The 144179-nt window shown below is 36.1% G+C and overlaps 8 protein-coding genes, 1 long non-coding RNA gene and 1 pseudogene across 10 annotated transcripts; 4 read left to right on the forward strand and 6 right to left on the reverse strand.

The window, feature by feature from the left end:
- The first annotated feature begins 33659 nt into the window (after positions 1 to 33659).
- On the forward strand, positions 33660 to 35859 carry LOC112777689 (plasmodesmata-located protein 2). Its single transcript, XM_025822084.2, has 3 exons — positions 33660 to 34920; positions 35144 to 35251; positions 35489 to 35859. Exons 1-3 carry the CDS (start codon positions 34134 to 34136, stop codon positions 35494 to 35496), a joined length of 903 nt encoding a protein of 300 aa, XP_025677869.1. The 5' UTR covers positions 33660 to 34133; the 3' UTR covers positions 35497 to 35859.
- Positions 35860 to 49694: 13835 nt separating this feature from the next.
- Positions 49695 to 51035, forward strand: LOC112778778 (protein FAR1-RELATED SEQUENCE 5-like). The gene has a single exon (XM_025823064.1). It carries the CDS (start codon positions 49695 to 49697, stop codon positions 51033 to 51035), a length of 1341 nt encoding a protein of 446 aa, XP_025678849.1.
- Positions 51036 to 74626: 23591 nt separating this feature from the next.
- LOC112778780 (uncharacterized) lies at positions 74627 to 75040 on the reverse strand. The gene has a single exon (XM_025823066.1). The coding sequence runs from the start codon at positions 75038 to 75040 to the stop codon at positions 74627 to 74629; it is 414 nt and encodes a 137-aa protein (XP_025678851.1).
- Positions 75041 to 76162: 1122 nt separating this feature from the next.
- On the reverse strand, positions 76163 to 76876 carry LOC112778781 (putative F-box protein At1g67623). The gene has a single exon (XM_025823067.1). The coding sequence runs from the start codon at positions 76874 to 76876 to the stop codon at positions 76163 to 76165; it is 714 nt and encodes a 237-aa protein (XP_025678852.1).
- A 7757-nt stretch (positions 76877 to 84633) lies between these two features.
- LOC140182355 (uncharacterized) lies at positions 84634 to 85763 on the reverse strand. Its single transcript, XM_072228525.1, has 3 exons — positions 85476 to 85763; positions 85330 to 85393; positions 84634 to 85076 (listed from the first exon to the last, which is right to left on the reverse strand). The coding sequence occupies exons 1-3, from the start codon at positions 85761 to 85763 to the stop codon at positions 84634 to 84636; spliced, it is 795 nt and encodes a 264-aa protein (XP_072084626.1).
- An 8197-nt stretch (positions 85764 to 93960) lies between these two features.
- Positions 93961 to 95659, reverse strand: LOC112776868 (uncharacterized). Its single transcript, XR_003190208.3, has 3 exons — positions 95390 to 95659; positions 94786 to 94915; positions 93961 to 94228 (listed from the first exon to the last, which is right to left on the reverse strand). It is a non-coding gene; the product is annotated as an uncharacterized lncRNA (long non-coding RNA).
- A 3347-nt stretch (positions 95660 to 99006) lies between these two features.
- LOC112776900 (endo-1,4-beta-xylanase 5-like) lies at positions 99007 to 100700 on the reverse strand (annotated as a pseudogene).
- A 1589-nt stretch (positions 100701 to 102289) lies between these two features.
- LOC140182356 (uncharacterized) lies at positions 102290 to 102778 on the forward strand. Its single transcript, XM_072228526.1, has one exon. It carries the CDS (start codon positions 102290 to 102292, stop codon positions 102776 to 102778), a length of 489 nt encoding a protein of 162 aa, XP_072084627.1.
- A 3896-nt stretch (positions 102779 to 106674) lies between these two features.
- LOC112776899 (pentatricopeptide repeat-containing protein At1g25360) lies at positions 106675 to 111101 on the reverse strand. 2 transcript variants are annotated; one of them, XM_025821171.3, is made up of 3 exons: positions 108090 to 111101; positions 107665 to 107735; positions 107233 to 107300 (listed from the first exon to the last, which is right to left on the reverse strand). In XM_025821171.3, the coding sequence occupies exon 1, from the start codon at positions 110599 to 110601 to the stop codon at positions 108232 to 108234; it is 2370 nt and encodes a 789-aa protein (XP_025676956.1). In that variant the 5' UTR covers positions 110602 to 111101; the 3' UTR covers positions 107233 to 107300; positions 107665 to 107735; positions 108090 to 108231. The 2 variants fall into 2 exon arrangements, with proteins under 2 accessions (XP_025676952.1, XP_025676956.1); XM_025821167.3 differs by adding an exon at positions 106675 to 106949 and having other exon boundaries at positions 107078 to 111101.
- Positions 111102 to 134980: 23879 nt separating this feature from the next.
- On the forward strand, positions 134981 to 142742 carry LOC140181878 (protein FAR1-RELATED SEQUENCE 5-like). The gene is made up of 9 exons (XM_072227501.1): positions 134981 to 136010; positions 137436 to 137799; positions 137929 to 138006; positions 138088 to 138191; positions 139198 to 139271; positions 139376 to 140633; positions 140786 to 141189; positions 141278 to 142212; positions 142300 to 142742. Exons 6-7 carry the CDS (start codon positions 139951 to 139953, stop codon positions 141102 to 141104), a joined length of 1002 nt encoding a protein of 333 aa, XP_072083602.1. The 5' UTR covers positions 134981 to 136010; positions 137436 to 137799; positions 137929 to 138006; positions 138088 to 138191; positions 139198 to 139271; positions 139376 to 139950; the 3' UTR covers positions 141105 to 141189; positions 141278 to 142212; positions 142300 to 142742.
- The last annotated feature ends 1437 nt before the right edge of the window (positions 142743 to 144179 follow it).

Here is a 144179-nt window from a genome sequence, read left to right on the forward strand (position 1 = left end):
TTCGAGGTAGCTCGGCAGCGACGCATGGCGCAGTGGCGGCGACTTCTTCCTTGGCTCCCTTGCGCGGCGGTTCGGGCTGGATGAAAGGCAAATGGCGATGATGAAGCACGAGAACGGCGGATAGGATCGACGCCTCTCTTTCTCCGCGATGGTGATGCGGTCCCTTCCCCCTTCTTTTTTTCTTTCCCGTTTCTTCCTTTCTCTTTCCCTTTCTTTCTTTCTTGGTCTCCCCTTTCCCGTTTTCCCTTTCTGTTTCTTTCCTTATTTCTTTTCTTTCTTTCTTTTTCCTTGATTTCTTTCTTATGTTTACGTTTCTAGAATAGGAGAAAGGGGGAGGGTAATGGCGGCTGGAAAAAAGGAGAAAAATTATTAAAACTAGGGTTTTGTTGTATAAAAACCAGGATTTGTATAAAGTAAAATATTACTAAGATAATAGGGTTAAGTAATAATTCAAATTAAAATTTAATATAAAATGATTATCTTTGAAATACTATTTTATTATTAACTTGAAATCTATTTTCGAATAAATACTAATTCAACGAAAATCGATGGTAATTAGATTAATTCTCCTTCATTTATAAAATAAGGTTAAGAATCTATATATTAAAATTAAGACATATAAAATACTCATTATTTTTCAATTTTAAGAACTCTAAATAATAAATAAGAGTTTACTAAATTTTTATATAAAAATATCTAAAATGTAGGATTAAATAAATATAATACATCATAATAACTTATTAATAACTTTCAAAAATTTAGGGTCTTACAATAAATAACATAAAGAAAAAAGGTGATTCATCTCCATCATTATATATAATGTGTATTTCAAATAGGTTACTAGATAAAGATTTAATTTTATTATAAAACTAAAAAAATATAAAGAACTTAAACTAATAGAAATATAATAAAATTCTTGCCCACAAAACAAAAAATATAGCCACTAATAGAAAAAATAATTACAGACAAAAAACCCAAACGCATTGTCTTTCGTGAATTTCATTTCAACTTTGGACCTTTTAATCATCGTCACGATATCTATTTTGGTTGAAAATGATTACTAAGTATGCGGATTGATAAAAAAAAAAGATAAAATGAGTATAATTACTTTTTTTACCTTTGCTTCGTTATATTTTTTGCAATTTCCTCCATTTGAAATAATTAATAAAATTCAGTTTTAAAAAATTAATGTTTTTATTTATATTTTCAAATTAAAAATCTACATTTAATAGTTGAAATTAAATTATAAAAAAATAAATCACTCTTGGTTATCTAACATGTAAAAGGAAAGGGAGAGTACTACATGTATTCCGTAGAACAAAAAAATCCGATGACAACATGAGTAAAAGTTACGTATAAACAAAAAAACGTTGTGAAAATCCGAAAAATTAACTGATAATTACATTTTTGACCAAATTTTAAGATGACAGTTATAGTTATTATTGTTTAGTAACAGGAATAAGATGAAAGAGTGAAAATTGGACATCAAACTCTCTTATTCCCTTTATATATTGTTATAGAAATGGTCTGAAAAAGAAAAAATTGAACAAAGACAATATTTAATGAATTTTTATAATTTGCAAAAATTATTATACCATAATTAGTTGTAATTGGTTTTATATTAAATAAAAAGATAAATTTAACCACAAGAAACTACTTCAATGCATAAAAAAAAATTTTACACATGTAATAAGACATAACTTATTCTTTAGAAAAAGTGTGAATTATTATTGCAGATATTTTTTTATTTAGATATATTTTTAAAGAATAAAAATAAAATAGTTCATCAGAAATAATATTTTTTTTAAATTAAATTTACACATAATTCCATTTCTCTTCAAATTATTATCATATTATTTTAACAGACTCTAGGTATCTACATAATATATAATATTAATTGGCGTCTATATTTAAGTTTTAATATTACCCTTAATGGGAGAAGTTTATTATTAAAAAATTTCCTCCATACATCTGTTAAATAAATAAATGTCCACACATTTTTTACAGCAACTTTATTAAGAGTTTTCTGTTGGATGTAAATTATTCATGCAAATTTTTTCTATTATGAATATGCTTTTAATAGAATAAAAGTAAAATAATTTAAAAATTTTGTTCTAACAAAATTTATACAATTATAATTTTTGTACCAATATATAATGGTTCATTATACATATAAATTTCATCCATCTAAATTTATTCATGGAGTACCTTAAAAAATTTATATCAAAGTAATTTTTTTTATCTCAGAACCATTTTATGTTTTGGAATTTAAAATTTTGTATTTTTTTTATTCAAGATTTATTTTTATGTTTTATTTTACTTCTGTTAATAAAAAAGTATTAACATTAATTTTAATTTTTAACTTTTAGGATAAATAAAAATATGAAAGCTTTTTCGTAAACTAGATGATAGAAAAATGACTTATTATAAAAAAAATAAAATTTATTTATTGACTATGTGAATACATATAATTCATTCTTGATTGTAATTAAAATAAATATAAATTTATTCAATTTATTAAATTTTATATTAATTATTATAATCACGATATAATGCATGTACTCAATGAAAATAAAATTTAATTTAAATAACTATAGATAAATAAAATAAATAATAAAAAGTATACATAAAAATTAACTTTTTTTTTGTACAAAAATAATATAGTGTAATAATTATAAACTAATATATAGTGGTAATTATAACTAAAAGAGTGTTTTGAATATAAATTTTTAAATTTGTTTTAAATTAAATAGGATTAAAAAAATAAATAAATTTAATATATAAATAACTAATTTGTAAACAATGTCAGTAACTCTCTATTTTGATTTTGTTACACAACATAATCACATAAATTTTTATTTACTTTTTTAATTTAAATTGATTTATTTTATTTTTTTTACATATATTAAATAACTTAAAATAGTTTATTTTTTTATAATTTATTTTTTAATTATTGATTTTAAATTTATAATTTTAAAAATTGAAATATAAAATTTTTTATAACACAATAGAAATGGCAATATAATAAAAATATAGCCACAACACAATGAATACACTTACTAATAACATACACTTACTAATAAACTAACCAAAAAAATAAAACCCAAAGGCCAAAACTGCAGCGCGTTCCCCTTCCCCCAAAATCCCTTCATTTCAATTTTTTTCAATTTTGGTCTCATCACCCACAGAACCTCCCTTTTCGAGTTGAAAAACCAAACTCCTCCAACCCCCAAGTTCGATTGCTTCAACGGTTTCACGGTCACCTTTCGTAGGTGTCGTCTGTCCCTGGCCTCGAGTTGGTTGGCTCGTCGTCTCGCCACTCGCTGCCGTCTCCCCCCTCGCCGCCGTCTCGCCCAGTCGTTGCCGTCTCGCTGCTCTCTGCCGCTTCGCTCGGTCGCTGCTGTATCGCCGATTGCCCTCATCTCTGCATTGTCCTGCTCCCCGTTGAAGGTTAGTGGCGTTATAGTGTCTGGGTTTTGTGTTGTTTGGTGGCTGTTGGTGGATTCATTTTTGAAGCTGGAACATTTAATATGCAGTTGATTTGTGTTAATTTTTATGGTTTTTTTTATGAAATATTTGTGTGTTAATTTTTATATGCTGCATGTTTTTTAGTTGTATCTTTTTTTCGGTTAAAAATTTAATTTATCAAGGACGTTTATTACGATTTAGACTAAAATTAGAAAAAGTATAAAACGAGGTTTCAAATAGTACATACATGAGATGCAGAAAAATAATGTTACTTACTTGGATGAAGATCCATATAACTGTCTATTGGTGTGAAAATTAAGACCTTCAAAAAACTAAAAAACAAAAAAACAAATTCATCGTGTGAAACTAAAACAATTTAATTTGAAACAGTTCAAAGTAGCATATAAATACATCTTTAGAGAGAAACACAAAAAGAGGAGAACCAGATAGGTGAGTGATGCTTCAGAAATAATTTGTGCTGAACTTGTGTAAACTGATTTTATTGCTTATCAGTAAAATTTATTTAATTGAAAGGCGCGTTTATATACCTTTGAGAAGCACATATTTTTATAACTGATTAGTTCAACAAACATTTGAAATTAAACCGATATTCTCTACTTTTTTTGTTAACCTAACAGTTTAAGTCCATATAAATTATGCAAACGGTTCAATTTAATTTTTTAAAGAAGCAATAGTTAACCTTTTTAAGTTTATCTCGTAACTTCATAAGAGATTTGGGGTGACAATAAAGGAACAAGGATACATTGCATAATACAAATTTAAGGTGATTTGAAAATAAAAAAATATTTGAAATGATTAATGTTAAATCTATAGGTCTTGGGATATCTAGTCCAACAGTAAGGAGTCAATTTGCCAACTGAGGTTGCTGCAGAACTGGCTTTTTTGGGCAGTACACCGAACCCATCTTCATCTGGCAATCACGACCCGCAACAAAAATTTTGAATTTCAATAAATGTTCTTAGATACTTTTGCATTTAAGTTGGTTTAGTACTTTATGCTTATTTTCTTCAAGTTAAGCATTCTTCCTTTATTTTGGACGATGTTATGACAATCTCATTATATATGTTATATTTGCATATATATAATTTAGTTTGTTATGTTATTTGGCTGTTTTACTTGGTTGCAATTTCTTTAAATTAATTGAAAATAAAAAATTATAAGTTTAATAAACAGACGTTTTTAAAAGAGGCAAAATAATAAAAAACCTAAAATTTTAATGGAAATTTTGAATTTGGAAACCGCCGCAAAACAGTTATATTGTTCATTTTTTTATATTTAGCGGCGGTTATCACCCGCCACAAAACGGTTTCGATTTCAAATTACTGGCATTTAGTGGCAGTTGAAAACCGCCGCAAAATTAGAATATTATTTTTGACCCTCCTGCGGCAACGGGTAATAACCGCCACAAAACCAATTCGCATTTCGCAGCGGTTATTCCAGCGGTTGAAAAAAACCGCCGCTAACTGTTTATCCGCGCCCCATCTTCCGGCAAAATATTTTGTGGCAGCTCAAAACTGCCGCAAAACGGCTCTAGAAACCGCCGCAAAGTGTCGGAATTGTTGTGATGATACTCGGTATTGTAAAATCAAATAATTGTGAGAGAATAACATAGTGGGTGTTTATTTAAAATATTGTGGTTGGATAGTTGGTATTAAATACTTAATTGTCTTGATAGCCATGTGGAAGGGACAAGGGGAGTATTTGACTCTTTGCTCATGATCTAACTTTTCTGGGTCAGGAGTTAATGTGTTCTTTTATTTTGAGATGTTGTTCGTGCGAGTTTTAGATTAGTAAGTAGTAATGATGAGGTACTATCTAAGTATTTTAAAAATCTTTTCACTCTTAGTGGAACTTGAACTACTTGAACAAATGATGCATTAAGAATCCAAGGGCAGTAAACGGCTTTAGCGGAAATAAGCAAATGGGGACAGTGATGGGCGAAGATGTAGCAATATTTATATTTTACTTAAATGTACTAAGTGATGACTGATGAAACATGTAAAAGTGGTGTTTCAATTGTTAGCTCATGACTTTGTTGTGAATTTGTTGTTGAATCTCATGGATTAATAATCACAATGAGAATGTCTCTTTCTTCTTGCCATGAACCTGTAATTGTGAGAGGTTCGGTAGTCTCTTTCTTTTTGGCCCTCTTTCTGCATCAACCACGGGAAAAAAGAGGGGTGAGCACGGGTCGGTTTGATTCGGGTTCAAAGTAAAATTAGAATCGAATCGATCAAAATGTAATTGATTCGGTTTGGTTTGGATTTGCATTTTTTTGTGCATGTATCCGAACTAACCCAAACCGATTAAGAACGGATTGGTTCGGTTCGAGTAATTGGGTATTCGATAACTTTGAAATTCATAAAAAAAACTAAATTTTTATCTTAAAAATTCAACAAGTACAATAAACATGTAACATGAATATAAATAATCTAAACATGTTAAACACCAAATTAAAAACTAAACTCATTAAAATCCAAATATATTAACAGTGAATAATCTCACTAAAAGCCACTAAAAGCCATATATATATGATCGAGTTCACAGGTTGGTTCGGATTCTGCACCCCAGAACCGGTATCCGAACCAATCACTAACAAAGGCTATTAATTTGGTTTGGGTTGGACCCGATTACCTGTTGGTTCCAGAACCAATTTAATTGGTTCGATTCGGATTTGAACAGATAATCGGGTACCCACTATCCATGCTCACCCCTAAAAAAATGCTCCGTACAGAACGCTTAAATGGGTTGGGCTTAGTCTCTACTCTCTAGGGATACATGCTACTTTTTTTTTTTTTGACGGTGGATACATGCTACTTGAGGCTTTAATTCAGTTACTTTATTTATGGGTCGTACTATACAGTGGCCCAATAAAAGGAGAAAGGCTTAAAAAGTTATTTGTGATTTTATTGTCACTTTTATCTAACAAAAAAATATTGTTATTTTTATTATTAAAGATTTATTTATCTTGTGTTCTAAAGTTACATGTTAAATTTATAAATTAAAAAAATTATTAAAAGTATGAAAAATTTAAATTTTTAATGTATTTATTTTGTATTCATTGAGTAAAAATATTTAAAATTTTTTACTAATAACAAGCTTTTCATGTATCTTTAAAATATGTTAGTTAAAGCCTATTTTAATAATCTCACTACACACATAATTCTTTATATTGTATATTTGTATAAATTTATATAAAAAACTAACATTATCAAAATAAAAATAATATCTATTTTCAAATTATAATGTCATCCCCAAAAATTTTAAATTGAGTATTTAATTTTATTTTTAATTGAGTATTTAATCTCACTATACACATAAAATTTTTTATTTTTATTTTTAATTGAGTATTTAATTTTAAATTAATCTAACCTAAGTTTAATTGGTTCAAATTAATTCAATGCAAATTTACTCACAAAAAAATTTAAATACAAATTAATCGATTCGATTTTTTTTTTAAATCCAAACTAATTCGATCCGAAAACATTCCTAGTATTCATATAATATGACTTATTGGCCGAATATATATATATATATATTGAAAGTATTGAACATTAACAGCTCAAAGCTTGAATTATTATTATTTTTTGTTAAATGTTAATTATTGAGTTATACAAGGTGGTGCCAGCGTGCGATGGAATAAGAACATGCTATGTTTTCGATCTTTCGTACTTTTATTATTAGAAACCAACTTATGAATAATGAGTTAGGTAATGCGGCAAATGATACATATTTGTAAACAAATGCCAACAATTCATACCCTTACCCAATTCTTTGGTGACAGCAATACTTGTATGTAATATAACATAGCATTTGCATTTGATATAGTTCCATCCCTAGGTTAATATTTAGATAAGTTATGTAATATAACATAGCATTTCCATTTAATATAGTTCCATCACTATGTTAATATTTAGATACGAGTTTAATTACTATCTAAAAAATATATTATTATTATTGTTCAATTGGTGTTTATATTTATACAAATTTTAATATGATAAATAATTAATTTAATTATTTACGTTAGTTCAAGTGATAATAAAGTATTGAATGTCTATACACACACTATACACGTATATAATTACTAATTAGTAATTATTAGAGATAATTCATTATACCCCAAGAAAGTTAGTCTCATGTCTTGATGATAAAGATGCTCTTCAAAAACAAAATTGGAGATAATTACGAATTAGTAATTATTAGAGTAGATAATTCATTATACTTATAGTTTACATTTTAAAAATAAAATATCATTTTTATTTTTTTTCCTCAAGAATCTAAATATATTGATCAAAAGTATTTTTTTTACTATGGGTGTATTAAAATTAATTAGAGAAAGAAAATTTCACTCCCTTCTCCTGTGAGATGCTAAAATGACACTTCGCTCTCCTCTATTTTATAAATATACATTTTCCTCCCTTCTAACTTTTAAAAAACCTCATCTTTAATCCATTTTAAACTTTTTGTGTTAACTAATGTTAACTTTATCCATTTTTTAAGAAAAACTAAATTATTTTGAAAAAAAATACCCATTAGTAAAAATTTTATTTTTTATCATTAAATTTTGCTTACTAAAATACTCTTTAATAAATTATTCTTTTATTGATTAAATTGTATTTTTTAAAAAAATTAGTAATTATATTATTTTTTTCTAAAATACCTTTCAATAATTTTTTAATTATTAAATTATAATTTTACCAAAATTTTTGTTAACAATTTTTTTATATTTTACTATTAATTTTTCGATATCTATATATATTATTTTAACATTAAATAAAAAATTTTAATAAGATTATTTTTCAATATCAATATATATTAATTATTATACATATTAATAGTAGAAAGATTTTTTTATTTAATGTTAAAATAATATATATTGATATCAAAAAATTAATAGTAAAATATAAAAATAATTATTAACAAAATTTTGGTAAAATCAAAATTTAATAATTAAAAAATTATTGAAGGGTAGGTATTTTAGAAAAAAAATAATTTAATCTTTAATTTTTTTAAAAATATTTTAGTAAAAATATAATTTAATCAATAAAAAAATAATTTATTAAAGGGTATTTTGGTAAGTAAAATTTAATGATAAAAAATAAAATTTTTGCTAATGGATATTTTTTCAAAAAATAATTTATTTTTTCTTAAAAAATGAATAAAGTTAATATTAGTTAACACAAAAAAGTTAAAACGGATTAAAGAGGAGATTTTTTAAAGGTTAGAAGGGAGAAAAATGTACATATATAAAATAGAGGGGATGGAAGTGTCATTTTAATATCTCACAGAAGAGGAGAGTAGAATTTTCTCTAATTATTAATTATAAAAAATAAACTACTATTGTTGCTGGTGCTTAATTACTTAACGTTAAAATGATACAAAATTTTCAAAACCATTTTTTCATAAAGAATAACATTTCACACGGTAATTTTGTCTGCTTCGTTCATCTCACAACCCACAAGCAATCAAGATAAAAAGGCTTTTTTACGTAAATAAATTATTGAGAAATTAATTTTACATAATTTTTGTAAATGGAAATTAAATATACAAAAAAATTTCTTTCATTATTTATATAAATTATTTTAGAATAAATCGTGCTTGGGAGAAACAATTTGTAAGTTAATTTTAAACTAAAATTATTCGTAAATCATGATACTCTAACCCTATCACTATTTAATAAAAAATTTACTATTGTCCATTAACACATAAATAATGGTAGCGTAGTGAGCTTATAAAATTATATATAGCCTAGTACGATTTATGTAAAAGAGGCAAACATTCAATATTCTGTCATAATTTATATACAAATAATAAAAAATCTTAGACATCAAATATTAAATAACTTTCATAAATTTATAATAATTAAATATTAAATAATAATGCAAAGTTTAAATTGATAATGTAAAAGTCTTCTTAATAAAAAAATAGTAATATATTTGATTAAGAAAAATTATATATATAATTTTTTATAAAATAAATAAATTAAATATTTTATTTATCAATATATATAAATTAGGGAGAATTTATGTTTTTATATCGTACTACATATCTCATTTACATCAGAATCGAAAAAAGTAAATTATATTGTAAATAAGATAAATATATAACTATGTCATTTACACAATAAACAAGATATAAATATTTGTAGCTATAAAAATATAATTTCCTCAAAAGAATAAAAAGATGTTTATGATATGGACTCTTTATCTTTTAGCTCACGGATTAAGTCAGTTATGCCAGTTCGAATTCTGTTAAATTTTGTTGTTCCCTAACTAACTTGAAGTCTCACAATCAGTAACGGATCCAGAAAATTTTGACAATAAGGGCAAAATATATATAACATAATAATAATTTGGATTTAGCTAATATGTGTTCTTAAGACACATGATAGGCTTAGTATTAGTGGAACTGTGGAAGGTTTTAAATTTTTTCATTTAATAACGATAAAATAAATATATTAAAAATTTAAATTTTTTGTATTTCCAATAAAATATTCTCAATTTGTAATCTTAATATGTACCTTTAAGACACAAGATAAATAAACTCCAATAATTTTTATAATAAAAATATTATATTACATAAAAATCAGTTATAAAAATTGTTCATTAACCATTATATATTTGTGTATAAATATATTTATTGTTCAATTAATTTTTAATATATATTTTATATTTCAATATGTATTCTATACGGATAGTTACTTTTTATGTACATATAGCATAATTATTGTTATAATTATATTTTGTTATTGTAAAATATGATTAGTCTTCAAAATATATAATTTAATTTACAAATTAAAATACTAAAATAATAATTTAAATAATAATATATAATTTATAATTTTATTTTTTAGGTTTCATATTTTTAAAAAATTTGAGTAAATTTTTTTTAACAATACAATCGAAACATATATATATATATATATATATATATATATATATATATATATATATATATATATATATATCACTGAACAATTATTTAAAAATTCACTTCTCATACAATTAAAATCCAACTCTCACTGATATTCATAGTTGAAATAATTCTTTCAATTAATAGAATTGTTATAGGAAAAACTAAAACTAATTTTAAAAAAGATAAGTAATATCTTTTGAGTTCATTTTTAAGAAAAAATACTAATCTTATTTAAATTGAGAATTGGTCATTCTAATAAACATCTAATATGAAATTCTTAAACTAACTATTAAGTACCAAAAGTTGAGCAAAAAATTACTGTGGGGTAAAATTCAATAATTTAATGAGAGCAAATAAATATTATTATCATATACTACTCAAAAAAAAATTTAAATTGTAGTGGGGGCACTTGCCCCACTATAATGTATATAGATCAGTCCCTGCTCATAATCACACATTTCCTAATTACCTATAAATACTTGCACTATAACAAACTTAATTCAGTTTTCGTAATAATAATTTCAACTTTTCTCCCTTCTCTCTTTCTGTTCTCTGTTCTTCTACAAGCTTCTGATACCTTACATGGTATCAAAGCTTTGGTTCTGATCCATGGATCATTACGTTCCTTTTGTAACACCAGCTCAAGCTACACAACAAACTTCAATGGCATTGCAAACTTTCCAGCTACAATCAAACTCGATGAAGACAACTTCAAAGTATGGAAGCGTCAAGCTCTTGTGTGTGTTAAAACCAACAAACTGAAGAATCACATCACAGCACTATCAATTCCGAGAGATTCAATTTGGAGCAGGATCGAGTCGAAGGTAAAATCTCACAAGAATTTAAAGCATGGGAACAACAAGACGAATGCTTAGTGGCATGGATGCTCTCCGCCATGAATGAAGCCTTTGTAAACAGAGTTGTTGAATATGATTACGCGCACAAAATTTAGAATTTGCTGAAGAACACTTTACCGCCAGACTCAAATCAAGAATATGAATGTTGAAGGCACAACTGAAAACAATAAAGAAGCATGGCACAACAGTAATTGAGTACATAGCCAAAGTCAACAAGGTTAGGTAGCTAACTCTCTATTAGCTCTTGGTGCTTCGCTCTCCAAGGAAGAATATTTTGATTGTGCCCTAGGAGGTTTGGATGAAGAATTCAGCGCCTTCATCACTATGGTAAACTCAAGAATGGACTCAATGACTATCAACTAACTCGAATCGCAACTTCTTGCACAAAAAGTGGTAAATTAAATTCAGGAAAACAGATCTGACTATACTTCATGCAAACCTACTTCAAAAAGAATCAGTCACAAGCAAAGTGAGCAACGAATTCACAGCAAAGGAATCCTATGGAAGCTATTATGCAAGAGGACAATTAGATAGAAGAGGCAGAGGAAGAAACTCTAGGGGAGGTAGATCTTGGTGGCAAGGAAGTAAGCCCCGGTGTCAATTGTGTGGAAGAATTGGCCACACAGTCTGGCAATGCTTTCATATATTTGACCAAAACTATCAGAATCCCCAACTTTATAACTCCAATAGTGGCCCTCTAGGCCTCCACCACCAAACAACCTCTTTCATCAACAAAATCCACATGCTCAGCCTCCCTACCAGCCAAGTTAGCAAGCAAGCTCAAGCCATCCAAGTCCTCCTCAAGCACTACTCACCATAAACAGCATTGACAATGGCGGGTATCCTGAGTCAGGAGCATCTCATCACCTCACATTCAATCAGATGAATTTACTCAACAGCTCAGAATACACAGGACCTGAACAAATGTTTGAAGGTAATGAAAAAGGTATGAGTATTGCTAATATTGGAAGGTCTATCATGCATGCATTTATGTTAAACAAATTTTTTAAACTCCAGAACTTGCTTCATGTCCCTACAATCTCAAAGAACCTGATTAGTGTCTCAAAATGTGCATTAAATAATGACGTATTCTTTGAATTCTAGCCTTATGTTTGTGCTGTCAAATGCCAGGAGTCCAAAAAGATTTTGCTTCAAGACAGACTTAAAAACGGACTATATAAATTCAATGACATCCAAGTTTCAAGATCAATCTAGAAGACAAATAAAGCTCAGGCTTCACAGGCTTGCAATGCTAATCAACAAAAGAAAATAAATGCAAACATTGTAATCTTGATTAGCAAAGCACAAAGTGAAAAAGTAAGAGTAGCAAACAATAGCAATTTGCCAAAAGAAAAAGAGAAAGAAAAAGAAAGAAAAAAAAAAGAAAATTCAAGACTTGTTGAGAATCAAGTTCTAAGAAAAGTGTCAAATAGTAGTAGTAGAACTATTAAGAATGACTATAACAGTACAAGTAGTGTGAATGTTAAAAAAGTAGTGTAAGCAAGAAAATCTATATTAGAGGAAAAAATGATAGCATGTGTAATGAAACAGTGCACTCTGATGCAATTGTGTCACTCAATGCTCTTGATGCTATTACTTCAAATAATAAAATTGCTTATGTGATTACAAATTTTGATGTGCATGTGCTAGTTGATGCTATTACTTCAAACCAAATTACTGATAAGATTGTAAATTCATTTGATGATAATACTCTACACAAACCTGCTCATATGACTGAAAATTATGTTGCTCATTCAGGCACTAATGAAGTTATCTCCTCTAAATCTGCATCAGCAAACAGATTTGTTGCATTAATCACAAATTTCACCACAAATGATGTCCCCAAGAATCCCCACAACACTCCCAGCACACTACCCATTCCAATCACAAACAACCCTTGTGATCTCAGCCAACTTGCCAGCCAAGTCAGCAACAAATCACTCCCAACCCAAACTTCCAAACTCAGTGTCACAGCCAACACTACTACCACACTTAATCCCAAACCTACTACCACAACTAACACCATTAACCTTCTTGACCTATGGCACAAAAGACTCGGCCGTCCCTCCCTGAAAATAACCAAGACCATACTCACCAAACATAACATTCCATTTTCTCAAACTACTAGCATCCTTACATTTTGTGAATCCTGCACTATTAACAATTCACCAGCTCCCCTTCCCACAGTCCCAAACTGAATACACAACACTTATTGAGTTAGTATTTTCTGACCTTTGGGGATCCTCAGCACAACCCAGCAAATCACGATTTATATATTATGCCTGTTTTGTTGATGCATATAGCAGATACACAGCACCTTTCTTTTACACACCAAAGCCTAAACCTTCACAGCCTTTTGCCAATACAAAGTATTCATTGAAAACAAAATTGGCCAGAAAATCCAGGCCCTTCAAACTGGCAATGAAGGCGAGTACATGTTAAAAACCTTCAATTAATACCTCCGAGATCAAGGAATACAGCATAGACTCACCTGTCTTCACACACACCAACAGAATGGCTGTGTGGAGAGAAAGCACAGATACTTGATGGAAATTTTTCTCACCCTCCTGTCACAAGCCTCTCTACCCCTTTTCTCTTGAGATGAAGTTGTCCTAACCTCAACCTATCTCATCGATAGACTTCCAACCCCAACACTAAACCTCAAATCTCCCTTAGAGACCCTATTCAAAACTATGCCAGCTTACAGCTCCCTAAAAGCCTTCAGTTGTGCCTGTTTTCCTTAGCTCACACCATACAACAAACACAAATTGGGTCATCGATCCACCAAATGCATCTTCATAGGTTACAGCCCTGACCACAAGGGGTACAAGTGCCTTTCTTCATTAGGCAAAGTCTATATAGCCAGAAACGTCATTTTTAATGAACTTGAATTTTCCTTCCCATCACTGTTTCCACTACACCCCTGCTCCCCCACCCCAAACCAGCAACACCAAAAACCACACTACAATGCACTTACATCTTCAAACCACCCTACATAGACATTCATGATACACCTTCCACTAATACCAATACTATATCTAATTCATTACAAACTGAATATATTCATGTCACTGACTTTGAATCTAAAGCTAACAATGTTGATAGTGCATATTCTTTTGAAACTATTCCCATGCAAGTTGAAATTGGGTCTCATCCACATGCTGATGGTGTCACCGCAGCTTAATCCCCACAACTGTCTCTCAATTCTTATGCCAACAATGTTCCTGTGGCTGTGCGGAACACACACCCCATGTAAACCAGAAGCAAGAGTGGTATCGCCAAACCACGAGTGTTCACTCTTACCCTATCCTCAGATACAACTCTGGCCACCAATCTCCCACAGTCCATTGTCCAAGCCCTTACCATCCCACACTGGAGAGAGGCTATGCATGAGGAATACTCAGCCTTGATGAAAAATAGGACATGGAGGTTAATGGATCCGCCTCCAAACTCCACACCCATAGGATGCAAATGGGTGTTTCGAGTCAAAAGGAACCCTGATGGCACAATTCTGAAGTACAAGGCAAGGCTTGTGGCAAAGGGCTTTCACCAGAAACAGGGGTTTGACTATGATCAGATCTTCAGTCCGGTAGTCAGACCTGCAACCGTTCAGGTCATGCTCAGTAAAGCACTTGCAAAGGGCTGGAAAGTACACCAGTTTGACTTCAACAATGCATTCCTCAGTGGTGACCTCTATGAAGATGTATATATGCAACAACCAGAAGGCTTCATTTCCCAATACCCCCATTAAATATGAAAGTTATAAAGATCACTTTATGATCTCAAACAAGCTCCACAAGCTTGGTTTACAAAACTCAGCTCCGCCCTATACAAGGTTGGCTTTACAAGCACCAGATCAGATGTGTCTCTCTTCACCAAATTCACCTCCTCCTCAGCAACCTACATTCTAGTCTATGTCGATGACATTCTTGTGACTGGCAGTTTGAAATCAGAGATTAGCTCCATCATGACTCAGCTACACAGTACATTCTCCCTAAAGGCCCTAGGAGAAATGAACTATTTTCTTGGAATTGAAGTGAAACATAGTAGCAATGGGATAGTAACCTTAAAGCAGACAAAGTACATCCAAGACTTTCTCAAAAGAGTTGAGATGAACAATGTCAAACCTGTACCCACCCTCATGACACCCTCTCTCAAACTCTCGGCCTTTGGTGATGGTACTTTCAATAATCCCACACTCTATAGATCGATCGTCGGAGGCCTGCAGTATGCTACAATCACAAGACCAGAAATTTCCTTCTCAGTAAATAAAGTTGCATTGTTCCTTCATAAGCTCTCGATTCTCATTGGAAGGCAGTAAAGAGAATTCTCAGGTATCTTTCAGGCACAACTCAATATGGTTTAAGGTTCAGAAAATTGACAACCTTTAGAATTTATGGCTTTTGTGACTCAAATTGGGCTAGTGACATTGATGATAGAAAGTCTACTAATGGGTATGGAATCTATCTAGGTCCAAATCTGGTGTCCTGGGCCAGCAGAAAACAAACTGCAGTCTCAAGAAGCAGTACAGAAGCAGAGTTCAGAGACATTGCTGATGCCGTAACTGAGATAATCTGGCTACAAAACTTGCTCACTGAGGTCAAAATACCTTGCTCCACCAAGCCCGTGGTATACTGTGACAACCAAAGCGCTGTTCTCCTGTCTGCAAACCCAATTCTACACAACAAGTCAAAGCACTTTGCCCTCAATCAATTTTTCGTGAGAGACTTTGTTACTAAAAAGGAGCTCTTCATCCAACACATCCTAGCATAAGATCAACTTGCAGATACACTCACAAAACCCCTTTCAGCTGTGACGTTTCTCAAGTTCAAAAACTTACTCAGAATGTTTGAAGCAGATCCTTAGGAGGCCCTTGGTTTGAGGGGGCATGTTAGTGTAGCAAATATGGACTCTTTTCCCTTTAGCTCATTGATTAAGTCAGTTATGTCAGCCCCAATTTTGTTAAATTATGTTGTTTCCTAACTAACCTGAAGTCTCACAATCACACATTTACTCATCACCTATAAATACTTGCACTGTAACAAACTCAATTCAGTTTTTGCAATAATAATTTCAGCTTTTCTCCTTTTTCTCTTTTTATTTTTTGTTCTTCTACAAGCTTTGTTCTGATACCTTACAATGTAAACCGATTTTAAAAAAAAATAGATACAATTTATTACGATTTAGATCGAATTTAATTGTTTATATCCTAATGTTAATGTTGTATTTTTTGATAGAACTAATAAAAAAATATTATAATTGATGAAAAACTAGTATTTTAGATATACTGTACCTTGTCTAATTATTTTTTATAAACACTAATTATTGTTGAATTATGTTTGAGTGTATTTTTTTTTTTTTAGATTAAAAATACTATGATAGAAAAATATTACTATGATACCAAGTTGTTATTATTATTATTAGAAGAATTTTATGATTTTTTTTTAAATTATGATCCAAAAAATATTATGGCTTTTTTTACTTTACAAATATGGTCTAACATATTTGAGACTTTAATTAGTCAAAGATAAATAATTTTAAATCGTCCCTCCTTAACACAATTTATTCTCTGACATAAAATGAAGTGCCCTAACTAGAGCGATTTATATAAATGATAAAAGAAGAACTTTTATGTATTTAATTTTTGTTTAGATAATTTATATAAAATTGGTTCTTTTATAAATTATTTGTGTAAAATCTTAGTTAAGTATTAAATTAATTACATGAATACTAATATTTTCTTGATCTACCACACAGTTAGTGCGTGACACACACACACATGGTAAAGTATTCAATTATATCTAGATCGCTATATTATTTTTTATTCATAAAACCTAATTTAAACCATTAAATAATATACAATAACATGCATGATGATATGTATGAACTATGCTTCTGGTGATAAATTATTTTTGAAGTCCCTCACAATTATATTTGTCGAACATATTTAACCCTCTATTATTTTTAATAAAATGTTTAATATATGTATCGAATAAATATTTTTTTAAACAAAATTTATTATAAAATAATAGATCCTGACAAATATTTTGATAAGATAAATTAATTCTCTTTACAGAAGAATTAGTCTATTTTAAAAAATTTTAAAATAATAAAAATTTGTTTTTGGAAATCAATTTAAATGTTTATTAAAAGATATTCGAAGAAATGAAGGTGAGGATAAAATTTATCTCACGTCAATTTCTTTTATTTTTAAAATAATTATATTGTATATTTTAAGATTTGAAAATTTGATCTTTATTAATTTTATTATATCTTAGTTATATTAAAATTAACATAATTTTTGTTGAAGTGAATAATTCTTATAGAGAATGCCGGAAATAAAAAGAAATATTTTCTTATCATAAAAAAATAAGAATAAAGATGAAAATGTTATAACATTATGATTATTATTATTGTAGATGTCATATCATAAAGTATTATCATATATAATGAAGTATGGAGTAATGGCTAATAGCTTAGTGATGATAATTTTTTAATTCTTGTGTACTATAAATGGTTGATTAAAAAAAATCGAGAAAAAATAAAATTTATTAATAACGATTTATTTGTTGAGTATTTTTATCAAAATTTTTACGAGTTTTATTGAGTTTTAGAATACTATAATTTAAAAATTGAGATTACATGGTATGAAACGGGTAGAAAAATTATTCTATAGAATTTCGATTTTTGTTGTACGAGATAGTGTGAAGTATAATTCTTTCGCGATAGACAGTGATAAATATTTGTAAGTTTTGTTCCATTGTCGTCGTCAGTTTTTCGAGGTGAGTACCCATGAACTATTGACCAAGTTTTGAGATGTGATCTGTAGTTTAGGAGAATCGAACTGAAATCCTCAATCTTTAGCAATGTTAGGAGCCTCTAGTTCAATGTCTATTGGTGCCGGTCATTACACCTGATGCAATTTTGGTTACATCTCCGTTGTTCATAGCCAATCTAAACCGCAATTGTGAGTTTGTGATGAACATATAGGTGATAATCGACCTTCCAGTCAGCTTGCTATTGTGCTGGTCGATACTCCTGTTATGATCCCGATTTTCAGGGTGGATAGAGAACCAGATGATGTCGAAGATGTACTGCGGGATGATGATGATGTGGAGTCCACCACGATTGATGAGGATACCGATGATGATCTTGAGAGGAGTATTTCCATTGGGGTGGTAGAGCATTTAGTCGAAAACTCAGCAATACCTCCGCACTTTTCGACTTTAGATTTGAAGGTCATGACACAACAAGAGTTACCGAAGGTAGCATCTGAATTTGGGGCCAGAGATACACATGATACAGGAGGCCTCGCTGAATTTCAAGTTGGTAAGTAGTTTCAGAAAAAAGAGGAAGCCGTCTTAAGCGCGAAGACTTATAGCATCCATCGTGGGGTTGAGTATAGAGTGCTGGAATATGATCATTGCAATTTGCACGTACCATAGGAAGTGTAAAGATTTTGGCAACGGTTGCACGTGGTTGATTCAAATCACTCTTCGCCAGCAGAAGGGTATTTAAAAGGTAAGAAGGTAGAATGGACCTGATACATGTCTGGCCACGTCGATATCTAGTGATCATAGGATGCTTTATTATCATGTCTGCTTTCATACTGTGTATGATAAGAGCTAATGTCGTCCGTGTCGATCAAGGTACTATAAAATTCAATAAAGGCACATTTCGGATTCAGACCGACTTACAGGAGGGTTTGGTTGGCTAAGTAGAATGCCGTTGCGCAGATTTATGGGGTTACCGAGATGGGTATTGGTCCATATTAGGAACCTGTCCTGGACCTCTCTGCATCGCCTTGGTCAAGATTGCAACTGCTCAGAGGTCACCAAAAAAGAGCTTAGGCAATAAGAATCTCCTGCCATGCTTATGCCACCACTCCAAGTACGCCTGTGACGATATTGGGTCTAGAACGACCTCAAATTGTAATACATATTGGGCCCTGTTGGTCTAATGAATGTGCCAACTCTATAACGTAGTGAAAAACCATCAATCTTTGCCTCTGCTATCCTTCAACATCAAGAAATCAATGTCAAGTGCGGCACGAGGTCGATGTTGTACTCCACCAAATTGTGGTAGCATCTGAATCACTATTATCACTGACACTTTTGAGTTAAATTAAATTTTAGCTAAACTAATTTTCACTACTTAATCTAATATTTATAACTTATAAATTCTAACAGAACCTCTAGTCACTATTCTAACTAACAGTTATTCATAATCACTACTCTAAATAACATTTGTAGTTTCAAAATTCTAACAAACTAATAAATACTATTGTAACTAACCATTATAGTTTAAAAATACTAACTATCGCTTAATCGCTTATGATAAAAAAATCTAAGCGACTTAATGTTACTAACATTTCTAATCTACCTTAAAGAAAGAAATTTTTTTCACTAATTTGTTCATTGATGCTACTAGCAATATAGGAAATTTCGTCCAACCAGTAAATACAATTTGGATCATCTTTTATTTTCACAGTTTTAAATCTTGTCGCATTGTGGTCTCACTTTTCTCTCTTGGGTGGGAGTGGATAGTGGAAGAATATGTGAATTGTAATTCGAAACAATTGATTTTGAATTGTATATATAAAAAAATCAATGGAATCTAGTACATTTAATTGCTTTGATTTAATAAGTAGTACGTTGCCTATAAATCGAATCTTCTCGATTCAATTTATTATAGACTAATTTGTTTCAACATTTTATCATACTAAATTGAACTTAGTAACTTTGACTAATGTACACACTAATTTAAATCTATTTGATTCGATTTAACTTAAAAAAATCTAAATCGAATCTAGCATATAAATGTAAACAGAACACCAATATAACCTAATTTTATTTAAAAGATTGGTATAATATTAGATTGCATTTGTTTTTTTTTTTTTAATGTGAATTACCCTTAATTTAGATACATATATGGATGGATACAATCATACAAATGTAGACCGTAGTTGCAGGGTACTTTTATTTTGGTACACAATTATTGCATGGATTTAACTTTACCTAGTATAAATATAATTTCAAAAAGAGAAAACTTTAAAGATAAAAAATTTTATTTTATATTAGCTAACACTTTTAATTAATTATCTAATATTTTTAATTTAGTAGTTTAACAACATATTTTTAAATATTTTTAAATAGTATTAGTTAACTGTTAATAAAAATAATAAATTATGTTAGTCTTATGTTATTTTAAAAAACAGACAATTTGTTTTTCTCCTATAATAAAATCGAATATTTTGTCTATTCAAAAACAGAAAATAATGCAGCTGAAATTTAGTTAAAGTAGAAAGAGTGGATAAAAACTTTTAAATATTAGATATATAAGTGTATAATGTGAATAAATTTGTGATATAATGTCTAAAATTAAAAATTATCTAATTTATGTAATAAAAAAAACTAAAAATAATAAAAACATAAATTGAATCACAATTTTTAATTAGCCCGTTGGCCTTAAAAAGTTAAAAGGGTTGCATATAGCATAGGTAAGTAAAATTTTTAGTCCAAAATTCTAATTATTACGCTAAATTTTGGTAAAATTTAAATAAATTTCTAGCTATCGTTATTTAATAAGGATATAAAGTTTCTAAAAGTTTTTAAAATTATGAGATAATAACGAAATAAAATTTAAGACTGATTCAATGACTAAAATTTAGGTTTAATTATTCTGTTGGTTCTTATAGTTTTGCGAAATTTTCAATTAGATTTTTATATTTTTTTTTAATTTGGTCTGTACATAATTTTTTTTCAATTAGATCCCTCTTAACAGTAATTGATTTAAATGTACGGGGACCAAAGTATAAAAAAAAATTAGTGCAGGGACTTAAATAAAAGAAAAAAAAGTATAGAAACTGTTCATACCCTGACCCAACACTAAAACTCAGGCCCAATCCAAAGATTGGTCCTCATTCTACACCGACCTTCCCTCAAGAAGTCGGATCTAACCACGACTTGCTCCAAGGAAGTCGGGGAAAAAGATTAGCTGGCAGATAAACACTTATTCAAATAAGTAACTGCCCCTAAAATCTCTCAACCCACTTCTAGGAGTCATATCCCAACTTCCCTAAAATAAAGGGACGGTTATCCTCCGTAAAAGGTGGAACTACTTCAACGGTGGTTATTGGTTCACCACTATAAATACACTGACACCCCTCAGGTATCACTAAGTTCCAATATTCTCTAAACTTGCTTAGACCCTTGCTGACTTAGGCATCAGAGTGTCTTTGCAGGTACCACCCCCCCCACTCTCTCTCATACATAGGTCGGAAGGAGACTCCAAGGTGTGAACCCGCTCGAAGGCTTCCTCCACTAGACGATTGGGCCAACCCAACGAGTCTAACCCATTAATCTCTGGTTACCCATCGTAACATTGGCGCCGTTGCTGGGGATCCGAGAGATCAACTAGTAATGGCGGACAACTCACCCGAAGATGGCCACACAGCGTTCGATTCTGAGCAAGAGAATTTGGACGTTGGGAACAATGACGCAGACATGGCCACCCACCAAGGTGTGACCAACCAGAACAGAGACGGCACTTCTGGGTTGAAAGACCCAAAGGCAAACTCTTCTGACGGGCGCAAGTCAGGAAAAGAGGGACAACCCCATGCGGCCGATTTCATGGGCTTGTTCCACGGCCATCAAGGGCGCTTGGAACAATTGGAACAAGAACTGGAACGGCAGCAAGAGGCAGAGAGAAACTTGAGGAACGAGATAGAATGACGAAAAGAGCTAGAAGAAAAGCTCTTAAGGCTGGAATCTACTCTCAAAAGCCGAAGTTCCCGTAGCGACTGAGAAGATTCTCCCTTGGGGGGAGAAGATCCTTTTAGCGAGGACATAATGAGGAAAAAAGTTCCCAGGAACTTTAAAAGCCCTGATATGGACCTCTATGATGGAACCACTGACCCAAAGCATCATTTAAGCAACTTTAAAAGTCAGATGTACCTAACCGACGCTTCTGATGCTACTCGCTGCAAGGCTTTTCTAACCACCTTGACAAAAGCAGCGATGAAGTGGTTCGACAGTCTTCCCCTAAGGTCGGTCACTAGCTTCGACGACCTATCGCGAAAGTTCCTTATGCGATTCTCCATCCAGAAGGACAAAGTGAAGCACGCACCGAGCCTCTTGAGAGTAAAACAGGAGGTCAAAGAACCTTTAAGGGACTACATGGAAAGGTTAAATAAAGCGTGCTTGGAGATTCAAGACTTGCCCACAGAGGCAGTAATTATGGACTTAGTAAATGGACTTCGAGAAGGTCCCTTCTCCCAGTTCATATCGATAAGGCACCCGACCTCCTTAAGTGATGCACAAGAGAGAGCTGAGAAATACATCAAAATGGAGGAAAACGGCAGGCTACGAGAACCGAACTGGCGACTTGGGCACTCTCACTCATCAAAAGAGAAGGAAAGAGAGCCCAAGATAAAAGAGGAAGTCGGCCCCGAAAGGCCTAGGAGATATCACTCCTATACTCCTCTACGAGTTTCCCTAGTTGATCTTTACAGGAAAATTTGCTATACTGAAAGGCTACCACCCCCTAGGCCCATCAAAAATAAAAGGGGGAAGGGGAGTCGTGGTGACTACTGTGAGTACCATAAGATATATGGTCACTCAACGAATGATTGTTACAACCTTAAAAATGTGATAGAAAAGCTGGCTAGAGAAGGTCAGCTGGATAGATATCTCATGGAAAGGGCGGACCATCAGGAAAAAAGGAAGCGAGACGACGAGGACCGAATAGATCCACCACCACAGACTCCGGAAAGACATATACATATGATCTCGGATGGATTTGGTGGAGGCGGCCTCACAAAGTCATCTTGCAAGAGACATCTGAAAGAGGTCTACCAAGTCGGGGGCGAAGCTCCCGACCTCCCTACTATTTCTTTTACTAAAGAAGATGGGCAAGGAATCATTCCTGGACATGATGATCCAGTGGTGATAACTATGATCCTTGCCAATGCCCACTTTCATAGAACCCTGGTGGATCAGGGAAGCTCAGCCGACATCCTGTTTAAACCAGCATTTGATAAACTGGGATTGGACGAAAAGGAGTTGAGAGCTTACCCCAATACTTTGTATGGGCTAGGGGACACTCCAGTAAAGCCACTAGGATTCATACCCCTGCACGCGACTTTTGGAAAAGGGAAAAAATCCAAAACTCTGAGCATCAACTTCATAGTCGTCGATGTGGGGTCAGCCTATAATGCCTTAATCGGCAGAACTACCCTAAATCGGCTTGGAGCAGTGGTATCTACCCCTTATCTTTGCATGAAATTTCCAACATCAGAGGGAATATCAAACATCAGGGGAGACCAAAAATTGGCAAGAAAATGCTACAATGAAAGCTTGAACCTGAGAGGAAAAGGAAAGGAGGTGCACATAATCGAGCTCGGAGGGGTCAGAGCCAAGGAAGAGTTGCGACCACAACCCGGGGGAAAAACTGAGGAGGTACAGATCGGAGAAGAGAAAGGAAAAAATACCAATATAGGAGCCGACCTGAAAGAAGAGTTGAAGGAGAAGCTTATAAAGCTCCTACAAGAAAATTCCGACTTCTTCGCCTGGAAAGCCTCCGACATGCCTGGGATAGATCCCGAGCTCATGTCGCACAAACTATCAGTTTATCCAGGATCGCGACCTGTTCAACAAAGAAGGTGGAAGCTCGGACCTGAGCGGGCTCAAGTGGTGGAAGAACAAGTGCAAGCTCTCCTAGAAGCCGGGTTCATCAAAGAGGTCAAATATCCGGCGTGGCTGGCAAATGTGGTGCTAGTCAAAAAACAAAACAGTAAGTGGAGGATGTCTGTTGATTACACCGACCTGAACAAGGCGTGTCCCAAAGACCCATATCCACTCCCAAGCATTGATACTCTAGTAGACTTCAGCTCAGGGTATCAATACTTATCATTTATGGATGCATACTCGGGATACAATCAAATCCCGATGTACAAGCCGGATCAAGAAAAAACATCATTCATCACGCCTAGGGCAAACTATTGCTATGTGGTTATGCCCTTTGGGCTAAAAAATGCTGGAGTCACATATCAAAGGCTGATGAATAAGGTGTTTGCACCTCACCTTGGGGGGTTGATGGAAGTCTATGTAGACGACATGCTAGTAAAAACCAAGGAGGAGACCGACCTCTTGGCAGACCTCTCGCAAGTCTTCCACACCATAAGATTGCATGGGATGAGGTTGAATCCCGCAACATGTACCTTCGCAGTAGAGGCTGAAAAATTTCTAGGATTCATGCTTACAGAAAGAGGAATCGAAGCTAATCCTGACAAGTGTAAAGCAGTCCTAGAAATGAAAAACCCGACTTGCTTAAAAGAGGTCCAGCAGCTGAATAGCCGACTTGCCGCCCTCTCCAGGTTCTTGGCGGGATCAGCATTAAGATCCCTACCACTCTTTTCTCGACTAAGAAAAGGATGCCAGTTCGAATGGACTCTTGAGTGCGAAGAAGCATTTCAGGAGTTTAAAAGGTTTTTAAGCCAACCTCCCATTCTGACCCGACCTAAAGTCGGGGAAGAACTCGTCCTGTATTTGTCCGTAGCAGACAAAGCTGTAGCATCAACTCTAATATGGGAAGACGAGATCGGGCAGCATCCTGTATACTTCACCAACAAAGTTCTACAAGGCCCTGAATTAAGGTATCAAAAACTCGAGAAGTTTGCGTACGCCTTAATAGTAGCCTCTCGAAGGTTACGACCTTATTTTCAAGCTCACACAATAAGAGTCCGAACGAACCAATCCACGAAGCAAATCCTCCAGAAGACGGATATTGCGGGTAAAATAGTTCAATGGGCAATAGAGCTATCCGAGTTTGACTTAAAGTATGAAACTTGGACAACAATAAAAGCCCAATGCCTCACCGACTTTGTAGCAAATATGCAGCAGACCAAGAGGAAGAATCCACTACATGGGAGTTATACGTAGATGGATCCTCAAACAAAATAGGAAGTGGTGCATGCATAATACTGGTCAACAAAGGGGGAACGCAAATAGAAGTCTCCCTCAAGTTCGAATTCCTAGATTCTAACAACCAGGCAGAATATGAAGCCTTGATTGCAGGATTAAAACTGGCAGAAGAAGTCGGTGGAACGAAAGTAGTGATATTCAGCGACTCTCAGGTGGTGACCTCCAAAATAAATGGAGGGTATCAGGCTAAAGACCCTAATATGAAGAGATACTTGGATAAAACCTTGGAGCATCTTAGGCGCTTTGCCGAAACCGAGGTCAAGCATATAACTTGGGATCTCAACAGCAGAGCAGACGCCCTCTCCAAGTTAGCAAGTACCAAACCAAAGGGGAATAATAGGAGCCTGATCCAAGAAACTCTCCAAGAACCCTCTGTAGCAAAAATAGAGGCCAAGCAAGACGTCCTTGAAGTCTTCGGATTAGACCTCGGATGGATAAACCCTTTAATCGAATACCTAAAATTCGACATCCTACCCAAAGAGGAAAAAGAAGCTAAGAAAATCCGGAGGGAAGTACAAAACTACACTTTGGTGAAAAATATCCTCTACAAAAGGGGGATATCAACACCATTATTGAAGTGCGTTCCGACCTCAAGGACGACAGAAGTCTTAGAAGAGGTCCACAATGGTATCTGTGGAAACCATCTCAGAGCAAGGTCCCTGGCTAGGAAAGTCATCCGAGCCGGGTTCTACTGGTCGACTTTTCAGAAAGATGCCACCGAGTTTGTAAAGAAGTGTCAGCCGTGCCAAATGCATGCAAACTTCCATGTCGCTCCCCCCGAGGAGCTCATAAGTATAACTTCTCCATGGCCTTTTGCTAAATGGGGACTGGACCTGTTAGGACCCTTTCTCCAAGCACCTGGACAAGTAAAATACTTGATAGTGGGAGTAGACTACTTCACAAAGTGGATTGAACCAGAACCATTGGCAACCATCACCGCCCAGAAAAGTCAGAAATTTCTCTACAAGAACATTATCACGAGGTATGGAGTGCCTCACTCCATCACCACTGATAATGGCACCCAGTTCACCGGCTCTACCTTTAAAAACCTGGTAGCCAGCATGAAGATCAAGCATCAGTTTACCTCGGTAGAACATCCACAAGCGAATGGACAAGTCGAGGCAGCCAACAAAGTTATACTGGCAGGGTTGAAGAAAAGGTTGCAAGATACAAAAGGAGCTTGGGCTGAAGAGCTTCCTCAAGTACTATGGGCTTATCGGACTACGCCTCAGTTTGCCACACGGGAAACACCTTTCCGACTTGCTTATGGCATAGAAGTCATGATACCAGTGGAAATCAACGAGCAAAGTCCAAGGCTGAGCTTCTACGACGAGGTCGGGAACATACAGGGGCACAAAGAAGAACTTGAACTGCTCCCTGAAGTCCGAGAACAAGCCCAGATAAGAGAAGCAGCATTGAAATAAAGGATGACTACCAGATATAATAAAAAAGTCATTCGAAGAAATTTCACCCCAGACGACTTGGTTTTGATTAGAAATGACATTGGAGTCAATAAATCTGGGGAGGGAAAGCTCGCTGCTAATTGGAAGGGACCATACAAAATTAGTGAGGTCTTAGGAAAAGGCTACTATAGGGTGACCGACTTAAACGGAACCGAGTTACCTAGGCCGTGGCATGCTTGTAATATGAAAAGGTACTATAGTTAAAAGCGAACTCCATTCTCTAATGTACTCTTTTCCCAACTTCATGGTTTTTTTCCAAAGAAAGGGTTTTCCTAAAGGGGGTCTTTAACAAGGCATCAAAGTGGGGGCTAAGGGGCTACAAATTGTCAAAAACCTTAGTAGCAAAAAGTACCTTTGTGAGTATATAAAGATCTTTTTCCACATCTCTTTACAAAATTCCTTCTTATGCTATTATTCTTTCTACGAAACGTGCCGACTTAAGCTCGACAAAATGTGAAAATCCCATGAACTGACCTAGAAGGTCGTTAGGATAAAACGACGAGGTACAAGTCGGTGTAAAGAGATTATAAAAGTAGATCATAATAAACTCGGAAATTTCTCGACCTACAAGTCGGAAAAACCGAGAAGAAAGGAAATGCATCGCAAAAATAACCTAAGTTACAGAAACTCAATAAAACAAAAATTGAGTACGAGAAATACCAAAAAAGAGATAAGAAAATCCATCAAAGAATCAAGGGCATAGGCTGTCCCAAGTCTCTGAAAATTCAAAATAACTTAAACAAAAGACAGCCAGCCAAGATAAAAGATTTTCAAAGCAAAAAGATCAAAAAGGGTTTTTTAAAAACCTAAACAGAAAGCATGCACGCAACAAAGATATCTTAAACCTTATCCAAAAAAGGGTATTTTTAAATAAAATATTTTGTTTACGGCCACAAAAAGCCAGGAAATGTCAAGAGCAAACCACCACAAAGCTGAAAAATAAATTGTTCAAAATACAAGGGGCCCACAGGCCGGGCCCCAGTAGCCAAAGTTCAGTTAGAAGGAAATTCGGTATCACTGGAAGGAAGGTCACCACCACCAGGAGAAGGGTCCACAGGGAGAGAAGTCGGAGCAGCACCAGGGGAAGACGGAGCAGGCTGATCAAGACCTTGAAAAGGAACCCCGGACGAACTCGGCAGGTCCCCCCTTGGCAAGGAGGGGACTCCATTATCCTCTGTCCTCGAGTCTTCAGGTCGGAGTCAGTCTCAGGTCAGGGAGGGAAAACAATGGCTCCATCCACCACGATCTTGTCAGGGTCTAGAAGGGAAAGGTCCAAGTCGGGGGCAATAACCCCGACATGTTCCTTAAAGATCCTCCAAGCCTCCTCGGAACCTTCAGCCACAGAATCCTCCAAGTCCTGGAAAGCCTCCCGGCATCCCGCCAGCTCCTTTTTCAAGTCAAGATTCTCCCCATAAAGCCTCACATAATTCTTCTCCGCCTTTTTCTTAAGGTCGTCCGACATGGCTAATTGACCCATTAATCTCTTCTCCTTCTCCTGGAACCGAGTCTTCTCCTCCTTCAACTCGGTGACCTCCTCCGTTAGCCTCTTCTCTTCCTCTTGATAGAGAAGGATCCTCCCCTCCAACTCCTCAACCTTTTGGGTAGAACCCAAAGAGCTAAGGGGAGTCTTCTCCAAGATATCAAGAAGCCTTGTACATACCCCAGCTGTTCGAACACTCCCCTGAACTAAGACATTAAGATGATTTCAAACAGAAACATCATCCATATTAATTCGAGTATAAGGATAGATGTGGTTTTGAACGAATTTGGGACCATCAAAATTAGCTTCTCCAGCAAAAGAAGAGCCAGACTCGGAAGTCTTGCGCTTCTTCTTCTCGGGCTCAGGAGAAGATCGGGGTGGAGGAGAAGGAAGAGAAGAGGCAGAAGAAGAAGATACCAAAATGGGACGAGTGGAGGTCCCCAAGTTGCGAGGAGGAGGAGGGGAAGGAGGAGGAGGAGGTAGGGTACCAGCGCCCCTGGCAGCGTCAACTCGGGCCCGAGACCTCTTCTTGGCGTCCTGTACTTTCTGGTAGGAGGAGCTGTCCCCATCTCTGAAAAGAAAATAGAAAGATAAGTTATCAAGTCAGAAGATAGCAAAAGTCTTCAAATAAATAAAAAAATAACAAAGTCGGAATCAACAAAATCAAGTTGAAAAACAATAGTAAAACTACCTATTTGGATCCGAACAAAATTCGGAGACCCTTGGAGGAATTTCTTTGTATCCAGATAAGGGGCCCTCCCCCAAACTTCTCGGAGGAACCCCACAACAGCTTCTTCAACCTCATCTAAGTCGTCCAACCCATACTTCTCCATAGGAGAAGCCTCCAACCAGTATAAAGGAAAGCGAGGAAAAGAATTTTCATCCAGAAAAAAGGGGTGGTGACCCTCTACGGCTTAAACTTTAAAAAAGAAGTTTTTAAAATCATGGAAGGACTCATCGAAAAGGTTGAAAACTCTCCGGCCTTGAATGGCTCGGAAAGACACCCATTGATGCTTATTGTTTTGCCCACTAAAGGGCTTGGTCATATGAAAAAGATAAAAGAAGATTTTCAAAGAAGTCGGAAAATCTAGTGCCTGGCTGACAAGTTGGTAAATCTTCAGGAAACCCCTAGAGTTGGGGTGAAGCTGAGTAGGAGCGACATGGCAGTGAGACAAAACAGCTATCTCGAAATTAGGAAAAGGTAGAAAAACTCCCAGACGGGGTAAAAAGGCTTTCATACATAAAAAAGAAATGAGGGTCCGCATCAGAAGCCCTCCCAAAACAAATCCGGTTTTTCGGACCCGGGGTAATCAGTTCATATTTTGGCTCATCCTCATCAAGAACACAAATCCTATGGTAAGTGCGAAGATCGGTAATATAGTCGGAATCTACTAAGGGGCTCTCCCCGAGAACGGTGACATCCACCCACTGTGAAAGGGACTCTAAAGAAGACATCTTTTCCTAGTAAAAGGGTGACAGAACCTACAAAGGAAAAAGGAAAAAGAGTCAAAAACAGGGTTTCTATAGGGCCAAGGTAAGATTCTCAGTGAAACAGAAACACTAAGTCTACAGCCAGATTTGCTATGAACACTCCTCTAAACAAAACATGCAAACAAAAAATATTCATTAATAAAAGAGGAGAAGAGAAAGAACTGACCTTTGTTAGTGAAGAAAGACAGAGACGACAGCGACTCGCAGAAGGAAGGAGTTTCTTTTAAGCAGAAGAAGTTTCTTTCAAACAGAGAGTGAAGGCAAAAAGTTTTCAGAAACGAAACAAAGAAAGAGAGGGAAAGTATTTATAAACACTCCAGGGGAATAATGGTAAAATCAGAGCAGTCATTAAAGAGATGCGTCGTTACCAATGTAACTGCTCCCTACGTGTAAATACGCAAACTCCTAACGGACGCGATGTTTGATTAGACGCGACTGTTGAGAAATCTTGAATCACGTTGGTTTCGAAAAATCACGTCGGTTCCTCATCAGGTCAGCTACAAGCCCGAGTTAAAATACTCGAACCCAACTCTTAAAGAAAAGAGATTGTACTCGAGTAGGGAGACTGTTCATACCCTGACCCAACACTAAGGCCCAGACCCAAGTAAAAGGCCAAATCCAAAGATTGGCCCTCATTCGACACCGATCTTCCCTCAAGAAGTCGGATCTAACCACGACTTGCTCCAAGGAAGTCGGGGAAAAAGATTAGCTGGCAGATAAACACTTATTCAAATAAGTAACTGCCCCTAAAATCTCTCAACCCACTTCCAGGAGTCATATCCCAACTTTCCTAAAATAAAGGGACGGTTATCCTCCTTAAAAGGTGGAACTACTTCAACGGTGGTTATTGGTTCACCACTATAAATACACTGACACCCCTCAGGTATCACTAAGTTCCAATATTCTCTAAACTTGCTTAGACCCTTGCTGACTTAGGCATCGGAGTGTTTTTGCAGGTACTACCCCCCACTCTCTCAAATACATAGGTTGGAAGGAGTGAACCCGCTTAAAGGCTTCCTCCACTAGATGATTGGGCCAACCCAACGAGTCCATCCCATTAATCTCCGGTTACACATCGTAACAGAAACCTAATTAAAAATTTTACAAACTATAAAAACTAACAGAATAATTAAACCTAAAATTTATTAAAAATTAAAATATTAATTAAAAACCTTTTAACCAAGATTAAGGCCTATTCCTCAATTTCTTATGCAAATCACACATGACTTTTATCGTTATTGTTAAAAACATGAGATATTGTGATATATCCCTTCATGTGTCCTAAATCTTAGATTAAAAAAACAAATCTCAATTAGCACAAAAGTGTATCCAAATTCAATTCTCTTTTAAACATTCACGATGTGCTATAGACAAATTTTTCTCTCTCTCTCTCCTCCCTTCACAATCTTACATAAAGAACTAGGGTATTTTTTTTGCATTTCGCACAGGCTGATTCATAAATTTATTTTATTTTTTTAGTAAAATTTTATATATGAATAACAATTTTTTTACCTGTTGTATGAACTAAGTAGTTAATCTCTTGTTATTATATTGATGTTAATAAAATTACAAAAAATAAGTATGTAAAATTTAGAGTGTATTAATTTGTAACATTTTAATAATTTTGTTTTCAAATGGTAGTTTTTAGAGCATATTTTAACTAATAAAAAATTAAATAAATAAATTGATTGTTATATAAAGGTAAAATTAACTATTGAGATTATTCATCTTATATTTTAATAGACTATACTCATTACTATTTGAATTATCGCTTTCTATTTGTAAAATTATTCCAACTTAATATTTAGTATATATCTAATTAATATGTTTCTATTTCATTAACAAAACTCTTTCCATCCACGATGGATGAATGAAAATATAGAGTATAGAAAACAATTGAACAATAATTTTAAATAGTAAATATTACTTCAAAAAAATATTTTAATATTCTAGTACTTATTGAGATCTTTTTTATTTATGGTGTATTCGTACAATCCAATTAACAAATTGTTCTAGAAATGGATAAATAAATTGTTATTCTTTAAAATTTTCATTTGTATTCACATAATAAACACCCAATTGATTTTTCTATTAAAAAGAATATATCAAAATTTATTATTAAAAATTAGAGAAAATTCCACTCCTCTCTTCTGCGAGATGTTAAAATGACATTCCCTTCCGTTCTATTTTATAAATGTACATTTCTCTCCCTTTTAACTTTTAAAAAACCTCCTCTTTAATCCATTTTACACTTTTTGTGTTAACTAATGTTAACCTTATCCATTTTTTAAGAAAAAAAATTATTTTTTTAAAAAATACCTATTAGCAAAAATTTTATTTTTTATTATTAAATTTTGCTTACCAAAATATCCTTTAATAAATTATTTTTTATTGATTAAATTATATTTTTAAAAAAATTTAATAATTATATTATTTTTTCTAAAATAACCTTCAATAATTTTTTAATTATTAAATTATAATTTTACCAAAATTTTTGTTAACAATTTTTTTATATTTTACTATTAATTTTTCGATATCTATATATATTATAACATGAAATAAAAAATTTTAGTAAGATTATTTTTCAATATCAATATATATTAATTGTTATACATATTAACAGTGGTAAGATTTTTTACTTAATGTTAAAATAATATATATTAATATAAAAAAAATAATATTAAATATAAAAATAATTGTTAACAAAAATTTTAGTAAAATCACAATTTAATAATTAAAAAATTATTGAAGGATAGGTATCTTAGAAAAAAAATAATTTAATTATTAATTTTTTTAAAAATATTTTGGTAAAAATACAATTTAATCAATAAAAGAATAATTTATTAAAGAGTATTTTGGTAAGCAAAATTTAATGATAAAAAATAAAATTTTTGTTAATGGGTATTTTTTCAAAAAATAATTTATTTTTTCTTAAAAAATGGATAAAGTTAGTTAACACAAAAAATTTAAAATGGATTAAAAATGAGGTTTTTTAAAAGTTAGAAAGAAAAGAAATGTATATTTATAAAATAGAAGGGAGGAGAGTATCATTTTAACATCAAGAAAAGAGAGTGAAATTTTCTCTAAAAATTATATGTCAGATCAGTTCTATATACTATTTCTTAATAACAGAACTTTTTATTATGTAAAATTTTCAACCAAAAGAACATATATTATTTAAGACTATAAATTTAGTTTTTTATTAAGCAAAACTTTAATAATTTATCTAAATTATTTTTCGATGTCTTTATTTTATTCATAAAACATAAAAAGAATCATGTATACAACTAAAAGCTAATATGTTCTTCTATTCATTGTTTTAAGTTTTAACTATTTCAAACTTTAAAAACCTTAAATTCCTAAAATCGAAACCTTAAATTTTAAAAGTATTTAAAGAATATTAATTTGTGAAATGAACAAACTCAAAGAATTTCATCATTATTTTAACTCTGGATAAGTATATTTACACTTGAAATGAAAGTAGCATAACATTATTTCATGAAAATCAATATTATTTATTTATTAGGATTTGTTGTGTAACAGTAATTGTCAAACAATTAGTTTAACTCAACATGCTTATATGGAATCCATATAAAATATTTTCATTTGAGATGTTAAAAAAAAATAGTACCAAAGATTGTCTTAACAAAATTATTTGTTTATAGAAAATTAAAAAAAATTAAGAATGCATCAGTAAAGCTTTATCTTATTCTTCTCTGCATTAACTACTTCCAAACTTTTTGTTGTATCTGTACTTTTCCTATAACATAAAATTAGCATCATAAACTCATTTTTGAAGAGAAACCGCAGAAGCAAATTACCCAAAGCATTCTGTTTAAGAGGACCCTTTGAAAACAACAAACTCTCGCAACTCAGAAAGTAAGTAGAATATTTTGTCCCCACATTAATTTATTCACCACCTTTGTTCTCATTCTCTTCAAATAATAAAATAATAACAAACCACTCACCATTCTCAAAAATCACGCATTCTACCACTTTGTATCGCATTATTTTATCAAATTCAAAACTTAGACTAAGATATATCTCTCTCTATAGAGAGAGAGAGAGAGAAAGACAAAGGGTACAGTAAATGCACATCTAAAGAGGTTAGTATTAAGCAATCCATCCAAAGGAAAAAGTGAATAGCAATTGAAGGACCACAAAAACAAACAAGAATACTTGTATTGTGTTGTAGTATTCTATGGAGTCAGTCACTTGCTCAAAAAACCAAAAGAGAAGAAAGAAATGAAATCCCTTTTTTCTTTCCTCCCTGATTCAGCAAAAAAGCAAAATTTGACAAGAATCAACCACAGCCCTTGATTCCTTTCCTTAATCAGAACAAAACCCTCTCTGAATCTGATAAAATAACACCACCCCACAAAAAAAGAAATGAGTTTTCATTGATTTGAATTTGATTCCTCTCAGACAAATCATCAAACACCACTCAGGCATAGAAATGGGGTTTCCAAGAAAGACTCTCTTCCTCCTCGTGTTCATGGTCTTGTTCACAAACCACTACTACTCTGAATCTGCTTCAGACTACACAACCTTGGTCTACAAAGGTTGTTCCAAAGACACATTCACAGATCCAAATGGTGTTTACTCACAAGCACTCTCATCACTGTTTGGCTCATTGGTGGCCCAATCAACAAAAACAAAGTTCTTTAAGGCCACAAGTGGGAGTGGCCAATCCACCATGACAGGAATCTTCCAATGCAGAGGTGATCTCTCAACCTCTGACTGCTACAACTGTGTCAGCAGGCTCCCTGTCCTCTCAGACAAGCTTTGTGGCAAGACCATTGCTGCAAGGATCCAGCTCCTAGGTTGTTACATGCTCTATGAGGTTGCTGGATTCTCAGAACAAGTCTCAGGGATGCAGATGCTGTTCAAGGCTTGTGGGGCAACAACAAGAAGCAATGGTGGGTTTGAGGTGAAGAGGGACACTGCATTCTCTGTTATGGAGAATGGTGTTGTGAGTGCCCATGGATTCTATGCTACTAGCTACCAGGGTTTGTATGTGATGGGTCAGTGTGAGGGTGATGTTGGTGATTCTGATTGTGGGGAGTGTGTGAAGAATGCTGTGCAGAAAGCTGAGGTTGAATGTGGAAGTTCTACTTCGGCGCAGGTTTATTTGCACAAGTGCTTCATTAGTTATGGTTATTATCCTAATGGGGTTCCTAGGGGCCATTCTTCTTCTTCTTCTTCTGCATCATCATCATCTTCTTACTCCTCATCTTCCTCAGGTAATCAATCAATCAATGAATGTTTTTTTATTTACTCAATTCGATCCAAATCAAACCGACTCGAATCGATTCAATTTCCAGGCTTCAAACACAAAACCTTTCATCAAGGGACTAAAGTCCATGAAATTTTCACATTCCTAGATCTCAATTTTGTGACACCATTCACTAAATGTCATTTATGTAACCTTGGTTTGATTATTTGGCCAATTGATGCAACTGGCAGGGCAAAATACCGGGAAGACAGTGGCTATAATATTAGGAGGGGCAGCAGGGGTTGCATTCTTGGTTATTTGCTTGCTATTTGCTAGGAGTTTGATGAAGAAACATGATGGTAGGTGTTATTTTCATGTCTTGCATGATTGATTTCTCTAATACTAGTTTAGTTTATTACTTAATCATTCTATTTTATATTGATAGTTTGCAGTTAGAGACATTAACTTATAAATGTGTTCAAAGGATTAAAATGAGTCATGAATATAAAAGAAAGGAATTACTTTAGAAAAGGACTAATTGTCTAATTCTGTGTATATTGGTGATGTGATTTTGGAATATCCTTTTTATTGCACAGATCATTGACAGTGGAATATGGTTGGCGTGAGGAAGCAATATTCTTCTTTGGGTTTGTGGATTTGTTTCTAGATATATAGCTTTTGTATGAAAGAGATGGAAAAGTTTTCTGGTAAATAGACTTAGCTGATAGAGAAAAGAATCTGGGGTGGCTCAAATGTGGGGACTACTCCTATAGTTCTTGTAGTTAGGTAAGAAGAAGATTTTGTTGTGAACAAACAGTATAATTAGCTCATCAAAGTTAGAAAAAAATATTTTTTTTTTATTTTTTTTTCACATTATTACCTTGAGGAATGAATGTTTGTCATCCTTAAATGGATGAAAATTTTGTGGCTTCACCCCCTTTAACCATGTGGGTATCTCTTTTTATCAGTTTTTTGCGCTACTCTCTCCTCTACTACTATTCTATTGAGTCTCCATTTTTATTTTATTTTTTTCTTGTTGCACTAACTTTAACTTTTTCAAAAGTGCAAACTTACGGCTTTTTTTTAATAAATAAAATAAATATTTTAATTACGGATACGCATAATTTGGTGAGTATTTATCGATTTCCATAATGTTACTTATCTCGTTTACACTGTAGTGTAAACGAGATAAGACACAAATACGTATCAACATATCACGTTTGCACACGTGTAATGTGAAAAATAGCGGTTAGATATCTCGTTTACAGTGTAAATGAGATACGACCATACTTACTGTAAACGAGATACGCTGGAACTTAAAACGTTTACACAGTAAACGAAATACAGTACGACAAAATCAACAAGTTATAAAAGGATCAGCAAACCGTTGGTTTTCCTCACATAACTCTCAATCCTTCTTCTCTTTCATTTTTTTCCCAAAAACTTAGCAAAAATGTCTAGTGACAGTGGTTTCTTTGTTGTGATGGTGTATCCCAACTGTCAGATGAGAAACAGTGACAGTAGGGTTATATTTGAGTGTGAGAGTCTTGCGCTGTTGCGAACTCGAAGAGCAAATTCGTTGTCCGAGTTAAAAAGTATGATATTGACGCGCGTTGGTGGTGTGGAAAGAAAAGAGGTCGATAAAACTGGGTATAGGATGCTAGCACTGATGGGGAATGGTGTATTTCGGTTTCGTCTGTTCTGACTCGTTAGCGATGAGCTTGTGCACCTAATGTTTGACGTGCACAGGAGAATTATGGTTGAACAAGTGATGGAGCTTTTTGCGGAGGTTCGTGATGTTGGTGGTGGTGGTTCTAACAGCTCAAACTTTGTACAATATGACCGTCCTCTTGCACTATGACCCTTGCACTGTGCTAGTCCAGTAGTAGACATGGCCGTTAAGGATGAGGAATCCGACGAAAAGTACGTTGTCGATAGCCTGTATGATAAAATAGAATTCATATAATAAAGTCATCAAAATGAACAAGCACAGCTCAATAAAAAAGGATTGATTCTTCGTTATAGATTATCTTTTTTCTTACAAGACAACAATCAAAATTTGATTGTCATAGTTTTCGTTTTCGAACAGATGACGAGGATGAGTTCAGGGTTGGTCACATATTCAGAAGCAGAGAGGCACTACAAGGTGTGAAGAATTACAGCATTCGAAGAAGTACTGAGTATCGAGTAGTCGAGTCGGGTCAGTTAAAGTACTACGTGCATTGTCAGGGTTCATTCTTGTGGTATATCCATGAAACTAGCAGCGGTGTGCATCCGGCTATGTCCGTGGTATCATGATGTGCTACATGGCATAAGGAGTGGTAGGTCCATGCAAGCACAGCAGACCTCTATGACAGACCGCTGCACCTCCCAAAGTCAGCCAACAATGGAACCATCTAATATGCACTTGATTGTTGGACTTGTCGGTTATCAGGTAACCACCGATCAATAGCATGATGTAACATCTAGTGTACTGTCAGAGGGTGGCTAGATCCAAAGTAACTGGTATGTGCCGGACTTGGTCCTAAAGCCATGTCATCTTGATGCTAAATGAATTCTTCCTCTGGGCACCCTGTTGCAGACCATGTGGGCGTCTGGCACTTAGGAGTTCCTCCATGTACTTCCATGTTGGTCGCTGGTACCAAGTTTGGAAGTCATGCAGGCACCCACCCACTGGCTTCCCGCCTGTGCGTAACTCGAGGTGGTATGCAACATCCTGCAGGGTGATGGTGCACTCACCCCATGGCAAGTAGAAAGTGTGGGTCTCCAGACGTCAGCGGTCTACGAATGCAGTGATCAAGAAGTTGTCAAACACAAAGTCCCTGAGTTGTACCGTGTCACCGATCCAACCTCCCTTAGGTAAGGGATGATGGCGTCCGATGATGCAAATGTGCGACTAACCTGCCTAGGTAGCAGCAGGCGAGGCTTCTATTTAAAAAAACAATTTTTTTTTTTTATAAAATTTTGATTTCAAACTAAGTTCTTTAACATATTCAATTCTGTTCTAAAAATATAAAATGTAACTGAAATAAACAACACAACATAATAAACAGGATAAAAACCAATACATAAATTTCCTTTATGTATTTAAAAAAATAACAAATAAAAACATTTACTTAACTAATTAAATCAAATTAATTTGTTATTTAACTTTTACTATACCTAAATTATACATGTAACAAATATTAATAACTTGCCAACTAATCTACTCTGTGTTACTTAAATATCTGCCAATTTACTTATGTGTTAAAACACTAACTCTATAAAAGTACCCTAAATAAAAACACATACGCTTATTAATTTGAACGATAAAAAAAACACTAACCTCAAAGTCGATAGCTCCCGCAATATGCAAACTAAAGTTTAGGTGATTGATGTCAGGGTCCCATGCGTCTGCGTGTGCCATAACGTCCGAAGAACTAATAAATATCAAGAAAACCGTGCGAGAAAGAGAAAAATGAGGGTTTAGTGGGTGTAGAGCAGGATCAAGGGGTGTTCGGAATGAGTTTCATTTATAGACGCTTCTCAATCTTATTTCATTTACACTGTAAATAAGATAAAATATATAACACGTATTTGTAAATGAGATAAGCAACATTATGAAAATCGATAAATATTTATCAAATTACGTGTATTCGTAATTAAAATATTTATTTTATTTATTTAAAAAAAAAAACCGCAAACTTACGTATCTCCCTTCCAATACACTTGTTTTGGTTTGTGTTCCTTGATTCGGTAAGACAATGACAGATGCATAACTTCAAGTCAAATATCTATAAACCAAGCAATTTAGATTACCGAGGGGGGGGGGGGGGGGGGGAATGGCCAGCATTTGGAGCTTCTGGGGGGGGGGGGGGGGGAATGGCCAGCATTTGGAGCTTCTGGCTGGCATTTAAATTGAAATGTTTGTTAGTACTATATGACTCCTACATAGATTTACCTTGTCACATTCACAGTCAATCAAGTATTCAAATTAGCTTAGCCTAATCTAAGAAACTTTTATTTTTAAAATAATCGTGATGATTCAATTTGTTTAGTGACAAAATTAAAACCTCAGCCAAACCTTGATAGCATTTAACATGCTTTTCTCTCTCTCTCTCTTTTTTTTGGACAAAGTCTTTATTCTTTTATTCCCTATCAATTCGACATGGATGACTAGATGTTGCACATTGCTGTCGAATGGCCTATTTAATATTTTTTCCACTTTATATTTTATAATATCTAATTTATAATCATTTGAAAGAAATAAAAAATTCGAAATTATTTATTAAATATTTATATTTAGTATTATGATTCAAGACTAAACTTCACGTTGACATGCACTTTTTTTTTTGGGTCTTGTGTTAACAATAACATGCACTTAGTAATTTTTTGATCTTTCGTTAAAAGGTAAATTTTATAATGTGTATAATTTAGTGTCTAATTTTTATCTAACTTACTTTATGTGATAATTTTAAATATTTAAACATTATTATTTTTACTTTAAAATAAAATAATAATTTTAATTTTTTTAAATAAATTAGACAACACTTTTAAACACCGTAATAATCACTTGGTTCGAAATTTGACTTAATTGATTGGTGAATGTTACAGTACTTAAAAGGTGTAAAAAAAATTAAAAATTAATATTTAATTTAAAAAGTATAAAAATAAATAATTTTAAAAAAATCAAAATCTACTACCAAAAATAAATTAGATAAAATTTAAACAACTCATAGATACAATAAAATTGATCTAATTGTTTTAAGAGCAGTGGTCCAACTTTGGTCAGAATTCAGTATCTCATAATACTGCCGTCGTCTGCATTCTGACCTGTTTGGATCAGACCTAATTCTAGTCCAAAGTGCCTGCTCATATAATAAAAAGAAGCTGAAGTTTCACCAACTCTTGCTTGAACGAAAGGTGCTATATATGGAAAAATAATATTGATCACCAGAAAAAAAAATTGAATATGAACATGAATTTTCGGCGCTTTTTAATTTGAATATGGAAATAAAAATGGTGTTGAACTTAAACATGGGGAATATAGGTGCTTCACAACCATGTGGTGTCAGTAGAACAACTCGGAGGGTTTGAATTGCATTGGATATCCCATTTTATGAAAAAATTGACAACAACAAACAACTTGGAGGGTCCGTTTTCTAGCTTCCGAAATTCGTATTTGCCCAACCACAAGTCGGACCATGCGATTTCTTAAGCAAAATTTTAAAATCAAACAACTCGCATGGTCCGATTTATGTACTCTGAGTTTTTTCAATTCTTTTACACAAATCGGACCCCTCCGATTTGTGTACTCTAAATTTTTTTTACATTTTTAAAACACAAATCGGAGGGTCTGATTTGTGTACTCCCACAATTTTAAAAAACACAAAAAATTACCATATTAAAATATATCATTTATTTTATTTCTATATCAAAATTTTTTAGCTAATTTTCGGTGGAGTTGTGAATTTAATATGACGTGATATATTCTCTTCATCTTTCTGTGATATACTAACTAGCATACAACCCGCCATGCGGGCTGATTAACTGATCCATTGAAAATTGAAGGTTACCACCTCTCTTTGCATAAAATACATTCAAAATATAAGCTAAGCCAATATATACACACTGCACGTGGCTTTGGAAACGAACTTGCTAAATAGTTTTGCTGTTTATTTTTCGCTAGAGAAGAAAGAACACTTTTTGTTTTAATATTGGAGTAAACTGTTGGAGTGTTATTCTTAAATGTGAAACTGTTTAATTACAGAAATAGAAATTAGACTATTTAATTTGTGAGAAGTACATAAATCGGACCGTTCGATTTGTGTTAAAAAAATTAAAAAATTTAAAATATAGAAATCAGACTTTTCTATTTGTATACTTTCCACAATTTTAAACACTAAAAATTACGATATTAGGATATATCATTATTTTTACTTTCATACAAAAAAAAAAGAGCCAAAAAATTACGGAGTACATGTCCTTCCCAATTCCCAAAAAAGGAGAGGGTTCTTATATGGTAACATGACACCTGTTAAGTTCACCTCCATAATTAGTTATATTATTGATGACAAAAGAAATTCTTTGAGAAGCATCATTTCTTAAAAAAAAAATCAAAAGTATTAAAAGAAGTGAAATTTTTATTTGGGCCATTAATTACTTACTTTCCTCATGTTCATAAGGTAATTAGATCCCAGATATATATATAAAAAAAATATCCAATTATGAAAAGATATACTGTCGCACAAAAAAAAATCGATTTTTCACATACACTTTTCATAAAATAAGGCGGATAAGAAAAGAAAAGAATAGACTGACAAAGTTCTCGAGGGAATGCTTAGTTAGCAAAAAGACGAATACAAAGAAGAAAAGAAAACAGAAAATAATGCGGAATAGAACTGAATTAGAATCACTTTGGCATTGGTATATAATGCTCCTATTATACACTTAGCAGCCTCCTCAATCCTCATACCAAAATAAGAAACTGCACTAACTAACAATAACTAACTACCTTAACTCAGCAAATAACTTCTCAACTATTCTTGATATCAGCTTTGTTAGTTTCTTTCATTTCATTTACCATACTATCTGAACGAACTTACTTCTACCGGTAAAGAATTTTATAAAAATATAATCGCGTGGTAAGCATAATTTTTAAACCAGCAGAGAATTCTTTCGTGCAAAAGTTTGGTTGTCACAAGTAACAAAATCCAATAAAATTTATAACCGAAGTATTTAAACCTCGGGTCGTCTTCTCAAGGAATTGCAGGGAAGTATGATTTATTATTGGTTATGGAAAAAGATATAATTTTTGGGTTTTTAAAATAAGGAACAAGTAATTTAAATGACAAGAAAAATAAATTAATAATTAGAAAATCTCTTGGCAAGGTATGAGAACTGGAAATCCTATCATAGTTATCCTTATCAGGTGTGATGAGAATTGGATTTTGCTCCCACTTAGTTAACCCTTACTAAATAAAAGAAAGTCAAGTGGACTAATTAATTTGATCCTCAAGTCCTAGTCAACTCCTGTGGAAAGACTAGTTTTAGAGCGATCCAAATCAATCAGAAACTCCCAATTTTCAATCAACTGCTGAGTTTGATAACTCAAGTGTTACCAATTACTTTACCAAAGCAACAAGGGAATAAATCTTAAATTAAATTGAAAGCATCATAAATAGAATAAAACAATCATAAATCTGAAATACCTCAAATTGCATTAAATAAAGAAATCAATTCTAACATGGAGTTCATAAGCCAATTTAGGAACATTAACAAGTAAAAGCATTGGAATAAATAAAAGTAGAAAATAAATTAAAGGAACATTGAACCTGTGATTGAAGAGAAGTAGCCTAGTCATAATAGAAATCCCAAATCCTAATCCTAATCCTAATCCTAAATCCTAAGAGAGAGGAGAGAGCATCTCTCTCTAAAAGCTACATCTAAACCTAAAATTATGAATAATGAATGTTGCATCAATTGTTGTATCCATTCTCCTTATTAATTCCTCCATTCTCTGGCTTATATTCTGTGTTTTTGGGCTTGGATTTGGGCCAAAAAGGGGTCCAAAAATCGCTGGAGCATTTTCTGCAATTTCTGCACGTAGCGTATGTCACGCGTGCGCGTGGATCACGCGTTCGCGTCATTTGGAGTTTTTCCTTGTCACGCGTACGCATCGCTGCCTTTTCTTCAAAACTCCATTTTTGTGCTTTTCTTCCATTTTTGTATGTTTCTTTTATGTCCTCTAAGCCATTCCTGCCCTATGAAGCCTGAAAATACTTAACACACAGATCACGGCATCGAATGGTAATAAAGCATAATTAAATTTAATATTTTTAAAGTATCGGAAACATGTTTTCACATATATTATAAAATAAGGAAGGAATTGTAAAACCATGCAATTTACATGAATAAGTGGATGAAGAATTGATAAAAACACTCAATTGACCACAAAGTACATCATAAAATAGGGGTTTATCACCATCCTTGCCACAGACAATCTCCAATATCTAAAGAAAGTACGAAGTGAAGTTCTAGTAACTAAGCTTATCACATACAAGGACGTTTCTTCAGTGGGAAAAGTATATTCAAGACCTTGGTGGACTAGGTAATGAAGTCAATTTTTGTAAAAGATTAGGGTCGGTTCACAAATAAGCAAAAGTAGCGGTTGGGGACGAAATTCAAAAACAACGAAAAAGATGAATTGAGTTAAATAGATGTAAAATTTTGGATTGTATGTAAGTTAATAGTCTGAGAGTAAAAATCACAATCCAAAGTCTATGATATGTAGAATTCTTGTTAATCAGGAGAAACAGTAATCATGCCTTGAAGTAGTTTTAAAGTGGTTAGTTGAAAGCTAATAGAAAAGTTAGAAAGTTAAAGTAGTTAAGAGTTAAAAATGAAGTTAAAGTACGTGGCATGGTGTTTTGGTTCCCAATTAACTAAAATTGCACAAACTTGAATAACAAGTAACTCAAATTCAAGTAAATATTGCAGATTATTGATGATTAATCATAGAAAAGAATTGCAAAATTAAAGTAGAATAATCAATAATGTTATTTAATGAATAAGGGAATAAGAAAGAATAAGAAAGCTAGCCCGTGCATTCATGAATTGCCTTGGTTAAAACCATTTAGTGCAAAATTTGAAATTTTCAAAACTAATTCATGAATGGTAGTTAATTGAAACAATTTGCTGAAAAAAATTGGGCAGCTTTTCGTCTAAAAATTGGACATTCCCGGGTAATAAACAGCAGTAGAAACAGTTCATATGATAATAAGATAGTGCAGAAAAGAGTAACAATAGTAATTCAAAAGAATTCAGAATAAACAGACTCAATCTGCATTAAAGAATAGTATATGAACAGCATTATCATCACAACAAATTCAAAATTGCGAAACAGATAAAACAATTAATAAGAACGGCGCAATTATCAGGCCTAAATCCACTAACCACATCCTAGCTACCTAACCACCTAAAATCCACTACGATCATGCATCTCTAACTATCCTAATTTTGAAAAAAAATGCAACTAACTAACTGAAAGAGGAATCGTTGTTCGGTGTAACCTGGTAGGCAGAGGAACAGAAATTGGGCTTAGAGAGATGGTGGTGGTGTGGTAGTGGTGGCTGGCAATGCGGCGGCACTGGGAGACGGCACGGCGGCGGTTCGGTGGAGGTAGGGTGGCGGTTTGGTGGTTGAGGATGAAAGAGGGTTATGGAGGAGGGAAGGAGAAGAAGGGGCAAGGAGGGGAGGGTTGGGGGCGTGGTGGCCGGTGGTTCAGGGTGGGGCGGCGTGGTGGTGATTCGGCTTCTGCGAGGGCGGCGGGTCGTGGAGGGAGAAGGGTGGAAGGGGAGAAAGAGGGAAGAAGAAGAGAAGGGAGGAGTGGGGTTCTGCGAGGGCGGCGCGGTGGTGCGGGCTCGGCGAGGTGGGTTGGGGGTGGTGGTGGCTGGTTGGTGGTGGCAGAAGGGAAGAGGGAGAGTGCAGAGGGGAAGGGGGTTTTGGGACGTGAAAGAGGTAGGGTTCCGCGTCGAAGGGGGTAAGTGGATTCAAATTCATGCGGACGCGTGGGTCACGCGAACGCGTGGTTAGGGCGGAAAGGAGATGACGAGAATGCGTCATTGATGTAATCGCATGGGTGATGGATAATGAAAGTGATGCGTACGCATGGGGCACGCGTACGTGTCGCTCAGAATTGTGCTAAACGCACAATTCCAGCGTCGTTTTGGTGCAACTCTCTATTTCCATTTAGGGGGCAAGAATATTCACGCGATGCGTACGCGTCGCCGACGCTTTCGCGTGGTGTGTGTGAAGTGAAAGTGATGCGATCGCGTCGTTGACGCGTTCGCGTGGCCCAATTTGTGCCTAATGCATACCAGCCACACGATTCCAGCCCAACTTTCTAGGCGTTGGATTGTTACGTCGATTTGCAATCGACGCCCATGTGTGGCCCATGCACACGCGTGGGGTGCTTTTTTTTTGTGCAGGATGCAAAATGCAATGCTGATATGGATGTCATGAATAATTCCAGGTTCAATAAAATTAAATAAAATAAAACGAGAAATAAACAAAATGAAATAAAATTAAAATTGAAAAAGGAACGATCATACCATGGTGGGTTGTCTCCCACCTAGCACTTTTAGTTAAAGTCCTTAAGTTGGACATTGTGGTGAGCTTCTTGTCATGGCAGCTTGTGTTTGAACTCATCCAGAAATTTCCACCAACTTTTGCAGTTCCAATATCCTCCGGGGTCCCAAACTAGGCATGTAAAGCCTTTGAGCAAATCCAAGCAGGTTTTCAGGCTCCACGGGTGTTGATTGTTCGAATGAATCCCAGGATCCCAAACCTTGTTTTTGTATCCGCCTTTGTTTCGATTTACATTTATCCAGCCGGGCGGTATGGAATTTGTATTCTCACTAAGATGACCAAACATCTTCCGAGACCCATTCAATCGAACTTGATACCAATCCTTGCACTTCAAATTGAAGCGTGGAACCTCATCGAATCTTGCATACCAGCTCTGAGTACGAGCCATTTCTCTTTTACTCTTAAAGCCGCAAAGAGCTCTAAGCTGGCCATCTGTTTCAAGCAAACCAAATTCAAGTGGAAAAGTAAAGATAAGGGCTAAGGATTTTACCCACTTGAAATTAGTATTGGGTGGTAATGGCCTTGGAATAGGTGTTTCCAGTGGTTTTGCAAGCTCTACTCTCTTGTATTCTTCTATGAATTCCTCCACTTCTTTGCAAACTTCCTCAACTGCAACCACGTCTTGATCAAAGTCTTCGATATCTTCCTCATCATTCAAGTCATAATTTGGAGGTTGAGAAAAGTCTACCTCCGCATCATCTTCGTATTCACTTGGGGAAGATTCTTCAATTTCAAAGAATTCACTTGCGGATGCAAGTTCATTACTAGAAGAACTTGACTCGTGATTATCATTATCAAAGAAACTCGCTTCTTGAGTTGTTCCGTCTAGTTCTTCATAAGATACCTACTTTGGGAGTTGTGCACTATCCTCCTTAGCATCAATTGCAAATTTCTTGACGGAACTCTCCACAATTCTGGATTTCCATGGAGGTTCAGCATCTCCTAAGTCTTCAACCAATTCTTCTTCTTCAATAATTTTGGCTTCCTCCACTTCTTCCAGTACAAAGTCATGCTCCTTACTGTCCATCGGAGTTTCTAGTATCTCCTTCATGCTACGTTCTTCATTAGATTGTCCACAAGAAACCATGGGGGTTGAGTGTCCGAACGTCTAGAAGGTAATCGATTGATCGCTTGCTCCAGTTGGTGAAGGGTTGCATGAAATTTTTCCACTGTTTCCTAGAAACGCTCCCGTGATTCTTGGGTAGATGGATATGGACATGGTGCATAGGAAAGTGGTGATTTTTGGGAGTAATTGGATTGGAATTGGGGTGGATAAGAGTTAGGGTCATATGGAGGTGAATGGTGATAGGTGGCTTGTGAGTGTGGTGGTTCATAGCTATATTGAGGAGGTGAGTTATAGGCGTATGATGGGACTTGTTGGTAACTACACGGATGTCCACCATATATATTATCTTGGTATGCACCTCGGAATGGTTTTTGACCATAGTAATTTGGTGGGTGTTGGTTGTCACGAGAAGGTCCACCGTAACTATTGTCCTGGCATGCATTATATAATGGTCGTTGTCCATGGTATCTTGGAAGGTGTTGTTGCCGAAAGGGTTGATCAGATCCTCGTGGCTCCTTCCATCTGTGATTGGTTTGACCTTGATGCATGTTCCTGTTATACCTTCCATTCTTTTCAACAATATTTGAACCAAACTCAAAGCGACGGGGTGAGAACTCATAGTAACTAATAAAAAAATTTAAAACAAAAATAAAAGCAAATAAACAAGCAAAATAAAATATTTACAATAACCAATAATAAGGCACACGTTTGCAATTCCCCGGCAGCGGCGCCATTTTTGAACGAACTGACTTCTGCCCGTAAAGAATTTTATAAAAATATAATCGCATTGTAAGTATAGTTTCTAAACCAGCAGAGAATCCTTTCGTGCAAAAGTTTGATTGTCACAAGTAACAAAACCCAATAAAATTTATAACCGAAGTATTTAAACCTCGGGTCGTCTTCTCAAGGAATTGCAGGGAAGTATGATTTATTATTGGTTATGGAAAAAGATATAATTTTTGGGTTTTTAAAATAAGGAAGAAGTAATTTAAATGACAAGAAAAATAAATTAATAATTAAAAAATCTCTTGGCAAGGTATGAGAACTGGAAATCCTATCCTAGTTATCCTTATCAGGTGTGATGAGAATTAGATTTTGCTCCCACTTAGTTAACTCTTACTAAATAAAGGAAAGGCAAGTGGACTAATTAATTTGATCCTCAAGTCCTAGTCAACTCCTGTGGAAAGACTAGCTTTAGAGCGATCCAAATCAATCAGCAACTCCCAATTTTCAATCAACTGCTGAGTTTGATAACTCAAGTGTTACCAATTACTTTACCATAGCAACAAGGGAATAAATCTTAAATTAAATTGAAAGCATCATAAATAGAATAAAACAATCATAAATCTGAAATACCTCAAATTACATTAAATAAAGAAATCAATTCTAACATGGAGTTCATAAGCCAATTTAGGAACATTAACAAGTAAAAGCATTGGAATAAATAAAAGTAGAAAATAAATTAAAGGAACATTGAACCTGTGATTGAAGAGAAGTAGCCTAATCATAATAGAAATCCCAAATCCTAATCCTAATCCTAAATCCTAAGCGAGAGGAGAGAGCCTCTCTCTCTAAAAGCTACATCTAAACCTAAAATTATGAATAATGAATATTGCATCAATTTTTGTATCCATTCTCCTTATTGATTCCCCCATTCTCTTGCTTATATTCTGTGTTTCTGGGCTTGGATTTGGGCCAAAAAGGGGTCCAGAAATCGCTGGGAGCGTTTTCTGCAATTTCTGCACGTGGCGTCTGTCACGCGTGCGCGTGGATCACGCGTTTGCGTCATTTGGAGTTTTTCCTTGTCATGCGTACGCGTACGCGTTGCTGCCATTTTGCGCTAGGCACGCGTCCGCGTTGTTCACGCATACGCGTCGCTGCCTTTTCTTCAAAACTTCATTTTTGTGCTTTCCTTCCATTTTTGTATGTTTCCTTTCTGTCCTCTAAGCCATCCCTGCCCTATGAAGCCTGAAAATACTTAACACACAGATCACGACATCGAATGGTAATAAAGCATAATTAAATTTAATATTTTTAAAGCATCGGAAACATGTTTTCACATATATTATAAAATAAGGAAGGAATTGTAAAACCATGCAATTTACATGAATAAATGGGTGAAGAATTGATAAAAACACTCAATTGACCACAAAGTACATCATAAAATAGGGGTTTATCACTATCCTTGCCACAGACAATCTCCAATATCTAAAGAAAGTACGAAGTGAAGTTCTAGTAACTAAGCTTATCACATACAAGGACGTTTCTTCAGTGGGAAAAGTATATTCAAGACCTTGGTGGACCAGATAATGAAGTCAATTTTCGTAAAAGATTGGGGTCGGTTCACAAATAAGCAAAAGTAGCAGTTGGGGACGAAATTCAAAAACAACGAAAAAGAGGGGGAGGAGACGAGAATCCAGTAATAAATCAAAGCCCCAAACTCCATTAATAGGTAGGTGAAAGCTGTGTTGGGGTCAGTGTGAAGGTTCGTTTGGTCGACCTGCACGGAGACGGCGGAGGAGAACGCGGGATTGAACGGCGCGGAAGCATAGATCGAGATCTGGCTGTCTCGAGGTTCACAATAAGGGAAGGAAATGGACCAGACAGGGCAACGAGATTCACAGGTACGCTTTGTCGGTGTCAATGAGGTTTTTACCGTCCGATAATGCCCCGGGAGGGGGTTTGCACCAAAATTGATTTCAATTGCGGGGCCCGTGACTCACCGGTTTCCCCAACAGTTTTAATCGTTTGATTGTTCGAGGTTGCCATTTATTATGGCACATAGCCGAATTTGATTTATTAGTTTTTAATTTGTGTACCGAAAATCAGGGTTGGTCCTTACGGTTGAATGAGTTTTAGTTGGGTTATTTTAGGATGTCTGGGATTATAGCTGCGTGTTCGTAGTTATGGTTGATAATGCCGATGTTCTGTTTGCTCACTGCGTTTTTTAGAACTATGACAGCCGAATGGGTTTGTGGAGCCTAGCTACGACTTTTCATCTAATTTTGACCGAGTCCATGCGTCGCAGGTGTGTTTGTTGCTCATGTTATGAGTTTTATTTGACTGGTTTATGTTGATGTGGCCTACCGCCTGTTGTAACACATGCCACATGTTGTTCGTTGCAGGATGCTGATGATGGAATGAGCGGCGAAACCGTGCCGGTAGAGGAAGCAAAAGTGATGGATTCGTCCGCCGCAGATGCAGACATAGATGCAGAAGTAGGAGTGAGGATTGTTGAAGGGATATGATCCTTTAGCGCAATTGAATTTTCTTCCCTCACAGCCAAGGACGTCCTTACGACGGAGTTCACAAGCCTACAGGCAGCTTATAACTACTACAACGAATACGGTCGCATCAAGGGATTCTCGGTCAGGAGGTCCAAGGTGGGACGCAGAATAAAGCAGGGGGCAGATGGCAAAATAATTTGGCAGATATTCGTATGCTCGAGGGAAGGAGAGCGAGACAGAAAACACATGCAGCGGGAAGACAGGAAGAAGGATCCTCGACCGATCACGCGGTGCGGGTGTGAAGCCCGGATTAAGGCCCACGTTGATGATGCCAGCGGGCGATGGTTTGTTGAACAATTTTGAGACAACCATAATCATCCCATGCTGGATGCGAGGGTTAGGGGTCTGTCGCGGTCACACAGAGCAGTCAAGGAAGGGGATTTGCACCAAATCAATTCCATGAGAAAATCTGGGTTGCGGGTGCCAACAATTTTCCGCGCGTTTGCCAATCAGTCAGGAAGATTCGAGACTGTTGGGTTCGAGATAAAGGACATATATAACGCGATAGAGAAGCAAAGGTGGGCTGGCGTGACAAATGCGGAGTCCGCGTTGAAGTTCTTGGGAACTTTAAGGATGACTGATTCTGGGATGTTCTGGAAGTACTCGGTGGATGTTGACAAGAGGCTGGAAAATCTCTTCTGGTGCAATGGTACAAGTCATTATGACTACAACGTGTTCGGTGATGTCCTGGGTTTTGATGCAACTTACGGTCGTAACAAATACAAGTGCCCTTTGGTAATATTCTCAGGGGTGGACCATCACATGAGGACGGTTGTGTTCGGCTGCGCCATATTGAGCAACGAGAGCGAAGCAAGCTATGTGTGGTTGCTGCGGTTATTTCTTAAGGCAATGAAGGGAAAACAGTCAAAGTCTGTCATCACGGACGGTGACCTCGCCATGAAGAGTGTGGTTAGCACAGTTTTTCCCGGTGCACATCACAGGTTGTGTATTTGGCATTTGTTAAGGAACGCCACTGCTAGAGTCGGACGGCATGGTTTTCTTAGGAAATTCCATCTGTGCCTCATGGGAGATCTAGAGGTCGACGAATTTGAGAGAATATGGACGGAGAGTGTGGCGGACCACGGGTTCGAGGATCATCCATGGATAGTGGAGATGTATGCCAAGAAGCATTCCTGGTCCAATGCCCATATCCGGGGGAAATTCTTCGCAGGACTGAAGACGACATCCAGGTGCGAGGCTTTGAATATGCAGCTTGGAAAATTTATACACAATGGGTACAATCTGAGGGAGTTTTTGGAGCACTTCCAACACTATTTGGAGTTCATGAGGAGGAGAGAACTAGTGGCAGACTACAAGTCTGCATATGGCGAGCCTGTTGTAAAGACGAAACTCGAGGCCATTGAGCAGTTCGCTGCAACGGTTTATACAAGAGAGGTTTTCGAACTGTTTCGGGAGGTGCTGATGCTAGCCAGCAACGTTAGAGTTGTGTCCACCAAGAGGATGAGCGCTTGTGTTTTGTTCGAGGTTGCAATGTACTGCAAGCAGAGATCATGGGCCGTGTCGTGGGCCGAGGAAGACGACGAATTTAGCTCTTCTTGTCAGCGGATGGAGTCCTTTGGGCTTCCTTGTATCCACATGGTTGGGGTTTTGGTTTATCTGAACATGACAGCTATCCCCAAAGGCGTAATACTTGACCGGTAGACAAAGAGGGCAAAGCAGCCGCGTGCACCCTGCGACGGAACTTGTGTTGGGGAGATCCCAGATGCGGCATACATGAGCATGCACGCGGCGATGCTGGATGATTGCAGGGAGCTGGTGAGCTTGTCTTGTCGGTTTTTCGAGGACTACGTGGACGTGAAAACAAGGTTGGCAAAGGAGCGCCAATCTCTGCGGGACAAACATCACCAAAGGTTGGGTGTTGCTGAGGAGGCCAGCAGGGTGTCTATTCGGGACCCGTTGCGGGCAAGGTACAAAGGATGCGGTCGAAGAGTTGTCACCTCCCGGGAAAAGTTTTGCCGGGTTCAGAGGTGTTGACTGTGTAAAAAGGGCAGACACAATTCTCGCAAGTGTCAACAATCGAGTATGGGGGAGAACTTCGACAGTTTTGAGGCTGGCGCGGCTTATAAAAGCATGGAGGCAGGAGAGGGGGGTGAGGAGTACTACAAATTTGAGTGAGCTGGCTGAACTGTTCTTGTTGGCAGTTACGCATCGAGATGGATTGAGTATGGCTGGCTACTACGCGCTGTACTTGTTGGCGTGACATCCGGAAGGGCGTATGCATAGCGTAGGTTATGCGAGTTAAAAATTTTATACTTCTAGTCATATTGGTTGCGTTCAGGGACGAATGTAGTATTCAGTGCAGCTTGTGAGGATGTGTGTCCTCAATGTGTTGTTCTGTGTTGTGACAATAGTTGCGTTTGTGTTTGATTAATTAAATTAAAAAGGGCTAGTTAATGTAAACCGAGTCATGTGGTTAGCGGGTTTGGCGCAAGGAACTATAACGAGACATTGTTGCCAAATGAAAGTGGTCATTGCGCAGGGCTTTCGGCTGTCCGGGTTTCGAAAAAAAAAATTGCCTATAACCTCAAAACTGCATCGAGTGTTTATGCTTTCCTGGTACTAAGAATATGGCACTATCCATCAGGAAGTGGAAAAAAAAACATATAATAATAAGAGGCTTTGTTTAGGAAATGATAATAAAGGCAGTGTATTATATTGCAGACTCCATTGAAACACATACGGAACAGAAGATAAATTTAATCTACGCTAATTTAACATCCAACGCACGGCAACAAAGTATTTAACCAAAAAAGCGGTGGTTCCTGACATGCAACGGTGGATATGCATGCAACAAAATACATTCAATCAGTTAAACCTAATGACACAAGTTTTACAATATGGCGGGTCGGGTAGCTATAACATCGAAGTGGAGTCGTCTACAGAGATGTGTTGGTACCACTTCAAAGTGATGGCCCACCCTGGTCGCCAACAAAAAGGGGCATGAAAAGCCCAGCATGGTCGAAACGAAGCTCACGTTATGAACAGGGTCATGGCAGCACGGCTGCCATTGCCCTCCGGCTATTCCAGTCCACCTCTGCCCGCTGCCTTATCTCATCACGGAACTCATTGAAGTGCTCGTTTACAATAGCCAATGCAGTGTCAATCCGTATCCTGTTGGACAGCTGATCGATGCTCTGCAGCATGACAAAGTAAAGGCATACATGGATGTGTCGATTAAGAGATCTTTACACAATGGAAAATCTTTTTAAATGCACACAGCGTGAGAAAAGTTGTGTCGAATACCTTCTTCTGTGGGACAGGGTTGGTTGTGAACATCTGCTCCATTTGAAGCCACAACATCATCCACAGCTTGTCCTTGTTGCTTTTTTTTTTCCGTGGTCGCTGCCAGAAACAGAAATTGGTGAATACCTATCAAAATCGGAGAACACATATACATGGTTGAGAAATTAATATAATTCGTACCAGTTGTTCTTGTTGGTGACCCCCAGAACGAAGTTCAGATTCCACTCAGACAGTGGCGGGTTCCTTCCTAAGACGTCGATGTCTGGGAACATGGTTGTCAAGATCTTGTCCAGAACCCTGGCCTACAAAACGGCAGCAGATGAGACGGGAGAAGAGTTAATGTTGAGTTTTCGGATTGTTCCCTGTTTACTTCCCAAAAAATGAATGTTTGGGTTTAGTGGCATGTCCCGTAGAGGATGAGACAATAAAAAAAACCAATGTGAGTAGGGAGGATACGGAATTTTTTGGGGTTTTTTTTTTATTTATCGTCCCTTTTTTTTTATCATTTTTTGGATTATACGTGATCCAGACTAAACCAAACAGGCCCACCAGTTCAAAATAATTCGGATTAAACAAAAACAAAAAAAGGCCCTCCGAAGTTGAGACGGAAACACAACAAAATGTCATACATTATGGGAAAGGAAAAGTAGAAATTACATACCACCGACTTAACCGCAGACTTTCTTCCCATGATAGTCTCCTGTGTTGGAAAGCTGTCGAATATCCACATCCGGTGACTGGAGACCTCCATAGCCATCAGGTAGTAGTGAGACTCTTTCGTGCCCTCGAGGACGTCCTTCATCTGAACGTAGATCTGGCACAGAGTTATGCGTTAGCGTTTCTGGTCAGGTATGAGCGGCAACAGGAATAATAAAGACCATATTGGTTTCTTGGTTTTCCACAATTCTATGTCATTTTTTTTCTATTTTTTGGTTTTCCGTGCGGTATGCGCCGCAACAATGCCTACATATCTCAGGTCGTTCGGTCATGATAGCCATGTCCCATGAAAGTAGTCCATCAAGTTCTCATCGTTGATGTCCTTGGTCAGAGCAAATTCCTGTCACGTGTGACATGGTCCGATCATATAGCGGTCGTAACTGTAGCGGAAAAAACAATCGGCAACGGGATGTACATAGTATGAAAACGTTACCAAAAATATCAGCAGAAGGGACCAGACCAAACACCGTTGCAACTGCGACTGTGTCCATGAGGTCCTGAGCGGAAGCAGCTCTAGGATGTAGGCTGATGGTTCATTCCCAAGCAGGAGCGATGAAAACGCCTCTCGATCCAATTAGCGATCATCGCGGAGAAACAGTTTCTTGTCAGGGTTCATACAATCACCGAAGATGTAGGCTATTATCTGGGCCGCCTCCAACGGAAAACCCATCTTCCGGGTTATCTTGACACCGGCACGTATGAACTGCGGAAAGACCAAATAAAGTTAAGCCGTGTTCGGTACATGACGAATGGATTTTTGATGGTATAGAATTTCACAAATGAATTCTCGTTTCAAGTATAGTTTCTAAACCAAGCAATAATCCTTTCATACAAAAAGTTGTTTGTCACTAGTACAAACCCCTAAAATTTATAAACCGAAGTATTGGACCTCGGGTCGTTCTCCCTAGGAATTACAATAAAGTGTCTTGTTATTGGTTATGAGTTATTTTGGGATTTTGGATAAGAAGCATGAAAAGTAAATGGCAATGAAAATAAGCTAAAAACTATAAAAGGCTCTTGGAAAGGTGTGAGAACTAGAAGTCCTATCCTAGTTATCCTTCTCAATTGTGATGAGAATTGTTCATTGCTACCACTTAGTTAACCCTTACTAATTAAAGGAAAGTCAAGTGGATGAATTGACTTGAGCCACAAGTCCTAGCCAACTCCCAAGGAAAGACTAGCTTTAGTGCACTCCAAACCAATTAGCAATCTCTCCAATTATCAATCAACAAAGGAATTAGATAACTCAAGTGTCACTAATTACTCTACCTAGGCCAAGAGGAACAAAATCTACACTAAAACTAAAAGAGACATTTCAACAAACACATAAAGTGCAAGAGGAGTAAACATTATTAAATGCAAGAATTAAAGGAATCTACAACTACAAAAACAAGAGATCAACAATAGAAAAGCAAAGAAGACACATTTATTATGAATTACCTCTTATTGAATTGGAAGAATGTAGAAGGAACAATACTAGATCTACAACAAAATATAAGAACAACATAAAGGAAATTACAACAAAGGAATAGAAGAAGATTGAATGTAGCAACAAAGAATTGAGAGATAGAAGTGGAAGAAAGCAAAAATTAAAACCTAGATCTAAAAACTAAACCTAATTCTAATCCTAATTCTAGAGAGAAGAGAGAGCTTCTCTCTCTAGAAACTAACTCTCACTACTAAAATAAGCTAAAACTAAACTAATGGTAACTAACTTCTAAAGTATGAAAAGTATGTTGATTCCCCTTCAATCCTTGGCTTAAATAGCATTAGAAATGAGTTGGATTGGGCCCACAAGGCTTCTAAAATCGCTGGCCACGTTTGCATTAAGTGGGTCATGTGCCACCATCGGCGCGTCCGCGTACCGTGCGCGTGCGCGCCCCTATGCGCGATGCAACTATGGCAAATCTTATATCGTTTCGAAGCCCCGGATGTTAGCTTTCCAACGCAACTGAAACCGCATCATTTGGACCTCTGTAGCTCAAGTTATGGTCGTTTAAGTGCGAAGAGGTCGGCTTGACAGCTTTCCGGTTCTTCCATTTCTTCATGAGTTCTCCAACTTTTCATGCTTTCTTTCTTCATTCCCTTGATCCAATCTTTGCCTCCTAAACCTTAAATCACTTAACAAACATATCAAGGCATCTAATAGAATCAAGGTGAATTAAATTTAGCTATTTTGAGTCCTAAAAAGCATGTTTTCACATTCAAGCACAATTAAAGGAGAATATACAAAACCATGCTATTTCTTGAATAAGTATGGGTAAAAGGTGATAAAATCCCCAAAAATCAATACAAGATAAACCCTACAAATGGGGTTTGTCAACCTCCCCACACTTAAACCAAGCATGTCCTCATTCTTAAACCAAGAATGAAGTAAGGGTATGGCATTTATTCAATGGAAACTAACTAAATGCAATCTACCTATATGCAACTATCTAAATGAATGCAAGTGCTTGGTCAAAATAAATCAATTCCCAAGAAACATATATGCACAAGGGCTAAGGACTAGCAAGTCTAATCCACAATTGAATTGAGTTATTAAATATTTTTACAAACTTGCATGAAGAATGATGATCATAGGTGAAAACATGTAATTGAGCATCAAACCCTCACCGGATGTGTTTGCACTCTATTCGCTCAAGTGTTTAGGGTTGATTCACTCAATTCTCCTCTATTTCATGCTTTCCAAGATTTGTTTTTCTTCTAACAATCAACATTTATTTCATGCATGCATACAAGTATCATGAGGTCTTTTCATTGGTTGTAATGGGGCTAGGGTCAAGGTAGGATGCATATTTGGTCAAGTGAGCTTGAAATTTGAATCTTTGATAAGCTTAAACTTCCCACCTAACCTATGACATCCTATACAATTAAGTTCTAATCTAACTACCCATTCTTCACTTTTTCACATACTCATGCATTTTCTTTTCATTTCACAACTCATATGCATTGATCTTATTGAGCTTCACTTTGGGGCATTTTGTCCCCTTATTATTTCTTTCTTTTTCTTTTTCTTTCTTTTTCCATTTTTTTCTATACTTTTCATATATTTTTTTTTTGTTTTTCTCATTTTTTTTCTTTCAAACTATATACAAGAGTACCAATGCATAAGGTCTATACATTTAATCAATACATGAGCATGTACCCAATTCCCAATATTTACAACAAAAATACAAAACTACCCTTTTATTCACCCAATGTCCCAAGGTTCCCACACTTGAATAATACTCACACACACTAGCCTAAGCTAATCAAAGATCCAAATAAAGGACATTTATTATTTTTCGCTTTAAGGCTTGTAATGTGCTAAATTAAGAACAAATGGGTTAATCATAGGCTCAAATTGGCTAACAATGGATGATAAGAGGTAAGGCTATTTGGGTAAGTGAGCTAATGAAATAATGGCCTCAATCACATAAATGCATGAATACACAAAATAATGGACATAAAGAATCAAACAAATCAAAGATTACAATCATAGAAAGAGAATAATGCACACAAGAAGGAAGAATAAGTGGTTATGAGATGTAACCACACCATTAGGCTCAAATCTCACTTGCTTGTGTTCTTAGCTCAAAAATCATGTTCCACAATATATATATATATATATATAATTCAAGCAAGTTCTATGAAAAGTTTTTTTACTCAAATCAATTGGTGCCCTATAGATAGAAATCTTGAAAAATTTCATTATTTTGACTAAGCTTATTGTGTATACATATGCAAAAATAAGAAAATGCAACAAAAATCCTAAAAGACCTAAAAAAATGAAATGCAAAAGTATTGAGATTAGAAACTTGTCACCTAAAATCCTCGACGGTCGGACGACCTCCCCACACTTAAAAGTTTGCACCGTCCTCGGTGCATCCAAAGATGAGCAAGGGGGTACGGCGACTCTCCGGATTGCTGTGTGTTCTTTCTCTTGCTTCCAATTTTGCTTGTGGTGCATTATTTATGAAAAACAAAAATATAACACCATAAGATGAGAGAACACAAAAACAAGGAAGCATACATTGTTGGAATGAGGTATTAATCACTAGAATTGAGTGAGTGAATTAGTGTGACATTAGGAGAATAGGGATGTGAGTTCTAAATTAGGCGCCTTTTAGAACACACATTAGCATAAAAAGTTATGTCACAAAAGAAGCATGTACATCACTCATCCTAGTGTGCTTGAGATGCTTTAAGTAAACTTGTAAGGTAAAACAAGCATTAAAGAAGCATGAGAGCATTCAAGCTAAAAGCATATGGATGCATATGATCATGAAGCACAATGCATTAAGATAAATGCTCAACATCCAATGTCAAGAGATTGCCTAATCAAAGAATAGGGTTCAAATCACATGGTGGCCAAATCATGCAATTCAAGAAGAGCTACGAGCTCGAAGGCAATTCTCATCACTTGGTATCCTTAAAAGGTAAGCATGAAAAACTCAAAACCAAGTGGCAAAAGGTAACCTCAACAATAGAATCTAACAATGATTATAAACATAATGATGTTAAGATAACATCCCTTCTTAAAACTCAGCAGCAATTAATGGTAGACAAGAATAACAATCCAACACTTACAATGAAAAAGAGAAAATGAAATGAAAACTAACTAAAACTAACTAATGAACCAACTAACTAACTAATTAACTAACTAACTAACTAATTAACTAACTAAAATAAATGGTTATCAATGGTGTTTGGGAGTGTTGGATAAGGGGTAGAAGAAGGGAAGAAGAAAGGAGAAGGAAAGAAATGGAAAGAGGAGAAGAAAAGAAATGTGTGAAGGAGGGACATCCGCGCGTACGCGCACATGGCGCGCGCGCGGATGGTGGTGCAATGGATGCGACACGTACGCGTACATGGCGCATGCGCACGGATGGCTTATTTCGAGAGTGACGCGTACGCGTCATGTGCGCGTACGCGCGAGTTGGTTTGTGCCTCGGGCACAGTGTTGGCGCGGCGCAGGCACAACTCTCTGGAAAATGTATGGAGGTTGGAACTTCTCAATCCACGCGTACGCACGCATGGCGCGCGCACGTGGATGGTCGAAAATGCTGGAAGTGCGCGTACGCGCCATGTACGCGTACGCGTGGATGGTGCTCTGTTTTTCAAAAATTTTTTCTATGTTTTTGCACCAATCCAAGCATTTCAAACCTCCAAACAGCTACCAAAACACCATAAAACCTTATTTAACATACTTAAACTACCAAACATACTCAACTAACTAAACAAAACATGAAATTAAGCTAATTCTACCAATATATACAAAAGAGAAAATGAAAGGATTTTACCATGGTGGGTTGTCTCCCACCTAGCACTTTTGTTTATTGTCCTTAAGTTGGACTTATGGAGAGCTCCTCATCAAGGTGGCTTGTGCTTGTATTCATCTTGGAACTCCCACCAATGCTTGGTTCTCCATTGTGCCCCAAGATTCTTCATGGATTGAGCCAAGTCTTGATGGAGTTCTTCACAAGCTTGGGGCTCCCAAAGTTGATCATCTTCTTGTAATCCGGGATCCCACACTTTATTTTCACACCCATCTTGAAGTTGATCATCATTATTAATCCATCCGGGTGGTGAACAAGATGAATTCTCTATGAAATGCCCAACAATCCTCCTAGACCCATCTATTTGAGCACTATTCCCACCTTTGTATTCAACTCCTGAAGTATCAACCAAAATGAGCCTTGATTTGCAACGCCAACCACGAAACATCTTTCGCTTACGCTTCATCCCACAAAGCATCCTAAGTTGACCATCCGTTTCAAGCAAGCCATACTCAAGTGGGACAATAAAGCTAATAGAAATGAGTTTTACCCACTCAAGTAAAGGAGTAGATGACCACCTAGGCAAAGATGCTTCCAAAGATCTTGACAAAGCATAACCAACCCCCGTTCTTCTATTTCTATGGACTTTCACCTCTTCACAAGATTTCTCTAATTCAATCCTTTGTTCATTAATAATTAAACTATCTAAGCCTTTTCCCTTAATCAAACTATAATTGGGAGGGTGAAAGGAGTTTACCTCCACAACCTTTTCAAATGCACCGGGAGAAGGTTCTTCAAGTTCAAAGGATTCTCCACTACTAGGACTTGATGCTTGCTCTTCATTGCCATGGGAACTCAGTTCTTGCTCTATCCTATCCAAATCTTCATATGGAATATGTCTTGGAAGGTGTGCACTTTCCTTCCTAGCATCAATTTCAATCATCTTGGAGGGGTTTTCTTCAATTCTAGATTCCCATGGAGGCTCCGCATCTCCTAAGTCTTCAACCAATTCTTCCCTTTCTTCAATAATCATAGCTTCCTCCAATTGTTCCAATACAAAGCAACTTCCCTCATTCTCCACAATCTCTCTTTTATGTTATGCTCTTCATTTGATTCCCCACATGTAGCCATGGGAGTTCCTTGAGAGTTCAAGCATTGGGATGCTAACCGGTTTACCACCTCATCCAAGGCGGCCGTGAATTGTTGCACATCCCTTTTCATTTCCTCTTGTCCTTGAACAAGAACATCAAGGATGTCATCCATTGGAGGTTGGGGTGGATGGAAGGGTTCATCAATTTGGGGGAAGGGTTCATAGTAGGAAGGTGGTTCTTCTTGGTAGAGTTGTGGTGGTTCAATAATTTTCACTCTTTCCACTTGTTGCACAACACGCTCCATGGTTGCTTGAAGTTGATCCAATGTTTCCTTGAGATGATCCCTTGACTCTTGTTCCTCTTGGATAATATGATTAGGATCATATGGCTCTTGGATTGATGGACATGAATATTCTTCCATGGGAGGTTGTGGTGGAAAGTGGTATTCATCTTGTGGTTGAAAATTTTCATACATTTGTGGTTGAAAATTTTCATACAATTGAGGTGGTTCATCTTGGTAATAACATGGAGGGGGTGGCTCTTGGAAGTGGTGATGTTGAGATGGTGGTGGCTCTATATGTGGTTCATATGGCTCATACGGTTGTTGTAATGGTAGATATGGATGAGGGTCATATGAAGGTGGTTGGTGAAAAGTGGCTTTTGAGTATGGTTGAGGGTTATGTTGAGGGTATGGCTCATAGGCATATGGTGGTGGTTCTTGAAAGTCACAAGGGAGTTCACCATAGCCATTAGATTGATATGCATCAAAGAATGGCTCTTCTTCATAGTGTATTGGTGGAGGTTGTTGCCATGAAGATTGATCATGTGCATGTGGCTCTTCCCACCTTTGGTTATCCCATTCTTGATACACATCTTCATTGTAGCCCCCATTACCTACAACATAGTTGTAATCACACTCATAGCCAAAGTGAGAATTCATGATAGCAAGAGAAAATAAAAATAAAATCAAATAAGAAGCAAGAAAATTAAATCCTAAAAACTAGTAAGAACTAACAAAGAAGCAAAAGGCAAACATATTCACAATATTCACATATATACAATAACCAATAACATAACATCATTGCAAATCCCCGGCAACGGCGCCATTTTGACGATTGGATTTTCGACGGTTTAGAATTTCACAAATGAAATCTCGTTGAAGTATAGTCTCTAAACCAACAATAATCCTTTCATGCAAAAATTTGTTTGTCACAAGTACAAACCCCTAAAATCTATAAACCGAAGTATTTAAACCTCGGGTCGTTCTCCCTAGGAATTACAATGAAGTGTCTTGTTATTGGTTATGGATTGTATTTTGGGGTTTTGGGATAAGAGACATGAAATGTAAATGACAATGAAAATAAACTAACAACTAAAAAGCACTTGGCAAGGTTGTGAGAATTAGAAGTCCTATCCTAGTTATCCTCCTTGATTGTGACCACAATTGTCCATTGCTACCACTTAGTTAACCTCTAATAATGGAGGAAAGTCAAGTGGATGAATCAACTTGATTCCACAAGTTCTAGCCAACTCCCAAGGGAAAGACTAGCTTTAGTGGTATCTAAATCAATTAGCAACTTCTAATTATCAATCAACAAAGACATTAGATAACTCAAGCGTCACTAATTACTTTACCATAGCCAAGAGGAACAAAATCTATACTAAAATCCAACCAAGCATTTCATCAAACACTTGGAAGGCATAAAAGAAAATCAAAGTAAATTGATAACAAAAATAGAATCTAACAACAATTACGGCAATGAATTAACAACAACAATAAAAAGGAACACAATTATTATGAATTACCTCTAATTGAATTGAAAGAAAATAGAAGGAGCAAAAGTAGATCTACAACAAAACATAAGAACAACATAAAGGAAATTATAACAAAAGAATAGAAGAAGAATGAATGTAACAACAAGGAATTGAAAGGTAGAAGGAGATGAAAGCATGAATTAAAATCTAGATCTAAAAACTAAACCTAATTCTAATCCTAATTCTAGAAAGAAGTGAGAGCTTCTCTCTCTAGAAACTAACTCTCACTACTAAGCTAAAACTAAACTAATGGTAACTAACTTCTAAAGTTTGAAAAGTATGAAAGTCTCCCCATTCCCCCTTCAATCCTTGGCTTAAATAGCATCAGAAATGAGTTGGATTGGGCCCACAAGGCTTTAGAATTCGCTGGCCACGTTTTGTTTTAAGTGAACCAGGTGGCAGCAACGGCGCGTGCGCGTACTATGCGCGTACGCGTCACCATGCGCGGTTCAACCATAGCAAATCTTATATCGTTTCGAAGCCCCGGATGTTAGCTTTCCAACCCAACTGGAACCGCATCATTTGGACCTCTGTAGCTCAAGTTATGGCCGATTAAGTGCAAAGAGGTCGGCTTGACAGCTTTCCGGTTCTTTCATTTCTTCATGAGTTCTCCAACTTTTCATGCTTTCTTTCTTCATTCCCTTGATCCAATCTTTGCCTCCTAAACCTTAAATCACTTAACAAACATATCAAGGCATCTAATAAAATCAAGGTGAATTAAATTTAGCTATTTTGAGTCCTAAAAAGCATGTTTTCACATTCAAGCACAATTAAAGGAGAATATACAAAACCATGCTATTTCTTGAATAAATATGGGTAAAAGGTGATAAAATCCCCAAAAATCAATACAAAACAGACCGTCAAATTGGGGTTTGTCAACCTCCCCACACTTAAACCAAGCATGTCCTCATGCTTAAACCAAGAATGAAGTAAGGGTATGGCATTTATTCAATGGAAACTAACTAAATGCAATCTACCTATATGCAACTATCTAAATGAATGCAAGTGCTTGGTCAAAATAAATCAATTCCCAAGAAACATATATGCACAAGGGCTAAGGACTAGCAAGTCTAATCCACAATTGAATTGAGTTATTAAATATTTTTACAAACTTGCATGAAGAATGATGATCATAGGTGAAAACATGTAATTGAGCATCAAACCCTCACCGGATGTGTTTGCACTCTATTCGCTCAAGTGTTTAGGGTTGATTCACTCAATTCTCCTCTATTTCATGCTTTCCAAGATTTGTTTTTCTTCTAACAATCAACATTTATTTCATGCATGCATACAAGTATCATGAGGTCTTTTCATTGGTTGTAATGGGGCTAGGGTCAAGGTAGGATGCATATTTGGTCAAGTGAGCTTGAAATTTGAATCTTTGATAAGCTTAAACTTCCCACCTAACCTATGACATCCTATACAATTAAGTTCTAATCTAGCTACCCATTTTTCACCTTTTCACATACTCATGCATTTTCTTTTCATTTCACAACTCATATGCATTGATCTTATTGAGCTTCACCTTGGGGCATTTTGTCCCCTTTTTATTTCTTTCTTTTTCGTTTTCTTTCTTTTTCCATTTTTTTCTATACTTTTCATATATTTTTTTTTGTTTTTCTCATTTTTTTCATATACTTTTCATTTTCCCCCGGCAACGGCGCCATTTTGACGAATGGATTTTTGATGGTATAGAATTTCACAAATGAATTCTCGTTGCAAGTATAGTTTCTAAACCAAGCAATAATCCTTTCATACAAAAAGTTGTTTGTCACTAGTACAAACCCCTAAAATTTATAAACCGAAGTATTGGACCTCGGGTCGTTCTCCCTAGGAATTACAATAAAGTGTCTTGTTATTGGTTATGAGTTATTTTGGGATTTTGGATAAGAAGCATGAAAAGTAAATGGCAATGAAAATAAACTAAAAACTATAAAAGGCTCTTGGAAAGGTGTGAGAACTAGAAGTCCTATCCTAGTTATCCTTCTCAATTGTGATGAGAATTGTTCATTGCTACCACTTAGTTAACCCTTACTAATTAAAGGAAAGTCAAGTGGATGAATTGACTTGAGCCACAAGTCCTAGCCAACTCCCAAGGAAAGACTAGCTTTAGTGCACTCCAAACCAATTAGCAATCTCTCCAATTATCAATCAACAAAGGAATTAGATAACTCAAGTGTCACTAATTACTCTACCTAGGCCAAGAGGAACAAAATCTACACTAAAACTAAAAGAGACATTTCAACAAACACATAAAGTGCAAGAGGAGTAAACATTATTAAATGCAAGAATTAAAGGAATCTACAACTACAAAAACAAGAGATCAACAATAGAAAATCAAAGAAGACACATTTATTATGAATTACCTCTTATTGAATTGGAAGAATGTAGAAGGAACAATACTAGATCTACAACAAAATATAAGAACAACATAAAGGAAATTACAACAAAGGAATAGAAGAAGATTGAATGTAGCAACAAAGAATTGAGAGATAGAAGTGGAAGAAAGCAAAAATTAAAACCTAGATCTAAAAACTAAACCTAATTCTAATCCTAATTCTAGAGAGAAGAGAGAGCTTCTCTCTCTAGAAACTAACTCTCACTACTAAAATAAGCTAAAACTAAACTAATGGTAACTAACTTCTAAAGTATGAAAAGTATGTTGATTCCCCTTCAATCCTTGGCTTAAATAGCATTAGAAATGAGTTGGATTGGGCCCACAAGGCTTCTAAAATCGCTGGCCACGTTTGCATTAAGTGGGTCATGTGCCACCATCGGCGCGTCCGCGTACCGTGAGCGTGCGCGCCCCTATGCGCGATGCAACTATGGCAAATCTTATATCGTTTCGAAGCCCCGGATGTTAGCTTTCCAACGCAACTGGAACCGCATCATTTGGACCTCTGTAGCTCAAGTTATGGTCGTTTAAGTGCGAAGAGGTCGGCTTGACAGCTTTCCGGTTCTTCCATTTCTTCATGAGTTCTCCAACTTTTCATGCTTTCTTTCTTCATTCCCTTGATCCAATCTTTGCCTCCTAAACCTTAAATCACTTAACAAACATATCAAGGCATCTAATAGAATCAAGGTGAATTAAATTTAGCTATTTTGAGTCCTAAAAAGCATGTTTTCACATTCAAGCACAATTAAAGGAGAATATACAAAACCATGCTATTTCTTGAATAAGTATGGGTAAAAGGTGATAAAATCCCCAAAAATCAATACAAGATAAACCCTACAAATGGGGTTTGTCAGTACACCATTGTATTTCGAGTACGACCTAAACGATACATTAATCCCGACCATATAAGCCTTACCGGCGGAAAGGTCACTGCTCCAGACAATGGAATGTGTTGGCTGTTCTGTTGTCTTGGGTTTCTCCGCATTTTTGGAGGTGTTCTCATGTCGTCTGGGAGTTCCCCTCTTTTGAAGAACTTTGCCTGAAATCTCGAGCCGCTTCCTATGATGTTTGCACCGCTTCGAACATTCGAGTCCATCGTGTCATGTCATGTCAAGGCACACAGAAAAAGGGTGAAATAAATAAATCACACGAATGTACAAGTGGTTGTTCAGGTAATACGGCAGGCCGTCTACAGGGCTGTGCAGTTTCATTTACCGGCGCTGTAGCCCAACATGTTGGGGGTGGAATGGGGCGTGTTATACTGCGGGGCATGTGCAGTCCATGAGAAGTTGGTCTGGTGCGACACCCTTGGCGCCATCCACTGATCATTATGGAGCATTGACCCGAACATGACGGTGCTGTCCGCCCAGTGTCCCGTCATGCTAGAGCTGATGTTAGTTCCACCCACGCTTCCGGATCTTGCCGTGCGTCCCTCGTGGGGTCCCGCTGTTAGGTCGATAATGTCGATGTCCGCCGCTGTGCTCTATTCTCCCCTCCTTTGAGCGCTGCTTTCCCGCATGGCTGCGATGACCTGGGATCCAGCACCGACGGTCCTTGTCCCATGCTCCCCTCCCGTCCTGACGTACTTGTTAAGGCATTCGTCAACCTGGCCGAGTGCTTTCCTAAGGTCATCGGTGAATACGTCCACCTGAGAGTGTTCTTTCTGGAGAAACTGGGAAAGCAAAGACAGGTTTGGGTCAGACCGAAGTAGGGACAGGGCCAATCTAAAGGCAAATGGAGTATGCATGCAGATACACAAATATCATATATACCTCAAGCAATCACACAATGTTCCTATTCAGCGCATCCATCGTGGCGTTCACCTTCAAGAGAGCTGCTGCCACCAATCCCTCCTATAAACAACGGTGACACTGGTCAACAGAGGTCAACAAGGAGACATAAATGTTTACCTTATACGGATGCATCGACCCTGCATACCTCCGAAGCTGGTATCTTGTCTGCCTCCTCTTCCATTGAGCGCGTCTTTCGGCTGACTACCGCGCAGGAAGTGTGTTGGTGGAGTGATGCTTACCTTAGAAGGCACGCTGATAGGTCGTGTTTTATTCCGCATATATACTTAAAATGTGCATGAAGAGGTGTAAACGTTTGCTTTCCGGGCGATCTAACTGGGTCTCTAATGTGACAAGGTGATGTGACCATTCGAAGATATCATGAGGGATCTTTCTCGGGAAAATTGCCTTGCGTCCATTGAGTGTGCTAAGACCTATGATAGCATTAGGTGAGATGATGAATGATGGGGTTACTCCAATCCCTACGAGAAAAAGATCCTTCCACAGATGCCAACCACAAAGATTCTTCGTAGATACCTTAAGACCCTTTGTCAGTATCCGATCGATGCACATGTCCAAATGCGGTGACCCGACGACGAGAACAACAATATTCCGCATCGGCGTTGCTAGGCCGTTGGACCCCATGAACGAGAACTCGTGCAGAGTTCGTGTTGGTGGGATGGCACATCTTGGAGGAGTTCGATGATTGTAGACAAAACTATGGGTGGATAATTCCAGTATGGTGGGTCAGATAAGATAAAGGAGTTGTGATCACAAGGGTTGGTTAAAACTAATTCCCCTTTGTTAAATTATTTAATGTAACCAAATAAAAAAAACATAGAGGAACTCTATAGTAATGTAATTAGTATTTTAACTATTATAAATAGGAAAAAAATACCCTGACAAAAAATAATTTTGTAATGTTTAAAAAATAAATTTATTCGTTTTTATGTAAACAAATTTAATCAATTATAATTTAATGTAAACAATATACATAATATTTAAAAATGCTTTAATATAATCTTTTTGGTTAGTCGTGATGTAAATAATTAAAATAGACTATTAATTGAATAAATATATGATTATCTTATATAATTAATAAATAATATATATGTTATATCTCTAATTTTTTTCAAGTAATTTGTCATGTGTCACTAAAAGGACAAAAAAGAAAAGGCTCAACTGGCTACTTTTATCGGATAAAGACCACTCAATAAAACAGATTCATAAAAGTCTAACTTTCTTTATCATTTTCTCTTCCGATTTTTTCATTTCGGCGTTTTAATGTCTTATTTTTTTCCTTTTCTTTTGCTCTTTTTGTGTTGTGGTATCCGACCGATATAACTATCGGTTTAACCAAGTCGGTTAGTCTGTTAGTTGTTGGGGTTTGGTTGGTCTCAGAGTTATAAATGAGTAATTGGCTAAATAAATTATTATAAAATAAATCATTTTGTAAGATATTAATTAATTCAACAGTTAATTTAAATCTAAAAAAATAGAACATTATTCATATTTATAATTAAATTAAATATTTTCTAAGTGGTAACAATTAGAATTTATTAGCTACTGAAATACGTTTGTTCTAATCAAAATTAGATATCCAATTTAAAGTTAACAATGATAATTCCATATTGTAGTTAAACCCTATATACTAAACTCACGTTGATCAGCCAACCACAATATGCCTGACAACCCTAATCCCTAGGTATATGTACGTATCGTTCCACCTCGTAGTCAGCGCGACCGTGGATGTACAGAATATGGTCCGCGCCTCCGACACCGTGGACGGAGCCCTGCACTGCCGCCCTTCGGCGATAGTCATACAGAAGACCCATGTAGCCTCGGGTGAGGCATCTGGTCGAGTCGCAGACCATATGATCCTCTCCCTTTTCCGGCATTCGGACTTCATCTGGCCAAGAAATTGTGAGAACTACAAAGCAACTCGAGTAACACGCGGGGAGTAAAGCACCCGCTTCCAGGTCGCGAAATAGTTCCAAACCATTCTTTTTTGTGTCCTTGTCGTCCCTTCGGATGAGCAACTCCATTGAAAGTGCATACTTGGCAGCGTCCAAGCCATTGCTTGCCGCATTCTGTAGCATTTCCCATCCGATGGCGTCGTTACATCGTATGTAGAGCTCCCACAGCGCCTCCCGAAACAGAAGCTCCGGGTGACCAACCTCAAAGCACCTCTCGAAAAATCTTCGCGCTATGGGGTCGCGTGTTCACCACCACTTCATGTCATGCGGGGGTGGTATAGAAACCATCCTGAGCACAGTATTCTCTTCACCTGCATCACGCGCAGCGCAACACATCACACGGAACCTGCACATGTCCTCTATGAAGTTTGCTGCGACTTTAATGGCTATGGCTAACCAGACGTCACGGGGTAGTTTGATGGCAACAGACAAATGCTCCATTGAAACTTTCTGTTGGACAAGGGGCCTGGCAATGTAAGTGTATATGACAGTATTATCCAGTAGTGTAGAAAATACGGGTGCAAGCGTATTTATGGTTTAAATGCGCCTTTTGGAATCTAGTTCCCTCGGCCTAAACCGTCGTATCTTATCCTTGGCGAAATCCATTTTCGATTTTTTCAAAAATTAAAAAAAAAAAAGAAAAAAAAATCATTTATGGGACTTCGAAGATAAATAACCTTATTAAGGTGTTGTTCCAGATTGGTGACCAGGAGACGTACTGTTCAAGAGTATCTTTCTGTCTCGTGGACTATCTAGACGGAGGAAGAGTACCCGCGCCAATGCCAGAACAACTGGGTCCTCGCGGATGGTGGAGTGTTATCGGCTCCGATTGCGGTATGATCTGTGTCCAGTATAGCCGGGCTGGTTTTGATACGGGACTGATGGTATGGAATCCACTGCTGCGAGTTGCTCGGCATTTGGACGATCCGGCCGACCCCCTATAGAAACAAGCCGTTATTGGATATGCATTTGGATATCGGGCAGGAATTGAAAATTACTACGTCGTCCATATTTCAAAGAGGCACCTCAAAAATAGGTTTTTGCACTGTAATATTTTCAATTCCGCAGACGGATGCTGGAAACACGAGTACATAAACGACCAGCGTCTCACTTACCTCGGTGCGAGCTCAGTGTTCCACCTTGGTAAGGCTTTGTGGGTCAAATGGGGCGGTCGTGATGCCACGGTTGCAACACACGTGGTCATTCTGGATGCAGGCAGCCTTCTTCTGAGCAAGATTAGGATAAATTGTCGCTCAATTCAGCACGTTCAGGCGATGCGTGTACTCGATGGCATCCTACAGCTAGTCGGATATGAACGATTCCCGCACGGACTATCGACCATATGGTGCAAGATTGACTTGGAATCGATATGCGTGGTCCCACACATCAAGCTAGGAGTTGCTGGTCAGTTGGGTGTTCCATGGAATCCTGTGGTGATCATGGGTGATTGTATGATCACAGTGCGCGAAAATATCTATAGACGGACAGCAGCAGGGGCTAACGGTGTTTCTGTGATGGAGATTTCGTTGGATAAGATTAATTTAGTTAGCCGACAGAGAGTCACCGCATTCAAAGGCGAGTGGCCGAGTAACATGTCCCTTCAGCGTTCTTTAATTGTGGGGGTGGGTTCTCTAGTTCCCTGAAGGAGCGGCCGCTTGTGTGAGACGATCACACATGCGGCAAGTAGCCTGCCACGCCACATTGACAACAAGGCGTCGGTGCATCTACGGAGGTTTACCGTATTTTTGGGCAGCTCGAGAGCTACACCAAGTGACTGTTTATCACTCTTGCCAATCCTCCCCCGACTGTGCTGTTGTGGGTTTATCTTTATGTAATCCTCCAATACAGTGGCTAGGAAATGCCGGTTTGCTATGATCTTACATTAACCCCTTGCTATGCGTGCTGATGTTGTAATGTATTTTATTATATTTTACTTTATTTGTTAAACAATTGTAAGTTTGATCAATTAATTTATCATCATAATTATCTGGATGGCACAGACGATGCAATTAACGCGGTCCTTGGCTATAAGCATATAACTTAAGTGGGATATGTTCTGTGCTCTGCATTATTGAAGTGACGTTTGAATGGATAGAAGACTGTTTAGTCAATCAGCCTTTAAACCATCGAAAGGTTTTTTCTGGGGCTGGGTACTAAAGACCGTGATAATTGACAATGGTGGTGTATTAACAAAATTTTCTTGGTTGAACCAAATTGAACTGGTCTACATTAATATTTTTTTTATAAAAAATAACTATAATATCCTATTATAGAAAATGACTAAAATACTTCTATTATATATATTAATTTTGAGAATCAGGTCTACATTAATACTATTTTTTTATAAAAAATAACTATAATACCCCATTATAGAAAATGACTAAAATACTTCTATTATATATATTAATTTTGAGAATCATAAATTTTTCTTTGTTTTTTTTACGTAGGGTTAGGATTTAGAATTTTCAAAATTAATATATATAAAATAGGAGTATTTTAATCATTCTCTATAATAAGGGTATTATTGTTATTTTTTATAAAAAAAATTTAGATTAGTTCAAAATTTGATTCACCATTTATTCGATTAAATCAATTTGTCTAACCTAATTTTGACAAAATTAACATGATTTAGTCCATTATATATGTTAAATTTTAATTATTAAAAAATATCTTTAAAAAAGAAGTTGTAGACGTATTTATCTAAGTGGCCCCCAATTTTCTTTCACATCTTAAGGAGTTTTAATTAATTGTACGGAAATCCCTCCAAAGCGCACCTCACATAACATAATCCACGCCGGCGTTTGCACAGTACGCACACACGGCTAACATGAACTCCTTGGCGATGTCGGGCTCCCGCCCCCACTTATGCCAGACTTGTTTTTTCCGCTTCTGCAAATGTGGGCTTTCGTTGCCTATCCGATATTCCCTCAATAACACCAGTTTTTCGTAGAAGCAAAATACAAATAGTTTCTAACAGTACAACACAACGAGTGGGATAACAACGTACAACTAAAACAAGATTCTAGTCACCGGCACATTCATGACCGGCACACGGGTGCCGTTTCCACGGTGATCTTCATCGGCACGTCCCTCCCAATCCCGGGACAGCACGGCGCCATCGATGGGAGAATTATTTCGCATTTTTTCCTTGCGATAAAATGTCGGTCAGGTGACGCAGCATTTCTGCCGTCAGAGCCAAGCGCTCCGTCCTATCCCTCTCTAGTTCGATGACACGATTTTTGAGGGACTCGACCACATCCTGTAGGTGCCGTATCAACGGGTCCACTACAATGGTCACAACAAGGTGAACAAGAACACTTAATACAACGAACTTTACCACGCTGTGGTCCTGGAAAATGAACAAAAAAAATAGAAGGGTCCGTAGATACGGGCTGTACCTGAACCCTCCGAAGTCTGCCGTGTGGCCGTGCCATCGCTCCCGCAGTCGCCACCTATTCGGGGAAACTCCTCCGCAAGTGACCGCTCGGTTCGCCGCGCCTGAGCATGGGTTGTATGGATCTGGAAGTAGTCATTCCAGGCGGTGACGGCCTCTTCATAGGTATGGTAGCGTAGGTGCAGGTTCCGGGGAAAGCCGTTCACCTGAGCTGACGCCGCTTCCCATGTTGTGTATATTCCGGGTACACGCCCTCTAAACACCACATAGCATGCACCCTCGGGTCGCATCGCAATCGCCTCTGGTGGTAACTCGGCGATATTCCACGGGGAGAGTATTTTCTGGTTGAGGAGTCAGGAGTAGGGAGCGGGTGGTAAGCAAGCGAGCTTCAGTACTGCAACAAACATGATGTTATCATGAAGGGAAGTCAGAAGTGCAGCCTTTTGCGTGTTGTAGAAGCCACGCAGATAGGTTTCCGTGTTTACCCTTGTAAGGGATGAAATGTTTCCAAATATTCCAACCATTTAAATTTTTATTTATTTATTCCTGATGCTTGTAGAAATTTTATTTTTTATGTAATGCTTATATATCTAACGCGTATATAAAAAAAATGAAAACAAGCTTTAGAGTAGTCATTTTTCTTCGTTACAACAGTAATAAACTCGATAATTTAGTAAAGTGGTTAGCATTTCAAATTTTATAAATAAAAATAAATAACAAACTAAAAAATTATTTTAGTATCTGCCAAAAATTAAATTTATTTTTTATTCATGTCAATAAATTTAATTAATTGTAATATAATATACTTATTTTAATTATAATTTAGATCATTAGTATGATTTATTAAATAAATAAAGATATAATTATTTAGATAATAATTAATTAGATAACTATATTCAATAATTAATTTATAATTACTTAATTAATAATATATTAATTTAATATAATTCTTATTCAATTAATAGTAATTTAATTATTTAATATAATTATTTAGTTAATTATTAATTGAAAAATAACTTGCCACATTTCTTCTCTGCGGATATACTCCTCCTTTTTGAGACTTGTCCAGGGACCCATTTTGTCTCTCCAATGGTTAGCGTTTCTATATATCAGTAAAGGATGAAGGAGGAGCTTACCACTGGAGGTGCTCCAAGTCGTTCCGTTATCCGTGTGACCAATTCCTTCACCTTGTCTTCTGCCAAAGGGTTGTGATGCCTAGCCTAACAACAGCGGATTGCCTCCCTTACAACATATGGACCGCCGTTTCCAGCCTCGTCACCTCAGATTCCGTCCACAGCCTGTGCGGTCTGCGGATGGTTTGTCGGGCCACACGCGATGCAGCCAGCGAGAACGTTGTGTTTGCAAGCGTGTCCATACCTTGTCTCATTGACATGGCCACGATTTGGGACCGTTGTCCCGAGGCGGTGGTTTTCTTCAGTTGCTGTAGGGAGAGCGGCAACCCGGAGCTTCTGTTTTGGGAGGGGCTAAGCGAGTGCTTCAATCGACGCCATCCCGATGCGGGGTTGGATCTGCTGCGATCTGCCGCAGTAAAGGGCCATCATGCCGCCAAATACGCCATGTCGTTGGTGACCTTTCTTCGTCCGGCCGAGACGAGCACCATGAAGCAGGCTCTGGAGTGGTTTCGTTCGGTTGAGGCCGCCGGTGTGCTTCGATGCTGCATGAGATGGTGCTACTTGGTTCTCATGTGTCCATCGCGGCCTGAAGTTCATATACCCCAGATAGGGGGCACTCCGCTATGTGATTCGCCTTGTTGCCCGACTCGGGACAACACAAGAGTCATCTACAACTACTACCATCGTGGTAGCCAGTACCAACATTATCGCTGCTACGAGGGTTTGAGGACTATCTCATGCGTCAAGTGTCGCACCGACTACGAGCTGATATTATTTGTCAACGGGTGGTGTCATCGAATCGCACGGAAACCAGTTGGTTTTCCTGTACTTTTCGACGATGGCCTTTTGGTCTTTTAATTTGGAGCACATCGTAATTGGGTTTTTTATTTGATGCGTCCAGAAATTTGTTTTCTGCTTTCCATGTATGAAACTTTATTGGATATTCATCTACACTAAAATGCTAAGTGTTGTCTGTTAATCTAGAGTACATTGTCAAAACATACGTAAAGTAAAATATCCATTCATTCCGGTTTACTTTATGTGGTTTCTTGCTCGTGTTTGCACTGTTTCCTGGGCGCTTCCCTTCGTAGGTCGATCGTATAGTCCCAGCAAACGTTCAAATGAATGGGTTTTGGTAGGCCAATCGCCCCACTTTGCAGGTCGTTAATTGTTTTCCTTGTTCCTTGCAGTGCGTTAGCCAGTAACACGGCCACTGCCAAGTTGCCCCACGCGCGGATACGGTAAGTTCTTTGGTTTCGGCCAACAATCAGGAATTTCAGTTCATGTCCTGACAACACCCTTATCTTTGGTCATATAAAATACCTTGTTTCCAATCCAATTCCGTCCCAGTCCATTTTAATGTCCCCATCCTCCTAACCAAACGTTTCCTTTTCAGGACCGACGATCCCACTGACTGTTGATAGATGTGTTTCCTCCTTCACTTGGCGTCGCACGGAAATTCCTGACAACGAAGGACGACTTCCTTTATTGCACTGTGAAGTCCGTCATGGTAACACCTCTGTCGACATCACATAGAGAAGTCAATTATTTATGGCATAGGCGCATAGCGTTAAGGCATACCATATCGAATACAGGCTAGTGGGCTTTGCATCGAGCACCTCAAACCGCACGGAGCATATCGGATGCCCATCACCTATTTTCTGCTATTATGCAGTACTAACACGCTGGCAACACTGGAAAGGGCGTTGTTCGCCTGGTCATTAGAGTCAAGCAGGAAAGTGTCCTAATTCAATAGTTATTAATAATTATGAATGTTAATTTATTTCCCGTGTTTGTTTAGCCGTATATTTGATCCTCTATAAGTCCTACCTAAAACTCTGTTTTCCTACTTACATTTAACTTTGCATCGTCTGAGTTTAACTGTTTGTTTCCCTTTTTTTTAATTTCTTTCTTGTGTGGGTGAAGTTATGAAATATTGCGTCAACGACAAACAACAATGCTGTGAAGTATGTTAATTACTTGGATCAAACTGAGATCGTTTCAACCAGAAAATATATTGTTCTGTGATCGTCAGTTGCTAGCCACTGCTTTGGCAGACTACATAAAGGAACTCAAAGATTAAGCCTACAACAGTACATTCGGGGGCAGATTAGTAAAGAGTGATGTACAACCACATTCACTACAACGTGAATATCTCAAGGAAAACCCTGACCTCGTAATCCGTGAGGCACTGCACACACGAGACATGGGACACGTCATTCACATCATCCATGGTGTCATGGGTAGCGCAAGTGGTGGACCGACAAGCCACGGTCTGCTCCGGATCCGATGGTCTCTCGTGAACCCATCGCTCCCAGAAAATATCTGTGAAGAACTCCCTGCACCTTTCGATCTTTCCAGAAGTACAAATAAAGTCTAACATTTCAACACCCCTTTGCATTTCTTCTTCGTCTTCGTGTTCACACAGTACCTAATTCAACGCTACCCTCCGTCGAGGCCCTATCAAGCAGTTCCATCCCTATGTCACGGCGGCCAATCCAGAAATACTCTGTCATCCCCTGCCGGAGTATAGCATCCGCATTTCTTACTTCCACGCAGCGATCGAGGAACCTCCTTTCAGGCCGGTCAAGGTAAAATAAAAAAGAGACTAGCCGTATATGCCACATCGTCGCATGTTGGTACACAGCGTCGGAACTACCTGCATCAAGAAACACCTTGCAAGTAGCCTGCATGTTGAATAGGTCACGGATTGAATACGATGCAACCTTCGTGGCAATCCTCACCCATAAATTGCGAGAGAGAATATTCAGAGGACATTCATGCTCGACGGGTACGATCCCTTTCTTTTTACTTGTCTTAGAGGTTCCATCCATTTGCAAGGCCTTGGTAGAGGTCGGAGATTACGAAGGGTTGAAACCATCGGCAGTTAAAAGACGGAGTGTGAGCTTTTATATATTATTAATATCATCTAAACTTGTCGGTTATCGCGATAGTACAATTATTATATTAATTCTAATTTCCAAAGCATGTATATCCTCACCTCACCTGCTTCCTGGATAAGTATTGATTATCTTCTACCATATAGAAGTTAATACATATTTATTATTATTATTATATTATATATACTGACATTAATTATCATGACTTAGCGCGTCAGCGTTGCCCAACATCATGAATAATACCAGATAATCAATATGCTTATCAATTATCATATTATCGTATTACTGTGAATACCACATGTACATGTACTATATACTTATGTATACGTGTACAGTTTACTAAGTAGACGTGTCCTTTTGGGGCGCGGGTTTCATGTGCAGACGTGTTGACGCTCTATGGTTATATTTGTTCGATTCGAAAGTTATTTGGGTTATGTAGAGTTAGTTAACGATGTTTTAAGACTGAAATTAATGGCAGTTAATTATCATGCATTAAGTTGATGATTGAATCCGATTCAAAGAATGTATCAACCGCTTACATGACTTGTTTTATATTGGATGATTTACACCACCCGTTTTTTTGCTTGGGGCTGTGAACTATCTGATACTATCACAGTTAACTCTGCCCACAAAACTGGTTATTCGGAAAGGCAATGGAGAGTCACCGAAAAGTGTTTTGCATATGTTTATAAAATATTTATTTCAATTAAAATCAATTCAACTTATTACTAACAAGAAAGGAGATGAGAAGGTATTGACAGTTAACCACATCTGGATTGAACGAATTAATAAAAACTACGAAGCATAGAATGTCAATCTTTCGAAACAATGGCAATCAAAATGGAAGTAACTCAGAAATTTTGTTCTTGTCGTGTAATAGTCAGTGGCAAGGAAGGATAAACCGATTAGCTCGTGAAATTTTGCTTCTGAATATGATAGAACAGTAGTAGTTTTAAGCTTAAAATAAGATAGCACATTGGGGCAGACTCAATATTGTGAAGCATTAACAAGCTTGCCCAGTTATCCTGCATCGATCATCGGGGTTTGGAAAACACCTTAAACGTAAACAGTCACGAGGAAATTTCGCACCTTGTGCTCGGCCAGGCATTGCACACATGACACACCGGACAAGTCGCTTGCAATACCAATTGTTCCGCGGGTAGAACAACTACCGAAACGGCATGCTATGGCCTCTGTTGGGTCCGTCGGGTTTATCTCCGACCACGGGCCCGCAAATACCTGCGTGAACACCTCTCTGTATCTTTCAACTGCACTGGACTCACAGACCACATTGAAAAATGCAAATCCACGGCGGATTTCATCATCGTCCTTGTCGTTAAGCGACAGTAGCAGCATCGCAGAGAGGTAGCAGGCCTCCACATCTCCCAACTCTGCTGCCTCGGTCACGGTCTGTATACCACCTCTACGGTGGCCAAGCCAGAATAAGGCAACCATACCTAGCCGGAGCAGCGCGGCCGGATTCCGCACTGTGGCGCATCGGCTCAGAAATCCCATTGCAGCCCGCCCAGAGTGGTACAGGAGGCAAGCAACGGGTAACTCCGAAACCAAGGCATGCTTGTACGCGGCATCGGAACTGCATACGGCTGCAAATAGCCTGCAAGTGGCCTGCATGTTGAATAGATCCTGAATTGAATACGATGCAACCCTCGTTGTAATACTGACCCATATGTCAAATGGAATAGTTTTAAGCGGGTAATAGGTCCGACCGATTGCGTGCCCATTCTTTCCACGAGTGACGATTGTGTGCATTTCTTTTTTTCTTTTGGGGGGGGGGGGGGGCGATTATCACACACGGTGCTCTCGTTTGCAAAATGGAACAAACTGTTGGTTGTCTCTTATTTACATTCTCTATGCATTTATTAGTTGACTGTCCCTTAGTTGTTTGTGCAAATTTCTTTCGCATTCTTTCTCGGGGAATGTTCCGTCTTTACATAAGATGTTTATGTGTCGCATTATTAATGGAAGTATTAATAAACCGGTTATTTTTAAATTTCCTCACAAATCAGAACAAAATCGATTTTTTATAACAATATTAATAAATCTAATTTTTAGGGATCTAACTATATTTTTAAATTTTTAGAGATTTAAATGTCCACAAAACAAAAAGTCAGGGATATATTTGTCTTTTTTTATCAGGGAACTTAAAGATGTTTGGGTTAGATTGTGTAATTCGATCGGATCAAACTTGATCTAATAATTATAATGTAGACAATTGGGTTTGTCCTTGTTATAAACCGGTTTTATTCTAGTTTATTAAAGAATAACTTATTAATTGGTTTAATAAAAATGTCCAATAATAACATAACACATGTTAACTACTATGAAATAACTAAATAAAAATAAGGAAGTGGTAACATAGATAGGATATAAAGAGAGATAATGAAGTATTGCAACATAAAAGAGAGAGAGAATTGTTTGTTGCTTGTGTATATTGCTTCGGAAGAAACCCTTATTTACATATATACAAGGGGTCACCTTTTTTAGACTTCATTAATGGTAATCTCTCTTGATATTCTAAGCAACATTGAAAAATGGGCATCCACCTCATATTCTACTCACACTTATCACAACATAAACGTCTTTATAAAAAGATATTTCTAGTGTCTTTGTTAGAGTGGTGTCCTTTTTTATTTTGATTATTTCGTTTTAGATTTTGAATCTAAAAATAAGTTTTAAAAAATAAAATTAGTTCGTATTAATTTCTTTTATTTTAATGTGCCCGTTTTATTTTTTCAATAAATAGTTAAGGTAATAATCCCCTGGTTTTATTGGTAAACAAAAAAAATATGGGAAAACGTGCGCCGTATTGAGTACCCGCAGGCTTAGCAATAAATGCATCTGTTGGCTATAGCTTAGGCCGAATCATATTTGTTTGGAGGGGGGATTTGATCTGAACTCTTCGATTACTAAAGTGACGTTTGACTAGACAGGAAGCGCGTGATCTTCACTTCATGGGGGCACACAAGGCCACCCGTGCGTGTGTGTGAACAAAGTTTGGTGAGTGACGAAAAACGGTTGTTCTTAATGGTTGCCTAGGGGGAGACGATCCTCGGTAACCATGCGAAACGTATTAAGGAAGATGCGCTTGGGTCCCGTTCGCATAATGATTTATAGCACCCATTTTGAACCCCTTCCACAGCAGGTGATAAGCGTCTTGCGTTGTCTATCACATACTCGGCGTTTACAACCAACTTGCTGTGTGTGCCGCTCCACCCGCCCCAGACCGATCCCCACCATGAACACCAAGGATCTCGCGAAACTGTCCATCACGGATCTGATCGACATTGTCTGCAGGGAAAAAATCTGTTCGGATTATGATATGGTTGAGGCTGCACTTGTGAAAAGGGAGGCTGATCTGAATGGTACAATCCAGGCTCTCCGCGCAGAGTTGAGCACGGCAAAAATGGTGCACTTAACTGCAGACGTCAAGTTGAGGTCAAGGGCACAAGAGTTGGAGGAGGCAGGAGGGCATTGCGGGGGATGGAAATGTTACTTGGTGTCGTGAGGCACGAGAATAAGGGCACAATCCGCCGACTGGTGGAAGAGGAACAGGCATTGAAGGTGGAGATCCATAGGCTCCGTCGGCGGGCACTAGTTGACGTCGCCAAGTGGGATGAATTGGGTTTGAGGTTATCAGTGTTGGAGGAGAGGCATAAATGTGCGGAGGAAATGCGTGGTGTTCATCCGGCGCAATTACCAGGAGGAGATGGTCGTTCCGAACAGTCATCCCATAGTCACGGTTGTGCAGGATGTACTTGAGTCCGCGGATGCACACATTTGTTATGTGCGCCTGCCCTTTGCGTGTGATCGCATAGTTCTACGAATACCGGCCGTCTGTCGTTCGCAACATGATGTGGTTCCTTTGCTTAGTGTCTTGGTTGACAACTGTAGTCGACAATGCGTCTTCTTGTTATTGCCACGTCTTCTTGTTATTAACATGCCTTTTGCGATGACTGCCATTTTGTGATAATGAAACTTGTATTACTTCCCCGTCGGAAGGATAAACAATGTTGGACGGCATGACCGGGCCTTGCTTCTCTTATTGTTAATTAATTCCGTGCAGGGAAAAACACATTTGTTAATATAAATCATTAGTTAAATACAAATTTAATCATTTAACCCAATTAGATATGATAGTTATTAATATGTTAATTGTGATTTATTAATAACTTAAGTAATAATTATTTAAATAGTTAATATAAAATATAAAATAAATTGACATATATTTATTTAATTAATTAAAATTTTATATAATTGTTTATTGTTTATTTTTTATAAATATTTGCCAAATGGCATGTTATTACTGTGCAACAAGAGTCCCCATTCAGAGGGACCCTCCCTTGTCAATCAAAGAGCAAGAACGTTCAATCTGTGAGTAAAGGACAAATTCGTGGGAATGGATCATCTCAATTGTTAAAAAATTGAGAGTGTAAAGTGTGATCTTTAACTCTCCATTACTTTCTCTCTCATATTTATTCTTGGTCCCACCTATAAAACTAATGGTGAGAGATCACACTTTACTCCCTCAATTGTTAAAAAAATGGAGAGAATCCATTCCCCAAATTCGTCCCTGACCTTTTTTACCGTGGACATTTTCATCCCTGAAGATTAGGAAATACGTAAATGTCCCTGACCCCCTAGAAAATTGGATATTTTTACCCCTCTATTAGAGTGTCTCCATTTGTCCTGACGAAAAATGGTGACGTGGCTCCGTGGCGCTGAGCTGGCCGTAACGGGCTGCCACATCGAATGGGCTTTCCAAAAGAGGACAAATTTGTCCCCAGAGTGAAAAACGCTGCCGTTTCTCCCCCCATCCCCAATGTATGAAATCCAGGAGCCCTAATCCTTCGAATGCAGTCTGAGGGTGTAGCGGGAGAAGGAAGAAAGGGAGCATTCCGACCATGGCATCCGAAGGTGTGTCCTCAAGCTCGAGAAGAGGCTCAGTTCTGACCGGCAATGATGGAAAAGAGGGCGTGTCACCAAAGTGCTTCTGTGGAGAAAATGCAATCCTGTTCATGTCGAGGACGACCAGCAATCCGAACAGATTGTTTCTGGGATGTCCCTTTTATAAGGTATACAAAGAAAATCTGTGTAACTCCATTTGTGTTAGGGTTTATCCTCAATTCTTGATTTTCTGAGCTTTGAGGATTGATTTTGTGTAGGTAAGACAACCATGTTGCAAGTATTTTTTGTGGCTGGACGAGCACATAGCTGGTCTTGGTGTTGGTGTTACAAGGTACCTGGGGCAGGAGCAAATTTTGCATGGTGAAGAGCATCACTGGAACAAAGACATGGAAAATAGGATAATGTTGTTGGAGAAGATGATAGAAACATTAGAGGTTAAAAAAATCCAATTGGGTGGAGCATATGTGTGATGTTTGTTGTCCTGATATTTTCTTTATTTAGTTGTAAGAAATGATGTAAGACAAGCGAAATGTTGAAAATGAAATGTATTAATCATTTGTGTATCTGGTATCACTTTAGGTCATGTTTGTGATTATGTATGTATGAAAACGAAAGTTGGCAAAATCACAGGAAATCAAAGTTTCAACCACTGATATTTAGAGTGTGAAAGTATACATTCAACCCCCGTATCTGCCGTAGACCACCCGGACGGAAATATCCCCTACACGCAGAGTGAAAATCACATCATCGCTGACGTCCTCTCCAAAGTGCGGCACATTTGGCTGGGCAAACAAAAAATGAGAAGGAGATGTACTTAAAGGCATGTTTAACATGAATGTAATGTGCATGAAGTCAACCAGAATGAAATAGCCAGTATTGATGATGGCATTATGAACATGTTGGCATGCAATTGTGTGCTTGTTTCCTAATAAATTGGAATTTAAGAACAACAGACAAGGCATGCATTACCAACAAATTTGTCTAATGAATTTCAACTCAACAACTGCTCCACCACATAGCCAACCATTAACAACTAAGCAACATCGGAACACAGAAGATGTGGACCACGTACAACAGCACATATGCCAACAAAATAAGGATAAACAAAAGAACAACACTTAATGTCGACCACCTAGGCCGCAACATTACCTTCAATAGAGGGAACAGCAGGGGAACAAAACAGATAACGTGGACCACAAATACTGCCAACAAAACAGGTGTATATACAGTAGAGAGGAAAAGCCATTACCAGGAACTGGATGCCCAACAGCCTTTTTGTGATGTTCATGATGAAGAAGGGGTGTTCGGAACGAAATGTCTGCTCCACCTCGTCTGCAGCCACGCTCCTGGGGACATTGATGCACCCCGTTCGACGCCGGGGCGTTGGAGGAGCACGTGGACGTTTCCTTGGCACCTGGGGGGTTTTCATGTCGTCGGAGTCACCACCGGACGTAACATACGTCCTCTCCACACCCGGCGACTAAAAGATGCGAACACTGAAGTCGTCCCTGCCCTTGTGCTTGAACAGCAGAATGTTAGAAGGTTGTAGCTTGTATTCATGATAAAACCTTTGCCATCCCCTCCCGAGAGTGATCTCTCTCGACCCCTTGGGGCTGCATGAAATCTTGTAAGTACGGTTTGACCCGTCGGCGACTGTGATGTAGATATGGTTGCAAGCATTGGGGATGAGATCATTTGGTAATGGTAGACGCTGCAGATATGGGTATATCAAGACAGAGCGTAAGAGATAAAACTAAATACGGGGAGATCAGCAATATTGGATAGAACAGAAGAGGAAGCTTTAACCTACAGTCGGTCGCGAGGGCTCTCCTGTCGCTTTGATAACCCTAGCCACAGCAGCTCTCGCCTTTTCTTCGGCCATTTTTTCGTCCAGACACCAACGGAGAAGAAGGGGATATTCTGAGAAGCACAACTTACAACAACACCAACTCGCTGGATAGCGTGTGAATCGAGCGGATATGAAGGATGAATCATATCCTATCTAATTAATTAATCAATGTAGTCAGAGTTCCACTCCTTAGGAATATGTGTCGTCACCCTTCGATCAAGTCTTCTTCTAGAAGCCAAAAGGTTTCGTGCCTAATAGGTCAGATTGGAGTGTTTTTTTTTTTTTTTGGTTTTGTTAAGCCAGAGTTTGGATTTTAAAAAATGGTTTCAGTCCCACCGCATATTTTTTTGCCAATTCATAGCAGCCCCCCTAGCATATATAATGGGAAAAAAATTTAATTATATTTACTGGATGTATTCTTTGTTTAATTGGCTAATTATAATCGGAAAACTGTTAAAGAATTATTCATTGTAACTATCTAAATAAAGATTAATGAAATAAATTTTATAATACTTAACTTACTAAGAATTATGACAATAAATTATACCGATTAATTGTATACTGAGTTACACAACGACTCAGATTAACACTTTCGTGGCTGTTCAGCTGCTTGTTCATTGTTTTGAAAGCATTAATGTTTATAACGTAATTTTTTTACTTGTAAACTATGAGATAATTAAAAATTTTATTACCCAAAAGTTCAAACATAAACATAAAATTCTTATATGTTAGCTAACGGTTAGAGTTTATATATTTTATAAATTTGAATTTTTAAAATATTCAAAAATAGTTCAGCTGTAATATATAATAAAAATATTTTCTCATGCAATGTTGTCTGTATTCATTGTGACAACTTTTATGTGTCACTTAATTTTTGAAACACTAATTATTTTCTATCTATTGACTACGTAGTTATGGAAAAACTGTAGTATTTTTTCGTAATTTGCCCGACTGATCATCTCATTAATTAATTAAAATGAAATTTACGATACAAATTAAGTTAAAAGTTTTGGTCAAGTGATCAAAATTTGTTGTCGACAGCCATAAAAATAGATACCAACACATTTATTTCTAACTAATGTAATGAATTGCAGCACATCGTCATATATTTTGTAAGCAATAATTATAAATTTTAGGGGCAACGTAATATAGCACGTAATTACTTTAAACTTCGGAATACCACTATATAAGTTTCCATATTAGTATGCTGTGCATATTAATCAAAGTACACCGCGCTTGCCATACAGACGGTCACTCTTAATAGGGTACGCATAGGGTTAGGTTGGACCGATAATCACTCTGCGGATGTGGCATATCCTCCATCACCCATTCCCGTTCCTGATAAGAGTTCAGGTTGCATGACTGCCGGCCCAAAAGGTTTGGTAGGGTTTATGACATATGGTTTTCGGAATCCAATTTAGGTTCTACGGGAATACTTTCGATGGTTCAAATCACCAGGCCAATTAACTATCGGCTCTGATAACGCTTGATGGAGAGTGGGAACACTGGGGAGTGCTCTCGACCACCAGGGAGATTTCGGGGGGGGGGGAGTCAAGTTATAGAACGTAGGACGAGAAGCCGCCACATCCAACTGAAAACCTTGACGATCCCGAGTGATAAACTCACCACTCTTCCTTGCTTTCTTTGCAACGGCTAGTTTTACACCGACTAATTTAATATAACAATATATATAATACTCAAATTTAATTATGACATAAATAATTAATATAAATCATTAATTAATATAAATAATTATTATAATTATTAATAAAATAATTACGATTTAGTTGTTATTTAAATAATTAATATAAATCATTAATTAAACAAAAATATAAATATTTAATCTAATTAATTATATATTTAAATAATAACTCGCCAAATGGCAAGATATTATTGGCTCTATTAAATCCCCATTCAGAGGGATTGAGATCGATAGAAAGCTGTGCAGGGACCAACCTGAGCTTCTCTCCAACGATTAGGGACCTAGATGTCTCAGAAATAGTAACACGGGCAATCAGCGTTGGAGTTGCTCTTGTGGACTAGGGTTTAGGGTTTAAGGACTTAGGCTCCGTTTGGTCTGTATATGCATTGGGATATAAACATTAAGACATAGACACTTGAGACATAGACATAAAATATTTGTGTCTGTGTATAGTGTTTGAAAATAATAGACATGACACTAGTGTAGTGTCTAATATTATGTTTGGTTGTAAAACACTAGAACACTACATAACTAAAAATGACTATTTTATCCTCATAAATTAAATTAAAAAATAATTAATATTAGAAGTAAAAAAAAAGAGTGAGATAAAAACCCCCTATTCTTGACCATTGATGCTGGATAATATAGTTTGCACAATAATGAAAAAAGAGGAATTACTATAACAGCAATAACACAATAAATATCAAGCCAATATCAGAATTTTAGTATAGCAATAGTTACTAACATATTAGTAACAGAGAAACACTACAATAAATTAACAATTGCAATAGAATTTAAATAATTACTAGTAGAATATCAACATAATTCACCAAATTCAATAAAATTAGAAACAATCAAATCGTACAATAATAAAACTAGCTGTATCTTTAATTAGAATACAACTAGTTAACCTGAGTATGCAAATACATTATGCCTAAAAAAATTCAAATAATTTCTAGTACAACAATTTATAGTCCACTACAATTGCAGATATAATAAAATTAGGAAAAATTTGAAACTCTACGTGTCATGTTCTCCTCTCCATATTTCTCACATTTCAGTTGCTAAGTCCTCACGCCATTGAGTCCACTCATGGCTACTTTCCACAACATCAATTATGTCGGCTTCATCAACAATTGTGTCATCTCCTACGAGTATATGCTCTGGTAAAACAGTTGCATCTTCCTCGGGATAAACATCCATGTTCATCCGAATAAAATTTTGTAACAAACAACACGCAATAATAATGTAGCTTTGAATTCTAATTGGATAGAATGAGAGGTTTTGTAGAATTGCCCATCTCTTCTTAAGCAACCCGAAGCACCACTCAATCACATTTCTAGCCGAAGAGTGCTTCTTATTAAATAACTCTAGACGATTTTGTGGTGCACGGTGACCTTGAGCCCACTCATTCACATGATACCTGACATTTCTATAAGGAGATAAAAATTCTCTACCATTGGTATAGCCAGCGTCCACTAAATAATAAGACCCTAAAATTGAAGGATGGAAAAATTATAAGGGGTATATTGTAATTCTTTAATAGATAGCTAATGCACTTATCAAAAGATTAATTTAAACATACCAACAGGTATTTTTAGGCCATTACGTCGAGTAATTGCATCTCTAAGTACCCTTGAATCAGATGTCGATCCTTCCCAACCGCTAAGGACATAGACGAAATTCATGTTCCGATTGCAAACTCCTAAGACATTGGTAGATATTCTATATTTCCTTGTCCGATACCTAGATTTATCACCCTTGGGACTGTGACATCTATGTAAGTGTCATCTAATGCTCCTAGATAACCCTATCAAATGGACAAAATAAAATAGTTATTACATACAAGTAAACTTGACCAATAAAAATTTAAACTTTATGCAACACCTTACCTTAAACCATTTCCATCTAGGATCTATACAATCCTCTGGTACAGGGTCTGCCTTTGCAAATAACACACGTTGGACACGCAAAACCGAACCTAATACCTTATGAAAATACCTACTAATAGTTTCAACAGACCTATAAAACCTAACTTGTACGCTGCGATTTTTGGTATGATGAGCTAATATGATCATGAAAGTTGCTACTTGCTCGCCTATGCCAACATGACCATCTTCGTCTAACCCACCTTGAACTTGTAGCAATTCACACAAATTTGCAAATGCATTCAAACTCATTCTTAACTCCTATATGCAATTTCTATCTCCGCCTGCCCCAATGATGTTATCTAATGCATCTCGCCTTAATGGCAATGTGTTCACTCTTCGCCCAATTGAAGAATGACCCCACCTTCTATTCCTAATATACATATATAAAGTAACTAAAAAAAACAACATTAATGTGTCAAATTGTATTCTCATGATCCAGTAATATCCAACACATAGTTTAATTTGTTCAGAACAATCTATCATCACTTTCTAACAAACAATAAAAAGTAAATGCATACAAATAAAATAAATTCTAATATCCAGTTTGACAACACTAAAAAATAAGCTTTTCTTTATCATTTTAATTAAACTTCAAATAGAGAAAACACTCATTACATAATCACATACTCATATTATCAAGCTAATAGTTTTTGATACATAAATGGAGAACTCTTAATTTAGTTATCATCACTTATAATCTATTTTATTGACCAAAATAGAGAAAACAACATAACCTAACATAATACTCCAACCAAACCCCATTAAAAATATAATCATTTCAGATATTTAAAACTATAAATTTGCAAACCCAGAACAGGGAGAACAGAAGAGTACCTAACACATATGTGCTCAAAAAGGAAAAAAGAATATCCAATATAGCAGCATACAAATACAACATACAAACAAACAAAAATATTATAATTATGTCAAACCTTGAGTTGAGTTTTATAGCACAGATGAAGGAGAAAGATTGTGATAAAACAATAAAAAACTATAGAAAAATGGCAGCACACACAAGTGAAGAAGACACAAAGCTGCAGAAAGCCAGAAACAGAGGAGAAGAGATTAGAATTAGTTAAAGTTTGTGAAAAGGAGAAGGAGATTGTCTTAGAATAATAAAAAGCTTCACAAATCAACCAACACAAACCCACAAAGAAGAACACACGAAGCTTCAGAAAACAGAAGACAAGAGCTCAGAATTGATTAGGGTTTGCAAAAAGAGAAGAAGAAATTTGGAATTTCAAAAAATCAATGAGGATAAAATTGTCCAAAAAATGTTTTATTATATATACAAAAATATCATTTTCTTATATATTACAGTATTCGATAAAATGTTAATAATTACACTCCGACCATTACATATCGTAACATGTACATATAAATATAATTTATGCTATACTAAGTTTAATATTATAAGACCCGTGTCTTTGCTTCCAGGCCTGGCTTCCATGCCAGGGCAATTGGAAAAAATGTTAAAAATAAAAAACCAGGAATGATCCATGTGGTTCTGCTCTTCTTGGACTTCCCCTGGCCCATGACCCAATAAAAATTAGATGAAGGACACGCTGGATGTTTTCCTCTACTACACCGGCTGAAAAATACTTGCGCCTTTTCATTCGAACACATAACACCCTGACCCCTTCGTCGTTTTGCATCCAACCACCAACACCTCTTCCGGGAGACTCTCGCACGAAGTTTCCTCAGTCCACAGACAGCAACCTACACAATCCAGGTAAGTCATCCCGAATCCCTTACTGCGATTCGATTTAGACCGTCTGTTGGTTGCTTCACGGAATCCCACCCATTTGATTGTGTGAAACTGATATCATCAACAGCCGAGGCCGTCTGTACATGTTGCATGTTTTTTTCCTGCAAAAAAAAAGAATCTTTTCACTATGTTTCCTTGCATCGTCATTTTTGTTATATGGGGCCTTTGATTCGATGGTGGGGAAAACCATTATCCAATCTCGTTGGTGGTATCCCTTCATGGGGTGCACTGTTTGCTGAACCCTTGCCTTGGTTCGACTATCTTGCGCTGGCTACCTTCTCTGCATGTTTCATCTAACATGCAATCTTGACGGTTTTTATCATTCCTTAGTCTCGTTGCCTGCCTGTTTGTTTTACTTCACGATTCTCGTGTAGAACCACTGAGTTTGACTAGCAGAAAAATGACTCACTCCGGAATCCCTTATTTTACGTTCCAAAGCTTTTGCACATGTTTCTGTTGTTCGCTTCCATTTTTTCTCCTTCTCAGATGAAACCCTAAACCCTAACGATATTTTCGATTCCTTCAATTTTTGACAGTGTTTAACTATTAGAAAAGTCAATAACGTTTCTCCAATATTGTGTGCTGTTGTTTGAAATACTATTTAACCACCTCTAGATTACGACTCTCAGGGCTGTTATTTGTACTGTAACAGGTGATCATGTCTTCATCCAGGAACAAGGGCAAGCGGCCTGCAACAGACCTTCAACGAAACCAGCAACACCGCCCACTGCATTTTCTGAAGCCAGTAATAAGGCCCCCAAGCTTCAAACTGGTAAGCCACCCCCCCGAGACGTACATCATAGGACAACCAATGTTATTACTTCCTGAATGATCAATGTGTTGGCCAACACTTTCCTGTTCTTTCACAGGCCCTCCCGATTAGTCCAAACAAACTCCCGAGCGGGGCCCTGTACATAACCCTGATGGTCCCTAACGGCAGGTGTATCGGCCATCGGTGCTTCTTGAAACAACAGCAAAATGGCAGCATCGCATTAACCCGAGGTTGGCCAGAGTTCTACCGGACGTACCAAATTAATTTAGACTCCATGCTTCTTTTCAAGCACAAGGGGAACTCTGAATTCCAGGTGCGTATCTTTGACTTTGGTAGACGCGAAAACACATACTGCCCCCAACCGTCAAAGGAACCTCCGTACGAAGCGAAGGGTACTTACCGGCGTGCCCGCTGTATCAACAATCCTTCCTCACACAAGGCGAAAGCGATAGCCCAAACGCACAAGACCAAATGGCCATTCTTTGTGATGGACCTCACTGACCGCGTCTTACACTCCCACCTGTTGGTAAGGCACCAATTCGTTTTCTTTTACGTATCTTCATCAATAAGTTTATTCTCTGTTAATGATCTGTTGCTATGCTACAAACAGCCAAATGTTCCTCATCTGAGCCATTTCACCGGTCAGAGACACACACTCTTTCTATCACACGGACACATTGAGGTCGAGGCCACCTACACAAGATTTAGTAGCAAGCGAGACGGTTGCTTCGGGGTCATCTCCGGAGGCTGGGCAGAATTTGCCAGCCTGTGCAAATTTGATCCAGGAGGTGTGGGGATCTTCGAGGTCATGTCAACTGAGCCAGTCACAGTTCTGCAGGTCCGAAGGAGCAACGACGCCGCAAGCTCCTGAATCTTGCTATCCTTATGTTGTTAACCAGACTTGTATTTTGTGGATGAACTTTGTGTGTATCACTTTTTGGGAATTCCGTTACTTGATGTGCTAATTCCCGGGAAAACAATAGACCAAGTTTCTTGTATTTTGTGGATAATGTTGTATCGCTCTTTGAAAATAGACTGTGTTTCTTTACACACTTACTATTAACCACCTACGGCAGGGGTGTTGTCTTCTTGTAATGTCTTCGCGTCCCAGCTTGCTAACCAAATTGAATTCCATCTGCAGCCTTCTTACATTACACTGACTAGTACTGCTTTACTTCAGTGGATTTCTCCATATTAGTTCTCTGCATTCGCTATGATGTAATTAAAACGGCTTAATAAGGACAAACAAATATTTCTCATATACCAACTCCCAACTTAAGGTAAATATTGAAATCACTTGCGATAGATTAGCACAACATTTGCATCTGCATCAAGGCTTTACAGGTGCATGTCCATGTAGAAGTGCTACTTTATTTTTTTTTTTTGGGTACTTTGTAGAAGTACTACTTGACCAGTTCTGCAGGAGGAGTTGGGGTAACATTATTAAGGTAACGACATAATACTTGGCTCTTTTTTTTTCCTCGGCAAGAGTCCAGGCCCATTGCAACATCGAACCCAAAACCAACAACTTCCCTATCGCCCAATTGATATCCCACCTATCGACCAAACAAAAAAAAACAAGGGTTCCCTCCTACACGCTGGCCAGGTATCTTTGTTTCCACCTCCATTGCCACTGTCCATTACCGACGACCATTACGAATTTCTTCTTGCCATCACCATTTCGCCAGATAGCATCTTCATCATGTCGCTGTGTCTTAAGAGTGGCTGTGTTCTGTTTCCTATCTCCCATGTCAGCCCCATTTCCTTCTCCAACCAGGATTTGCAACGCTAACTAGTTAACGTCGTCGCCACTGTTGAAGACCATCAGGATCCTCCTCCATTCAATCTCCCAATATCGAACCCTCTCGGCGGCGACGAGGTTTGTCGCCGGGTATATGGAGCTCTCCCTAAGTCGCCGCCTTTGGCTTGCAGACTCACCAAACCTCGTCTCCATTTCATCAAACCCTCTCGTCGGCATCGTTTCTTTCGCTGGGCATATGGGGTTCTCAGTCAGTCGCCGTCATTGCATTAAAGACCCTTCCAAGCTTGTCCCCATTTGATTGCCGGACTGAGGATGGTGACCATCAGAACAGCCGTCGGTGCTTTTTGAGATATGGGTTTTGTATTACATACTTTTTTTTGGGGAACGACAGTAGCCCACGTCCGAAAACCCATAGTGAACAAAAAAAAGTAACCCATTTCCAACAAAAAAAAAAATAAACCGGAAATTATAACTCAAACCGAAAAAAACCATAGTATACCGGTTCACAAATAAACTAAACTTTGGGCCAAACATATAATTTCCATCAAATACCGTACGGATGCCATTCTATCCATCCAAACGGCATCTTTCTATTTGGTCCACCATAGTCCTGAATATACTTTCCCCACCAAAAACAAAGCCTCACATACAAATATAAAATCCATCATTGGTAACACTTGATACTCATATCTAGTTCTTTTTTTCTTTTTTCTTTTTTGTTTTTACTTATTGCAAGCACAAAGACACAATTAGCTATGTTATTGATGATAAAAGAGATTCCTTGAGAAGCATCATTTACCATGTCACTTATTGTTCCTTGAGGAAAATTTCTACATCACATGAAAATGAAGATTTATTAAGAATAAAATAGAATATACATCGCAAGCTAAATGTGACAATGTATCTAATAGAGAGTTGAGTTGTGCAAAAAATCAATAGAAGTCAAAGTTATTAAATTGTTTAAGAAAATTTAAGCTTCAATTATAGTTTTAACAATAAAAAATAGTTAAAAATTACATAACAACAGCAAAAGGAAACAAATTATTAATTATATCATCATGAAAATAAACCAAACCATGAATAAATAGTAAAAAAGTGAAATACAATGGCTAAGAGAACTCAGAAACAACCTCACCTGGCCGAAAAGAATACCATACACAATGAAAGCAGTCACAGTCTCAACTTCTTTCCTCACCAGTCACCACTAGAACCCGAAGCCAACTCCAAACACCAAAATAACATAAAACCTTCAAGATATGATAATCAAACACTTCAACATTGTAATTTGATACCCAAACAAAAAGAACAAAGAAAGCATCCAAATTTAAGCTGCACCTGGGATAAAGTCTTACACCCGGTGACTAAGCCACACCAAAGTTTGTGCACTTTCCAGCTTCAAGCACCTTTCATGTCCTTGCACAACCTTCTCCGTCGCACTCAGCGGTTGAATTCTTATCAAAACCTGAAAAAAAAAGCAATTCTCAAATTCAAACACACAAAACATCAATTTCTCCAACCACAACAACGAACAGAGAAAAAGTGAAAATTGAATTATTGATTACATATTGTCTAAATAACTATTAATCATAATATTAAATCTTTACATTAGCAATTTAGTTATATAAATCACCAAGTCATATAATAAAGATATAATTAAGAAAATAGAGAATAATATACCTGTGATTTTGGAGAAGAGATTGCTGACTATTTTTCTTATATCCAATTAATTTTTTGCTAAGATGCTAATGCTGGAGCCTGCCGAAATAATTTTTTTTAAGGGCACCAAGAAGGACAGTCATCACAAAAATGATGACAAAGTTATCGCCGAGAGTATGTAAAGTGGCAATGCTGCAGCCTGCTGAAATATTTTTTTCAATAAAGTATATTATTGATTAATTTAAGAAATAAATATGGCTCATAGGAAGATATGCAAAGAGATCATAATCAGATAAACCAAACCTTGAAGAGAACATGAAAGAAGCATGTCTTCAGATTGGCGTTGTTTTCAGTTACAGGTTGCACAGGCAGTAGAACTTAATTATTATTATTAATTACTCAAATCAAGGAAATAATTTCAGCTCCATTCAGAAGAAAACCAAACCCTCCCTAAATTCATTCTCTCCAATAAAGAAAAGAGTACTACAAAGTCTAATTCATAGTATCCGAATCTAGATGCAGCAACATTGAGTCATTAAATCAAAGCAAATTCAACCATTCAGCTTTTAGATTTGTGCTGCTCGATTCCAATTTTCCTGATTAACGAAAAAATGGAACCTCCTTAGCACTTATAGAGTTGAACCACAGACAATGAACACAATAGATATAGTAAACCTGGTGAGCACCTTCAATTTCTCCTTGAGAAAGTCAGCCTCACTAAAATCATCTCTAGCTTCCCCCTCCAAATGTTTAAGACAGGCCTCATATGCTTCAATGTCCCTGTTAACATTTTCAACCTCCTTATCAAGCCTATCAGACAATACCCTCATGCAGTCAAGGCATAAAGTCTACTCAATCTGGGACGGAACAGTTCAATTGCTTCAAAAATCAATCTCAAGTGAACCACGATAGTGTTTGAAATATTAAGAATAAAAATCGATTTTGATTTTATTGTATTCAAGTATCATAACCAAATTCATTGTTGTCAATGTCGATAAGATTTCATAGATAAATTTTCAAATCAAACAATAACATTCCTTTTCATCAGAATCAGCAGCAGAGGCATAAACCATAATGCAATCTTATTCATAGTCAACATATGCACAGAGGTTAATAAATTAAAAGCACAGGTAAGAGTAAATAAACATAGAAAAAACTGGAGTATGCACTATGATGCATGGACACGGACACGGGACACGACACGACACGGGACACGCCGATACGCGAATTTTAAAATCTTATATGACACGGGACACGCATACATATAAAATATAAAGTATTTTTTTGATAAATCCGTGATGATAATTTGATATTTTATTGATATTAAAATATAAATTAAATTTTTTAATTAATTTTAATGACTTATTTTAATTATATCAAGTATTTAAAATATTTTTTTGTTTTAATAATTAATAATATATACTATATCTAAATTTATTTTAAGAATAAGATTGGAAACGCTGATACGTGATGGTATTTAGATGTGTCCAGACGTGTCCGAAGAAGAATTTTTTCTTTTTTATTAAGACACGGTTAGACACGACAGACACGCGTGTCGGACGAGTGTCGGTGAGTATCATATCCGAAATGTGACGCGGACACTAAAACTTGGCGAAGTGTCCATACTTCATAGATGCATGGATATACTCAACCTGAATCTTCATATCAGTTGAATGCTAAAATAACCAAAGATATTAATTCAGTTTTAATTTATGCAGGCAAATATATGAAAATATTAAAAGAAGTATAGAAAAGTACCCACTAAAAATGTAAACAATTTGTCAATAATGCTAGTTTGAAAAAAAAAGTTTAATATCATCATATGATTGTGATGCTTGAGAAGCTTCATGAGAAAGGGAGCACGGTTCTGGAAATAAAAGATGCTATGAGAAGCTTCATGTGATGCTATTGAGATATATACTATTTGAGAATTATCAAATAAAAGATTTCTTGTCCTTTAGCTTTGAACTCTTTCTAAACGGTTTGTTCTTCATCCAACTGTTTTATTTATATATGAAAGAATGCCTTGTTAGCAAATACATAAAGCTAAAATATACATAAAGTTTACAACCATGACTTGAATAAATGCCAAATAGTTGAAGAAACTGAAAATTATTGGCGATAGGATAAAAGGAAAGCTAAAATATACATAAATCTAAACCGTAGCATCTATATGCCTAACGCTACCAACTACTAACATAATTGAAAAGGAAAAGCTAAGGCCTAACTATGAGCTATCCTCAAATTTGGATCTTTCAGTGCCCTTCTTGCAAATGCTACCTGAATCAACATTTTGGTTTTCCTCATCAAGTAGACATGCTTAAATATAAATTGTGGCTTACTTTTAAAACAACTAAAATGATTATTTGTCAACCTTATCATCTAAATTCGACAACAATTATAGCATTATGAACAACTAAAGGATAAGAATCGCCTTATGAACAAAATGAAATTTTAAAATATAATATACTGAAATTTTAGAAATCAATTTAGGTTATGTACACTGTTCAATTTAATTATGGCATAGAAATCCATCAATCAATAAATTCAAAGATATGTTAGCTATCAACTTTCTGCATGGTTCTGTTTCAACAAATGATCTATTATTAGTCTTTGAACACTAAGGAATCAAGCAAAGTTGTCACAAACTGGTTGCCTCCATCACTAATCCATAAAGGGAGAGGAGTCCCCCAAAATCTACTTCGGCTAATTGCCCAATCTCTGGCATTTTCCAGTCAATTCTGAAATCGTTTATCCTGAAACACGCAGGAAAAACACAAATATTTGCAAAACATACACCTTCAGCAAATGGGAAGGAATGAAATGAGATCAAATAATAAATAATCAGTTCACGTGAAAAATGGGCAAGCAAGATATTATAAACCAATAATCAGTAAATCTGCTTATTATTTTCCAATAATTTCTCTTTCGATAACTCCACCTTAACAAACCTAAAATGAAGTAGCACATGTAAGATAAATAAACAGTCGTAGTAGTTTTCAATTTAGTATATGATAAATACTACTGCAATTTGAAAATTATAAATAAAACATAAAAACAACAAACATGACAATTGTACAAAATTGAAACTTGTAAACATGGATCCAGCAACACAAAATGGTCCAAAAAAAATAGTAGATCTATATGTTCTTTTTACAAATAGATGCATACAAACTCCCCCAGAGAAATGATTTTACAATCCCAGGTTGGTTCTGACATCGGACACCGTAGAGAAGCATACCTTTGACAGAAGTGTTTCACAGAAAAACAAAATACATGCTTTTAACAATTTCAAGTACATAGCAGTACTAACCTTACTAAGAATGTGGGTTCTCAAAGCAAACTTGGAAATCATCTTCACCAAAAGCAGGGCGCAATGGACAATGCCAAAAACAAATCCGAATCAAGCATTGGCCAAAAGTCAACAAAAGCAAAAAGTGAATCTGAAAAAAGGATTTGAATAAGGATTTGACCGAGCAAGTTCCACCTAGTGAATCTGAAAAAGGATTTGCAGGTGTTCTAAAGTTTCACCAACTCTTGTTTGAACGAAAGGTGCTATATATGGAAAAATAATATTGGTCACCCAAAAAAAAGAGTAAATCTTGAATATGAACATGAATTTTCGGTGGAGATGTGAATTTAATATGACATGATGTATTCGCTTCTTTCTGTAATATACTAATATACATACATGTAGCTTAGCTTAAGAATTTTTCTTGTTAAAAAAAAATGGCTAGAATTACACAATCAGTTCAGTTGACTCAATTAGGAGAAATTAACTGTGATTATAATTATTCTGGTTATTAATAGTGAAAATTCGTTAACCAGCTGAGGAATATTATATCTATTATCCTTTTTCTTAAACTAAATGAGAATGTCAAGAATGAATTTAGATAATGCTTAAAACTTAAGTTAACCTAATACATATAGCTTGGTTTCCTCCTTCTCAACCATGGATGAAAATCGACGCCAATCGTACGGTCACAGATTCCGCCGCGGCAACATGTGGTGTATATGTTCATGATCACGGTGGAAATCATTGTTCTATTTGGACTGCAGATATCTCATAGCCTTGACATACCAAGTTCATGGGTGAAGTAGATCACTGGTTCAAGCAATTCAAAGTCTTCGCCAATCCATTGGAGAAGTGCAAAAAACTCATTGGTATAGAGAATCAAACTTCAATCAGATAGTTCAGCAGACTTCATAATAAAGAGGCTATATGTTAGATCATTGACCTCATGATACGGAAATAATAGATAAACATAAAGACAAGAATTCAAACTGAATAAAAAGATACATTAAAATTGAAATAGAAACAAAAATGATAGATTGAAATTGAGTATAAAGAGAATCACTCTACTTCTACCCAATCTCTTGACGCAACAAGAAAGGGACTCCTCAACCTAACTTGTCAACGTCATGGTTTGGAAATTGATTCGAAGGGACTCCTCAACCTTCTAACCAATTCCCCGATGCAACAAGAGAGGGACTCCTCAACCTCAATTGTCCACACCATGGTTTCATCACGAAACCAAAAAAGGGTTTTGAAACCTCTAAAAATTCTATGCTACGACTACAATAGCTAAAGAGGTATTTATAACCTCTTATTAGGTTAAAACAAAGAAACCCTAAAGCCCATAAACATAAGGCCCAATCTAGTAATTAAATAAACAAAATCAAAATACATTAAATAAAATATTCTAAAAATGTAAACTAAAATATCTTCTAAATAACTCTTGAACTCTTCATATCACGAACATTTGAAGCACGTATCATTCTCCTCCTCTTCAAAAAAGATTCGTCCTCGAATCTTGTAGGTGGAAAAAAAAAGAAATATATGAAAAGGACAATAATTATAAGGAAGATAATTTCTTTTTTTTTTTGTTTTTTTCTTCTTCTTTTTTTTTTGTTTTTTTTTTCACTTTATTCTTCTTCTTTTTTTTAAAAATAATGAAACGCAAACGAAAACAAGAACAAAAAGAAAGACGCGACAAATACTGGACTCTTTTTTTTATGATAAAAGAAAAACAAATATAGATTAATAAGAATTAATCTAATACCTGAGCTCTGATACCAAATGATACGGAAATAAGAGATAAACATAAAGATGAGAATTCAAACTGAATAAAAAGATACACTGAAATTGAAATAAAAATAAAATGGATAGATTGAAATGGAATACAAAGAGAATCACTCTACTTTCTGTCCAATTTCTTGACGCAACAAGAAAGGGACTCCTCAACCTAACTTGTCAACGCCATAATTTGGAAATTGAATCGAAGGGACTCCTCAACCTTCTACCCAATTCCCCGATGTAACAAGAGAGGGACTCCTCAACCTCAATTGTCCACACCATGGTTTCATCACGAAACCAAAAAGGGGTTTTGAAACCTCTAAAAATTCTCTACTCTAGCTATAATAACTAAGGTGGTATTTATAACCTCTTATTATGTTAAAACAAAGAAAACCCTAAAGCCCATAAACATAAGGCCCAATCTAGTAATTAAATAAACAAAATCAAAATACATTAAATAAAATATTCTAAAAATGTAAACTAAAATATCTTCTAAATAACTCTTGAACTCTTCATATCACGAACATTTGTAGCACGTATCATTCTCCTCCTCTTCAAAAAAGATTCGTCTTCGAATCTTGTAGGTGGAAAAAAATAATATATGAAAAGGACAATAATTACAAGGAAGATAATTTCTTTTTTTTTGTTTTTTTTTTACTTTATGCTTTTTTTTTAAACAATAATGAAATGCAAACGAAAACAAGAACTTAAAGAAAGACGCAACATACACTGGACTCTTTTTTTTATGATAAAAGAAGAACAAATATAGATTAATAAGAATTAATCTAATACCTGAGCTCTGATACCAAATGATACGGAAATAAGAGATAAACATAAAGATGAGAATTCAAACTGAATAAAAAGATACACTGAAATTGAAATAAAAATAAAATGGATAGATTGAAATGGAATACAAAGAGAATCACTCTACTTTCTGTCCAATTTCTTGACGCAACAAGAAAGGGACTCCTCAACCTAACTTGTCAACGCCATAATTTGGAAATTGAATCGAAGGGACTCCTCAACCTTCTACCCAATTCCCCGATGTAACAAGAGAGGGACTCCTCAACCTCAATTGTCCACACTATGGTTTCATCACGAAACCAAAAAGGGGTTTTGAAACCTCTAAAAATTCTATGCTACGACTACAATAGCTAAAGAGGTATTTATAACCTCTTATTAGGTTAAAACAAAGAAACCCTAAAGCCCATAAACATAAGGCCCAATCTAGTAATTAAATAAACAAAATCAAAATACATTAAATAAAATATTCTAAAAATGTAAACTAAAATATCTTCTAAATAACTCTTGAACTCTTCATATCACGAACATTTGAAGCACGTATCACCTCACCTTTCACTTGCATACTAGCTAAGAACAAGAACATAGACACCAAATTTTGTTAATTCCCATTTCAGAATGGCTTTGGTGTGCTGCTTAGACCTTTAGCAATGCGTTCTCTGTTTCCAACTTGCCGCTTACCACTCCATTAGCAGAGAGGATTAGGATTGGTGCCAGACAACTGGCATATCGAAGAATGGATTATTGCTACTCCACCCTTAACAAGCATGCAAAGGAAAAGCTTAAACAGAAAATCAAGAGAAACTTGAGTAACAATGACTTTGATTGTTGGACAAAACATAAATATTTTGCACTTTTGGACAAAAAAAGGGTAAAATTTTAGTTTGAACCATCCAATTCACAGGATCTATTGAAATTAAGGCTCTCTCATCCATCTTTTGGTTACAGTGTTGTGGCTGTTGAGGAATCATCTTATGCAATCTGATTCTACTTATTGGCTTCTGTAAAATAATCATCAGAAGCCTAAGACCACTCCCATTTTTTTTTAATTTGATCTTGTATAATATACTTAGATTATGCTAAAAGTGACAGCACCTTGTAAGATGTTAATTATTCATGTTGAATTAATATTTGTTATTAATTTTGAATCAGAAGTCTATCGTTTGTTGAGATTACAATGTAACTATAACACATCATCTTAGCCACTCCTCAAAAACACTCCATCTAAATTTAACTAAAGAGTCATCCAACAAAAGATTCATGTCAAAATGCATTCCTAGAAGTTATCAAACATGTACAAAGTTGAAAGATCATAATAAAATGGTTTATAGTATTACTATTATCATCTTTTGTCCCTATGGAAAGAGCCATATAAGACAAACCTAAATATCAAAGAATATCTGGAAACTCATCATTTAAGCCTGTATTGCAGAACACACCAGTAAAACAGAGCAGAGCTCAGTGTTAGGGAAGTGAAAATATGCTAGGCTTCAAAGTACAAAGCAGTATACTTCAAGGAAAGAAATCATATTTTTATTTTTTATTTTTACAATTTGAACTTAAAAGTTAAAATAAGTATATTCAAATATATTCACTACTTGTTTCATAATATTAGAGGGAGGGGGCCGCCTTTGATCATTCTTGTTTGCATGACTATTGAAATCAACAAAAATAATATCATAAAACATTTTATCAGGATATTTCAACGTTGTACATGTTTGATATATCTCTTATGAGTGCAATTTGACATGGATGGTTTGTTGTGTAGAATCTTTCCTTACACTTAGATTTAGTGTTTTGAGGAGTGGCCAAGAGGATGTGTTACAGTTACATAATCTCCATGATGCAGTGAAAAATGTACAAATCCAGTGCTGTCTGCTATGGCTTTCTGATGCTCAGTTTGCCACTCACTGATGAGCTTGTCCACAATGTCACTGGCCGGAATGTTCTGAAAATTCTCATCAGTGAGAGCCATGTCCTTGAAACCAGCTATTGCCGAACTGGCAAAAATGATGATCCCTTCAATAGAAGGATGAGAGTATCCTTATCTTAGAATTTCTTCCAAGTTCTCTGCCTGCTTCCCATCCAAAAATCAAGAATGAGAATAAAATTTGGTGTCTTATCATTAAGTCATAAGCTATAGTTAATTAAAATAGTACAACTCTATTCTAAAATTCTAAGAGATCGTCTCTATCGTATTCTAAGGAAGACACTGATCAAATTAGCATATGTTTTCATATCTTAAACATTGTCGGAGTTTAGGAAATACCTGATTTGGATCTGAATCCACGCTCACTTCTGTGAGCCATATTGGAAGTGAAGTAGTATCAAAAGCATCAAGGCAGCTCTCGTGTAAGCAAGATTTGGCGGGCCAGCAGTGAAATGGCCTTGCAGCCCTATTGCTGCTGATATTCCTTCATTTCTTGAAATGACCGAATCTTCGCCATTTTCGCAATATAATTAGCTGGGCTGGCAGCCGTATCACCACTATATTCAATGGTGTTATACTCATTCATGAACAATAATGGTTTTGGATCAAGCTGGTAAGTTTTAGAAAAATACTCTGCAGAAGCATTTTCACCGAGGTTTTCCTCAAAGAAGCTTAAGTGGAGATTCTCATTCACCACATCCCATGCCATGAGTTCACCTTCAGACCTTGAAACCACAGAATTTATTCTTTTTTCTGCTGCTTCCCTTAAACTCATCAGGAGAGAAGGACTTGACCCATTTAGGCTGCGTGTTTTCATTGTCCTAGAAAATGTTATGGCCTCTGACACTAATGCCATTCTCTTTGGTGAAATTGATCATGGCGTCCGCTATGGTGTCGTTCTCTTGGCCTTGAATTTCCTCTGTGCTATACCACTTCATGGCACTAGTGAAAGTTGTATATTTGAATCTCGACGCAAACCAGTTCTGGTAATTGCTGCTTGAGAGGATATGAAAGTTCATTCCACATCCAAATGGGAAATCAGACTTGCTTTGTTTGATGGAGACGCTTGCTCCTTCCAATGCTATTTCATTTTTATGTGTTATTTGGAACCTCACCTTGATCTTGCGAACCTACAAGTTTAATTCAAACACTTAGTCTTGATGGAAGTAGATCAGAAGCATAAACTTTCATGCTTGGTATGCACATTTTTAACTAAAAAATTAAAAGGATATGCACTTACTTACCCTCTCAGTGCTTTCATCTTGATGTGATATTGTGATCTCCATTGCTCTTTGGTGAATGGTTGCAAGGAAACACTATCAGCCCATATTTCCACCTTTGAGTTCTTGGTCTGCATGGTTGAATCAATTTCACTTCACAAAATTTGAAAGATATCTAAATACAAGAAAACCAGAACCATTTGAGCATTTGACTATGTTGTAATTATTCTATAATTAGTACAGATTTGTTTATATTAGGACAGAGTTGGTACAGATTTGTTTTGAATAGCTTTTATTACCTGTTATTTTCTTTCCTTAATTAGGTTGTAAATAATCTTTATTTTCTTTCCTTAATTATGTAATCACTCTAAAGGAAACAATCTATCTAATATCTATCTATTTATAATATATAAAAGCTGATACCAACTCTCTCCACAATGAGTTTAAGTGCATGTTTGGGCGTCATTATTTTGTTAAAAAAAGATCTTTTTTCAATGAAAAAAGATCTTTTTTTTTATTTTGTAACGTGTTTGGCAAATTTCTAGTAGTAAAAGTAAAAGCACTAGTAAAATCAAAAAAAGATCTTTTTTGAGAAGCTGTAATTTACATCTTTTTTTAAAAGATATTTTTTCCTTAATAAAAAGATGTTTTTCATGTAATAAATAAACAAAAAAGTACTTTTATATTGTTATATCCAAACATAATTGATTGATAAAAAGACCTTTTTACATGAGATATCCAAACATAAAATTACTTTTACTTCTCTATAAGATCTTTTAAAAAAATATAACTCAAAAAAAGATCTTTTCTTAAAAGCTCACCCAAACAAGCCCTAAGTCATCTTTTTTTTGCTAACGATGCCACGTCAGCAATTCTAATGACTTGAAAAATCAACCAATCACTATTTAGTAAAATATTTTAAAAAAATTAAAACAAAAACCTCTTATCTATTATTATTCAATTGAAACATCAAGTACTAATTAAATGCAATAAACATACATTAAAAGTGTCATAATAATAATAATTATAAAAATTTCAGTTACAAATATTCAAATTCTACAACTTATACATATTAAGACTCTTACTACTCTTCATTTCTTAATCTCTCATACTAATTGTAAAAAATTTCTTAAATTTAATATAACATTTTTATATATTTTTCATTCACATTCATTTATTTTTTTAATTATTTACAAACAAAAAAATCGTAAGAAAAGACAAAGTGTAGCCATTAATGCAAATCGAAAAATAAAAAAAATAAAAATGCAGTTTTGTATAATTCTAATATAAACAATCTATGTCTTTTTTAAAAATAAATAAATTCAAAATATATTTATAATATGTTCTCTAAAATATTTTAAATATAACATTTATTAAAATATACTATATAGTATAAATAATCTACCTCTTCGCGCATTGCGCGGGTCTCACTCTAGTTCAGGAATAATATTCAAAAATCTTCTTTTCAAATTGGTATCAGAGCTCCCGATTCTGAGGGCTCTGCTTCCGCATTTTTCCAGCATTTTTTCAGGCATCCTTCATTGCTGCAACTATACCTGTTTCGGTGCCCTGCCGCTGCTGCACGCCACCATCGGAATTTTTTCGACGAGTTTCTGAACAAGACCACCACCATCAGAAGCGGGATTTGTCGATCTACAAAGCCCAGGAGATTTCGTTGCCATCGGCCACTCTGCACGCGATCTCTTTGATTGCGACACTGCTTGTCCAGACACGATCATCGGTTTTCTTTTTTCTTCTTCTGTCTTCCTTTTGCTGCCGATTCTTACCAATGACGGATGATAAGACTGCGCCTCTCGTCAGCCCCAATGATCTACCGGTGTTACAAGGGTCGTATCGTTTTGATGGGCGCAACTACCTCCAATGGTCTCAACTGGTTCGCACTACTCTCAAGGGGCGAAAGAAATTAAATCATCTTGAAGGGAACCCTCCAACCACGACAGACCCCAAATATGAAGCCTGGGATGACGAGGATGCTCTTATCATGACCTGGTTATGGCATTCTATGACACCAAAAATAAGCCATAATTATATGTTCTTCCCCACTGCTAAGGAGATTTGGAATAATCTAAGTCAGGCATACTCAATGAAGAAGGATACTACAACATGTTATGAAATAGAAAACAAGATCTTCAATACCAAGCAAGAGAGCCTCTCCGTAACAGACTACTATGGGATGCTGAATCGTTTGTGGATCGAGTTAGATCAGTATCAAAATTTGACTATGCAGCGCACACCTGATTCTACTACATTGACATAATTTATTGAAAGGATACGTATATTTAAATTTCTGTCTGGCTTGCACTCTGAATTTGATCCAATTCGGGTTCAAATTTTGGGTAAAGAAAAAATTCTTTCTTTCTCAGAAGTTTTTCATATTGTACGAGGGGAAGAAACTCGAAGGTCAGTCATGTTGGAAGGAGAAAATTATGTTGATGGTTCAGCTCTAGCCACCGGCAAAAGTCCTTTAAAAGGTCCATCCCTTTCATATGGAAAGCCTTTCTTAAAGGCTCACCGTGATGATTGCTGGTGCGGTTATTGTAGGAAAACGGGTCATACTAAGGACACATGTTTTAGACTTCATGGAAAGGAGAAGGTCCTTGAACGTATTGGAGGATTCAAAGGTGCCATACAAAGACGTGCTAACCACACATTGTCTGACTCTGAAAGTGTAGAAGAGAGGCCCCAGCCCTTAGCAAAGAAGAATTAGACTGTTTACGTGGTCTTATGGACTCACTTAGTAAAACATCTAGCCCTTGTGCTTTAACCATGACTAGTAAGGGTTCTAGCTTCTCATCCTTTAATGCTCCTAACACTGAGAGTACCTGAATTGTAGACTCTGGTGCTACAGATCATATGACACCTCATTCCCTTTCTTTTTCATCTTACACTAATTCATCTGGTCACAAACAAATCACTGTTGCTAACGTTTCCTATATTCCTATTACTGGATATGGTAACATCCACCTTCAACCTTCTATCCATTTAAAAAATGTGTTTCATGTTCCAAAATTATCTACTAACCTCTTGTCTATTGATAAGGTTACCAAAGACTTAAATTGTGCTGCAACTTTTTTTCATACTCATTGTGTATTTCAGGATCTTGCCACGAGGAGGACGATTGGAATTGCTAAAGAGCAGGACGAGTTATACTACTTACCGCATGAAAAGAGTACCAAACAAAAGGCACTTAATTCAAATCATCAGACAAACATACCGTCCTGGGCAAACTCTCAGATATGGCTTCAGCATAAATGACTTGGTCATCCTCCATTTAGTACCCTAAAGTCTTTATTTCCTTTTTTATTTACAAAAGTGTCTGTCGAGTCTTTTCAATGTGATGTTTGTCAATTAGCTAAACACCATCGGGCTACTTTTTCTCCCAGTAATAATAAAAGTTCTAAACCTTTTGATATTGTTCATTCTGATGTGTGGGAACCTTCAGCTATTAGTAATATTTCTGGTGCAAAGTGGTTTGTTTCTTTTATTGATGATTGTACTCGAGTTACCTGGATCTTTCTCATGAAAGATAAATCTGAAGTTTTCCACTTGTTTGAAAATTTTTACCAAATGGTTCGAACACAATTTGGAAGCCTGACTAAGCGATTACGTTCTGATAATGGCAGAGAATATGTGAACTAAAATTTTTCCAAGTTCCTTAAGGATAATGGAGTTATTCATGAATTGACCTGTGTAGACACCCTTCAACAGAATGGGTGGCGAAAGGAAAAATCGTCATCTTCTTGAGGTTACTCGAGCATTACTCTTCCAAACTTAGCCCTATTCAATTTTTGACCAAAATTTACCCCTCTATCCCTATTATGAGTAGTCTTCAAAGTCGTATCTTTGGCTGTCTTGTTTTTGTTCATATTCATAGTTCTCATCGGGGTAAGTTGGATCCTCGGACAATCAAATGTGTCTTTATAGGTTATGCTTCAAACAAAAAGGGATACAAATGCTATTATCCTCAAAGTCCTAGATTCTATATCTCCAAAGATGTCACATTTCATGAGTCCGAGTCCTTCTTTCCTAGTTCTCAGCTTCAGGGGGAGAGTATTCCAGAAGCTGAGTTCCTTGAGTCATCACCTTTTCCCTTGTTGCAGAATTTGACTTCTCCGGAGGATAACAAAGACCCTGAATCAGCATCACTACTAGAAAAGAATAATGAAGAGAATAATGAGGACAGGTTTTTTGGAAAACAATATCAGCGAAGGCAGCAAGAACCCATCCTGGTCAAACAGCAACTTCATTTGTCTGAACCGGAGGTAAGATCTCATACTCTTGAGACTCTTGACACTTTAAATACCACTTGTGCAACTAACTTAGCTGATTTACCTATTGCCATGAGAAAAGAAAAAAGATCCTGTGTCAAATATCCTATTTCCAAATTTGTGTCCACTAAAAATATTTCTGTACAGCACCAGAATTTCTCTTTCAGCTATTGATTCTGCCAGAATCCTGACATCAGTACAAGAAGCCTTAAAAGATGAGAATTGGGTTCGAGCTATGAATGAAGAAATGGGTGCATTAGAAAGGAACGAGACTTGGGAGATTGTAGAGAGACCAACGGACAAGAAAGTAGTGGGTTGTAAGTGGATATACATAGTTAAATATCAATCTAATGGCACACTGGACAGGTATAAAGCAAGGTTGGTTGCAAAAGGATATACCCAAACCTATGGGATCGATTACGAGGAGACATTTGCTCCAGTGGCAAAAATGAATACTGTCAGGATTATCCTCTCCTTAGCAACACACTTTGGTTGGGAGATGCATCAATTTGATGTTAAAAATGCCTTCTTGCATGGAAGTCTGGAAGAAGAAGTGTACATGGAGATTCCACCATGATATGGTATCACTAGTGAAGAAAATAAGGTGTGCAGACTAAAAAAGGCTTTGTATGGTCTTAAACAGTCACCTCGTGCCTGGTTTGGAAGATTTACTCAAGCTATGATATCTTTAGGGTATTGACAAAGCCAAGGTGATCATACTCTGTTTATAAAACATTCACAAGAAGGCAAACTCACTCTACTCTTGGTCTATGTAGATGATATGATTATTGCAGTTGATGATGTGTTAGAAAAACAGACTTTGAAAGAAAAGTTAGCCACTCAGTTTGAGATGAAGGATCTTGGCAAGCTAAAGTACTTCCTTGGGATAGAGGTTGCTTACTCTAGACAAGGCATCTTTATTTCCCAAAGAAAATATATCCTAGATCTCCTCAAAGAGATTGGTAAGTTAGATTGTAAGATCACTGAAGTGCCCATAGAGCAAAATCATAGAATTGGAAATGATGAGGAAAGCCCAAAGGTAGAGAAGGCACAGTACCAGAGGCTTGTGGGAAAACTCATCTACTTATCACACACTAGGCCTAACATAGCCTATGCAGTTAGTGTGGTTAGTCAATTCATGCATGATCCAAAAGAGAGACATTTGCAGGCTGTAAACATGATTATTCAGTACTTGAAAGCCTCTCCAGGTAAAGGATTGCTATTCAAAAAGGAAGGAATTTTATCCATGAAAGTATATACTGATGCTAACTACGCTGGATCAATTATTGATAGGAGATCTACCTCAGGATATTGCATGTTCTTGGGTGGAAACTTGGTGACATGGAGGAGCAAGAAGCAAAATTTAGTTGCAAGATCAAGTGCAGAGGCGGAATTTAGAGCCATGACCCAAGGGATTTACGAATTATTATGGATGAAGATCATACTCGATGACCTCAAAGTAAAGTATGAAGCTCCTATGGAACTGGTTTGTGATAATAAGTCTGCCATTAGTATTGCACACAATCCAGTTCAACATGACCGAACAAAGCATGTAAAAATAGACCGACATTTCATTAAGGAGAAATTGGACAATAGTCTTATAGCCACCAAGTACATCCCTTCAAGACTCCAATTGGCAGATATGTTCACTAAGGGACTTCCCACCGAGCACTTAAAAGACCTTACTTGCAAGCTGGGAATGATAGATATACATTCACCAGCTTGAGGGGGAGTGTTGTAATTATTCTATAATTAGTACAGATTTGTTTATATTAGGATAGATTTGGTGCAGATTTGTTTTGAATAGCTTTTATTACCTATTATTTTTTTTCTTTAATTAGGTTGTAAATAATCTTTATATTCTGTATGTAATCACACTCTAAGGGAAACAATTCAGGAATAATATTCAAAAATCTTTTTTTCAAGAGGCTATTTTTTTCCCCCTTGTTCTTAAAGCTGAGAAACATGCAGGTTATTTCACTTCAACTCAAAAATAATATCAGCAGGGCTTGAGTAGTTGGCAACTATGCCACCTTTTAGCAGAGTCCAGCATCCATGCTTTGTTATTGTGTAGCCTCCTTGAATCAGCTCGGTTGCATTCTTTTAAATATAACTGACACAGTCACACAGTGTCACTTACTTCACTGAGCTGAAACCAAGCTGAATATGGAAATAATGTCACAAATTTCTGGTTGAAACAGAACTCATAATATTAGAGAAAGTAACAAGTCTAGAACATAGATTGTATGTATGAGAATGCTGTCTTCAAAGTTCAAAGTATAAGTTACCAGTAAAGCTGTATAGCATTCCTTTCTTAGGTTGGACCTTCTGGGAGAAACTATCTGATGGTTGAGTCCTGTTGCGTGAAACAATGAATCTATTGCCTGCATTTGATATTCGTTCCACGATAGCACCATTTCCAAATACTGTCCAACCATCTATGCTGTGATCAAATGCTGGATTTATTATAATGCCTCCACCATACTCTGCTCTTGGTGTTTCTGCCACACACTGCTTCATCAAGGCAATGTCAACACATGAAAGCTTATTTATCAATGGTTTATAGAAACTACCACATAAATGGTTTGAGTATTTGACTAGTTTAATTATATTTTTAAATTATCATGTATTCTTGAACCTCAGCAGCAAATGGTAAACATATACAAATACTTAGCAGCTTAGGAAAAACAATCTAGTTTTCTAGTTTCCATTATGTTAGTATATGATTCTTATGTATGTGTTCTTGCCTCAGTAGTAGCAGAGTAATCATATGGCAAGGAATTGATACCAAACCCCACATTTGTTTCATAGATATGTTAGGTATATGGTGAACAATATAGATGGCACTGAAAGAGAGGGAAAGAGATATATAAACCTGAGACCACTAAAAGCAAAGATGTGCTAAGCAATAACGTGGAGCCTTCTGCAATAGCCTTCATCTTTTCACTGCTCAATAAAGCCTTCTCTTATTTTAAGGTTATTATAAGGTATATATATTTGAATCTAATCCAATTGTCTAAGAAGAACAAATGCTGGTTTTAGCACCAAATCCAACGAATGAGTATAGGCCAATAAGAGAATGTCACATGATATGACATATCTTAAGCAATGTCAGATGCTCACTGTCACACAAATACACAACAAAATTCTTTGGTAGATTTTGAAAATGTTTATACATGAAAATTTTATAATGACTTTTGCATGTCCTGTAAACACTAGTGGCAGGAAAGCATCATGGAGTACTGAAATTGTAACAAAAGATTATGCATATATTTAGAGGTCGAAAAGACTTTATATTACCATGATCAAGATCATTTTGGGGACTACTATCAATCTCAAATTTGAATTCCTGATAACAGATGCTCCACTTATATATTCATCTGTTTGACCAGTGTTGAGATTAAAGCAATCATTGATGAGAACCAAATAAGAGAACCTTTTGTTACCAGTAGTTGCCACAAGAACATTCACCGTTTTTAAAATGGTGAAACCTCTTCCTATCTCTCACTACTATCTCTCGCTTGACTACTCTGGATATAAACTTGAACGCATTATGGCAATCCCCGCATATCCTCAAGTTTTTGAAAACACGAATCGGAGCTCCTGGAGAAAGTTTCATAATTCCATAAACAACAGCAAGTTTTTCACTATGAGTAGACAAGGCATATTCTTTGTGTTCAGATTCCATATCGTGTAATACAAACTTCGTATCAGGAACATAGCCCAACTTCCTCATTTCAATTACGAGTTGCTCTAGATATCTGTACACTGATAGTACCTCAGGATGAACAGCATCATCAACCAAAAAGACATGGACCATGTTTTCAACCTCGATCCAACTACAACCAGGTTCCTTCTTCACCCCTCGTTCTTTCATTAATTTCCTCACCCTGGCCACTTCATCCCACTGACCTAAAGTGGCATACATATTGGACAGGATTATGTAGGTTCCATCATGCTGTGGCATTAGCTCAAAGAGTTGCTCAGCAACTTGAATTCCTAAATCAATATTCCCGTGAATCCGGCAACCAGCAAGAAGAGCCTCCCAAATAGGTGCACCGGGCTCAAAAGGCATTGATTCAGTTACACTCTTTGCTTCTAACAACATACCGGCACGACATAATAAATCAATCAAACGAGCATAATGATCCTCTCCTGGGGTTATACCATAAGAAGTACACATTGTATCAAAATAATGACGCCCCTCTTTGACCAAACCTGCATGGCTACAAGCAGAAAGAATTGTGAGAAAAGTTATCCTATCAGGTAATATTTCTTCCTTCAACATCTGTTCATAAAGTTGAATGGCTTCGACACCCCTTCCATGTTGTGCAAGAGCTGCAATCATGGCATTCCAAGATACTGAATCTACATAAGGCATTGTGAGGAACACATCATAGGCAGCTTCAACAAGACCACATCTTGCATACATTGTAATCAATGCATTGCTGGCAGAGAGGCTTGAGTCATGTCCCAAACGAAGTAGCTGAGAATGCAGTTGCTGTCCATTGTCTAATGATCCAAGAACAGCACACGACGTAATTGCTCCTGCATATGCATAATCACATGGCTCCAGTCCCTCTAACTTCATCTGGTTGAATAACTTTAAACCTTCTTCTCCAAAACCATTTTGTGCTAAGCCCGATATCATCACTGTCCATGCCAGGGGACTCCTCTCTGGCATCTCCTTGAAAATGGAGTTAGCTTCCTCAATGTGCCGAGCATTCACACAGGCAGACAAAATTGAATTCCAAGAAATTAGATCTCTTATGGGCATCTTGTTAAAAATTTCCTTTGCCTCAACCAATTTACCATGTTTAGTGTAGAACGTAATTAGGGCATTATTTACCGACAAAATAAAATGTTCTGAAGGTTGTAACTCTGTTCTGAGAATGTAAGCATGCACCTGTCTTCCTAACCTGAACAATCCAGCATTAGAAGTAGCACTAATTATACTAGTGTAAGCATACTCGTCCAACTTAATTCCCATGGATTGCATTTTCCTGAACAACTCAAATGCTTCATCATAAATCCCATGATGCACATAACCAGATATCATGGCATTCCAAACAACAACTATCTTTTCAGTCATCCCATCGAGAAGCTTGCGCCCCGCACAAAGATCACCATTCCTTACATACCCAGCAACAATAGTGGTCCATGACAATTCATCCCTCTCTTCCATCTCGTCAAACAACGTCCTAGAAGCAGCCATCACCGATGAAGACAACACCAATGGTGAACTCGCACAATTCACATACGCACTCATCAAAGCATTGCATACCGACACCACACACGCCACTCCCCACTTGATCACCTCACAATGCAGCTGCTGGCAGTGTCTCTCCTGATCCGCTATCAACGAAAGTGCACTTAGCACACTTGCAAAAGTAAATGGATCTGGCACAAACCCCTCCACCCTCATTTCTTTATAGAGCCTAACAGCAGAATGCCCATCACGATTACGTGAATAAGCAGTTATCATAGAATTATAACTAACTGTATCTCTAATTCTCAAAGGGGTGGCATAAAACACCTCCTTAGCAAGCCTTATGTTACCCATGGAAGAGTACGCCGCAACCAGAGTGGTTCTAGCAGCAATATCTGGTTTGGGAATTTCATCAAACAGTTGGCGGGCATAACAAATATTTGAAGACTTGCAATACACATCAATGAGACGGTTGAGGATGAAAGTGGATGGCCTAAAGCCAGAGGTAAGAATGTGAGCGTGGATGGCACGTGCTAGTATCTGGGTGATGGGGGTGCGGCTGAGTTTGACCATGTAATGACTGGCCAGTAAGCGAGGGTCCATGCTGGAACCTGGAAGTGTGGTTGATGATTATGGCGAATGATGATTTGGAATGGAGATTTGAATGCAAGTTGCTTTGGCATAATTATTAGATGGTGCGTTTCTCAGTAGTGTCTAATAAGGGAATAATTGTGGGCAAGTTGAACAATGAACATCTATGCTAATGTCAATGTTACGTTGACACTACCACAAAAACGGAAGTTTGCCACGAAAATTTAACCACGTATTGATAGGAGTGACAAATTCAATTTAGCGTGGCCGAAATTAGACACCAAATTGTGCTTTTCTGATCTGTGCTGAGTTTCGTGTTTGTTGTTGTGTTGGACTGCCTGATAGTTGTGTTCTTTTGTTGTTTTGAATTTGATGATGATAGGATGAATTGGGCGCTAGACGTATGTGTATAGGTATCTGCCACCGGAGCTTCTTAGGTATTTGTCTGGAATGGAATTTTCAGAGTTTGAATTTTATATATACTATGTCACTATTCCTTTCTTGTTTTTAAGTCGGTATGACTTTTTTGGTTGAATCTAAATACAATGATGATTGTACCCATAACGTTAAAATGATTTATTAATATCAAATGGAAAAAATATATGTAGTTAGTGGCACAATGGTATATTTGACCCATTCAACAAGCCTCACTTAGCGGTGAAATGCTTTGTTAGTTTTTTCTTTTTTTCTATATAGGCTATATGGCTTCATGTGTGTACATGAGGACAATGAAGCAAGCCAAGCCAATAATATTGCTAGACAAAATAGTTTCAATGATTTACCAGTATAAGAGTTGTAAGAACAATAGAGAATGAACAAGAAATTGGTTTATGCAGTGAAAGGTTTGTGAATGGAAAACAAAGAAGGTAACGTGTAAAGAAAACTGAAGCGTGTATTACACTATTACTTATTATCCAACTTAAAATCTTGAGTACTTGTACAATCACATATATATAGTAGCTTTAGACACCTGAGAGAGTTATACAGAATAATAGATTCTCTAGCAACTCTCATAACTAACTATTTCTAACTATAACTAACTAATTTCCCTAATACCCCCCTCAAACTGAGGTACGATTTGGCACGTATCCTCAGTTTGTTGCGAAACCTATCAAAGAGGGTAAAGGACAGAGGTTTTGTGAGAAGGTTTGCAATTTGGTCATATAATGGAATATGCATGACGTATAGGGTGCATGTGGTTAGAGGAATTATAAATAATTTTTAGGAATTTTAAGATAGGAATATCATATTTTTATTTTGGTTCAAAGTTTGAAAAATTATTTCTAAGCAAATTTGATTCCAGGAAATCAAAATACCATCATTTCAATTCCCACCTTTCCCTTAGGTATCTTTAATTCCCATGGAAATAGAATCTTTATAACAATGTAATACTTGAACCACACACACCCATAGTGACTTTTCGTTAACGAGATCACGAAGAAATTAAAGTGGAGGTAGAGTTCCAAGTGCTTGCAGCGAGAGTGAAGTATAAGATTGGTTGTCGCAATAAATGGTGGGGGGAATAGTCTGAGGTATAAAGAGTTCTGCTAAGAGCTGCTGAAGAGACATGATTTCAATTTGAGCAGCACACATCGAACGATATTCTGCTTTTGTACTGTTTCTACTCACTTTACTTTGCTTGTTGCTTCTCCAAGAGATGAGGTTATCACCAAGGTAAACACAGAAGCCTGTAATGCTCTTCCGATAGTCCATATCGCCACCCCAGTCAGCATCTGCAAAGGATATGAGACGAAAATTAGTTGATTTACTGAACAAGACACATGATCAACCGTACCTTTTAAATAGCGAAAGATGCGCATCACGAATTTCCAGTGTTTTAAGGATGGATGATGCATGAATTGTGCCACCCTGTTAACAGCAAAAGCCAGGTCAGGTCGGGTTAGAGTCAAATATTGTAGTGCACCAACAATTGAACAATAAGCCTTGGGATCATCAAAGAATTCTGCATCAAAGACAGAGAGTTTAGCTTGAGAAATCATTGGAGTTGATTTGAACCATCCATGCCAGATTTGCGAAGTAAATCCATAGCATATTTTGTTTGAGTGACTAAAAGACTCCCATTCTCCAAGTATGTTGCTTCAAGGCCAAGAAAAAAATTGAATTTCCCCAGATCTTTCAAAGAAAATACAGCATGCAATTGAGTGACTAATGTATCAATTTCTTGAGCATTACTACCTGTGACAATGATATCGCCAACATAGACTAACATATATATAATTGAAGATGAAGATTTCTTGACAAACAGGGAAATATCAGATTTGGTATTGTGAAAACCAAAGCGTTGTAGAGAAGCACTTAGTGTCTGAAACCAAGCTCTCGGAGCTTGTTTTAGACCATAGATTTCTCTATTCAACTTACAAACAAGAGAGCTGTTCTGAGAATACCCTTGTGGTTGTAACATGTAGACAGTTTCATCAAGCTTGTCATTGAGGAAGGCGTTATCAAAGTCGAACTGTCTCAATGTCCAACCAAGAGAGATGGCAATGGACAAAACTATTCTAACTGTGGTGGGGCGCACAACTGGGCTATACATCTGCTCATCAATCCCTTCTTGTTGATGAAATCCCTTACCAACCAGCCTCGCTTTATATCGAATAATGTCTCCATTTTGATTTCTTTTGATAATGAACATCCATTTGTTGCCAATAACTGTAGAATTAGGTGGGGTGCAGTTAATGTCTAGGTATTACATCGAGTTAAAGCCTCAAACTCACTGTCCATAACTCTTTTTCAATGTGCACACTGCATTGCTTGATCCACAATTCTTGGTGAGTGTATTCAAGTTGTCTATTCAAGTTGTGTAGAATGATACAATATAGAAGGGTATTTATAGGGCTAAGAGAATCGTAATAATAAAGACGTAATATTCTATAATAAGTATTCAGATATACTAAATAATTCTAATTGATCCTAATTATATTCTAACATCCCCCTCAAACTCAAGTGACAACTTGAGTTTGAAACATATTTAAAACAATGAAATAAATAGAAAAAAAACTGCATAAATTGATAAAACGGAACTGTCAGAAGGAAGCGCAGATGGAACTGCCGCTAGTCTGAAGGAAGCGCAGACGGAACTGCCGCTTGTCTGAAGGAAGCGCAGACGGAACTGCCGCTTGTCTGAAGGAAGCGCAGACGCAACTGCCGCTTGGAATTGCCAGAAAGAAACGCATACGGAACTGCCACAAGGAAACGCGCAGACAGAACTGCCACGGGAGAATGCAGACGGAACTGCCACGGGAGAACGCAGACGGAACTGCTACGGGAAAATGCAGACGGAACTACCACGGAAAAATGCAGACGGAACTGCCACAGGAGAACGCAGACGGAACTGCCACGGGAGAACGCAGACGGAACTGTCACGAGAGAACGAAAACTATATGATTTCTTCATGAGAATAGGTAAGCAGCGGATGACAATGGTGTTTGATCATTCAACTCGAAAAAAAATAGAAGACAGAGAAAATAGGCTAGTCGGTGAGGTGAAAAAGTTTCAAAGGAGTGACAAAATAGAAAGATGAATGACATAGAAAAAAATGCAAAAATTACGGTGATTTCACCTCAAGGAAAACAACCTATCCTCTTCAAGGAGGATACCATGGCTCTGATACCATGTTAGAAACAAGAGACTATATTGGAGAAAGGATTTGTATGTCTATTCAAATTGTATGGAATGATACAATATAGAAGGGTATTTATAGGGCTAAGAGAATCGTAATAATAAAGACGTAATATTCTATAATAAGTATTCAGATATACTAAATAATTCTAATTGATCCTAATTATATTCTAACACTTGGAGTGTCATTAATGAGGTCAGAGATATGAGCAATTAAGGCCTTTGTAGTCATGGTCTCATGGAATGAGTATTAGTGGAGGGCAGTAGTGGTGGGCGGATTTCATGTCCACTAAAAGGAACTGTGGATGTAGAAGTTAAAGGTAAGGGAGTAGTTGCTGTGATTTGTGGTAGGTTGGGAAGAGATGAAGTAGAGATAGATGATGAAATATTGGTGGGAGAGATTTTAGGAACAATAGGTGGTGAAAGGGGATCAGAGATAAGAGGTTGTGGTGGTGTTGATGGATTATAAATTGTAATTTCAAATTTGCTATGATCAGGAGTGTGGGTGAGGGATGTGGAACCTGCGGTTGTTAGAATTTGAAAACAAAGAATGATAGGGAAACGAATTCTCATGAAACTGCACATGTCTAGCAAGATAAACCTTACCACCTTTGGCCATACACTCGTAGCCTTTATGATTGGAATCATATCTTAAAGATGCTGAATTCTTGCAGCAAATGCAGCTTGAAAATGTGCTTCAATTTTGCTCCAGGCTTCATGGAATTGTAAACAGTGTATGGTCTTGCTTTTGAAAGAGTCACTCATTGAAGCTACAATCCAAGTATTGAGAGTGAGATCTTGAAGACGCCACTTCTTGTATTTTTCAGATTCAGAACTAATTTCGGTCGTTTCATCGGTAACAAACTGGGGTGGGGTTTTCAAAGGATCAAGATGATCCTCCAATCCCAAGCTTTGAATTGTAAGAAGAGCAAGATGTTTCTAAGTAGTTGTTGCTGTTGAGTTTGTCTGCAATTGGAGAAAAGGTTTCTTGGTGGTGGAATCAGAATCAGATAATGAAATTTCCATGTTGAAGGCCAAACAGGATCAATAGCTCTAGATACCATATAGGAGTTGCAAGAACAATAGAGAATGAACAAGAAATTGGTTTATGCAGTGAAAGGTTTGTGAATGGAAAATAGAGAAGGTAACTTGTAAAGAAAACTGAAGTAAGTGTGTATTACTTATTATCCGACTTAAAATCCTGAGTACTTGTACAATCACATATATATAGTAGCTTTAGACCCCTGAGAGAGAGTTATACAGAATAACAGATTCTCTAGCAACTCTCATAACTAACTATTTCTAACTATAACTAACTAGTTTCCCCAATAATCAGGATATAAACAGCTTGAAGCTTCAACAATAATATGACCCTCTATTTTGTGGCTGTTTGCGTATGCATCTGTTTGGGGATTGAATTTATTGAGTTGGTGTCTCCATGCACCTTATAAAGTTTGTCAATGAGGAGAAAAATATGACAGGGTTGTCTAATATCATTTTTTGCAAATCAAATTATAAGTTTTCAAAGCCTTTGTGTATCATGAAGTATTTTGCAATTATTGAATCATTTAGTTTTGAGTGTGTAGGTTGTCTTGATTTATGCCACTCTCCCTCTTGAAATACTAGAGACGACAAGTAAATTCATGACACGAATTTTGTGCCGGAATCACTCGTGCGCTAATAACATCGAATGTTTGGGCTCGGGGCCTTCACCTTGAATCCTTGATGTACAGCAGGCAAGTTATTTTGTGTATTCCTCGTTTTAGTGGCTTTCATTAATGTGTGCATTTTAATGTCAAAATCGAATGGGTCAAGCTACTCGATTACTAGATTATGGTTTAATCGATAGATTATTGATTGAACCGATTAATCCGATTTTATATAAATAAAAAATAAAAAATAATCAAAAATTTAAAATTAAAATTTAAAATACATCTTTTCACGAATATTTTAAGAATACTTAGCTATTCTAAAACAACATAGAACAGGAACAATAAGTATTTTATTCATTTTACTCTATCATAAATATTTTAGTTTGTTTTTATATTAAAATAATTATTTTTAAATTTTAATAATTTATTGATTAATTTATATCTATTATAGTATTATATACTACAAATATTTATTAAAAAATAAGTAAATTTATAACTAAAATTAAAATAAATTAAATAGAAGTAAATTATTTGATGATATATATATATATATATATATATATATATATATAATTTGCAAATAAATTAACAAGAAGTATGATGGCGAGGTGGCTGTGAATGGCATTTTGAAACCCACCCCAAACATTTTGAAAAAATTTTAACTTCCAAAACGGTCGGACCGATCTCACCGAATTTGACAGATTTGCACCGATTTCCTACCTTGTTCGGTTTAAGTATCGGGCTGGACTGGTATAGAATTCGGTTCATTGATTTTTCTATCGAACTAGCCAGTCTGATCCGATTTTAATAACTATAATTTTAGCTGCTAATTTTTTTTATGAAAATGAGACAAGGGATATACTCCAACATTGTAATTTTTAGCCTTCGTAAAATTGTTGGAGAAATCAAAATTAAAGGGTCCGATTTTAGTACCTCAAAATTTTTAATCTTTTTGAAACAGAACTCGGAGGGTCCAGTTACTACACTCCAAATTAAGCGATTCCACATTTAAAATTAATATTCCAGTAGCTCACAATCTAAAAACTATCATTATGTGCTTGTTTGGATGCTATTATTTTGATAAAAAAATCTTTTATTTTATTTTTAACATGGTTGACAAATTTTTAGTAGTAAAAATAAAAGTACTAAAAAAATAAAAAAAAAACATCTTTTTTGAGATGTTGTAATTTACATCTTTTTTAAAATATTTTTTTTTAAAAAAAGATATTTTTTATATAATAAATAAACAAAAATGTACTTTTATATTATTATACCCAAACATAGTACTTGTTTGGGCGTCATTATCTTGATAAAAAAAATGATCTTTTTTAATGAAAAAATATCTTTTTTATTTTTTAGCGTGTTTGGCAAATTTCTAGTAATAAAAGTAAAAGCATTAGAAAAAAAAACATCTTTTTTGAGAAACTGTAATTTACATCTTTTTTTAAAAGATCTTTTTTTCTTAAAAAAAAGATGTTTCTCATATAATAAATAAACAAAAAAATACTTTTATATTGTTATACCCAAATATAATTAATAGATAAAAAGATTTTTTTGCATGAGATATCCAAACATAAAATTACTTTTATTTTTATATAAAATCTTTTAAAAAAAGATAACTCAAAAAAAGATATTTTTTTAGAAGTTCATCCAAACAAGTTCATAATTTATAGATAAAAAATCTTTTAGAGCCCATATTTTAGTTTGTGTTTCTGTTTCCTGGTTGAAAATTTTGCAAACAATTATCAAGCTATACTTAGAGCTGCTGAAAATATGGCACCGAATATTGGTACATTCTGTGTGGTGAGAAGCCTTTTCATAGTTATGCACACATTTTATAAGTTGGTGATACCGTTCAACTTTCAACAATTATTGTTCAGACATTGCTAAAAATATTGGATTTGCATCTTTTAATTATATTAAATTATTATTTTTAGATGTAATTTGAGGCAATTTTTTTCTTAAATTAAAAGATAATACAATCTTATATATTTAAATGATATTACAGATACTCCAATAAAAATGTTCAAGATATAATAATGATGTATCTTGATATCTGCTTTTGTAATAGTTTTATTTAGTTGGTTGTTAACCTTAAACACATTTAGTTCAGGATATTTACTTTTGACACTATATTATTTAATTTCCTATTATTATTACTATGAATACTACTTATAGGAATGGAACTATTATTTTTAATCTTATATGATGTAATTTTGTGATAAGAAGTATCTTTATTATGATATTTTATTTTTATATTTTTAATTTATCTTTTATAATTAACCACAGTTTTTACTGTGGCCATTTCAAATTAGTCACAAAAAATATGATAAAATAATTTGGATTAGCCTAAGATATAACATGGCTAAATAATCTAACAACATTAATTATGGAAAAAATAGTAGCTGAGAAATTGGTCTACCCAAATTGACCACAGATGAAATGTGGTAAAATTATTCTTTTTATTTTGATTAATATTATTTAACCACGGTTTTAAGATATGTAATGATGTTTAAACCGTATCCACAGTTCAAAAAACTGTGGCTAACTGACCAATAATCGTGGCTATTTAAAAATGTGTCACTCTCTTTAACTATGAATACTCATTCATGGCAAAAAATATTATTGCTATAGTTTTTTTAGAATTTAACTACAGTTTTTTGTCATGCCTAAAGTCCGTATTTTTGGTAGTGTAAGATTATGGATGTTAAAACTTCTACATTTTAAGCGTGGGTTCTTGTTTCAACGAGAAATAGAAATTCCTCGAGCTAATATTCAAATGCAGGTTTCGGTGTTTCGAAATTCGAAAGAAGGAAAATCCTACCAAAGTTTAATTTACTCCAAGTACGTCGAGAAATGTAAGGTGAATAGATTTTTTTTAATCAAATTCTAATAAAGCTTCTAAAAAAATATTGGTTTGTTTTAAATTAAAAAATGCATAAATTTTATGAAATTGATATAAAAGTTTTACTTACGAACAATGTTCTGAAAATCGGTTCGAATCGGCCAGTCGGATCGGTCAAACCATGAACTGAACTGAAAAACGGATCGGTCAATTATCAAAATCGCAAAATTACAAAATCGGAATTGAACCGGTAAACCGGCCGATAACTGGTCGGTCGAACCGAACCGTGATTCGACCGGTTTTTAAGTAAGCAACAAAACGCTGCCCTTTTTGAGTTTTTTTGCCTCTGAAGTCTGAATCCCTAAATCACAAAAACTCCCAAGGCTGAGACTGAGATCCCTAATTGCCTTCACTGCTCTCTCTGCTTCAGTGGTTCCCATTGTTGATGATTCTTCTTCGAGCAAGCTTGCTTCACTGAAGTCACTGGCGTCACCGCGTCACACGGGTCGAGGGCTTGCCGTCGAGACACCGCCGTCGCGCCACCTAGAGCTGTCGAGAACTGAGAAGTGAGAACGCCTCACTCTCACACGGGTCGAGCCACCGCCGTCGAGCCACCGCAGCAGCCGTGGAGAACTGAGAAGGTGCCTTCGCTGTCTCCCACCGCCTCACTCTCCCTCTCCCTCTCCCTCTCCCTATTGCATCACTTGCATGTTCTGCCTTGAAGGTGCCTTCGCTGTCTCAGTGTCTCCCACTCTCCCTGTTTTATTTTTCTTTGAACTGTGTAGTGTGATTAGTTGATTACTCAAACTGATTGGAGGTATTTTTACTTTGAATTGAAACTGAGCTGTGATTCAAGATGATGAACACCGAAACTGTGAACTTTGAAATTCTGTCTCCCTTTGAAATTTCTGTATGCAACTTTGTTTCTGGCATCATCATTGTACTTTGTGTTCATGTAGCAATTTGAGTATGGGCTATAGAATACATTTTTGTAGTTTTTGCGTGATTTAGGCAGGCTTAATGTTTATTCGATCTGTTCTCTGCTCTTATATCCTATCCCCTTTGGGCTGAGCAGAATGAGAAGAGTTAGCAATTAGCTTGACTTTACTGCTTTGTAGAGCCTTGTAGCTGATGCTATGTCATACTCAGTCATACTTCCTGACTCTTAATGTGAGTTTCTGCTGAAGGCTATGCTTTGCACTGCATTTGTAGTGAGTGCCCTAATAAATTTTTGTACTCTCCTTCAATAGCTAATTAATCTGGACAATTAATCTTGAGTGGGACATAGCTTGATGATTCAAATTATCCATGAATTGAAAGAAATTGGCTTGTTGCAAATAATAGAAAACCTTTGTGCTTCCAGAAACAAAGAAGGATTTGGACAGAGCAATATGCACATGTAACTTATTACCAGAAAATTTCTTAAAGTCTTTTAATTTTTTAATTTTAATTCTCTCTTGAATAGTTCATTATTGGTGATGGCAATAACATGTATGATTTCACTTATGTTGGAAATGTGGCTCATTCCCATTTATGTGCTGACCGAGCTCTAGCTTCAGAGGGGGAAGTTTCAAAAAAAGCTGCAGGAGAGGTACCTTTGAAAGATTCTCTCATTACATTTTTTGGTATATAAATATTTGTTTAATTATGTAAATGAAGATTAAACATGGACATCTTAGAATGCGGTGATGATGATCCTGTTCTATTGTAGATGGGTTGTTAGTTATTCACAGGTGTACATTCTTTAGAAACCACGGTTGCTAACATGATGATGAGTTGATGATACATTTAAGGGTAGAATTTCTTCTTTTGGGTGAATGACAGGACCTAGAAAATATATGTTTCAGCAAATCCTAATCAAATACTTAAGCTAAAATAAGAAAGATATAGAACAAAAAACCTTATTCCACTTGGTAGGGTTGATGATTGATGACAAACTTGGATCATTTTGATGTTGCTATGTTATGTTTGATTGGTTGTTTTGTTTTTTGACTTTTGAATTTGTATTTGAATGAGATTATAACATTCTGGTTTATATAGTACTTTTAATTTGAATGATATTTTAAAGTTTAGGTTAGACTATAATTATATTTTCATGTGTTTATTTATATTTTATTTATTATTTTATTATAAAATGGTTTTTCGGTTCAACTACAGTCGAACCGATTGAACCTATAAACCAGTAAACCAGTAGCTAGAACGGTTCGATGATCGGTTCGGTTTTCAGAACCTTGCTCACGAATTAGTTTTTGAAAAGTATTTTTCATGTTTTCTAAAAAAAATAGTAAAAAATTATGTTATATTTAAATAGATTTTTTTTTAAAAATTGTATTAAAATTTTATTTTATTTTATTTTTATTTTTTAAATAAGATATTGTTAACTTTTAAAAAATTTCTATTCTAATAAAAATACTTTTTTAAAAATGTATTTAAATATATTTAAGATTTAATAAAAACATTTTATCTTAAAAAAAATATTTTTCACTCAAAGAAGCCATTCTAAACAAACACTATAACTATTACATTATTAAGAAGAGTAAAGTATCATTTTTGTCCCCAACGTTTGGGATAAGTCCTATTTGTGTCCCTAACGTTTAAATCGTCCTATTTGTATCCTTAACGTTTATAAAAGTGATTCAATGTTATCCTACTATCAATTATACTAACAAATCAGATTATATTTTTCAATTATTCTCACTTGGATGTATTCATTCTCAATTATGTCTCACTTGGATGTGTTCGATTTTAATATTATATCCACTATTTGTGTTTAGATTCAATTATGTCCCTAGAAAAGTGAATTATGTAAATGTTGTAGGAATTAGTTTCAACATTTGATGAGCTATTTTTCGGAGTAGATCATCGATTCTATCCCAGACATTTGTATTCTAACTTTAATAAGAGATTTTTAAAACTCAAACTAAAGCGCTGATCATGTGTAATTGACGGTAGAATAACATTGAATCACTTTTATAAACGTTAGAGATGCAAATAGGACGATTTAAACGTTAAGGACACAAATAGGATTTACCGCAAACGTTGGGGACAAAAACGATATTTTACTCTTATTAAAAATTTTAAAAAGCTTATAAGTGAAGAATAATTTTTATATTTTGAATTAATTTTGAGGGTGAGTTGGATAGATTCAATTCCATATAATATTAGACTCTAAAAAAATTATCTCATATCTTAAATTATTTTTTGGAGTGAGTTAAGCCTATTCAATTCTAATATTAGCATAAAGCCTTTTAAAAAAAAACATGTTTTTTTAACAAAAAATACTAAGGGTACACATGTATCGAGCTAGTTTAATTAGACCTGACCCGACTCTAATATTATATTAGCCTATTTTAACCCTACTCTAAATTAATCCGAAATAAATTGAAAAAAAAAATTAAAGAACTTAATAATGAAATCGCCGTTGAAGCTGCCAATGACCCATCGACCAATAATATTATTTCAAATGATATGGTTTATACGTTACTTATTTTATTTTATTTTATTTTTTGAAGCTCCCCAGTTTCTTTTTTAAAATGCAAATTTTGTTTTATTAATAATTGAAATGTTTATGTTAGCAGTAGTTGTTAGAAGAAAAGACGATGACCAAGTTAAAAGATAAAAGATATCAAGTTGGCAAAGCAAAACAGTATTTAGATTTAAATTGCATAATTTCTTGTTTTTTTTTTAATTTAAAAATTATTTTTTCGATTTAAAACATAAAATAGGGTCACTCTCAATAAATTAATAATAACAAGTTTAAGAGATTAGGTTTTCAGACAAAAGGAAAAAGGAAAGTCTTCTTGCATTCTCATCATTTGATGGCTATGGAAACCCACTTGATTTAATCAAGCTCTTGAATCTTTTTTTCTCTCCGAAACCACCATTTCCAAGGGTGCATTTTTTTATTCCTGGGTATCAAAATTCAATAATCAATTCGGTGCTGCTGATTTCTATTCCTTATGAATTCTGCTGCGAGATTCATTGCTTGGGTTAGAATTTCTCCAGATTCTTTTCTGCTTTCTTCAAATACTAAGGAGTTCCTATCCAGCTAAATATCCTAAAGAAGGTAAGCTATTCCAGTCATGTTGAATTTGGCCTCACTTCTATTTGTCACTGCTGCCACAACATCAATCCACAATTGCCAAAGTTGAAGAAGATTGTTCCTGAGAATTGCACTTGCCATTGGAGAGTTGTTCCAGATTTCTGCAATTTGCGGACAAAAAACCAGCGCATGCAGGGCTGATTCCAGAGCGGCGGAGCATCGAGGACAATGCGGGTCTGCCTGAGGTATGCACTCATGAAGCTTTTCTTTCACCGGTAGGCCATTGTGAATTAATTTTCAGATAAAAATTCTAATTTTTGGCTGACAGTTAGTCTTCCAGATGGCTTTTCAGATCCCCTATTCTCTAAATCGTTCATGCAGTATCGCTGAAGTTGGATGGAAAAAGAGATATACAATGTGGTAGCCAGATTTTGCAGAGTACTCACCGGAGCTAGTATGTATCCAGATTAGTCTGTCTTTATCCTCTTCAATCTTTGTTTGGCATATTTTGGAGCTGGTTTCAATGTTGAAAATTGCATTGATTTTGTCCAGGTTCCATTTTTCTGAGGCATCCATCAGTTGTTTAACCATAGTAATTGTTGGTTACCCGGCTCATTTGGTGGAATTCAAAAGGGGGGGGGGTCATCTCCAAACCAAGGATCTTCCCATATCTTTACTATCCCTTGCTGAGAGACTGCCCATTTCATGCCCTTTTCGAGGACATTTCTTCCTTCCAAGAGACTCTGTCATGCCCAAGATGGTCTACTCCCTTTTTTTGCTTCAAGGAAGGAGGTTAGCCTGTAATATTTATTTTTAAAGATTTTGTAGAATAGAGAATGAGGCTTGGTTAATAATCTCCACCCTTGTTTTGCCAACATTGCTAGATTGAAAGTTTTTAGGTCTTTGAATTTCAATCCACCTTCCTGTTTATCTCTGCTTACCGTATCCCAGCTAATCCAATGCATCTTCCTTTCATTATGTTTCTGTCTCCACCAAAAGTTCATCATCAACCTATGTAGGTCATCAATTAATGTCTCAGGCAGCTTAAAACAACTTAGCGAGTATATAGGAATAGCAGTGCCGATTGCTTTGATTAGGATTTCTCTTCCGTTGACAGACAATAGATTTCTTTTCCAATAGTTCAGTTTATTAGTGACCTTGTTCTTCACGTAAGCAAAAGTTTTCTTCTTTGATCTATTAACCATGGAGGGCAAGCCCAAATATTTATCTTGAGTACCCACCTTAGGAACTCCAAGTAGAACCGCCAACTCGCTTCTTACCTCCTGTTAGGGGTGTACATGGGCCGGGTGAAGCCGGGTTTGATGTGACCCAGACCCGGCCCGAAATATACACCGGGTCTATTTATTAGACCCGAACCCGGCTCTAGACCCAATGAAACCAATACACTTTCGGGCCACCATTATACCGGGTGAAAACCGGGCCGTTAACATTAAATTACGTTGATACCTTTTTGTAAGCTAGCATGTAAAAATATCCAAATTTCCAAGACTCCAACCATTATTTAACATGGTAAAATTCACTTAGAAAAATATAACAAGAACCAACCCTTCTTCAAAATTAAAAAGCATGAAAAAAGCATCTAATCCATTCAACATTTAAGAAGCAAAATTTATTTTTTCATGTCAACACCGTTCACAAAAAAATATGAGTTAGCATGAATCACTAGTATTAGTATGATATCTAAAGCATTGACTTTTTTTCTCTTTCTTTTTCTATTTCTATTTCTAACTCCCCCCTCCTCCCCCTTCCCCTCTCCTCTCTTTTCCTTCTGTTCCTCTTAGGGCTTAAACAATCTTACTAGAAGTTTAAGTATGAATAAAATTGAAAAGAAAAAATATTTTATCTCTCATGCGTTGTCTCTTCTTTGATAGAAAAATTTATATGTCTTCAACAGTTAAAAATTTAGATACTGGAGTAAAAACATCAAACATGTTAATATAGTTATTTCAAAACATACATTATTTTATTTCTCTCTTTCTTTGTGTGAGAATCTAATCCTTGTCCTTGATAACACATATTTGACTTTTAACAATCTAATAAATCAGGATCCTAGGTTCTAGTGAGATTAATATTCCCAGATCCTAAATTAATTTAAATTAATTTTATCCTAAAACTGATTTATTAAATTATCTTTTACTTTACATAGAAACTAAATTTTATAATTATAATGAGTTTTATTTATTCATTATTAGTAATTATAATAATTAATTTTTTACAAGTATTTAAATAGATTAAAAACATAACTTATGTACTTATATAAAACTTATAAATCGTGTATTTATATAAATCGTGGCCTCCTCAATTAGATTTATTGAGATATGACGGAAATTTTCGTAGTTTACAGCCCCTCAACTTCCATCACTCCTACTCGAATGAATGGATAATCTACTTCCAGAGTGGTCTGATGGAATACACCACCGAACGTTTGCGTCTGGTGGGGTATGAGGATGTCTTGTTGGTTGGACAATTGTGATTGACCTGGATCCGAAACCATGAATTCAAGCAGCTAGTCGAGCTTGCGTTTCCTACCCCCAAATGTGGTTCACCTCAGTACTATTTATGTAGTTGGTAAGATGACGTAAATTGTGGTGTAGAATAAGTCTGTGGAATATATAAGGCAGAGAACTGCTGAGGATGCTCTTGTAGTGCTGGTGGAGGTAGAGGTGGAGGTGCATGTGGTTCACCAGGTGGATGGTCTCTAATAACATTGCCTTTTTCATTTTCTTGCAATACACAGTCAGACAAGTTTAAGTGGTTGCCATATTTCGCACGGTACAAATACATGTAAATATTTAGTGGATGCTGTACAGGCATGAGAAGCTCAGCAAGAACGTGATTACGTTGGTTGGTCCATTGCATTACCCAAAAACGGTACTTTGTAGACCAATCAAAATTTTTAGGACCAATCAAGACTTCGCCATGTGCACCGTCAAATTTCTTTCTTAATATGGGACACCTTTATAAAGGATAAAGGTTAAGAGAGGCTGAGCTTAGTGTAACCAATTTTAGTTAACATTGGTTTGGTGTAACTATATTCAGTTATGCAGCTGAACTTTGAATACCTTCTTCTCTTATAAATAGTTGTATTAGTATTGTAGAAAAGAGATACAATAATATATATATTCAGTTTTTACAACTCTTCTCTCAATTCAGCTTTATTCTCTTCTCTCAAAATACTCTTATATAGAACTTTTTTTTTTAATATTGGATTTTAGGGTGTGTAATCCAAGAAAATGTCCCAACCCACGTGTATTATGCTGTTATTGGAAGCATAAAAAAACAGCGTCAATTTGGCGATGCCATTTTTCGATGTTTACTCGAAAAACGGCACTAACGTATTGGACAAAGAGTTAAGTTTCAAAGTAGTTCCTGAAGTTGCACTCGAGCCTCAAAGTGATCCCTGAAATTAATAATTTCTCAAATTCGTCCCCAAAATTGCACTCTGGGACTCATAGTAGTCCCTGAGGCATTTTCCGTTCATCAGAACCTTAAAACGACGTCGTTTTGAACAAAAAAAAAGGTGCAGCATAGACCCCCAATTCCAACAAAAAAAAAAAAGAAAAGAGAAAAAAAAAGTGTAGCGTAGAACCACCCCCTCCCCTTCCAATTCTCAATATGTTCCATCTCCATCTCCAACCTTCCCCTTCCTCTTCCCCTTCCCGTTCTCCTTCCCCATCTCCATTCCCATCCCTTTCTCCTTCCCCCTTCCCCTTCCCCTTCCCCCCCATCCCCATCCCTAACCTTCCCCTTCCTCTTCCCCTTCCTGTTCTCCTTCCCCATCCCTATTCCCATCCCCTTCTCCTTTCCCTTCCTCTTCTGATTAAACGGGTCATGCAACTAGCTTCATTCCAAAGCATCCAACTCCTTTGTCTCAGACCCAAAAACTCTTTCAAAATTTTTTACTATTAATGACCACCACTGCAAATAGAAAAGAAATGAAAAATTTAATAACAAAATCCTTGAAATCAATTAAATCCTGAACACTATTCTTTCCACTCTCATCATCACTCTCACACTCTGTCTGCCGCTCAATCTCCGTCGCGCAGCACCAACAACCACCCGCCTCTGACTCCTCTTCCTTTTCCACCTTCATCTTCTCATTTAGCAGCGACAACAACAACAACCAGAGCATATATGTGAAAGGAGAAAGGGGAAGGTTGGGGGAGGCAGAAAGGGGAAGAGAAAAGGGAAGGTTGGGAAAGCAGAAGAGGAAGGAGAAGGAGAAGGGGTTGGGTATGGGATGGGGAAGGGGAAAGGGAAAGAAAAAGGGTTGGGGATGGAGATGGGGATGGGGATGGGGAAAGGAACAGATTGGGAATGGGGTTGGGGGGAGTGAGGGTTGGTTCTACGCTAGGCTTCTTTTTTTTCTTTTTTCTTTTTTTTTTTTGGTTCGAATTAGGGGGTCTACGCTGCACCCTTTTTTTTTATTTTTTTTTGTTCAAAACGACGTCGTTTTAAAATTCTGATGAACAAAAAATGCCTCAAGGATTACTATGAGTCCCGAAGTGCAATTTCGGGGACGAATTTGAGGAATTATTAATTTCAGGGATCATTTTAAGACTCGAGTGCAACTTTAAGGACTACTTTAAGACTTATCTCATTGGACAAATTATCTTAGGAATCAACACGTGACACACTCCTTTTTCTCCCTCCCGTGACCAGCTATTCCCGTACCCGTTACCAACTCTCCTTTCACCTCTTATTACTCCTTCTTCGTATCAGCTCACTTCCAACTTTTCATTTTCACACAACTTCAAAATACCAAATCCCACATTTTAGCATTACCTTCCAAGTTTTCACACTCATTCACTCAGTTCAAAGTTTACTATCAAAAAGAAGAATACAATTAGTATTTTACAATACAAATAAGTAATTTAGTTAGCATTATTATTAATTAATTATTCGAATAATTTTATATGCTGAAAATTTATAATTTATTAATGTTATTTTTCTAGTTGATTAATCTTATTTAGAGTAGTAGTTGCTAGTTATTAGTAACAACTGTTTATTAATCTTGTTAGTTAGTATTAATGTTAATCTTAGTTGTCAGTGTTAGTGTTAGTTGATTACTATAACTAATGAAATAACAACATGTAATTACTTATTTTGTAGTAGTTTATCTATCTTTAAATGCTTATTTAAAAACCAAAATTATTAATATTAAACCACTCTTCCACCTTAGTCCATGACAACAATAAAGACGTCTTACGGCCCACAAATTCAGCCCAACAGAATACACAAATTCAATTATAATTTTAGTCTTTATCTTATCTTATAGTTATCTTTATCTTTATCTCTATCTTATATTTATCTACTTTTATCTTTCATAGGTTAATACTCTATATATACTTAGTTTTACCTTCATAGTTTACAATTCAATCAATCAACAATCAATAAAATTTCTTCATCTTTTTCTTTCACAATTCTATTATCTTTGCGTACTCTTTCCGTTTTATTATGGTATCAGAGCTCCTCTTGAGCTCTGCTGACATCCATGGATCAAGGAGAAAGGGCACACCAGCAACTTCATCCGGAGTCTCTTTTGGAACTTTCGTCAGCCCAACATTTTTCTTTCATGGCACTTCTTTTCAATGAAGAAGCTCGTCCTTTAAACCAACTTGAACTTTTGTCAAGTCCAACTACTCATTATCTTTGTTCTTTCAATGTCTTTTCTACTGTTAACAATTCTTCAAATCGAGATTCATTCTTGAATACTTGGATCATTGATTCTGGTGCCACAGATCACATTGCATCAAATTTGTCTTGGTTTATTTCTTACACACAAATTTCTCCTATTATTGTTCATTTACCAAATGGTTCTCAAACTACTGTTTCTTATAAAGGCATCGTTCAATTTTCACCATCCTTGGTTCTTCATGATGTTCTTTATTTACCTCATTTTAATAGGGGTGTAATCGGTTCGGTTTGGTTCGGTTTTGGACCAAAAACCAACCGAACCGACCTGATCGGTCCTCTAATAAGACCAACCATTCAGTTGGTTGCGGTTTGATCAACCGAACCGAACCGAACCAAACCAACTGTGGTTTGATTCGGTCGGTTTTTTCGGTTTTTTTACACCTATTGATCAGAATTAAAATTATCATAAAATAAAGTTTAAAACCTTCAATAAACTAGAATAACAAGAGTATATCACATCCAAATTCAATACAAATTCAACTTAATTAAACATAAAACAAAGACAACTAAAAATGTCTAGCAAAACAACAAAAATAAACACACTTTAAAGTTTAAACTGAAACAGTCACTTTGTAACAAATTCAAACCAAACAGCCACCATACTTAATGCCGCTGTCCGTTGAAGAATGTACCACGGACTCAACAATTTCACCCCCAACTTCAGGCATCCGCTCATTGGGCACCTCATTGCTTGTTGGCTGCATATATATAAACAGAACAAAGAAAAATTAGCATTTTTAACTCATGAACAACACCAAAAGTTTTGTTTTTAGCAACAAAACCAAAAGTTTTAATTATATGCAGCCATATATATGCACTTATGCAGAACAAAACCTATTCATAACAACTTCAACATCTTGCACCAAACATATAGCCATATTTCAAAGTCTTAAACTAAAATCAAAGGGGCAATTAGTGTAGAGCCGGCACAAACATATACACTTATACACTATATTATAAATTGACCTTTGCAATGTGAAATATCAAATGTCACGATAAGACAACTACCATGCATTCTTGTTATTAATAACTTCATAATAATATAATATGTTACCATGAGTTAGAGCAAAGTCAATTAAGCAATCCACTTCTATGTATTAGAGCATCAATTCCATAAGTAATCTGCAGAATCTAGCATCATGATCTTAACAAGTTCTCTAATCTGACTGCTCAAAGAATTGCATTTATTATTGGTTGCATATTTCACTGTCAGTGATTTTTGGTATCAATATTAGTGTGGAAATGAGATACAAGAACTTGATTTTTAGGAATAAAAGATACAAGAACTTGATTTGATAAACATTCAACCAGAATTCGAGAGAAAATGAGATCAAGCACAATATCACTAAAAATCAAGCACAAATAGAATTTAAATCAAGCACAACATCACTAAAAATCCCACAAACAGAATTTCTAAAAACATAACCACAAACAGAATTTCTAAAAAACAATTATTCAGGTTAAATCAGGCACAATATCACTAAAAATCAAGCACAAACAGAATTTAAATCAAGCACAACATCACTAAAAATCCCACAAACACAATTTCTAAAAACAGAACCACAAACAGAATTTCTAAAAAACAATTATTTAGGTTAAATCAAGCACAATATCACTAAAAATCAAGCACAAACAGAATTTAAATCAAGCACAACATCACTAAAAATCCCACAAACACAATTTCTAAAAACAGAACCACAAACAGAATTTCTAAAAAATAATTATTCAAGTTAAATAAGGAAAAATATCACTAAAAATCCCACTAAATCAAGTACAAATATTACTAAAAATATTGCAGACTAGGAGAAATTACTGTAAAAAAATCACTGTAACAAAAATAACCAACCACAAATTCTAACCTCTGAAGAAGACATTGTTCACTTGCTTTTTGCAGGAGAGGGCTTGGTGACAGGAGCGACGGCGACCCAGCGACCAGCGACGGCGACCCTGCGACTGCGATGAATGAACGCCTTCGCGACAGCACTCTCTGGCTCCCTCAGGCTCTCCTTCTGTCAAGCATGGAGGTCGGAGGTGGAACCATGGAAGAATGGGAGAGAGAAGTTTTTTGTGGGTGAATTGGGTGTAGCCGCGTAAAAGAAGAAGAAAGCTAGGGTTGTTTGTGGCTAAGTGGCCCTTTTATACCTAGGTTAAAGGGCAACTTAGTAAAAACACACACCACTGAACCCCACTATTCGGTTCGGTTCGGTTCGGTTCGGTTTTGCCGAGCCAACCGAAAACCGAACCGATCGGTTTAGTTCGAAAAAAACGAAAAAACCGGTTTTTTCGGTTTTTCAATCGGTTGTTGTAAAATTCGGTTCGGTTTTGCGATATTTTTCGGTCCGGTTCGGTAATTTACACCCCTACATTTCAACTTTAATATTATCTCTGTTTCAAAAATTATTTCAGCACTCGTATGTGAACTCACTTTTTCATCTTCTTCTTGCACTCTACAGAGCAACAATTTGGGGATGATTGATTTGGCCAGAAACCCAATTTCGGTAAAAATTTATCCACTACACACTCCATAAATTCCATCCAATCTCCACCCATGACACCTTCCAATATATGGCATTTTCGTTTAGGACACCTTTCTGGGCAAAGACTTAATCATTTACATAAACAATTTCCTTTTATCTCTATGCATCATGACGAGGCTTGTGACATTTGTCATCTTTTTAAACAAAAGAAACTTCCATTTTCTCAAAGTTTTAACAAAGTCAATGCAAGTTTTGATTTATTGCACTTTGATATTTGGGGTCCATTTCGACAAAATTCTATTCATAATCATAAATATTTTTTTACTATTGTTGATGATTTTAGCTGCTTTACATGGGTTACTTTATTAAAATCAAAAGGAGAAGTGCAAAATCAAATAAAAAATTTTATTACTTTAATTGAAACACAATTCAACTCCAAAGTTAAAACTATTCGTTCCGATAATGGACCAGAATTTATTTTACCTGACTTTTATGCTTCAAAGGGCATTATTCATCAACGTAGTTGTGTTGAAACTCCTCAACAAAATGGAAGGGTAGAACGCAAGCATCAACATATTTTGAATATAGCTCGTGCTCTTATGTTTCAATCTAATTTACCATAATCTTTTTGGTCTTATGCTGTTAGACGTGCTGTTTATTTACTTAATAGGGCTCCATCATCCGCAATTAATTTTAAAACACCATTTGAGATTTTATTCAATCATCCACCAAATTATCATGACCTTAAAATTTTTGGATGCTTATGTTTTGTTTCTACCCAAATGGCAAACAGATCAAAATTTGATCCAAGAGCCAAAAAGGCTGTATTTATTGGCTTTCAACCTGGTTTTAAAGGGTATATTGTTTATGTTTTAGAAGATAAAAGAATTGAGATTTCTAGAAACGTGATTTTTTATGAAATGATCTTGCCCTTAGTCACAAAAAATGTCCAATTTCATACACTCAGCCCAACATTGCCAAACACACATTCTCAAAAACAAGATTTAGTTAGTCTTCCAGTTGAACCCTCACCTATACCCATTGACCTAACTCCACCTAGTTCTTTATTTTCTCCAACAACCTCTCCTTCTTCCTCACTATCGTTTCCTAACCAAGTTGAACCCATGACCACCGAATCACTTTCAACACTAGACACCAGTCCACCATCACCTTCTCATTCCCCGTCACCTTCTTCACCACCTGAGCAACCCCATCCTTGTCATTCCGACCGGCCTCACCGACCTCCAGCATATCTCTCTGATTACTTGTGTAATTCCTTTCTCATCTCTACAAATCAATCTCCCTCAAAGTGCAAGTATCCTTTATCTTCAGTCATGTCTTTTTCTTCTCTTTCATCTTCACATAAAAAGTTTCTTTTATCTCTACATTCTGACGTTGAACCAAAGTCTTTTAAGGACGCCAATCAACACTCTAATTGGCGTAGTGCTATGAAAGATGAGTTGGATGCTCTTGAGCTGAACAAAACTTGGCGTCTTGTTGATTGCCCTGCAGGGGTTAAGCCGGTTGGCTGTAAATGGGTCTATTGCATCAAACGCAAGCCTGATGGTTCAGTTGATCGATATAAAGTACGCCTTGTGGCTAAAGGGTTCACTCAAACTGAAGGTGTTGATTTCTTGGAAACTTTCTCCCCTGTTGTCAAGCCTGCCACCATCAAATTAGTTTTGGCATTGGCCTCTATGAAGCATTGGCCTATACATCAGTTGGATGTCAATAATGCTTTCTTACATGGGGATCTTTTTGAGGATGTTTATATGACTCTGCCACCCGGATTTATATCTCCTCAACCGAATCAATGCTGTAAGCTGCTAAAGTCACTATATGGTTTACGACAATCTAGTCGTATGTGGTATGACAAACTTTCTCATCTTTTACTATCTCATGGATATCAGCAGACCTCATCTGATTATAGTTTATTTGTCAAATTCATTGGTGATCAAATTTCTATCATTTTAGTCTATGTTGACGACATTGTTCTCACTAGTAATTCCATTTCTGAACTTGCTGCCATTAAGTCTATTTTGCACCAACACTTCCGAATTAAAGACTTGGGCCCATTAAAATATTTTTTAGGTATTAAGGTTGCTCAATCAGAGAAGGGAATTTGCTTATCTCAGAGAAAATATTGTCTTGATCTTTTGGAGGATTCTGGTTTATTAGGTGTTAAACCTGCCTCTGTTCCAATGGATAGTACCACAAGACTATATCAAGACAAAAGTCCCCTGCTATCCGACCCTTTTGTATATCGTCGTTTGGTTGGCCGTCTTATCTATCTCACCACTACTCGACCGGACATCATGTATGCCACTCAACAATTAAGTCAATTCATGGCATCTCCTACTGAATCTCATCTTCAAGCTGCCAAGCATGTGTTACGATATCTGAAACCTAGTCCCGGCAAAGGACTTTTCTTTCCGAGGGAATCAGAAATTCAGCTTCTCGGCTTCAATGACTCTGATTGGGTCGGATGTCCTGACACTCGGCGATCTTTAACAGGTTATTGTTTCTTTTTAGGCAGTTCTTTAGTCTCTTGGAAGACCAAGAAACAAACCACCGTTGCCCGCTCATCCACGGAAGCAGAATATCGTGCACTTGCCAACACAACTTGTGAACTTCAATGGATACTAAATGTGTTACAATTTTTACGCATCTCTCATATCCGCCCACCCGTTTTATATTGTGATAATCAGAGTGCTCTTCATATTGCTGCTAAACCGGGTTTTTCATGAACGGACCAAACACTTAGAGGTTGATTGTCACTTGGTTCGACAAAAAGCTCAAGCTGGAGTGATGAAACTTCTCCCAATTCCCTCTTCTGGGCAACTAGCTGACATCTTCACCAAGCCTTTGTCTCCTCAACCCTTCCATCTTAATCTGAATAAGTTCAGTGTTCTTGACATCTTTCATCCTCCAGCTTGCGGGGGCGTATTAAACCACTCTTCCACCTTAGCCCATGACAACAATAAAGACGTCTCACGGCCCACAAATTCATCCCAACAGGATACACAAATTCAATTATAATTTTAGTCTTTATCTTATCTTATAGTTATATTTATCTTTATCTCTATCTTATCTTTATCTACTTTTATCTTTCATAGGTTAATACTCTATATATACTTAGTTTTACCTTCATAGTTTACAATTCAATCAATCAACAATCAATAAAATTTCTTCATCTTTTTCTTTCACAATTCTATTATCTTTGCGTACTCTTTCCGTTTTATTAATTAATAAATTAAAATTTTAGCATATTTTGTTAGTAATTTTAGTTTTATTTTAAATATTTATTAAAAACAGAGTTATTATAGTTGTTAGTATATATTTTTAGTAATTTTAATTTTATTTTAATTATTTTTTATACAAAAAGAAATATAAATTTGAATTCGAAAAATTAATGTTTGAATAATTTTTTTTGAAAAATAAAGTTTTTTTTAAATTTTAGAATAGAAAAAAATTCTTATTTGTATTAACAAAATTATTAGTTAAAAGCCTAACGTTATAACTAATTTTGGGTAGAATGAATTTCTGTTTGTTTTTTCCCTCCAATTTCACTTTCTAATTTTAATCTTATTTTTAGTCTGAAAGACAAACTCAAAAATATCCCCTTTAAAGGAACGAAATTTCAATTTTTTTTTCATATTCAACTTTATTCTATCTAAAAATTTTTTATCTATCTACTTTAATTTATTATTTTCTTATCGTATCTTTTTTCTTTGTTACAAGTTGATAAAATTTGAACTTAGGAACTTATATAAATGCTATAATGAAAGTTTAAAGTTTTATTCGCTGATAAATATTTTAAAAAATAGGAATTATTAGATTAAAGTTTTAAATTTTGTATTCCCTAAGTAAAAATCGATTATATCTTGTATAATTTAATTCAATCATCATAATTCAATAATATATTATCTATTTTTGAAAAAGAATAATAGTTTAAGTAATTGACAACCATATTAGTTTAAAAAAAAAAGAATTATATTTGTCCTTTATTTAAATTAGTATAATTTTTTATCCGTACAACATATGAATTTAAAATTTTTATATAATTATTAAGAATAATTTAAAGAGTTTTTTTCCTCTATTTTTGGTATAAATTTTTTGTAATAAGCAAAATAAATATTTTTGGGTAGAATTAATACTTTTTTTTTTCTCTAATTTCACTTTCTAATTTTATCCTCATTTTTAATTTTTAAAAAACACACAAAATTTCCCATTAAAGATGATGATGAAGAAGAAATGAAAGAGATGCTAAATCCTTTGGTTAGTGATAAAAAAAAAAAAGAAGAAAAACAAATAGAGAAAAATTTTGTTCTTATCATATGAATTAGACAACACTTAATTTTAGACCTTACATTATATTTATGTACATAGTATATTTAGCTACTCAGAGCCTTTGTTGTAAATAGAGAAGCCTTTAACTCTTTTTAAAAAGAAGACCATGCAAGTCATCATTAATAACATATTTAAAAATGAATTTAAGAAAAAAAAGCTTAGAAATTGCTTTTTTTTTTCTACAACAATGTTATATATACCTCTCAATGTGATAAAGAGTAATTTATAAAGTTCTAAAAATCGGTTCGAATTAGCCGGTTCGATTAGGTTAATGAAAAATTGATCATCTTACCAATTCAATTGCTACAAAAAATTGATTAAAAAATCGATCGAATTGACGGTTAACCGGCGAATCGGCCTGATTTTTCAAAGCAACGATTTTTCATTATCCACCAAAACGGCGACATGTTGATGTCGAAAAAAAACCCTTTCTGATTACTGGTGACCCAGGCACCCACCCAACCCATTTTCAAACCCTAACCCACATAGCTGCCTTAATTTCCTCTTCCAGTCTTCCTCCAACAAGCTCCACAATTGACGCCAGCAGAAGGAACTCCAACGGGTAGAAGGAACTCGCCGTCACGGATTGAAGCTGCTGTTAGCGTCATTGTCGCCTGGTCGTTTGAACTCTAAAGCTTCTGGCATCAACATCGTCCTGGTCATCCTGGAACTTTAGGCCTTCTCTGCTTTCTGTTATGGTGAGTTCTTGGATTTTTGAATTAATTTTTTTATTTTGTTAATTAACTATATGAATTGTTAGTTGTTGCAGTGAGAAATTTAGTCCACTGATTTAAATTCAATTAATTTGTTAATTTGTTAATTTGTTAATTATATGAATTGATGGCTTGATGCAGAATTCTTCTGCTTTTCAGTTTTTTTTTGTTAATTATATGAATTAATCATTCTGTACTTTGAATTTTGAATTTTGTTGTATGTAATTTGTAATTTGGATATCTGTGCTTTGGATTTGGATCCGCTTCTGAATCCATGGCAAATCCCTCACCAAATTCAATCAATCATGGCATCCGCGAACATGTTTCTGCATTGATATGCATATTTTTTCTTTTGTTAATCTTCCTATATGTTGTGTTCTTTCTAGCGGCATAAAGTCACTCTTGGTATATGGTAAAATTTTTTAGAATTAGGTAATTGTTGAGATTGTAGTTTAAAGAATCTTTTTTATTTTCATTGATACTATTTGCATCTAAATAATGGAAGGACCTTGTGTTAATTACTATGCATGCAATATTTCTGTTAGTGTTTTTATTGAGCATCTTATATATAACTAATGTTAGTGCTTCTGGTTTCATTGTAGAAAAAAAGTATATTATGCATTAAGAAAAAAATATATTCATTGTATTTGTTTCTCTAATTTTTATTCAGTGATATGAGTCTTTACAGTTATGAGGTTGTAATTTTGCCGTGTTTAATTAGTATACATTATTTGGCCAAACCTTATTAATAATTTTTTTAAGAAAACTACTAAGGTCTAATCTTGAGGTATAATATCTTTTAGTCTGAATGTTGAGGTATAACTCCAAAATTATTTTCATATTAAATTTTTTTATTTAGAAATTATTAAATTTGAATATTTAAAATTATATATTAAATATTTAATAATTTTATTTAATATTTAATTAAACTGATTGTATCCCGATTAAATTTTGGTTGAACCACTAAACCAATAAATTAATCGTCTCACCTGTTCATTAATTGGTCTGATTCTCGCAACTTAATAATTTAAAATTAGTTTTTCAAAATATATATGTGTTGCCGTATAGTTTTTTTAATCTGTATGAATTTAAATTATTTTATATTGTTATTTAAAATAATTGAAAGAGTTTTTTTTTGTCATCTTTTTTTTTTTAGTAGAAGCTTGTTGTTTTTTTGTAAGGTTTTGAAAACCGATTCAAATCAGTCGAACCATGAACTGATGGAAATAACGGTTTGATCATATGCAAAAATCGGAAAATTAGAAAACTGATATTAGACCGTCAAACCAGCCGAAAATTGGTCGATCGAACCGAACTGAGATCCGGCCGATTTTCTGAATTTCATAAAAAACGCCACCATTTTGATAGCTGATGAAGCCCTTAACCAACCCTAACTCCATTACTCCACAGTCCACACAACGGCGCAGCACACACTCCCTCTCATCACCCTCGAGCTCGTGCTTCCTCTCACCGCCAGCGAGCTCAGTCCCTCACTTCCGTCCAGCCGCCAGACTGCTCCCGCCGTCATCGCAAGATGGAGTCGAAGCCACTGTCGCCATCGTGCAGCTCAGTTCCACGTTCGTGCAGCTACCGTTTCAGCTTTGGAAGCACCGTCGCTGGGCTCGCCTCCTGCCTCCGTCGCGCAGCTTTGTTCCACCGTCGCCGGCGCCAACTCTGTTCCACCGGTTAGCGCTGTTCCCCCCTCTTGTCGAAGATTGTTTCCATAAGTGGCCAAACCACTGCTCTTGTCGATACACATGCCGTCATAGCTGAGGTGAATTCTCATTTTATTTTTGTGTGAATTGTACTTTTATTGCTGCATCTTTCTGCTTTTTGATTTAGGTGTATGATAGTGAAATTATGATCATGTAAATGTTTGATTAATGTGTGGTGAGTATGGTAGGCTGGGATTAATGCTATTCGCGAAGGATGCACACCGTACACCCCTAATTGCGCAGAGCGATTTGTCATAAGTTGAAGGGTTAGCTAATTTATGCACTTCAAGTTTTTTGAGATGGGGGCTTATGTGGCTTTTGACAATTTTCCTGAATTTTTATTGCAGAGGAGAATGGAATTACATATACTCCTCATCAGATTGTGGTAAGCAATGGAGCAAAGCAGAGTATTGCTCAGACAGTGCTTGTAGTTTGTTCACCCGGCGATGAGGTATGTAATGCCTCTTTACCTTACTTGCCATGACATCATGCTTGCTAGTTAAAAAAAAATAGTGAGTGTGCTTTAAATTTGTGCTGAAATACAGGGTTAGGGGAAAAAATTGACTTCACCAATTGATTATGAAAGCATCAATTTGGTTGTATTTTGTATTTTTATAAGATCATATAGTTTTGGACGATAATATTTCATGTTGGGTTTTAAATTTGGAAGATGTTTTAAGATTTATAGTAAACTATAATTATACTTTTAGGATGTTTATTTATAATTTATTTATTATTTTATTTTAAAACAGATTTTTTGTTTAAACTACGGTTAGACTGGTTGAATTAATAAACCCATAAACTAGCGACTAGAGCGGTTCGATGATTGGTTCGGTTTTCAAAACCTTGATTTTTTCCCTCCAATTTCACTTTCTAATTTTAATCTTATTTTTAGTCTAAAAAACAAACCCAAAAATATCCCCTTTAAAATCAAATTTTCAGTTATATTAAAATAAACAGATATCCACTATTTTTTAATAAATCAGTTTTATTTTTAGGATAAAATCAATTTAAATTCTCAAGTAAAAAATAGGATAATACCAATTCTAAAGGAACGAAATTTCAATTTTTTATATTCAACTTTATTCTATTCAAAAGATTTTATCTATCTATTTTAATTTATTATTTTTATATCTTATCTTTTTCTTTGTTATAAGTTCATAAAATTTGAACTTAGGAACTTATATAAATGCTATAATGAAAGTTTAAAGTTTTATTTGCTCATAAATATTTTAAAAAATAGGAATTATTAGATTAAAGTTTTAAATTTTTTTATTCCCTAAGTAAAAATCGATCAGAAAAGCTAATGGCTTGTATGCTTTACAAGTTCATTAACAAATAAAACCCAAAACGCGATGCTACACATACGTCATATACACGCGCTATATTAGAGATCCCGCTTTTATCTAACTACCAAATTTAAAATATTTGTTTCCTTCTTCGTTTTCGTTATACAGAGATTTGGTTGTTCTTCTTCTCGCGCCTATTCCCTGCTTCTTCTCGATCGTTCTTTTCCCCTCCTTTCTCACTGGTATGTTCTTCGTCATTTACGTTAGTTCCTCTCTCTGCAACTCCAGCTTCGTTTTCTATTTGATTTGTTGTTTTCTGAAATCAAAGTTTGAACTCGTTTTGAAGATTATGGATGATTCAACCTCAGATTGTCAGCTGAATCAGGGCGAAGTGGATTATGAATTTGAATCTAACGAAGTTCCTGAGGTTTGATTTACATACGATTACTCTGAATTTTGTTGCAGTCATTTGAATAGCATTGTGTAGCTGAATAATTCGTGAACATTGACTGTGAAACTAACACGTTAACATGAATCTGTCGATTGAATGTAATGTGTTAGTTTTGATTAATTATCTGGAATTTATAGCAGACGCTCTGGTGTAGATCAGAACTTTTTTGGGTGTATTTTTTCGAGAAGTGTGGGTGTATTTACTGTTTATGGATTTTTGTGTTATGTTAGCTGAGTTGTTGTTGTTCGGGTGTATTATATCAGACATGATTGGGTGTGTTTTTAGTTTTTGACATGGTGTATTCTGCAGCCTGTGTATTTACAGTTTATGGCTTTTATTGTCATTTTAGTTGAGTTGTTGCGGTTCGGGTGTATTATATCAGACATGATTGGGTGTATTTTTAGTTTTTGACATGGTGTATTCTGTAGCCTCTCTCTGTTGTTGATGACTAGTTTGTTCCGAAGGTTGGAATGACCTTTACCACCCTTGAAGATGCTGGAAAATTTTACAGGAACTACGCCAAGGCTGCAGGTTTTTCTACAAGAGTTCGGAGCACAAATAGGAAGGAAAACGAGATTAAGAATCAATTGATTACATGTAGCAGAGAGGGAAAATGGAAATCTAAAATATCTCTGACTGAGAAGACCAATCCGACAGCCGGTTTAAACTGTCCTGCAAGAATTTATATACACACATTGAAGAATGTCGGTGCTTGGATCATTTCAAAGGTTGTGCTGGATCATTCACACCCCTGCTGTCCAAGCAAAGCAGAGATGCTCAAACAGCACAGGGAACTAAGCATGTCCATTCGTCATACAATAGAGAATAACGAGGAGGCTGGTATCAGACCAAGCAAAACCTACCAATCATTTGTTGCAGCTACCGGGGGTCACCGCGAGTTAAATTTTATCGAAAAGGATGTGAGGAATTACATTACCAGGGAAGTGCGGAATGTTTCCGAACAAGAAGATGCAAAGGAATTCGGGAAATATTTGTTAAGAATGAAAGAGAAGAATCAGAATTTCTTTTTTGAGCTCGAACTCGAGGAGGATCAATCGATTAAGCTGGCTTTTTGGGCCGATGCAAGAAGCAGAGTTGCCTTTGAGTATTTCGGAGACGTTATTTCATTTGACACCACCTACAATACAAACAGGTAATAAACTGTCCCTGTTTATGATGTTAAATTAATGTATTTTTATGAATCTGCCGCAGAGGTGTATATTGGCTATTTTTTTGGGTGTATACGAAGCATTTGTTGGGTGTACCTAATAATTTTGCATTCTGCACTATGGTAATTTGTTTTAGGTATAATTTGGTTTGTGGTTCTTTTGTCGGGGTGAATCACCACGGTCAGTCAACACTTCTCGGATGCTCTTTGATGAAAAACGAAGAAATTGAATCATTCAAATGGTTATTTGAATGTTGGCTTCGTTGCATGGGAGGAAACGCTCCGAAAGGGTTTCTCACCGATCAATGCGCATCAATGAAAAGGGCTTTAGAGGCCTGTATGCCAACAACAATTCACCGTTGGTGTATTTGGCATATCATGAAGAAGATTCCAAGCAAATTAAACGGGTACAAGGGACATGCAGAAATTGAACAAGAAATGAGCCAAGTTGTTTGAAACTCTCATAGCAAAGACTCATTTGATAGGAATTGAAATGATTTTCTGCTGAATTTTGGTCTTGTGGACAACAAGTGGCTTTCAGGTAATGTTTGTTAAAAATCTGCAGCAGAGGTGTAAATTGCATGTTTTTTCGGGTGTATTTATAGTTTGTGTTTGGGTGTATTCTGCAGATCTGTATGAAGACCATCATATATGGGTTCCTATCTATCTGGATCACCACTTCTGGGCAGGGATGAGAAGCACACAAAGGAGCGAGAGCATGCATTCATTTTTTAACAAGTTTATCACCCGGAACAGCTCGCTTATTCAGTTCGTCAAACAATACGATAATTGCCTCGGAAGCCGGGAGCAAGCAGAGAGAGAATCAGATGCTGCAGATTTTCATACGGTCATACCGTGTGCAACCAAATCCTCCATTGAAGCTCAGTTTCAAGATGTGTACACTCATCAAAAGTTTAGGAAAGTCCAAGCGCAATTCAGAGGAAAGGCGAATTGCATCACTAGATTAACGAATTCTGCTCTAGGCTATTCAGTATATGAGGTTGGAGAACAAGTTTCCAGCTCAATATTCAACAAGTTTATGGTTACTTACGACTCAGTAGAAGCCGAGGTAAAATGCCAATGTTTATTATTCGAGTCGAGAGGGATATTGTGCCGTCACGCACTAAGCGTGTTAAGCTTTGAACGAGTAAGCCAAGTGTCACCGAGATATATACTGGAATGATGGAGCAAGAAGGTAAAGAGGCGACACACACACATCAAGAGCAGCCACGACGAGCCACTGTTGGAGCCAAGAAGCAAGAGGTTTGACCAATTGGTTTTTCGTTCGCAAAATATTTGCGAATTTGCATCCGAATCTGAGGAGCTGACTGCAATTCTGCACCGTGCGTACGATAACATCATGGTTGAGATGGAATCATTGAAAGCCAAAAGGAAGGGCACATCTTCTTTATCTCACGAAGACGCCAACTTGGAATCTGTTAACGAGCTTCAAAGCCCTCCAAGGATTCGAACAAGAGGACGTCCAAAAAATAGGCTAGGTTCAAAGTTGGACAAACAGATTGCAAATGCCACAAAGAAGAAGAAAACAAAAGCTTTAAACGAGGTAAAAGTGATGTTCTGTAAATACGTGGTGATTGAGTTTAATTTTCTCGTTAATAGTTTAGCTAATATGTGAGTTTCTTATATTCAGATAAACTTGTTTGATGCTGCATCAGTGGTGCATTCAAATTCCAGCCAATATCAAGGACATGTTATGAATTATCAGTTCAGTGTACCAGGAGCAGGGGATAACTCTTTGGGTGTATAGTTACAGAATATGGGTGTAAAAGCACTGTTCGTTTGGGTGTATTTCTGAATTTTCTTGTGATTCACATTCTACATATAGATACATATATTTAGGGTTTAGGTTTTTAGGGTTTACAGGTTAGGGGTAAGGGTTTATGTTTTAAGTGTTTAGGGTTTAGGGTTTTAGGCTCAAAGCATCAGGGGGGATAGATCTCAGGGTGTATATTCAACTTTCTTTGGGTGTAAAAAATTGCAGGTTATGGGTGTATATTTGATTTGATGTTTCTCTTCATATTATAGTACCTGTAATTCATACATTTTGAATACAGCACAGACAGTTTAACAGCACTTACAGTTTGGGTGTATATTTAAGTAATCTTGGGTGTATATTAAACTTCCGTTCGGTGTAAAAGTTTATAATTTGTGTTTCGATCTGCGTTGATGTTTTCCTTCATATTTTACCACCTGTAATACAGAGATTTTGAATACAGCACAGACAGTTTAACTATGGAAAAAAATTTCATTGAACAGAAGCTGTTTATAAATGGCAAATTTTTACAGCATTTGTTCAATTTACAAACTAGCTAGCAGTTAGATTACTCAGTTTCTATATCAGTAGAATTTATCTGACAAAGTGGACTCAATAATACTGAGGATGGCTTGGACAGTCTTATTGCATTACTCGCTCTAATTGCTTGATCTCTCTCTTTATTCATTTCACTGAATAGTACCCGCGAAGCATATTCTACTCTATAGTGGTCCACCTCCTCCTACAATTAAAAAGTATATTCTGTTTAAACAACAATATTAATTTCAGTAAAGTAATACAGAGTTATATAGTTTTAAAGACAGTTACCTGTGGCCAATTATCCCATTCATACTTCGCCCTTTTAATGTTTTCGGGCTCAATTAACTCAAGCCACTTCATAACGTAAATAGCGCAGTCATAGCTGAAAACGAAGAAAATAAATTACAAAATCTCATTTAGGAAAGTTTAATGTTCAGAGTCACAAATTTATACATTGATTTTTGGCCTGAGATTTTAACGTATGTTGCTTTAATTTCCAACTCATTCTCCTTTTTCTTCAGAGGTGCCCCGCCGGTATATGCTCTAATTCTTGAAATTACATATCCCTTAAAAAACAAAACAAATCAGTAATACACCCGAATGAAATACACCCAAAAGAGAACATACTTACACCCAAATTAAAACATACATACACGTTATATTGAATTGAAATACACCTATCTATTAAAATAAAGAACACAGAGCCAACTTACAATGAATTTATTAAGCTGCTTTCTCTCATCGCTTGGAGATTTCTTATGTAGCGGGTCAAGTATATAAAATCTCCCCTTTGTTGTATCAATCACCCATAACCACCAATGGCCTGAGTAGCAAACAGGCGCAAAAATCTGAAGGATTGCCACATTTCAACAGTGTGTTATTTTATTTGGCATATAAGTAAAGAACGGTACTAACAAATTTTACAAATGAAAACTCACATATCGATGCGAAGCTAATTTTTTTCCATCTATGAAGGGAATAAACATTGGGTAGTCTTCCACCTTGAATTCTTTATTGGTTTTAGGTGATATGAATTCGCCGTTTGGGTGCTTCGAAACGGCCATGCTCTGCAACAATTGTGAAACAACAAATGAAATACTGAAAATATACCCAAGTGAATACTTTAAATAAACCCAAATGACTACACAACTTACACCCAATTGAACGTAAAAAATACACCCAAATGAATACAAAAACAGACCCGTTGATTAGAGAAT

Source organism: Arachis hypogaea, chromosome 19, assembly GCF_003086295.3.
Source record: "Arachis hypogaea cultivar Tifrunner chromosome 19, arahy.Tifrunner.gnm2.J5K5, whole genome shotgun sequence".
Taxonomy (NCBI): Eukaryota; Viridiplantae; Streptophyta; class Magnoliopsida; order Fabales; family Fabaceae; genus Arachis; species Arachis hypogaea.

Coding starts and splice junctions, on each gene's coding strand:
- LOC112778781 (XM_025823067.1), bottom strand. CDS start 76,876: ATGCACACAATCGTCACTCGTGGAAAGAATGGGCACGCAATCGGTCGG.
- LOC140181878 (XM_072227501.1), top strand. CDS start 139,951: ATGACCTTTACCACCCTTGAAGATGCTGGAAAATTTTACAGGAACTAC. Junction 140,634..140,785: donor ACCACCTACAATACAAACAG/GTAATAAACTGT, acceptor AATTTGTTTTAG/GTATAATTTGGTTTGTGGTT.
- LOC112777689 (XM_025822084.2), top strand. CDS start 34,134: ATGGGGTTTCCAAGAAAGACTCTCTTCCTCCTCGTGTTCATGGTCTTG. Junction 34,921..35,143: donor TTACTCCTCATCTTCCTCAG/GTAATCAATCAA, acceptor TGCAACTGGCAG/GGCAAAATACCGGGAAGACA.
- LOC112778780 (XM_025823066.1), bottom strand. CDS start 75,040: ATGGATGGAACCTCTAAGACAAGTAAAAAGAAAGGGATCGTACCCGTC.
- LOC112778778 (XM_025823064.1), top strand. CDS start 49,695: ATGCTGGATGCGAGGGTTAGGGGTCTGTCGCGGTCACACAGAGCAGTC.
- LOC112776899 (XM_025821167.3), bottom strand. CDS start 110,601: ATGGACCCTCGCTTACTGGCCAGTCATTACATGGTCAAACTCAGCCGC.
- LOC140182355 (XM_072228525.1), bottom strand. CDS start 85,763: ATGAGTTTGAATGCATTTGCAAATTTGTGTGAATTGCTACAAGTTCAA. Junction 85,394..85,475: donor CTAGATGGAAATGGTTTAAG/GTAAGGTGTTGC, acceptor TCCATTTGATAG/GGTTATCTAGGAGCATTAGA. Junction 85,077..85,329: donor CCCAAGGGTGATAAATCTAG/GTATCGGACAAG, acceptor CTTCAATTTTAG/GGTCTTATTATTTAGTGGAC.
- LOC140182356 (XM_072228526.1), top strand. CDS start 102,290: ATGACGGATGATAAGACTGCGCCTCTCGTCAGCCCCAATGATCTACCG.